The sequence below is a fragment of the Oryx dammah genome, unplaced genomic scaffold, assembly GCF_014754425.2.
Source record: "Oryx dammah isolate SB20612 unplaced genomic scaffold, SCBI_Odam_1.1 HiC_scaffold_19, whole genome shotgun sequence".
In the NCBI taxonomy this organism is placed as follows: domain Eukaryota; kingdom Metazoa; phylum Chordata; class Mammalia; order Artiodactyla; family Bovidae; genus Oryx; species Oryx dammah.
The window spans coordinates 48492336-48636514 of record NW_024070203.1 but is presented as its reverse complement, the minus strand read 5'-3'; the positions used below and the strand labels follow the sequence as shown (position 1 = coordinate 48636514).

The 144179-nt window shown below is 42.6% G+C and overlaps 3 protein-coding genes across 4 annotated transcripts; 2 read left to right on the top strand and 1 right to left on the bottom strand.

The window, feature by feature from the left end:
• Positions 1 to 53827: 53827 nt before the first annotated feature.
• Positions 53828 to 82869, bottom strand: RDH10 (retinol dehydrogenase 10). Its single transcript, XM_040262030.1, has 6 exons — positions 81911 to 82869; positions 80070 to 80305; positions 58240 to 58338; positions 56896 to 57041; positions 54975 to 55106; positions 53828 to 54867 (listed from the first exon to the last, which is right to left on the bottom strand). Exons 1-6 carry the CDS (start codon positions 82197 to 82199, stop codon positions 54744 to 54746), a joined length of 1026 nt encoding a protein of 341 aa, XP_040117964.1. The 5' UTR covers positions 82200 to 82869; the 3' UTR covers positions 53828 to 54743.
• Positions 82870 to 83128: 259 nt separating this feature from the next.
• RPL7 (ribosomal protein L7) lies at positions 83129 to 86791 on the top strand. The gene is made up of 6 exons (XM_040262029.1): positions 83129 to 84662; positions 84935 to 85101; positions 85580 to 85717; positions 85814 to 85923; positions 86246 to 86455; positions 86731 to 86791. The coding sequence occupies exons 1-5, from the start codon at positions 84660 to 84662 to the stop codon at positions 86452 to 86454; spliced, it is 627 nt and encodes a 208-aa protein (XP_040117963.1). The 5' UTR covers positions 83129 to 84659; the 3' UTR covers position 86455; positions 86731 to 86791.
• A 5555-nt stretch (positions 86792 to 92346) lies between these two features.
• CUNH8orf89 (chromosome unknown C8orf89 homolog) lies at positions 92347 to 122757 on the top strand. 2 transcript variants are annotated; one of them, XM_040262027.1, is made up of 7 exons: positions 92347 to 92515; positions 105561 to 105727; positions 108164 to 108317; positions 110485 to 110580; positions 112827 to 112882; positions 120483 to 120521; positions 122466 to 122757. In XM_040262027.1, the coding sequence occupies exons 2-7, from the start codon at positions 105601 to 105603 to the stop codon at positions 122612 to 122614; spliced, it is 621 nt and encodes a 206-aa protein (XP_040117961.1). In that variant the 5' UTR covers positions 92347 to 92515; positions 105561 to 105600; the 3' UTR covers positions 122615 to 122757. The 2 variants fall into 2 exon arrangements, with proteins under 2 accessions (XP_040117961.1, XP_040117962.1); XM_040262028.1 differs by having other exon boundaries at positions 92352 to 92515; positions 108227 to 108317.
• Positions 122758 to 144179: the final 21422 nt, after the last annotated feature.

Here is a 144179-nt window from a genome sequence, read left to right as displayed (position 1 = left end):
ACCTAGAAACATGCAAAGGAAAATCATTTCATAACGTACCATTGTCAACACTTGATGAACACCTTCCCCAATGTCTTTGTGTGTATAGACTTATAGAACCATAGGAAGAAAAAGGCAGAGTCAGATAGATAAGCTTGACAAATATGAGATTATTTAATACATGGATGTTTTAAGTTAAACATTCCATTTTTCTTGAATTTAACAGGAAAAAAAAAAGTAATCAAAGGTATTGCCAGACTTTAGATAAGTGATTCTTCACCACAAAAATACTAACTCTGAAAAATCTCCTCTTTATTAGTGAAACCAGTGATGATGTTGGATCTCTTATGACTTTTTAAAAAAAGATATTTATTTTGGGGCTCCTCCGGACACGACTGAGCGACTGAACTGAAGTGAACTGAACTGGTGGCTCATTGGTAAAGAATATGCCTGCCAGTGCAGGGGGCATGGGTTCAGTCCCTGGTCCCAGAAGATCCCAGAAGCTTAGGAGCAACTAAGCCTGTGTACCACAGCTCCTGAGCTTGGGCTCTCGAGTCCAAGCACCACAACTAAAGAGTAGCCCTCACTCGCTGCAACTAAAGAAAAGCGCACGCAGCAATGAAGACATAGTTTAGTCAATAAATTTTTAACAATTAATTTTTAAAATATTTATTTATTTTTGGCCATGCCATGTGGCTTGTGGGATCTTATTTCCCCAACCAGGAATCAAACCCAGGCCCCCTGCAGTGGAATTGTGGATTTCTAACTACTGGACTGCCTGGGGACTCTCTCCTCTTTTATAAAGACCACTTGTCATTAGTTTTAGGGCCTACCTTCATCCAGGATGAACTCATCTCAAGATCCTTAAATTGATTAGATCTGAAAAGATTTTTCCCAAATAAGGTCACATTCACAGGTTCCATGTCTTTTTCATTTTTGGAAGTGGCGGGTGGGGGGGGCTGACGGTGGGCGGGAGGTGGACATTCAGCCCATGGTAAGCAATTACATGGTAAACAGCGATAGTGTCCATTAATGATAGTGGACAGAAAGGCTGCTGATTGAGTTAAACTTCTTGGGCTTTTGAAGGCACCACCCTGTTGGAGATGGGTTCCAACTCCCAAAGTCATGACCACACCAGAAACTGCAAATGTCTCTCCCTTTTACTCTTACATGTCATTTCTCTCTGGGGGGCTAGAAATGCACATCCTCACTTAGATGCTGACTAGGGGGAAACAATGAAAACAACAAAGCTCAAGCCCCAGGAGTCTATGGCACAAGTCTATATATGATGCTCTCCTGATCACACAAATAGGAACAAAGGAGTTTTGTTTACTGTTCCCAAGTTGACTGGATATATATGGAGTTGGAATATCTGAAAAAAATATTTTTGGAAAGTCAACTGAAGTCTGGTCTAGAAGGTACATGGAAACCTGTATCCCTTTGTCTGAGTTTGTGCCTCTTCCTAGGGATGTGGTGGCCTGAGGCCTGAGGTCTCCAGGTCTCCAGGAAGGTGATGCCAGTGGGTAGATTCTGGTTGTACTTTGTCCAAGAAACCCTTGCCCACTGACCCTTGCCATACTAATCCCTAAAATTCTCCTCTTCTTTTCTTTCTAGTCCATCTCCTACCAAATTTAAAGAGGCTTAAAATGGATCCTTTTTTTTTGGTACCAATGAGTTTCTCTTGGACAAAGTCTTTTTCATCATCTTGTCTGACTCAGAGATTCCTTGATTCCTGCCCTACTCACCCCAGGCCTCAAAACTCAAGCCTTCCTCCAAAATCCCAAAGGCTTTACTGATATACTGCCCACCAGCACTTAGCACACAACTCATTGCTGATGCTGAAGGAAGGATGATGCAACATCTTGTCTCCCTGTCTTCCATCTGCATTCGAGCACAACTGTGTGAGGTCAGCGCTGTTTGAATGACACCTGAAGTTCCCAGGTATTCCTGGAAACGCCCAGCCCGACCCCCACCACGATCAACAGGAAAATGCTCAAAATTCAACTGCTTCATAAATTTAATTCATTTTAGAGTAGTTATTTCCCACTGATTTTTAGTTACCTCAAAACTGGTTGTGGAAGTCCCTAGCTTTGCTTTTTTAAATTTTATTTCTTTTAAGGATTATGGGAACCAACTTTGTGTAACACTCTACAGTTTGCCGAGTAGATATAGTGAATAGTTTGATTTTTTTTTTCAAAATATCTATTTATTTATTCATTTGGCTGCTGTCTTAGTTGTGGCATGCAGGATCTTTAGTTACAGACTGAAAATTCTTAGTGGCAGCATGTGGGATCTAGTTCCCTGAAAAGGGATCAAACCCAAGCCCCTTGCGTTGGGAGCTCAGAGTCTTAGCCTCTGGACCACCAGGGGAGTTCCAGCTTTGCTCTTTCTAAATAGACCACTGAGAGTTTTATTATTATATTTGTACTCCCTTCCTGTTTCAGAATGTGAAGCTTCACATTCTGGGATTTGATGCCTCTTTATCTGTGACTGACGCTATAGTCAGAGAATCAGTGTGATAGGGACTACTAGTAGTGATTGCTTCTTCTCAGCTCCTTTCTGCTAGGAAATGAAATAGAATTCTCTAACATCCCACGTGCTTGGTGTACCCACCACCCAGCCTTAGTCATCACTGAGTGTACGACCCTTCCTCAGTGGTCCTTACCGACAGCTCACACTGAACCAACCCTAGTCAGGCACTGTTCACCTGCTTTTACATGGAATTTTAAGAAATTGAGATATAATTGACATATAACTGCATTGGTTTCAGTTGTACCACAGGATTCAACATATGTATATGTTGTGAAAATGATAACCACCATAAGTCTAGTTAACATCCATCACTGTACATAGTTACAAACTTTTTCTCCTTATGATGAGAGCTTTTAAGATTTATTCTCCTAGTAACTTACAAATATAATAATGTTAACTATAGTCATCATGTTGTATATTAGAGCCTCATGACTTACTTATTATTGGAAGTTTGCACTTTGTGACCACCCTCATCCATTTCTCCCAAGCCCCCTACCCACTGCCTCTGGCAACCACAGATCTGCTCCTATATCTATGATTTCTACATCTATGAGGTTTTTTGGTGTTTGGTTTGGGGATTTTTTTTAGCTTTAACATGTAAGAGACTATATGGATTTTGTCTTTTTCTGTCTGACTTATTTCACTTAGCATAATGCCCTCAAGATCCATTCATTTTGTCACAAATGGCAAGACTTCTTTTTGTGGCTGAATTTTATATACATAGTGCTAGTCACTCAGTTGTGTCCAACTCTTTGGAACCCCATGGACTATGGACTGCCAGGGTCTTCTGTCCATGGGATTTCCCAGGCAAGAATACTGGAGTAGGTCGCCATTTCTTTCTCCAGGGAATCTTCCCCACCCAGGGATCCAACCCAGGTCTCCTGCATTGTATGCAGATTGTTTCCTGGCTGAGCCATCAGGGAAGCCCATATGCCCGTGTGTGCATCCATGCTATTGCTTCAGGCGTGTCCAACTCTGTGTGACTCTACGGACTTATAGCCTGCCAGGATTCTCTGTCCATGGGATTTCCCAGGCAAGAATACTGGAGTGGATTGCCATGCGCTCCTCCAGGGGATCTTCCTAACCCAGGCATCCAACCCGAGTCTCTTGTCTCCTACATTGACGGGTAGAGTCTTACTGCTAGCCCCACCTGGGAAGCTTGTGTGTGTGTGTGTGTGTGTGTGTATGTGTGTGTGTGCCTGTGTGTGTATCTATCTATCTATCTATCTATTTTTTAGCCATTCATTTATCAATGGATACTTAGGTTGTTTCAACATCTTGGCTATTGAAAATAAAGCTGCAATAAAATGGTGATGCAGGTATATTTTTGAGTTAGCGTTTTTGGATTTTTTTTTTTATAGATACCCAGGAATTTATTGGATCATATAAAAGGAGAAATTGTTGGATCATATTTTTATGATCCATAAAATATGGATTTTTAAATGGCTCTACTAATTTAATCTATTCTATTTTTTAAAATTAATCTATTAATTTCTTTAAATTGCTCTATTTTTAATTTTTTGAAGAAACTCCATACTGTTTCCATGGTGGGAGCAACAATTTACATTTCCACCAACAGAGCACAGTGTTCCCTTTTCTCCACATTCTCACCAGCATTTTTCTCTTATGGTTTTATAATGGCCACTCTAACAGGTATGAGGTGATATCATTGTGGTTTTGATTTCCATTTCTCTGATGACTAGTGATGTTGAGCAACTTCTTATACACTTGTTGGTCATCTGTATATCTTTTTTAGAAAAACACCTATTCAGATCCTCTGCCCATTTTGAAAACTGGATTTTTTGTTCTTTTTGCTACTAAGTGATGTGTGTTCATCATATATTTTAGATATTAACCACTTCTCAGATAAGATTTGTAAATAGTTTCTCCCATCAGTAGGTTGCCTTTTCATTTTGTTGATGGTTTCCTTTGCTGTGCAGAAGCTTTTCAGTTTGATATAGTCTGAATTGTTTATATTTGCCTTTGCTTTTGGTGTCAAAAATTAATCGCCAAGATTGATGTCAAGGAGCTTATCATGTATGTTGCTTTTGCATGAATTTAATTCTCTCAACACAGCAATGTGGTGAGTTTCATTATTGACTCCATTTAAAAATGAGAACACTAGGGTCCTGCAAGGTTTAATCTCCTGCCTAAGGTCACAGAGTTGGACCCAGACACCTGGTCTAGGAATCTGAGCATCTGGCCACATTTGGCATTCTTGGTTGGCCCAGACTACAATGTCAATCTGCTGTGTCATAAGCCCAACCCACTAAGGCAAGGGAGCACCAGCTATGAGGTCACATTTTGCCTCCAAAAGAGCTAGCAGACACCTCAGCAACATTCAGCTGGGACATTGTGATGTGGAATGTAAAATACAAGACACCTCAGTTAGTACAACTAGAATCCCATGGGTTAGGATGCAGGCACTGTTTTTATCCTTACTTCACTAATGAGGAAATTGTAGATTTGAGTGACTTGATTTTCCTAGAGGAAATAGGTGATAGACACAAGATTTGAACCTAGATCTTCTAACCCTGGTGGGCTTCCCTGGTGGCTCAGCAGCCTGCAATGAAGAAGTTGTAGAAGACATGGGTTCAATCCCTGGGTCAGGAAGGTCCCCTGGAAGAAGGCATGGCAACCCACTCCAGTATTCTTGCCTGGAGAATCCCACAGTCAGGTGAGCCTGGTGGGCTACAGCCCATAGAGTCGCAAAGAGTCAGGCACCCTGAAGCGATTTAGCACACACGCATCCTCCTATCCCTGGTGGCTTTCCTTGGTGGCTCAGAGGTGAAGAATCCACCTGCCAGTGCAAGAGACGCAGGTTTGATCTCTGGTTTGGGAAGATCCCCTGGAGAAGGAAATGGCACCCAACTCCAGTATTCTTGCCTGGGAAATTCCATGGACAGATAAGCCTGGCGGGCTACATACAGTCCATGGGGTCACAGGGAGTTGGACACAACTGAGCAACTAAACAACAGGAACACAACAGGAAAAAATAGGCAGAGCCTACTTGGTCTGCTTTTTGATCATGTGGATGAAACTCGCTTCTCCCAGAACATCTTTTGCTGACCTCTAGTCTGAAATCCCAAACTGCACCATACTCCAACCCTGCAGGAGGTCTTCCACCAGACAAGGCTCGCTTTTTATTCCCAGCACCTGGCTGAAAGAATGTGTGGGTTTGTTTTGGGTAAGGAGTTTTTTCCCAGAAAAATCCCAGTTAACATGCAAATGTGTGGCCTGGCAGAGACACCTGAAATTGAATGGTTTCCTCCCAGAGATCAAGGATTTGAAGGATGACTTGATAGGCTGAAGTATAGAGGTAAGGGAAGCCCTCAAGTTTAGGGAAATGCCCAGGGAAGAGAGATGCGCCCTGGGGAATTCAGGGGCAGGCTGGGAGTCACGGACATTGTGAAAGAAGGAAGAGGAAGTGGTCCAGTCCCAGGGATGGAATAGACTCCACCCTCTTCAATATCAAACCTAGACAGCATATTAAAAAACAAAGATGTCACTTTGCTGACAAAGGTCTGTATAGTCAAAGCTATGGTTTTTCCACTAGTCATGTATGGATGTTAAGAGTTGTCCCATAAAAAGAGCTGAGCACCAAAGAATTGATACTTTCAAACTGTGGTGCTGGGGAAGACTCTTGAGAGTCCCTTGGACAGCAAGGAGATCAAACTTGTCAATCCTAAAGGAAATCAACCCTGAATATTCATTGGAAGAACTGATGCTGAAGCTGAAGCTCCAATACTTTAGCCACCTGAAGCAAAGAGCTGACTTATTGGAAAAGACTCTGATGCTGGGAGAGATTGAAGGCAAAAGGAGAAGGGGGCAACAGAGGATGAGATGGTTGGATGGCATCAATAACTCAATGGATATGAGTTTGAGGAAACTCCAAGAGACAGTGGAGGACAGGGAAGTCTGGCATGCTGCAGCCCATGGGGTCACAAAGAGTCAGACAACTAAACCCTTCAATATCACCTGGGCAATGTCATTCTGGCTGGTCCTCAGGACACAGAGTCTGATCACCTCCGTAGACAAGGGGTGAGGCTCACTGGCAGTTCTTCCCAGTTCCAGAAAAATCTAAAAGGTTCAGGTTTCCCCAAGAGGATTGTAGGAACAAGCTCAGTTTCAAGCCCACTATTCAGTCAGAATTTCTTTTGCGTTCATAGAATGGCTGATCATGAAAAGAGGGGCAACATTACACAATCCATTTCTTACCCCCTCCTCAAGCTCATGAAGCAGCTCTGCCCACACCATCTGCAGGCAAATTTTCTTCCCCATACGCTTCTACTCATGGTTCTGAGGCTTAGTCTTTCTGTTGAAACATACTGGATGTCTTTCACTATCAATTCACATAGATTTACTGTCATCTTTCAAAAATAGTTTCACTGTATTTCATCACACACCATACCAGACATACCACAGTACCCTAAATCAGTCTCCCACTCATAGACACAGCTGCCTGCGACTTTTTTGCTGTTGCCAGCAGTGCTACGATGAACATTTCTACACATGGAGCAGCCTTGTTTGTAAAAGAGATTCCGTGAACCACTGTGCTTGTTCTTACCAAAGCTTTCACTTACTCTTGGAAACCTGGCTTGGAGCTGTCCTCCAAGCCATGCCAGGCAGCAGATGAATCATTTTGATAGGGTTCCTGAGCCAACATCAGTGAAAATCCGGACCCCACAGAGTAGGCCGCCTGGCCGGCCTCTTGCCGGTCCTTCTGGGGAATGGAGGCACCCCTGAATCATTTTCTGTAATGCCAAAGGAAATCCCCAGATAAGACCGACACCCTCATGCCTCACAGAAGGCGCTCCCCGACTCCCACGGAGATAAACAGATGAGTGCTTTCTTAATCAGAATTCACGGTTTTCCATGGCCCTCGAGCGCTGCCAAAAAATCTCTCTGGGCTCATTGCTGCTGCTACTGCAGCCAGATTCTGTGCTTCCTAGAAAATCGTCATCCCTTTTACTGTTTATTCTTGGGGTGGATTATTAGTTCCCAAAAACTAGTGTAGTGATAAAGGTAGTTTTTCAGTAAATCTCAGGGAACTCCTACATGACGGGGAGAAGATGTTCTTCATTTTATGTTTTCTATTTGCTTTTAAGGTGCCAGAGACTAGGAAACCATAGTTCCATTTTTAGATAGTGATAAAAGCCAGTGATAGACAATTCTAGAGAACCCCATGCTGCTTTACAATCATTAGCATTAATTTGCTAAAAAGTCAGGATAGTGGCTGGATAGACAGAGAGGAGGAGAGCCATTTGCTCATTATACATTGAAGTGTACACATTTCTCATAGTTGTCATTTGCAGTCTTGATTTTTGCCACTTCTGTGAATCTGTGGTGCCATTAGTTTCCTACTATTTTTAATGACTGTTTAAAACATAGTTTCATCCTAATTAGTACCTTAAATAATAGGTTTGGCATGTTGGTTGTATTTTTCCTAAAGAATATTAAAATTAAAAATATTAAATATCAACTAAAATGTTATCAAGTCCTGAAGAGTGGCATAATTTGAACAATACCAAACTGGAGTGGGTTCCAGATGTCAGCATCTTCTTTTCTGTTTTTTGCCTGTGTTGGGTCTTCACTGCTGTGCTCAGGCTTTCTCTGGTTGCTGTGAGGAGGGGCTATTCTTCCTTGCCATGTGTGGGCTTCTCAGTGAGGTGGCTTTTCTTTTGGAGCACAGGCTCTAGGTCTCAGGCTTGAACAGTTGCAGCACGCGGGCTCAGTAGTGTGGTCCACGGGCTTGGTTGCTCCATGGCACAGTGGGCTTTTCCCAGGCCAGTCCTCTGCATTGTTAGGTGGATTCCTAACCACTGGACTACCAGGGAAGTCTGCCAGTGTCTTCTAAGGTTAACAAAGGCTTGGGAACTCTTTGATGGTCCAGTGATTAGGACTTGGTGCATTCTTTGCTCTGGGTTTGATCCCTGGTTAGTGAACTAAGATTCCACAAGCCTTGTGGCACAGCCGAAATACATACATACATACATAAATAAATAAAAATAAGGTTTTAAATAAGGTTTGTGGATGCTAAGTTGCTTTAGTCGTGTCCAAGTCTTTATGATCCTATGAACTATAGCTCAACAGGCTCTTCAGTCCATGGGATTCTCCAGGCAAGAATACTGAAGTGGGTTGCCATGCCCTCCTCCAGGGGATTTTCCTGACCCAGGGATCGAACCCAAGTCTCCTCCACTGCAGGCGGACTCTTCATCCACTGAGCCAGCTGGGAAGCCCAAATAAGGTTTAATAAGGTTAAAATAAGGTTAAGTCAAGTAAGGCTGAATACTGTTTAGACCTTGAAGCATTGCAGTGTCTATTTGCATTTTTATGTATTTTATGTACCATGGATCTAGACATTGAAGGCTGGGAAAGACAGAGAGACAACCTACTTTAGAAAGGCAGGGTAGCTAATTGGAAAAAGCATGCGCTTTGGAGTCATTCTTACTTATAAATCTTGGTGGCATTAGACAAGGTTCTTCATTTGTAAAGTTGGCATATTAAGAACCACTTTACAAAGTGGGATAAAGTTGAAATGAGATAATAAACATAGATGCCCACTGCAGGGAAGGTGGCCATACCCACTGGTGGCAGCAAGAGCAGATGTGGTAATCACCCAAGAACAGACACATCCAGCCAATGGCAAGGTGGACATACCTGTCCCAGCAGGGCCTTCTCAAGATTAAATGTGAAACCAGCAGCCTCTAAAAGAGATTTGAAGTCACGGGAGGAGTCCTGCTCCCAAGGCTTAAGATAAGAAAAGAAAATAGGACACAATCATAAACCCATCAGGAGATGCTTGGGAGGCACCCTGCCTTCCAAAGCTTCCTTTGGATTACTGGAAGCAGGAGACCTTCTTGCTAATGCCCAGGGTTCTGAGCTCATGTGAGAATCCACAGATGAACTAGAAAATGCGGTGCTATCGTTTGATATTACTGGGCATCTCTCCTGCAAAAGGGAAAGACAGAGTCCAGTGTGGAAATATTTAAATGGGAAAAAGCAGTAGAGCTTCACAGTAAAGAGTGCGGGCTCTAGACCTGATGCCTGGATTTGAATCTTGCTTCCACCAGCTACTAGCTAGCCCTAGAACAGCAAGTGCAAATACCCCAGGGCAGAAATGTGGCTGGGTGTCAGGGGAGAGCAACAAGGCTGACGTGGCTGGAGTGGAGTGGACCAAGCACAGCAGGAGAGTTGCAGGATCATGAGCCCTACACCCCCCCAAGAAGAGGCACTTACAGAGACCATGATGGGAAATGGGTCCCCCACCTGTGGCTGGAGATGGGTGACACACATGAGGGTCAGTTGGAGTTACTGTAGGACCTTGAAATCCATTATAAGGGCCTTGACTAGTAGCCTGAGATGAGAAGATATTGAAGATCTATGAGCAGAGGTAGGTGTGATCCGACTTACCCTATTCTGCCAAGTTTATATTAGCCATAAGCCAGAGCTGGTCCCACCTGTTCATGGCAAATAGATGGGGAAAAAGTTGAAGCAGTGACAGATTTTATTTTCTTGGGCTCCAAAGTCACTGTGGATGGTAACCACAGCCATGAAATTAAAAGATGCTTGCTCCCTGGAAGAAAAGCCATGGCAAACCTAGACAGCGTATTAAAAAGCAAAGACATCACTTTGCTGACAAAGTTCTGTATAGTCAAAGCTATGATTTTTCCAGTAGTCAAGTCAGGATGTTAGAGTTAGACCGTAAAGAAGGCTGAGTGCTGAAGAATTAATGCTCTCAAACTGTGGTGCTGGAGAAGACTTCTGAGAGTCCCTTGAACAGCAAGGAGATCAAACCTGTCCATCCTAAAGGAAATCAACCCTAAATATTCATTGGAAGGACTGATGCTGAAGCTCCAATACTTTGGCAACCTGGTGGGAAGAGCCAACTCATTGGAAAAGATCCAGATGCTGGGAAAGATTGTGGGTAGGAGACAAGGGTGACAGAGGATGAGGTGGTTGGATGGCATCACCAACTCAATGAACATGAATTTGAGCAAACTCCGGGAGGTAGTGAGGAATGGAGAATCCTGGGGTGCTACAGTCCATGGGGTTGCAGAGTCAGACAGGACTTAGCTGAACAACAGCAAAGAGTCAGCAGGACTGAACAATAGCAACAACAACAATATCACAGAGCCAGGGTCTATTTCTCTAGGTCTAAAACAGAAATAGATGGGGAAACTGTTGAAACAGTGTCAGACTTTATTTTGGGGGGCTCCAAAATCACTGCAGATGGTGATTGCAGCCATGAAATTAAAAGATGCTTACTCCTTGGAAGAAAAGTTATGAGCAACCTAGATAGTATATTCAAAAGCAGAGACATTACTTTGCCGACTAAGGTCCGTCTAGCCAAGGCTATGGTTTTCCCAGTAGTCATGTATGGATGTGAGAGTTGGACTATGAAGAAGGCTGAGCGCCAAAGAATTGATGCTTTTGAACTGTGGTGTTGGAGAAGACTCTTGAGAGTCCCTTGGACTGCAAGGAGATCCAACCAGTCCATCCTGAAGGAGATCAGCCCTGGGATTTCTTTGGAAGGAATGATGCTAAAGCTGAAACTCCAGTACTTTGGCCACCTCATGCTAAGAGTTGACTCACTGGAAAAGACTCTGTTGCTGGGAGGGATTGGGGGCAGGAGGAGAAGGGGATGACAGAGGATGAGATGGCTGGATGGCATCACTGACTCGATGGACCTGAGTCTGAGTGAACTCCAGGATTTGGTGATGGACAGGGAGGCCTGGCGTGCTGTGATTCATGGGGTCGCAAAGAGTCGGACACGACTGAGTGACTGAACTGAACTGAACTGAAAACAGAAGTCGGGGCATGGTGGTTCTAATACTATAATAGCAATAATTGTGCAACTTTTTGTTCCTAAAAGGAAAAATATCATGGATTTTCTGGTCCCAATTAAGAGGGTTCACTGCAGAGTCTGGAAAGTAGAAACAGAGTGGAGCAGATGGCCTCAGAACATTGAGACCTGGCCTGAGTCCACCGTGGGATCTTGGGAGGAGCAAACGGAACCCATGGGAAAGCACGCTGGGCACACAGTAGGTCCTCGGAGCTCTTTGCCAGGACTAGCCGGTTTCTGAGTGTTATTAAATGGAGACTTCTTTCCTTGGTTTCAGGAAGTTGTCATGATAAACATTCCAGCTGGCAGCACCAGCAGACTGTGATAACCATATGAAATATGATTGTAGATTCATGAACACACTGATGGAGTGTGGCAGAATTTCAGACTCTCTTCACCCCATGTCAGTTTAAGTGCAGTGATATCTATTGTCTCTTTGAGCAAGGGGGTGGAAGAAACCAACAAAACTCAAGAAATTCGTGGGGGGTGGGGGAATCTCAGGCAGCCCCCTTGCCAGCCTCCGTTAGATTTTGCTGCTCTGCGCTGGTCCTCTGTCGTCCTCAACAGCCTCCACTTGGTGTGGGGTCTGCCCTCCCTGACCCCTGTGGGTGGGGTGGGACCGGGTGAGGGGATGTGAAGGTTCCACACCAGCTGAGCAACCACAGCCCTCACGGAAGATGCGCTCAGAGGGGGTGCTGAGAAAACAACTCTGCTTCCTGCAGAGACTTCAGAAGCCCACACCCTGTCTACCGCTGCACATTTTTGCAGCTGAAGGAGAAACTGTTGGAAATGGGAGTTTCCCTGATGTCACTGGGATGAGGCCGGTTGTGTTATTGGAAGACATCAGGGAGCTGGCTCAGGAAGGGCTGGGTGGGAAGTGACGTAACGCTGCACAAAGGCTATGGGCTCTTTGCGGAGGGAGGTCAGGTGGGGCCCCAGGGTTCCGAGTTGACCGAACTTTCACCTGTATTTCCAGCAATGGAAAGTTCTAGTCCTAAGACTAGAGCGGATGGGGAGTGGAGATTCAGAGAAAGGGATGAGCAGGGCAGGGAGAATTGTGTGAGGGTCTCTGAAATCTTCCTTTCTCCCCTCATCCCACCCTTCTCCATCCCCAAAGAAGAAAACCTTTGTCTTATTTACTCATCTTGGTGCTTCTTATTCCCAGTTTTATTCAATTCTGCTAGGGTAGGTGTGTTATCATCCCAGTGGGAGTCCTTTAAAGATGCCTGGAACACTGAAAGGAACCAGAGCTCCTTGGAAAAAAGAGTTGCTTTCTGATCAGAGGAAGAAAAGTCCAAGTTGATTCTACATGATTGTGCCAGAAAGCAGGGAAGCTAGCAACAGCTGGCCCGGGGACTTCCCTGGTGGTCCAGTCACTAAGACTCCATGCTACTAATGCAGGGTACTTGGGTTCGATGCCTGGTCAGGGAACTAGATCCCAAATGCTACAACTGAAGACCCCACTGTAGCACAACTAAGACTTGGCACAGCCAAATAAATTAAATGCAAAAAAAAAAAAAAAACCTGGCCCAGGAGCCAGGTGGAGAGTTCTACTGGCCAAAAATGAGAAATTTTTGGCATCAAAAAGAATAATGACTGCAATGTATTGAAAGGTGGCAAAAATAGAAAACTCAAAATTTATAATGATTTAAAAAACAAGCTCTTTATTGGTCACTATTAGAGGTTGTCTGGGTACCAATGAAAATTGATAAAAATGAGAACATCCCACCTTTCCTTCATGGACAGTATGTCATAGTAGCCAAAGATCTGGTAAGATAAAGTTCATCTTTACATCAAAATTCTCCCTACTAACAAGGAATAGCAGAACTAGAAAATCATGACTTTTGCAACCCCTGATAAGATAATGGATTTATAAATGATTATCAATGGATGCTAAAACTATCTAGTGAAAGGTTAACAGGGAATTTTAAAATAGGAAAGCTAAAACAACATGGTTCATAATCTGTATGAACTCTTGTATTTGTCTTCAGAGAAGTAGGAATAGATAGTTATAATAAGACATTTTGGAAATGATCTGGGAAATCTGAACTTTGGAACTGAGTATTAGAGCATATTAAGGGTTTATTGTTTATTTTGTTAAAGGTGATAGTGGCATTACGGTTATGTCCTTTATTTTTATTTTATCTTATATCTTTTGGCCACACTGTACTGCATGTGGGTGTTTATATTCTGACCCGAGACTGAGCCCATGCCCACTGCATTGGAAGCACAGAGTCGTAACCTCTGGACCACCAGGGAAGCTCAGGTTATGTCTTTTAAAATGTGCTTATCTGTTAACGGCACATATGTAAGTTTTTGTGGGTAAAGTCATATGTCTTCTGGTTATTTTAAAAATGCTCAGAGCAAAAAAGTGTAGGGGATGGATGAAACCAGATTGATTAAAATGTTGATTATTATTGAAAGTAGATGGTGAGGATGTAGGAGTTCATTATATTCTTTTCTCTGCTTCTTATAAGTTGAAAAGTTCTAGAATTTAATTTTAACTAAATGACTTTTTGCTATATTTATAAATAATATATAATACTATACTTAATTATACAGTTGAAATATATATTTTCTATAATAAAAATTATAATGATTCTTAACATTTCAGAAGCTATTTATATTTTTAATGCCTGGGAAAGGTAACATGCGAATTGGTTTATCAGGTGAAGGTGCATGAAATCATAGAAGGCAAAATACAAAGAAAATGGGCAAGAAGCTGGCAAGACACACACCCACGCCTGTGGGTACCAGGTTGTCCCTGGGTCTCCGGTGAGGAGTGTGGCTGGATCAAGGCCAGTGCAAAGGCACCAAATTCCTAAGGAAGGAGGGAGAGTTGGCAGGGCCATACCACCTAAAGAAAGCCTGAGGCTGGCTAGAGCATCTCCTGGGGCCTGCCAGTTTACCATCCAGACAGACCTCATTGGTGGGTCTCAGGGCTATTATATCTGGATGTACTAGGCCCTAAGAAGAAAGCCGAGCACCGAAGAACTGACTCTTTTGAACTGTGGTGTTGGAGAAGACTCTTGAGAGTCTCTTGGACTGCAAGGAGATCAGACCAGTCAATCTTAAAGGAAATCAATCCTGAATATTTAGGAAGGACTGATGCTGAAGCTGAAGTTCCAATACTTTGGCCACATGATGTGAAGAACTGACTCCTTAGAAAAGACCCTGATGCTGGGAAAAATTGAAGGCAGGAGGAAAAGGGGATGACGGAGGATGAGATGGTTGAATGGCATCACTGACTTGGTGGACATGAGTTTGAACAAGCTCTGGGGGTTGTGATAGCCAGGGAAGCCTGGTGTGCTGCTGTCCACGGGGTCTAAAAGAGATGGACACGACTGAATGACTGAGCTGAACGAAGGCCTTAAGATAATGAAGTGTTAGTCACTCAGTCGTGTTCGACTCTTTTCAACCCCGTGGACTGTAGCCCGCCAGGATTCTCTGTCCATGGGATTTCCCAGGCAAGAATATTGGAACGGGTTGCCATTTCCTCCTCCAGGGGATCTTCCCAACCCAGGGATCAAACCCAGTCTCCTGCACTGCAGGCAGATTCTTTATTGTCTGAGCCACCAGGGAAGCCCATAAGATGATGAAAGAAGATGAATAATCACAATTTCAGTTTGTTCATTTACAAGGAGCTGAATCATTAAGAATCAGATAACTGTGGCCACTGAATTGCATGTTACGGGGGACCAATATCCAGTGGGAGAAGGTGGTGGTGACTGGTTTCATCAGGCTGGGACACTTCCTAATACATCTGTCTCCACCAGAGTGGATACTGCCCATCAGTGGCACATCACTTCCTTAAGAGAACAGGGCCAAAAATATAGACACGTGCACTCCTGATTTCATCTGTTGTCGGAGTCCTCTCCTAGCCACCTAACCCTCTTCCTTTTTCCATATCTTTAATGAGGTCGTGGTTGAGCCAACCCCTCTGCTTAGAGGAATTTTTCCTTGTTATTTTATTTATTTATCTGGCTGCTTCAGGTCTTAATTGCAGCACATGGGATCTTTTCTTACAGCACACAGACTCTAGTTGTGGCTCAAGGGCTCCAGAGCACCTGGGCTCAGTAGTCGAAGCACACAGGCTTAGTTGCTCTGAGGCATGTGGGATCTTAGTTCCTCCATGAGGGATTAAACTTTCTACATCCCCAGCATTGCAAGGAGGATTCTTAACCACTGGACCACCAGGGAAGTCCCTTGTAACTTTGCTTTTATAACAGGTCTCAGAGGGCAAACCCTCTCCCCTCTCCAAGCTCTAATCAGATCATTCATGTTGCCCTTCTGGGTCTAGACAAGGATGGTACTAAAATTTAACTGTACCCATGATTTTTTAGCCTAACATTAAAGAAAATGGGCTCTGGAGCCACATAGGGACTGTATTGCAAGCCTACCTCGGCAGTTAAGGTGTGACCTTAAGCAAATAGCCCTTCTGAGACTTGGTTTCTTGGAACTTCCCTGATGGTGAAGTGGTTGAAACTCTGCGCTTTCACTCCAGGGGGCACAGGTTCCATCCCTGATCAGAGAACTATCCCACAAGCCATGCAGTCAGAAACAAAACAAAAATATGTGGTTTCTTCAAAATGCATACCTCAACATTATTGTAAAAAATGGATTAAATAGAGCATTTGCTAAAATGCCTGCCACCTAGTAGGTTCTTAATAAATGATAGCTTTCATGCAATGACAGCTTTCAACAACAATGATAGTTGTTGTGTTATAACTGCTACCACATAAAGAGTTGACCCTGGCCTTAGTTTTGTTCACAGAGGCTAAACTAAATGCCCAAACTAGGAATCCTGGATCTGCCTTCACACACTCTCCAAATGCAAATCTGGTGCATTTCCCGATGGAATTAAGTGCGACCAAGCTGTGGAATACAGGCTAATCCTATAAACAAGGTATATTTGACAGGTCCACTCTGCTTGTTTCTCTAATCTAGCAACTCCAGGTGGCTGCAGAGGGTAGGAAGGGGTATGAGAAAGGAATGGAAATGGTTAACCTCAACCACAGTGTCCAATCACCACACTTGGAGTTAGTTTGTAAGATCACACCCCTTCTTGTTCCCCAGCAACTTGCATCCCTGTGTATCCTAAAATCCCACCATACAGCTGTCTCCTCCCCCAATAGTCTTCTTGGCAAGATGGTATTAATGACTGACAACGCTTAGTGGGTCACGCTCAAAGGGACAATTGCTTTTGAGCTCAGCATAAAGCTCTAACTTAGTTCAAAATAATAAATGTGTAATGATTTGTGTCAGAAGAATCCCCGAGTGCCTGGCACCTAGTAGGTGCTCAATAAATATTTGCTAAGTGATTAATGGGGGGAATTTCAGGCAGTGGAGTGCATGGCTGAGGGACATCCTTTAGTCCTGGGGACTTTCCTAGGACCATTCCTATCACTCTATGGAGGGTGGTTTCCTGTTCCAGTTACTCAGAAGGCCAGCCCTTAGGAAGGGCACCAGACCAGCATTTCTTTAAGGGTTGAGGCTGTAGGAGCTGAGGTTTCCTGCTCCACGGCCTTTAGAGCCATTAAAGTTTCGCTTCGGTGGATGGCTTCCCAGTGGGAGTGATAGAAAGCTCACCACTTAAGTCACTTAGGCTTTGGCTGCCCATGCCTGAAAAAAATGCCCTTGGGACTGATCCTGAAGTGCCTGAGGATAAGTTAAATGGCTTAATAGATCCTGGCAGCTTGAGAAGGGACTAATGGTCCCAAGTTAATTGGGTACACAGAGTGAAGATGAATCTCTGAAAAGGTATTTCAGATTTGCCTGTTCAGCTCTCACTGGCTTCAGAGCAGCACATTGCATGACCCCAAACTGATGCTGATTATTAATGAAGTATAAATGCTTGGAGATTAATATTTGCACCGACTCCATATTCCTTATCCTCTTGTTCGCCCCTTCTGCAAACATGGAGTGAGTGCCTACTGTGTGCCACGCATTGGGCCAGGGTGTAGAGATAGATGATGTCACTATCTCTGGCCCCCTGAACCTTGATTCTAGAAGGCAGAGGATGAGACTAAGAAACAAAGAGATGGGTGCCTTGTTAGGTGCAGATCCAAGAGAGGTGCAAAGGAAGGAGGAAGGGTGGTCCTGCCTGGGGTGGGAGATGGCAGCAAGGCTACCTGGTTGTGTGGGGACTGGAGGAACAAGGTGGAGACGAGAGAGGGCTTCTGCCAGGGGTAGCAGTGCACCCACAGAGGCTGAGCACTTGACTCTCTAGGGGTGAGGACTTGCAGGGGGCACATGTGAGCCGAGGGAGGGAGTGCAACCTGGAAAGATGGACCGGAGGGCTGCAGAGGAGTCTCAGGTGGGACTGTCACCAGAGGACTGGGACCCGGATGTGCCACGCGCTCAGCTTTGCATTGCAAAAAAGACACGGACCAGAGTGTGCAGATCTTACCTGAGTGGAGGTGAGACTAAAACCAGGGAACCCCCTTACAAGGGTCAAGGATGTGAAACAGGTTCTGAAGCAGTGTTGCAATTCCTCCTGGTCTCTCTGAGCTCGCTTAACCTCTTTAAGCGCCTTCTTCAAGGTGAGGAATGCATGATAAGTAGAGGCATATCTCAGACGCTTTGGTTGCAATATTGAACCGGCTCAGGCAAAAGAACTGATGGGAAATCTCATGTTTTGGGGAATCCTCCGGGCGGTGGGAATGCTTGCTGCAGGGAGGCTCCTCCGTATCTCCCTCATTTCTGCTCCCAGCTGAACGTTAGTGCTTTCCTGCATGTTCCCTTACTCTGCATGGCGTGCAAGCGTGGCCACTGCCACGACCACACCAGATCTCAGCGCTTCCCCACCAGGAGTGCCTGCAACTCTGCTTTTAGTTCCACTTTAAATCCACTGAGGAGCAAGGGACGAGACACTGGAAAACAGTGATAGCTTCCACTCCAAACCCAGGGTTGTATCCTGAAAAGGAGCATTTTCTGAAAGTATGGGTGCATCACAGTGCAATTCCCAGAAAAAGAATAGAGATGCTGGGCAGATAACCATTAGGGCAACTTTACAAAAATACTTTATAGATACAAAGCACCCTGCAAATAGAAGACTTCACTCACTCTTTGAGAGTGGGACTTCTTTGAACTCATTTCTAGTTGCAGTGTGTAGAGTAGATACTGATACATTATAATACTGATTATAATAGGGACTTCATAAAAAATTTGTGGTTTTTCGGTCGCTGAGTCGTGTCCTTCTCTTGTGACTCCACGGATTGTAGCCCTCCAGGCTCCTCTGTCCAGGGAATTCTCCAGGAAGAATACTGGAGTGGGTTGCCATTTCCTTCTCCAAGGGATCTTCCCGATACAGGGATCAAACCTGTGTCTCCTGCATTGGCAGTTTGGTTCAGTTCAGTCACTCAGTCATGTCTGACTCTTTGAGACCCCACAGACTGCAGCATGCCAGGCTTCCCTGGCCATCACCAACTCCAAGAGTTTGCTCAAACTCATGTCCATCAAATCCGTGATGCCATCCAACCATCTCATCCTCTGTCATCCCCTTCTCCTCCCATCTTCCATCTTTCCCAGTATCAGGGTCTTTTCCAATGAGTCAGTTCTTCACATCAGGTGGCCAAAATATTGGAGTTTCAGCTTCAGCATCAGTCCTTCCAATGAATATTCAGGACTGATTTCCTTTAGGATGGACTGGTTGGATCTCCTTGCAGTCCAAGGGACTCTCAAGAGTCTTCTCCAACACCACAGTTCAAAAGCATCAATTCTTTGGTGCTCAGCTTTCTTTAGAGTCTAACTTTCACATCCATACCTGATTACTGGGAAAACCATAGCTTGACTAGATGGATCTTTGTCAGCAAAGTAATGTCTCTGCTTTTTAACATGCTGTCTAGGTTGGTCATAACTTTTTTTCCAAGGAGCAAGCCTCTTAATTTTCTGGCTGCAGTCACCATCTTCAGTAATTTTGGAGCCCAAGAAAATAAAGTCTGTCACTATTTCCATTGTTTCCCCATCTATTTGCCATGAAGTGATGGGACTGGATGCCGTGATCTTAGTTTTTTGAATGTTAAGTTTTAAGTCAGCCTTTTCACTCTCCTCTTTCACTTTCATCAAGAGATTCTTTAGTTCCTCTTCACTTTATGCCATAAGGGTGGTGTCATCTGCATGTCTGAGGTGATTGATATTTCTCCTGGCAGTCTTGATTCCAGCTTGTGCTTCATCCAGCCCAGCATTTCGCATGGTATACTCTGCATAGAAGTTAAATAAGCAGGGTGACAATATACAGCCTTGACATACTCCTTTCCCAATTTGAAACCAGTCTGTTCCATGTCCGGTTCTAACTGTTGCTTCCTGACCTGCATACAGATTTCTCAGGAGGCAGGTCAGGTGGTCTGGTATTCCCATCTCTTGAAGAATTTTCCACAGTTTATTGTGACCCACACAGTCAAAGTCTTTGGCATAGTCAATAAAGCAGAAGTAGATGTTTTTCTGGAACTCTCTTGCACTGGCAAGCAGGTTCGTTGCCATCTGAGCCACCATGGAAGCCCTGATTAAAAAATGGTATGGGGTTATCAGATACCATAGATGGAGTTAGGAAAGTTATCAGACCGCATACACACAGGGGAGTCACACTTCATCGGGAATCAAACCTCAAGTGCACATGCACTGTGGAAATGACATGTAGTCGAAATAATCCTTAAAACACTCCTCCCTCCCCCCAACCTAGGGAGACACCATATTGAAATACCACTGACCATCTCGCAGTAAGTTTGACAGAACTGTTTGCCCTCCAAGTCGGAACAGATCACTGTTTCCTTTGATTGAGCACCAGATGGCTTTTATTTAAGAGTGATGCTTTCTGAAAAAACAACGAGTCCCACTCAGCAAGGTGAGATGCCCAGGACAGGACAGCAGACGCCCTTTGTCCATTTCACGCTCTCTCCGGGTGTGCTCACTGTTGTTGCAGAGCACAGGCTCTAGGGCAATGGTTTTAGAAGTTGTGGCATGTGGGCTCAGTAGCTGTGGCTCCCAGGCTCTAGAGCACAAGCTCAGTAGTTGTGGTGCATGGGCTTCGTTGCCCTGCAGCATGTGGGATCTTCCTGGGTGAGGGATCCAACCTGTGTCTCCTGCATAGGCAGGCAGATTCTTTACCACTAAGCCACCAGGGAAGCCCTTAGATGTGCTCACGGAATGCAATGGCAGGTGGAATTGCTTGCCTGATGTCACTGCTATTTTTATTATTCTCAGTATTACTGAGAATTGCTGAACAAATGTAGTTAAAATTATGTAAGTCTACTAAGTTTTCTCATTTGTTTGCTTGTTCATATACAGTCTGGTGTCCATCTACTAGGATGGATATTCAATGAGTTTGAAAGTGCGTCTGCCCTGTTCACTATAGACTCTCCTAGCATCGTTTAGTGAGACTTCAATAAGTACTTGTTGAAGGAGTGATCTTATTGCTCCAGACACCTTGCTTGGTACTGAAGGGGTGGGTGTGGAGTGGGTGGAGGGATAGAAAGACCAGTGAAACTGGCCTTTCCCTTGGGGGCATGGTCAATCTAATAAAGTTCATCTGAACTATGAAGTGCCTGAAAAGACATAAAAAGGCAATAGTACCAAGCAGGAAGTGTTCACTGTCAGTGAATAATAGAAGGAAAAGTTCTGGTGGACTCTTACAGGAAGTAGGACCTATCTCTAAGGACTGTCTTCCTGCCTTTCTACTCAACTCCATCCTGTTTGCTTCTCCATTCATCCAGAGAGGTGTCAGTTTTGCATCCTGGAGCAAGTTCAAGCCCAAGGATTTACTTCAAACATATGCTGGTGCCTGGAGCCTGCTCAGGCAGGGAGGAATTCTCACACTGGCTGGTGATCTGTTAATATCAAATATCAGATTTCTCTTATCTGAGTTGACAAAGCCTGTCATTGCAAGGACTAGTTGTGATAATGAGGTCTTAATTTGGTGACCTCCTGGGGTAAGGAGGTCTTACCTTCCTCCCCCACCATGGCACATCCCTACTTTGTGAGGAAGAACCTCGGGCTGTCCGACTGCCCGTGTGAGTTTACAACCCCTAATTCCGGAGGAGAGCTTCTGGGGACAGCCCCACCTCTGTCCTCACAAACCTGCCCATCTGCTCACAGATCCTCTTCTGCTTTCAAAGGCAAGACTGCGTGACCTGCTCTGATCTGGGAAGAGTTTCTGTGCTGGTGGCTTTAGACTCATGTCCTGATGGGGACCAAGTAACTGGGATCCTGGGTGAGTACAAGGGTGGCCAGGTGTTCACTCTCTAGAAGGAGGAGTTACTTGCTTTACGCGAGGGCCAGGTCACTTACAGCCCATGTGGAACACAAAATTTATTTTATTTAATTGCAGAAAAATTAGAAAGTATGCATATGTAACCACTGTACACAGGTGCATTTTTTTATTCTCTTAATCTCTGTTTATAAATATACAAACACAAAAAATAAGATAGTGTCATTTTGTAACCTGCTCTGTTTTTACTTTTACCATATCACAGACTCTTTTGATGTGGAGAAATACAGATTTGCCATGTTATTTTTAACGGTTACATAATATTGTGCCATCATTTAATAGCATCCTATCATTGGGTATTTCACTGTTTGGCATTTGGGGGCTATTATTAATAGGCAGTGCTGTAATAAATCGTTTTGTCCAGCCTATGACACTCTTATTTGATAATTTCCTTAAAAGAAGTTCCTAGAAATAATATTGTAGAAATAAAGGGTAGGCACATTGTAATGTTGGATCAATTTATATCCTGCCGGGATAGATTACAGGGCCACCAGTGAGGCACATATGTTGTTTCTGTCTTTACTACTCTGAGCTCTTTTGTCTTTTATACATATGTATATCTATAATATATGTATATAATATATAGTATATATTATTATATGTGCTATTAATACATATATTGTATGTATGTATTATATAGTATAAAATGTATATTATATATGATTATATATATTTTTTGACTGTGCTAGGTCTTAGTTGCTGCCAAGGGCTTTCTCTAGTCGCTACAAGCAGGGGATGCTCTCTAGTTGTGCCTGGACTTCTCACCATGGTGGCTTCTCTTGTGTGGAGTGCAGGTTCCAGGGCCGTGGACTCAGTAGTTGCCGCTCACAGGCTCTCAAGCGCAGGCTCGATAGTTGCGGTAGGTGGGCTTTGCTGCTCCGTGGCACCTGGGATCTTCCCGTATCAGGGATCGGCCTCGTGTTTCCTGTGCCGGCAGATGGGTTCTTTACCACTGAGCCATCAGGGAAGCGCAGCTCTTGTGTCTTGCATCGCTTTTTACTTCTCTTGAGTTCGGCCATTTTTTCATACGATGAATGTTTCTTTAACTCTTCTTTTGGGGATTGCCCATTTTCGGGAGAATTTTTAAATTAATTTGATTTATTTATATATTTATGTCTTTGTTGCTGTGCCCCAGCTTTCTCTGGCCGTGGTGCGTGGGGGCTACTCTCTAGTTGCAGTGCAGGGGTTTCTCATTGCGATGACTTCTATTGTTGTGGCGCATGGGTTCAAGGACATGCGAGCTCAGTAGTGGTGGTGCAAGGGCTTAGCAGCCTCATGGCATGTGGAATTTTCCAGGAACAGGGATCGAACCCGTGTCCCCTGCATTGGCAAGGTGGATTCTTAACCACTGGACAACCAGGGAAGTCCCTGCGAAAGATTTTTAAATGCAAAGCAAAGTGACTCCAATTTATATGGTCAGACAATTTGAAGTCTGTTGTTTTACTAACGCCCACCTTTTCTTTCCTGTATTTTTCACCTCTTCTGTCTGATCCATGTTGTTCCCACCCCCATCCCCCATCACTGCGCATTCTACATTGGGTTCCCATCCCCTGGCCTATGCCTGCTGTGGCCCATGGCCAGAATGACACACCACCCCCATCTCCATCCCCAAACTGCTTCAGGCATCCCTCAGGACAAGATTTGGTCCATATTTCAATCTTATTAACGCTGATTAAGCCTGGACTGAGCTGAGCATGAAGGGGCTAAAAATGAATGAAACAGGGACTTCTCTGGCAGTTCAGTGGTTAAGACTCTGTGCTTCCAGTTCTAGAGCTGTGGATTCGATCCCTGGTCAGAAAGCTAAGATCCTACATGCCTCCAGGCCAAGAAACCAAAATATAAAAACAGAAAAAATATTGTAACAAATTCGATAAAGACTTTACATAAAAATGAATGAAACACAATTGTTATTCTCAGGAGCTGAGCATCTATTAGGAGAGTCAGACAAACCACACATCACTGATGCAAGGCAGACTCTGAGAGGTCCACTGATAGCAATGAAACAGATCTGAAAGAGGAGATTCTAATTTCCACTCTCAGATCTCAGATGATTTCTTAAAGAAATTGAGGTTTGAGGGTAAAGGTATTTTCGCAGTACAGTCTAATAACAAGAGCAACCACTTACTAAATAACTGCCATGTGTCAGGTTGGGACATATGTTATCATTAATTCTTTTAACAGCTACACACGGTAGGCATTATTCTATTTTACAGCTGAGGAAAGAAGGGCTCAGCGAGATTTAACAACCCGCCCAAGGCTGTTGGGTTGTGTTAGAGTGGGGATTTGAACCCAGGTCTTTCAACATTGTTTTGTCCTCTTCCAGTTACTCTTTGAGCAAAAGTTGTAGGATTGAGATTATGTAGAGCACAGGATTCTTGGGGGATCTTGAGCTGGGCCATGTCTCTTGTCCCTACTGCCATCAAGGCTCAATTCAGATATCACCTCCTCCAGGAAGCCTTCCCTGATTTCCTCAGGTTACCTGGATGTCACCCATATGCCTCCCTTCAATACACACATTTGTAGGTGTGACCATGTGTCTTCTTTTCTCATGGATTTACTCACCAAACATGAATTGCCTACTCATTGGTTTCTGCCCATTGGATGGTAAGTTCCTTGAGGGTGGGGCTGCATCTGGTTGTCTTCGCATTCCCAGTTTGTAAGAGAATGACAGAGTCACAGGGGCACTGCATGTGGAGAAGAGGGAATGAGTAGGCTTGAGGCATCTTGGCAGGATTTGGCAACAGGTCATGGGTGGTAGGTAGATGAGAGCTTCCCTGGTGGCTCAGCGGTAAAGAATCTGCCTGCAATGTAGGAGCCACAGGAAATGCGGGTTCAATCCCTGGGTTGGGAAGATCGCTTGGAGGAGGGCATGGCGACCCACTCCAGTATTCTTGCCTGGAGAACCCCATGGACAGAGGAGCCCGGCGGGCTATAGTCCATAGGGTTGCAAAGAGTCAGACATGACTGAAGCGACTTAGCATGCATGCATGCATGTGTGCACGCAGGGATGGAAGAAAGCTCTTGGTTGCAGCGTTATGGGGAAGAGGGACGTGGAAGGAGGAGCAGGATGACTGGATGGTCCCCAACCCTCCCACAGGGGTAAGGAGTCCAGGATCAGGGAGGTGAAGCCATTGGTTTTATTTGTGTGTGTTGCTGCTTGGGGTTTTCTCTGGTTGCAGCGAGCGTGGGCTTCTCTCTAGTTGCCGTGGCTTTTCTTATTGTGGAGCACGGGCTCTAGAGTGTGCGGGCCTCAGTAGTCGCAGCTCCTGGGCTCTCGAGTGTAGGCTCAGTAGTTGCGGCACGCCAGCTTAGTAGCTCCAAGGCATGTGGGATCTTCCCAGACCAGGGATCGAACTGCATTTGGCAGGCAGATTCTTTACCACTGAACCACCAGGGAAGATCCTGTTTTGGTTTTATAATTATTTTTTAAATTAAAAAAAAAATTTTTTGGTAGTGCCCCGAGGCTTGTGGGATCTTAGTTCCCCCACCAGGAACTGAACCTGTGTCCCCTGCAGTGGAAGTCCAGAGTCCTAACCACCAGACCGCTGGGAAATTCCAAGGTGAGGCCATCTGGAGTTCGTGAGTCTAATGGCATCGAGGACCCATGATAAAAGTAATGTGGGTCTGTGGGTGAACTCCTTGCCTCTGGTCTGAAACTGTCTGGGTCCAAGTTCCAGCTCTACCACCTGACCCCCTTCGTACCCCTGGCAATGTGGAGACCTGTCTGTGTCTCAGTTTTCCTCATTTCTAAACAAGGCTTTAATCCTACTCCGAGGCTGGGGGAGGGTGGAGCGGAGGCCATGTGGGACCAGGGCTCACAGCATCGTCCTCCCAGCACCTTGAGTTCTGCCTCAGGTGCAGAGTGTAAGCAGAGTGTGCACTTGTACGGGGCTTGAACCGGCTCAGCTTGAGGCTGAGCTTGTGTTGCTAAAAGGTCTGTAGCCAAGGTATGTGTTTGTTTGTTTAAGGTTTTGGGTTCTGGAATCACAAGTCCTGGGTCAAATCTCTGCCCCAAACTTACTCCTGTGGAATCTTGAGTTTGTTATCTAACCACTCTTAGCTTCAGATTTTTTTCCATATAAAACAGGGATGATAATAACAATAGTATGTGCCTCATAAAGCAGGTCTATCCCTGGTGACTCAGATGGTAAAGAATCTGCCTGCAATGCAGGAGATTCAGGTTCGATCCCTGGGTTGGAAAGATCCCCTGGAGGAGGGCATAGCTACCCACTCCAGCATTCTTGCCTGGAGAATCCCATGGACAGAGGAACCTGGTGAGCCACAGTCCATGGGATCGCAAAGAGTTGGACATGAGTGAGCGACTTTCACATTCACAGTGTTGCTTGTGAGAGTTCGTGGAGATATTAGTACTATATGACTTCTCATTAAACGTGCACATTTCTCTGTGAGTCCCCTTGTGCTCTGACTTCTGTATGGGAAACTGATGACTGCTCCCCTCCCCACTGCCCACCCCTCTTCCCATGGACACAGATCTCACCGCTGCTCCTCAAGGTGACTTTCATCTTGGGGCCTGTGCATCTACTGGTCCCTTGCCTGAGTTTTTCTCCCCTGAGGTCTTTGCCGATTTTTTTTTTTTTTTAATTATCTACTTAGCTGTACTGGGTCTTAGTTGTGGCTCACACTTTTAGCTGTGGCATGTGGGATCTAGTTTCCAAACCAGGGATCAAACCCAGGCCCCTTGCATTTGGGAGCTAGGAGTCTTAGCCACTGGACTGCCAAGGAAGTCCCAGTGTTTGCCAATCTTCCTCCCTCACTTCATCAAGTCTGCTCAGAGTCATCCCCTTCTCGGAGCAGTTTCCCCGGATGTCCCCACCGCACTTGTTTCCCTCCAGCCTACCCTGTCACTCCCTCTCCTTTACTATTTTTCTTTCTTGACTAGCCCTTACTTCATGCAATATTCACATTTATTACTGTGTTGTCTCTCTCTCTCTCCTGGAATGTAAGCTTCACGAACATAGGGACCTGGTCTGTCTCCTAGAAAAGCAATCAGCACAGAGTAGGTGTTTAATAAATGCTTGTGGAATGGACATGTGAAAAAACAAATTTCTTAGCACCCACTAAGACGGTAACCGATTAAATGTTGGCTATTGTGCCTCTCAACATTGTCGCTACTCCTACAGAAAATCAGAGTTATTTGGGTTAGGGCAAGAACTCTAGAGGATAGTGCGTGGTTTCAGATTCCAGCTCTGCCTTTTTCTACCCATACAGCTAACTCTATGTTCCCTGGCCGTCACCTTCCTGGTGTTGTGAGGAGCAGATAGGTCAATGGTGTGAGACCCTAGGGTAGCTTGTGGGTAGAGGAGGCATGTCAGTCATTGTTATCATGGTGTCCACGGTTCACACTCGGCCACATTCACCCGAACACTCAGGTTTTCAGAAAAACAGATGCCAAACTACGTTTCTCCTCTTTTCTACACTGTACATTTTGGTTTTACTTTTTTTTTTTTTCAATGGAGGTAAATTCAAATAACCTTTGGATGTGAATACTTCAGTGGCATTTGGTACATTCATAATGTTGTGCAACCATCGACTCTACAGAGTTTCAAAAGGTCTGAGTCATTTTAAAAGGAAACCGTATATCTGTTAAGAAAGCACTCCCCAGGCCTCTCTCCCTCCAGATCCTGGAGACCACGGATCTATTTTCTGTTTCTATGTGCTTACCTCTTCCACATAAGATATCATATAAATGGAATCATAGACTAGATGACATTTTGTATCTGGCTTCTTTCACTTAGCATAATGTTTCCAAGGTTCATCCACATTGTAGCAGGTACTGATACTTTGTTCCTTTTGATGGCTGAATACTATTCCAGTGAAAGGATAGAAGATATTTTGTTTTTGCCATTCTTCCATGGATGGACGTTTGGGTTGTTTCTGCTTTTCGGCTATCTATGGACATGTGTATACAATAATCTGTTTGAATCCCTGTTTTCAGTTCTTTGGGGGACTGTATCTAGGAGTGGAATTGCTGGATCATATAGCAACTCTGTATTTACCTTTTTGAGAGACTGTCAGACCATTTTCCAAAGCAGCTGCACCATTTCACATTCCCGCCATCAATGGATGAGGGCTCCAGTTTCTCTACCAACACACATCTCACCAACACTCCCCTTCTGACTTTTTGATGATAGCCATCCTAGGGGGTATGGAGTTGTATCTTGCTGTGGCTTTGATTTGCATCTTCCTATTGATGAATGACGCTGAACATCTTTTCCTTCACTTTGTGTTGTTGCACCAGAGGTAGGACTTGACTCAGTTGTCTGGTCTGAGGTTGTGCTTCATTGGAAAATGCACTGGAGACTGTGATTCTTCCCCTTGGTTTCCCCTTCATCATCAGGGTATGAGACTGGTTTTCTGGGTCCTGTTTTGCTTTCATGTGTGGCAGAGGAATTGGAGCCCAACCTCCTCTGCTAAACTGGGCCATCAGACCCCTGACTCAGAGTGTGGGCAAGTGAGAAGGAGGAGTAGCTGGGTGCAGACTCCGAAAACAGATTATGCGTGTTCTAAGTCTGGAATATATGGGGAAAGAGGCTGTTGTTAAGTCAGCTTTATCTTATATCCTTTTGAGGGTATTGCTAGAGCCTTATTGAGAAGTAAATTAAATTCCACTCTGATACAAGCTGTTTTCCCATTGCCTAATATATCAATAAGGAAATTTCTGGAATTGTGTATGGGTATTCATATTCCTATGGGAAAATCAAAGATCTCAGTACCCCTGATTGTTTATGGAAATGTTTTAAGTTATTTTAATTTTATTACAAGTATTATTGGAGTAGTGGTTCTGCTCTAAGATTTCATAAGTGCTTTTAAAAATCATAAATGTTTCCACCTCCAAATATATTGTTATTTTGGTGGAAAAAAATAGTATATTCTACATGAGAATTATTAAAAATATTAATTGAAAGAAATATTCTACTTTATTATCTTAACTTTCAGAGATTATTTTTTGAAAATATATTTAATCATTGAGGAATATTTACAGTATATTACAGAAATCGTCATAGACTCTAAATGGATGTAAGGAAGCTCTATTGATTGATCTTCCTAGGCTTAATGAGACTTCCCTGGTGGCTCAGATGGTAAAGCGTCTGTCTACAATGCAGGAGACCAGGGTTCGAGCCCTGGGTTGGGAAGATCCCCTGGAGAAGAAAATGGCAACCCACTCCAGTACTATTGCCTGGAAAATCCCATGGACAGAGGAGCCTGGTAGGCTACAGTCTATGGGGTCGCAAAGAGTCAGACACAACTGAGGCTTAATGAGAAATGAGAAAAGCCTGGCTCTACATCATTTCTATGACTTTGGGCTGAATGAGTCACTGCCTGTCTCTGTGCCTTTGTTTTTGCCTGTAACTAGGCTTAATAATAGTAACTGACTCAGGGGTTGTTGTGAAGATTAGATGAGTTACTATATGAAAGCCAGCACTCAGTCAGGGTGTGCAATTATTGTCCCCAGCATTCTGAATTTCAGCTTCAGCTAGCCACGGCCCATCAAGCTCAGGTTTGTCCTGCTCAGCTCCCCAGCCTCCTTCAAGTTCTTTAAGGCCATCTTCCATTGAACTACATAGGGACTCTCTTATCTGTTGTTTGGCTGTCTTCAAAGCAAAAAAAGAGTGTGGTCTCAGTTCATAGCTCCTATTGTGTCAAAGCAAAACTTTGATGAAACTCATTGAACAATGTGCAGCTCTGATCATCAGACATGGGGCCAGGAACACGGAATGGGAGAGGTAGAATGTGAAAGGCCAGTGTAGTCCCCTGGACCACAGCTGCCTGGGCACGATAGGCAGAAAGGAAAATCCACTTCCCCCTCTATCTCACACCCCCCACACCACCTCTGAATCCTGCCCCGCCTTTCACTGGACCTCAGTCCCCTTGGCATGAGGGTTGGCCAACCTCACCTCTACCCTCCAGAAATGCTTCTGGGACTCTACCTGGAACCTGTCCTAACAATGGCTCCCTGGGCCACACCTGTGCTTCCTTCAGCTCCCCTGATTCTCTCACACCCTCCCTTCAAGCCTTAGAAATCCTAGGCAGGAAATCTCTTTCTTTGGGGAAGAGAAGAAAGTCCCTTTGAACTTCTGCGTTTATCATTCATTTCACAGTCTGCTTTGCAGCCCCAGTGAGCAAAAATTGTTTTAGCTGCCAGAGAACATTCTAGCCAGGAGAGGAAGCTGGGCAATGGATGGAGAGTGAAGATGAGGGTGGGGATGCAAACCACAGCAGCATCACCAGTTCTGGTCTCAAGAGCACATCTGGGGCACTTGGCTAGAGCCATCCATGCTCTGGGCGGGACAGGTCAACCACTTCTGGATAATCCTTTCATCCAGCAGCAGGAGCTCTAAGTCTCCATCCAAATGCTTGCACACTTGTAGCCACATCCTCATCTGAGGAGCAGGTGAATGAATGCATTCTGTGATCAGCACAGTGTCCTGCTGGCTCTGATTAGCTTCGTGAGCTCTTCAAGCTCAGACTTTTCCAATGACCCACCCATGAGAGTGCAGCCCAGTCTCTTAATTCAGGGGATACCCTTGGAGATCTGGCCTGGAGAACCCCAGCCCAAGGCAGGCAGGAAGATCCATGGCCTTCCCAGGGCAGGCCTGAGACTCATACGTGGTTCCTTACTCTACTCTCTGGGCCTCCAGAACTTCCCAGATGCTCAGCTGTGTCCACCCATCTCCACGTTGGTAAATCAGGGTTGTGGGTTGCAAAGACTGGAAACCTCAGTTTCCTACAGCTTCCAATTCAAGTTCCTCTACTAGACCTCACCTTGAACTATGTATAGATTTATTTATTTAAAAAATATTTTATTTATTTATTTGGCTGCATCAGGTCTTAGGTATGGGACATGGATGTGCAAACTCTTAGTTGTGACATGTGGAATCTAGTTCTCTGACCAGGGATCAAACTCCGGCCCCATTGAAAGCACAAATTCTTAGTCACTGGACCACCAGGCAGGTCCCCTGGCTGTTTCCTTTGCTTAGAATGCTCTCCTCCAGAATTTCTACATGGCTTATCCTCTCCCCCTCTTATAAGTCTTTGCTCAAAAATCACCTCAGTGAGACCCACCCCATTCCCCTTTATTTTCCTCCAGATCTTGTAACATCTGTGAAAGTGTTAGTCACTCAGTGGTGTCTGACTCTTTGTGACCCCTTGGACTGTGCCTCTGTCCATGGAATTTTCCAGACCAGAATACCAGAGGAGTAGCCATTTTCTTCTCTAGGAGATCTTCCCAACCCAAGGATTGAATCTGGGTCTCCTGTGTTACAGGCAGATTCTTAACTGTCTGAGCCACCAGGGAAGCCAACATATTCTATAATTTTACTTTTTGTTTGCATTTACTGTCCATCTCACACCATGACAATGTAAGTTTCCTGTGGACTTGTTTTATCACTGAAGCATCCTATGGACCTGAGACCAGGCCCGAACGGCTCACAGTAAGCTTGCATTAATTATTTGTGAAATGAACTAGTAAATTATTGAATAATTTGTAAGGTACCTTTTAGTTCTGTGGGCTTCCCTGATAGCTCAGTTGGTAAAGAATCCGGCTACAATGCAGGAGACCCTGGTTTGATTCCTGGGTCGAGAAGATACGCTGGAGAAGGGATAGGCTACTTACTCCAGTATTCTTGGGCTTCCCTGGTGGCTCAGCTAGTAAAGAATCCTCCTGCAATGTAGGAGACCTGGATTTGATCCCTGGGTTGGGAAGATCCCCTAGAGAAGAGAAAGGCTATCCACTCAGAGTTGGACACAATTGAGCAATTTTCACTTTTAATTCTATGAAGATGGGAATTTGGCTAGTGAAGGGAAAGAAGTCTATATTTGGAATCAGAAAGCCTAGGATTGAGTCCCAGCTTTGCCACTCACAAGGTAAGTTATCTGAAGAAAGTTAGCTGAAAATGTAGGAGTCTCAGTTTCCTCATCTGTAAAATGGGGTTAATAATAGACAATGTGTATTTTGTGTTTGCTGTGTTCCAACACTTAAAAAGCATATTGCTGTCCTTTTAAAAATTATTTATTTATTTTACTATGATTTTTTTCAGCCACATTGGGTCTTTGTTGTGGCATTCGGGCTTGTCTACTTTTGGTGAACTCTTGTGGCCCATGGGCTTACTTGCCCCACAGCCTGTGGGGTCTCAGTTACCCAACCCAGGATCAAACTCAAGTCTCCTATGTTGGAAGTCAGATTCTTAACCACTGGACCACCAGGGAAGTCCTGCACATTGTCATCTTAAGCAAGTTCTACTGGGATGATCCGATATTACGAATCTCCTGATATGATAAAATATTTAGTACATTATCACCTATAATGCATTCTTGCCAAAAATATTTAACCTGAACCTAAATGACTCTTTTGGCCTAACTTCTAGTTTACAGGAAAAACAGAGATAGGGGGACATTAAAATAGTGTCAGGAAAAAAAAGACAAATTCATAATTTGGGACATTCTTCAAGACAACTGAACCCGGAAGAACATCAGCTTCATGAAATTAATGATAAAGATGAAGAGTTGTTCCAGATTAAATAATATAAAGAGACATGCAATGCATGACTCTTGCTTGGAAAGTAGTTTAAAAAAGCACTGGACTTCTCTGATGGTACAGTGGATATGAATCTGCCTGCCAGTGCAGGGAACAGGGGTTCAATCACCGGTCCAGGAGAATTCCACGTGCTGCTGAGCAGTAAGCCCATGCACCACAACTACTGAGCCTGCATGCTGTAACCACTGAAGCCTGTGGGCCCAGAGTCTATGCTCTGCAACAAGGCAAGCCACCGCCATGAGAAGCGTGTGTGCCTCAACGAAGAGTAGCGCCCACTCATCCCTATTAAAGAAAGCCTGAGTGCAGCCACAAAGACCCACCGCGGCCAAAAATACTAAAAAACTATTAATTAATTTTGAAAAAGAAAACACCATTTACTTAGGGAAAACTAGAAAAATAATACAACTGGTTGAATGGATATGTAAACATATATATTTTATAATAGAATATGATGTATCAGTATAATACATTATACAGCACAATATTCTGGTGTGCCGCCTCAGTTGCTTCATTGTGTCTGACTCTGTGGCCCTATGGACTGTAGCCCACCAGACTTCTCTGTCCATGGAATTCTCCAGGCAGGAATACTGGAGTGGGTTGCCATTTCCTTCTCCAGAGGCTCTTCCTGACCCAAGCCTCAAACCCGGGTCTCCTGCATTATAGGCCGATTCTTTACCATCTGAGCCACCAGGGAAGCCCAACAATAGTTGTGGTTACTTTAAAAAAATTCTACTCAATTTAAATAATACTTTGAGGAAAACCCCCTAATTTTCCTTAAGCTTTTAAGTTCAACTGACAACTCATTATTTTATTTATAAATCTAGTAAATTTTAACAATCACTCTTAAAGGGGCTTTTCACATTTTATTAATCAAATCCCCTTATATATTTTAAATTGGATTTATAAATGTAACATATTTGGCTTTATTTATAAACACTTCAAATAGCTAACAATCAGAACATTCCTCAAGACTAAAACAATCCTAATAAGTATAATAAATTAAACTTAAAAATCCAATGCATCTCAAGTTCTCATAAACATTCCAATATTGTTTACAAACCTAGTAAAATCACAAATCTAAACAAGTACTCAATTACACATTTTAAATTGGAATCATGAGGCTAATATATTAGATTCTTTAATGCCGACGCCTCTTAAACATTACAAACACTCAAAATGCCCAATATACACAAATCATTGCAAATCCTAATAGAGGAGTATTAATACTTAGGTTGAATCCCTTCCAAGGACAAAGATACGTACACATGGAGGAAACAGCAAAATTGAAACTAGCAAGTTGTAGTTCCCATCTCAGTGGACTGAGGTGACTTTACTGTGGACTTAGGGTCCAGTTTTCCTTGTGACTCACAGATGCGTTGACTAGAATTCTTGCTTTGTAGAGGGGTTTGGAATCTCCAGGATTCAAGGCATGTGTCACCCGAGTCTCTATGTGGTCTGAGTCTGTAACTCCCTGTACTAGGGTTGCTTCATCTTTTTATTGGTTGCTTGATTCTGTTTAGAGGGGCTTCCCAGGTGGCACGAGTGGTAAAGACCCCATCTCCCAATGCAGGAGACGTAAGAGACTCGGGTTTGGTCCCTGAGTTGGGAAGATCCCCTGGAGAAGGGGCATGGCAATCCACTAGAGTATTCTTGCCTAGAGAATCCCATGGACAGAGGAGCCCGTGGGCTATGGTGCATAGGGTTGCCAAGAGTCAGGCACGACTGTGTGACTTAGTACACACGTACACTCTGTTCAGAACCCCCCCACTCCCATATATTCTTCTTGTCTAGGAGGACCACAACTCTCACAGCTACTTAATGACACACATTTGGATTGTCTGCCATGTGGTTTTGTCTAACTCCAGACTTAAGATCATAAAAGACACGCTAGGGCTCTGAACCCACTTACCGCCTCTGTCCCATGCTAAGGGAGCAGCTTGCCCAGCAATGTCCCTGGGGCAGGGCATGGGTCTCTTCCAACGCAGATCCTCCCAGACTATCTTGGTTGCTGCCACCTCCCCGTAGTTCTGCATGGGGGAGGGGCAGGAGGCTCTTTACCCTCAGACCCCAGAATCAATATTCTTTCTCGACTTCTTCTCCATCTTCCCCTTGTGAGATCCCCAGCTCTGGGAGTATTTCTGTGGAATAAGGATGAGTGGGATCACTTTACTCTTCTTAAACCCTCTGATCCCAAATGCTTTGTGTACATTCTTGTTTCCTCTAAGGAATGTTTTAAATTCATACATTTTTAGAAGGCAAATGCAGGAAGATTTCTTTGCTTTTATATCTTCTGACTTTTAGAAAACTAGGAAGTACTCAAACATGCAAAAAAAGAATACAAGTCAATATAAAAATGTCAGCATACTCCGTTATTCTACCACCCAGTATATTAAAGTTTAATGATTTTCCATTATTTCCTTCAGGTGTATGTGTAAATAGGATTTCCCTGGTGGCTTAGACAGTAAAGAATCTGCCTGCAATGTGGGAGACCTGGGTTTGATCCCTGGGTCGAGAAGACCCCCTGGAGGAGGAAATGGAAACCCACTCCAGTATTCTTGTCCGGAGAAGCCCATGGACAGAGAATCCTGGTGGACTACAGTTCATGAGGTTGCAAAGAATAGGAAACTACTGAAGTGACTTAGCACAAATGCACATATACATATATATACTTGGAAAAAGACCAAAAACATTCTACAGTTGAAACCCCTGCACACTCAACCTTCATCTGATCCTATTCCTTTCTCTCTCCTGGGGCTAGTACTATCTTGTTTTGGTGCTTAGCATTTTGTGGATGCTGTCATAGTGATTTTTATATTTAATATATGCATCCAAGAATAAGCATAAAATAATTTTGTATATTTTTGAACTGTAAATAAATGACATACTGCGTCTCTCTACAATGTCCTTATTGTATTCAATAATACATTTTGAGACTTACACATGTTGATGCCTATAGCCATAGTTCATTCCTTTTTTCACTGCTTTATAATAATCCATTGAACGAGTATATCACAGTGTGTTTGTTCTCCTCTTGATGGACCTTTTGATCATTTCCAGTCTGTTTATACAATTATATTACAATGGTTGTTCTTGTTTGCATCCTCTTGTACACATATGTGAGGATTTCTCTAGGCTTTTTATCTAGGGTGGGGTTGTAGGGTAATGCTGTGTGTGCTGCTTAAATTTTTCTGGAGATGTCAAACGTGGTACACTCTCTCCAGCAATTATGAGAGTTCCTGTTGCTTCACACTCTGGACCAGGTATTGTTAGAGTTGTTTCACTTTTGCCAGTAGTGATAGGCATGGAATGGTATCTCTTTGAGGTTTTATTTTGGTTTTTAATTAAAAGAATTTTTTTTTTAGTTGAAGCATGTGAATTCTTGGACTTCCCTGGTGGCTCAGATGGTAAAGAATCTGCCTGCAAATGCAGGAAACCTGTGTCAGGAAGATCCCCTGGAGAAGGGAATGGCTACCCATTCCAGTATTCTTGCCTGGAGAATCCCATGGACAGAGGAGCCTGGTGGGCTACAGGGCACGGGGTCACAAAGAGTTGGACACGACTGAGCGACTAACTTTCACTTTCACATGTGAACTCTTAGTTGCGGCATGTGGGATCTAGTTTCCTGACCAAGGACTGAATCCAGGCTGCCTGCTTTGAGAACTCAGAGTCTCAGCCACTGGACCACCAGGGAAGTCCCTCCTTGTGGTTTAAAATCCCATTTCCCTGATTATCAGTGAGATCTGCTTACAGATCCTTTGCTGTGAGGTTTTCTTCTCCTGTGGCCAAGAGTAGGGGACAGCCCAGCTGTTTGAAGGTGGGGGGCAGACACAAGAGTTGGAGGGAACTGATAGCTTCAACAACCATACAAAGGATGAATTTTGTTTTGTTATCCTGTAAATATACAGTGGTTGCCTTGGCGGCAGGAGGATCCATTGCCATTCTGTTGCTTGTCTATCTTTTCCTTATCACCCCTGCACTTCCCTCTCCAGCAAAGCTTCACTTTCCTAGTAGTCTATAACTAACCCGGAGTATTAGATGAGGCTCACTTGCCAAGGGCTAGGATATCCTCGACTCTAAAGTTATGGTACCTACATAGAAAGATCTTTATCTCCAACTAGTGAGCTTTGTTTGGGTATCAGTTCCAGGTTGGAGTCAATTTTGTGGGATAAGCACTGCAAATCTGGACATTCCGCCTCTAGATTTTTTTAACAGTGTGTAGAATCTCAGTTTCCCTGAACAAGGATTGAATCTGCACCCTCTGCATTTGAAGCACAGGGTCTTAACCAGTGGACCACCAAAAGAGTTCCTTAAAAGCTAGGATTCTAAATACACTAGACTCATTGGAAAAGACCCTGATGCTGGGAAAGATAGAAGGCAGAAGGAAAAGGAGATGACAGAGGATGAGGTGGTTGGATGGCATCACTGACTCAATGGACATGAGTCTGAGTAAACTCTGGGAGACGGTGAAGGATAAAGAAGCCTGGCATGCTGTAGTCCATGGGGTCACAAAGAGCCGGACACGACTCAGCGACTAAACAACAGCAACTGATAGTCAATATTTCCTGGGGAGATGTGAAGACTTTCATGGAATTCTAACTCTTGGACAGTGTCACTTTTTTATACCTATGGATTTTTAAAATTATTTATTTATTTATTTTAACTGGAGGATAATTGCTTGACAATATTGTGATCATGTTTGCCATACATCAACATGAATAAGCTATAAGCATACATATGTGTCCCCTCCCTCCTGAACCACTCTCTCCACTTCTCTCCCCACCCCATCCCTCTAGGTTGTCACAGAGTGCTGGCTTGGGGTTCCCTGCTTCATACATCAAACTCTCAGTGGCTATTTTACATATGGTAATGTATATGTTTCAATGCTATTCTCTCAAATCATCCCACTCTCTCCTTCTCCCACTCTGTCCAAAAGTCAGTTCTTTATGTGTGTCTCCTTTGCTGCCCTGCACGTGGGCTATACCTATTGATTTTATGACTCTCTTCCCCACTGACTGGGGCCATTTCTTTTTCACAGAGAAACAAAACGGTATTAAAATTTCTATCACTTCTTCTCTATCTTAATGTACAAAAGCCATTAATGCCTTGTGAGTATAAAGGAATCTAGCTGGCATCTGGTCTTCTCATTTGGCCCAAGAACTACCTTAAGTATGCCAGTTTCTTGACTTGTGGAATTCAAATTTGGCCCCAGCAAATTTTAAATGATGGCATGTCTTCTTCAGTATGCTGCATGAATATTCAAAAACACGAATGTGAAAACTTGAATGGTAAAAGTTTATTAAGCACATTCATTTATTCTTTTTTTAAAAAAGAACTTCACTGAAATAAAGTTTATGTACCATACAAATCACTCATTTAAAGTATGTAATTCAGCAAATTCCCTGGTAGTGTGTCTAATGGTTAGAACTTGGTGCTTTCACTGCCAAGGGCTGGGTTCAATCCCTTGTTTGAGGTCCTAAGATCCCACAAGCTGCACAGTGTGGCCAAAATTAATAAATAAAGTGTACAATTCAGTGATTTTCAGTCCATACACAGAGTTGTGCAACCAAGATCAAAGTCCATTTTAGAGCATTTTTATCACCTCAAAGAAAAACTCCATGCACTTTGGCCATCACACCCCAGCCTCCATCTCTACTCCTAGTTGTAAGCAACTATTGATCTAATTTCTGTACCTACAGCTTTGCCTGTTCTGGACATTTCATACAAAAGAATGACATGGCAATGTGTCATCTTTTGCACCTGGCTCCGTAGAGTAATGTTTTCAAGGCTCATTCAAGTTGAAGCCTGTAGAGCACGTTCATCTGTTGCTGGAAACCCACATTGTTTCCGCCTTTTGACTATTGTGAACGGTGCTACAATGAACATTCTTGTACAAGTTTTCATTTAAATACCTACTTCTAAGTCTTTGGGGTATACGCCTAGATGTGGAATTGCTAGGTCATGTGGCAGTTCTTGGGCTTCCCAGGTGGCACTGGTGGCAAAGAACCCACCTGCCAACGCAGAAGACACAGGAGACTCAAGCTCGATCTCTGGGTTGGGAAGATCCCTGGAGGAGGGCATGGCAGTCCACTCCAGTATTCTTGCCTGGAGAATCCAATGGACAGAGGAGCCTGGCAAGCTACAGTCCATAGCGTCGCAAAGAGTCGGACATGACTGAAGCGACTAAGCACACACACACACACGGTAATTCTTGGTTTAACTTTTGTAGGAACTACCAAATTGTTTTCCACAGCAGCTGAACCATTTTACATCCTCACCAGCAATGTGCAAGTGTATCAATTCTCCCACATCCTTGCCAACATTTGTTTTCTCTTTTTATTGTTATTTTTATTATGATAGCCACTCTAGTGGATGTGAAGTGCTGTCTTATTACGATCTTGACTGGCGTTTCTCTAATTGAACATCTCATGTGCTCGTTGGCTGTTTGCAGATCTTTGGAGAAATGTCTATTCAAGTTCTTTGCTCGTGTTTTAATTGGGCTGTTCGGTTTTATACAGTTGAGTTGCATGTCTTCTTTCTGTAAACATTTTCTCAGCATAAATTTTGTGTGAGGCATGGGGGGATGACATGGGAGGAGAAATACAAAGATGGATAAAGTAAGATCCCTACCTTCTAACTGCTTGCAGCAGAGATGTGAACAGGGAGTGCCCCCAGCACAGACCTGGCACTCAGAGAGTTCAGTGGAGGGAAGGAGACTACACTTCTGTTGGAGCAATCTGGGGGCTCCATGGAGGGAGTGAGCCTGGGACCCCACATTGAAAGTGGGAAAACGGTAGAAATGGCCTGGCAAAAGCTCCAAGAGCCCCATGTGGCCCGCATGCTCAGTCATGTCCGACTCTCCCACGCTATGGACTGTAGCCTGCCATGCTCCTCTGTCCTTGGGATTCTCCAGGCAAGAATACTGGAGCAAGTTGCCATTTCCTCCTCCAGGGGATCGATCTTCCAGGCCCAGGGATCGAACCTGCATCTCCTGCCCTGGAAGGTGGATTCTTTACCACTGAGCCACCTGGGAAGCCCAAAGACCCCCAGGGAGATAGTAAATCCAGGAGAACGTTGGGGTTGGGGACAGAGGTGGGGGGAAGCATGTAGGGGAGGAGGGATACATGAATGAGATGATGCACAATTAAAAACTGACAAGATGAGGAAAAGGAAATAACAACTCACTCCAGTATTCTTTCCTGGAAAATTCCATGGACAGAGGAGCCTGGCAGGCTACAGTCCATGGGGTCACATGGGGTCACGCATGAGGCGGGGTGGAGGGAGATGGATTGGTAGCAATAAACAGGTAGAACGAAAACAAGAAAAAATGGATAAGATGAAACTACAGAACACAGAATAACAACAACAACATGAATGGAAGTTTCGTCTAAGGATTTTAAGTGCTCGGAAACTGAGTACCAACCTATCAGGAACTGTCCCCTGGATGCGGCAACAGAGCGGTTGTACCAGTTTGTGGTGGGGCTGCTATGACTCAGGTGTGTGAGTGTGGCTGAGAAAAGGCTGCCTGAAGACCTTGGAGCCCAAAGAAGTCCTGTTTCCTACTAGGGGACTTCTGTGTTAGCACCTTGACCTCTCTGCAGAGCCAGGATGACTGGTGGCCTGCCGCCTGCCTCTGGGTCCCCACTCTTTGTCTGAGCCCACGGCCCGCTCTGTGAGCTGTCGGGCCCGGCCGGGGCTCAGCTTAGTGGTTTCTGGTAATGCCTCAGGTCACTTCCAACCCAGATGAAGGGCCAGGACTCCTGAGAAAAACCACAGTGGCCTCATTACCTTCCACTCCAGACCAATGAGAGAGCTGGCTCCCAACTAGGAAACTCTCTCCTCAGTTTGGGAAGGAAAACAGTGGTACAAAGCAATAGCTCATGTGCCCTGAAGGCCTTCTCGGTGCCAAGCCCTGGGAGGAAACCAAGACTCAACCCCGATTTGCAGAGAGCCCCGGTCAAGCCGGGATCAACCACACAGAGGTGTAAACAGCAGCTGAATTCCCAAGGTAGCTCAGAACTGGCTACCCCTCAGCACTGAGGGGTGTTCCTGACGCACTCGGAACGGTCTCTGGCCGTGAGCACTTTCCTAGGAGTATCTCTGGAGACTCGTGGGGAAAAGGTGCTGTATTTCACGTGAGCATGCTTGATGCTGTGAGTGAGGTGCAGTCTGGGAGCTGGAGAAGTCACTGGAAACTGGAGCCGGCAGTGGTGGTGGCTTAGAAAGTACACCTGGCAACAGCCTTTGCAGTGCTCGTACAGCAATCATTTCCTCTGAGTGTCCGGCCTTCAGTCCCCTGAGGATGTGCGTCCTGATCACCTTTGTACCCTCACTGCTCAGCATGGGGCATCAGCTCGTAGTGCTTGCCCTGCGATTTCTTCCTCTCTTGTCACAGGCAAAGATAGCATCCCGTAAGGAGAAAATCTGCTATGGTCACTTACGGGTGAAATCTCACCTTCTTCATAGTGGCCCCAAAGGCTGGGCCATCCAGGTGTTTTTTGTTTAAATTGTAGTAAGGTACACAAGTGGGCTTCCCCAGTGGCTCAGTGGTAAATAATCCGCCTGCAATGCAGGAGACTTGGGTTCAATCCCTGGTTCAGGAAGATCCCCTGGAGGAGAGCGTGGAAACCCACTCCAGTGGTCTTGTCTGGAGACTCCCCATGGACAGGGGAGCCTGGAGGGATACAGCCCTCAGGATCACAAAAACTCAGATACGACTGAGGTGAATGAGCATGCACACACACACACAGATACACGGTTCAGATCAGTTAAATCACTCACTCAGTTGTGTCTGACTCTTTGCGACCTCATGGACTGCAGCACACTAACTCCGTGCAAACTCATGTCCATTGAGTTGGTGACATCATCCAACTATCTCATCCTCTGTCGTCCCCTTCTCCTCCCGCCTTCAATCTTTCTCAGCATCAGGGTCTTTTCAAATGAGTCCACTCTTCGAATCCGGTAGCCAAAGAACTGGAGTTTCAGCTTTAGCATCAGTCTTTCCAATGAACATCCAGGACGGATTTCTTTTGTTGGCCAAGTAATGTCTCTGCTTTTTAATATGCTGTCTAGGTTGTTAATAGCTTTTCTTCTAAGGAGCAAGCCTCTTTTAATTTCCTGGCTGCACTCACCATCTGCAGTGATTTTGGAGCCCCCCAAAATAAAGTCTATCACTGTTTCCATTGTTTCCCCATCTATTTGCCATGAAGTGATGGGACTGAATGCCATGATCTTAGTTTCTTGAATGTTGAGTCCTAAGCCAACTTTTTCCCTCTCCTCTTTCACTTTCATCAAGAGATTCTTTCGTTCGTCTTCACTTTCTGCCGTAAGGGTGGTATTATCTGCATATCTGAGGTTATTGATATTTCTCCTGGCTATCTTGAATCCAGCTTGTGCTTCACCCAGCCCTGCATTTCTCATGATGTACTCTGCATAGAAGTTAAATAAGAGTGACAATATACAGGCTTGACATACTCCTTTCCCAATTTGGAACCAGTCTGTTGTTCCATGTCTGGTTCTAACTGTTGCTTCCTGACTTGCATACAAATTTCCCAGGAGGCAGGTCAGGTGGTCTGGTATTCCTATCTCTTGAAGAATTTTCCAGTTTGTTGTGATCTACACAGTTAAAGACTTTGGCATAGTCAATAAAGTGGAAGTAGATGTTTTTCTGGAACTCTCTTGCTTTTTTGATGATCCAGTGGATGTTGGCAATTTGATCTCTGGTTCCTCTGCCCTTTCTAAAATCAGCTTGAACATCTGGAAGTTTTCAGTTCATGTTCTGTTGAAGCCTGGCTTGGAGAATTTTGAGCATTACTTTGCTAGCATGTGAGATGAGTGCAATTGTGTGGTAGTTTGAGCATTCTTTGGCATTGCTTTTCTTTGGGATTGGAATGAAAACTGACCTTTTCCAGTCCTGTGGCCACTGCAAATTTTTCAAAATTTGCTGGCATATTGAATGCAGCACTTTCACAGCATCATCTTTTAGGATACACAAGTATGGTACAATTTACCATCTTGACCATTTTTAAGTTTCCAGTTCAAAAATTTTTTTTTCTGACTGCACTACATGGATCTGTGGGATTTTAGTTTCCTTACTTCCATCTTGGATTGAAACTGGGCCCTGGCAATGGGAGCATGGAGTCCTAACCACTGGACCACCAGGGAATTCCCAAGTTTACAGTTCAATAGCATTACACATATTCACATCGTTGTGCAATCAGTCTCCAGACGCTTTTGTCTTGCAGAACTGAAACTTTGTGCCCATTGAATACATTCCCATTTCCTTTCCCCCATCCTGGCCTCCCAACCGTCCCCTAACAACCAACATTCTACTTTCTGTTGCCGTGAATTTGATTACTCTAGGTACCTCGTATGAGTGGACTCATACAGTATTTGTCCTTTTGTGACTTGTCTATTTCACTGAGCATCATGTCCTCAAGGTTCATCCCTGTCGTGGTATGTCTCAGAATTTCTTGTCTTTGTAGGGTGGAATAATATTCCATTGTATGTCCATACCGAATTTTGTTTATCCACTCATCTGTCAATGGACATGTGGGTTTCTTTCACTTTTTCAGTCAGTCAGTTCAGTCGCTCAGTCTCTTTGTGACCCCATGGACTGAAGCATGCCAGTCCTCCCTGTCCATCACCAACTCCCGGAGTTTACTCAAACTCATGTCCACTGAGTTGGTGATGCCGTCCAACTATCTTATCCTCTGTCATCCCCTTCTCCTCCTGCCTTCAATCTTTCCCAGCATCAGGGTCTTTTCCAATGAGTCAGTTCTTCGCATTCAGTGGCCAAAGTATTGGAGTTTCAGCTTCAGCATTAGTCCTTCCAATGAATATTCAGGACTGATTTCCTTTAGGATGGACTGGTTTGATCTCCTTGCTGTTAAAGGGATGCTCAAGAGTCTTCTCCAACACTATAGCTCAAAAGCATCAATTTTTCAGTGCTCAGCTTTCTTTATAGTCCAACTCTCACATCCATACATGACTACTGGGAAAACCATAGCTTTGACTAGATGGACCTTAGTTGGCAAAGTAATGTCTCTGATTTTCAATATGCTGTCTAGGTTGGTTGTAGCTTTTCTTGTGAATAGTTCTATGAACATAGGTTACAAATACCTCTTTGAGGCGCTGCTTTATTTTTAAATTTCTATTAATTTTTTTGTATTTGGTTGTGTTGGGTCTTCATTGTGGTGCTCGAACTTCTCACTGTGGTGACTTCTCTTGCTGCTGGTGGGCTTTAAAGCACGGGCTCAGTAATTGTGGCACAGGGGCTTAGTTGTCCCAAGGCATGTGGGATCTTCCCAGACCAGGGATTGAACCTGTGTCCCCTGCATGGGCAGGCGAATTCTTTACCACCAGACCACCAGAGAAGTCCTTGAGACCTGTTTTTAATTCTTTTGGATATATAGAGAAGTAGAATTGCTGGATCATATGAAAATTCTATTTTTAACTTTTTGAGGGACTACTATACTTTTTCCATAGTGGCTGCAACATTTTACATTCCAGCATGCAGCTGTTTACAATAGCTCGCAGGTGTTCCAGTCTTTGAAATACCTGTTCTTCTAAGACTGAGGTATGCTCTTTAAATAACTTGTTTGAACTTAGAAATACAGAAGCTTTTTCTTTCTTTTCCTTTTTCATCTTCCCACCTCCCAGATTGTAGCTGGTGTGGCTGCAAATGAATCTGGTTTTTGGAGATCTTATACAATGAGAAAGTACTAGAAATCCCAAGGCTGATTAAGGAATCTGCTTCAGGCTACAACACTCCACTGCCTGGGAGGGCCAAGTAGACTGGCCTGGGGAATCCTACAATTGTGTGTATGTTTCTGTAGTCCAACATCTCCTCCTCCCTTCCTCTTAAGCTGACAATGAACTGATCTGTGAAGTTTTTTTCTCCCTTCCGTAAAGCACCACTTCTTCCCTTCTAAGAGAAATAATTTCAAATGGACAGTTCTTCATTGAGAATCCAGATTGTGCACCCTTTTTATCCTGTGGCTCTCAGAGCTAAAACCTAGAATTGCGAATGAAACTTGTTCCTGAAACCTCCATCCCAGAGAGGGGATCCTGCTGGCCCCTCTGTCCAGAATGCTCTGCGCTGCATCTGGAGCAGGTAAGGAGGGATGGTTTCTGGCTTTCAGTTGGCCTCGGGAAGGTCCTCGGGGACCGACTCCAGGCGGTGGTGGAGCAGGAAGTCGGAGCAGCTGGAGGAACTCTGGTTAGGGAATCTCCCCCGGGGCCACAGCTTTTGCTCCATCTAGTTCCTTCCGTGACAGCCAGATTCATTTCTTCACTCCCTGGCCAGGTTCTCTGTTTCCCCGGCTCACAGTCTGGGGTGGGCGGGGGTAGGGGAGTGGGGGATGGCTTGAGGGGGCAGGGCAGGGGTGGGGGGAATCTCCCTCTGCTGCTTCAGGAATGCTGAGGGCAGCAAGTTGGACTCCAAAGGCTGTCATGAGAAAAGCATCTTCGGTCCCCTCCCGGGAATGTGGCAAAGATCCTCTAGCATCCATCTTGCTGTAGCGCCCAGAAAAGTCTGACAATGCTGTTGCCAAAGTCAGAGGAAAGCCATAGAAAAGATTCTGGACAATAGAAGCATCTATTTCTTCTTTCTCTTTTTCTTCTTCTCCTGAAAAAGATAAGCTTTCCATTGTCACTTCAAGACAGAAGAAAATGATGTGTTAGAGGTCCGATTCAACTTCTCTGTGTCTACCTCAATGCTCATCTTTTACAAAATGTGATTAACTTTTGTTTTTCTTTCTTGACTTTCCAAGCCTGGTGAGATACTCAGAGGGGTTGGGAGGGCCAGCATTGGTGGAACAGCATCTATAGGTGCCTTACAAATTTTTCTGGTCTTTAGAACGTTATGTACTGGTGAGGTTGATTGGAGTAAAGTCTGCCAAGGGCATGTGAATACAAAATTCCTTTGTACTCATAATTCCTTTAGAGGCAATAGAGCAGGAAAACAACTCCTTTAATGCACACAAGATTTGGGAAAGTTCCTTTTTATTGCATGGATGAGATGGCCACCAGGTAAAAAGTGAAAAACACAAAGGTCATTCAGTCAACATTAACTGAGCATCTAACTGTGTGCTTGGCTCTATTTCATGTGCTAGGACTAGGACGGTTGACCTCAGGTGTACAAATAATTGCAACATAGTAGATTCCATGGGGTTGCAAAGAGTCAGACAGGACTTTAGTGACTAAAACAAACAAAACAACAACAGATTTTTGTGTTATAATAAAATAACATATATATTTGTTCTTTGCCTCCAGTTCCTGGCATAGAACTCTTAAAACCTTTGGAATTTCAGGAGTGAAGTGTCTTTTGTTATTCATAACAAGCCCCTTTCAACTAAGCCTGAGTTTATGCTAATGAGGTGACTGGAAGTTGGCAGTTAGATGGTTTCAAGGAGGGGGTTGGCCTTGCCTAGAGGGTTGGATGGAGAAGGCAATGGCACCCCACTCCAGTACTCTTGCCTGGAAAATCCCATGGACGGAGGAGCCTGGTAGGCTGCAGTCCATGGGGTCGCTGAGGGTCGGACACGACTGAGTGACTTCCCTTTCACTTTTCACTTTCATGTATTGGAGAAGGAAATGGCAACCCACTCCAGTGTTCTTGCCTGGAGAATCCCAGGGACGGGGGAGCCTGGTGGGCTGCTGCCTATGGGGTCACACAGAGTCGGACACGACTGAGGTGACTTAGCAGCAGCTGCAGCAGAGGGTTGGAAGTTTCAACTGCCATTCATCCCCTTCTACCAGCAACTTCTTGGGTAGGAAGAGGTGATGGAAATTGAGTTCATCAGTGGCCAATGATTTAGTCAATCTTGCCTACATAATAAAACCACCATAAAAGTTCTTTTTCTTTTTGCCATACCATGTGGCTTGGGGGAATCTTAGTTCCTTCACCAGATATTGAACCCCTCTGTAGTAGAAATACCGCGTCCTAACCATTGGACTGACAAGGAATAAAAATTCTTTTTTTTTTTTTTTAACTTTTTATTTTGTATGATTTCCCAGGTGGCACTAGTGGTGAAGAACCTGACTGCCAACGCAGAAGACATGGGTTCAATCCCTGGGTTGGGAAGATCCTCTGGAGAAGGAAACGGCAACCCACTCCAGTGTTCTTGCCTGGGAAATCCCATGGACAGAGGAGCCTGGTGGGCTACAATCCATGGGGTCGCAAAGAGTTGGACAGGACTGAGCGTCTGAGCAGGTTAGCCAATTAACAATCTTGTGGTAGTTTCAGGAGAATAGCCAAGGGTGAAAATTCTGGAGCTGTGAGATTTGGAGAGCCTTTAGGTGAGCGTACGCCTTGAATGCTGGGAGGGCGGTGTGTCTGGAGAGGTGTGTCCCCTCCACATCCTTGATCTGTGCAAACTTTTCATCTGGCTGTTGATTTGTATCCTTTATAATAAACTGTTATCTTAAGAACAGTGTTTACCTGCGTTATGAGTTGTTCCAGCGAAGTAGCAAACCCAAGGGGGTGTTGTGGGAACCCCTGACTTTGGAGTCAGCTGGACAGATGTGTGAGTAACCTAGGGCTCCCATTTGCAGCTGGCATCTGAAGTGGGGGCAGTCTCGTGGGACTTAGACTTTAACCTGTGGGTCTGTGCTCACCTTGAGAGGTGTCAGAATTGAAAGTGAACTGTAGGACCCCCAGTTGGGGTCAGAGAGCTGAGAATTGCTATTGGAAAAACCAAACGGTTACAAACAAGGTCTCTGTTCTTACCACCATGACTATCATTACTGCTAGGCTGAACCCTATGAAACTGCCTTTTTTGTAAGTCAAAAATAATGGTCACAGCATTTTGATATAATTCAACCTAATGCCTTTTCTTCAGCATTTATAATTGGTAGCAGGCACAGTACTGAGTGCTTTACATGCGTCCCCTTGAATATTCCTCACAATATTCTTGAGATCGGTACTACTGTTATTCCCAGTTTATACTTGAGGAGACTGAGACTTCCAGAAGCTAAGGAAAAGGCCGAGGATAAATGGCCAGTGAGGGGCAGACCTGGTTTTGAGCACAGGCTGTATGGCAGCAGACTCTGATATGCTCCTTTCCTTGGGCTGCCTTAGCAGAGTGTCACAGACTGGATGCTTTTTTTTTTTTTTTTTTAATATTAGGAATGAGAGTAAAGTTTAATAATAGTTCACATGTTAAAAAGAGTAAATCTATGATGAGTACATTTCTTTGTGTACCAAATGAAAAAACACACAGGGACTTTCCTGGTAGTCCAGTGGTTAAGAATCCAATCTGAAATGCAGGGAATCGAATGTCTGATCCCTGGTCTGGGAAGTAAGATCCCACTTTTCACAGGGCAGTTAAGCCTGGGAGCATCCAGGAAAGATCCCACATGATGTAACAAAGATCCTGCATGCTGCAACTAAGACCTGACACAGCCAAATAAATAAATACAAATAAATATTAGAAAAAAGAAAAAAAATACAATGAAGTGAAATTTAAATACATATACAAGGCAATTTTTTGTGCACTAAATAAAACACATCATTTATAAATAAATGTACAGCATGTGGGATCTTAGTTCCCCAACCAGGGGTTGAACCCATGCCCTCTGCAGGGGAAGCACGGAATCTTAACCAGTGCACCATCAGGGAAGTTCTTTTTATGCCTCTTTAAAAATATATTTATTTATTTATTTGGCTGCTCCAGGTCTTAGTTGTGGCATGTGAACTCTTGGCTTTGGCATGTGGGATCAAGTTCCCTGACCAGGAATCGCCCTCAGACCTGTTGCATTGGGAGTGTTGAGTCTTAGCCACCACGGAAGTCCCCCTTTTATGCATTTTTTGACCAAGAGGTTTATATTCTATATTAAATCATAAGATCAAAGAAGTTATAGATGGTTTTTGTTAAATGTATTCTCTCAGAGTTTCAGAGGCTAGCAATCTGAAGTCAGGGTGTTAACAGGCTTGATTCCTTTTTGCTGGGCTCTGGGGGGAAACCTGCTGCCCCTCTCTTCCTCGCTGTCCTTGCTGGCAGTCCTCGGCATTCCCTGGCTTGTAGCCGCGTCCCTCCCAGCTTTGCCTTTGTCATCACACAATCTTCTCCCTGTAGGTTTCCATCTTTCTCAGAAGAACTCCAAATGATTGGACTGAGGGTGTCCCTTCTTGTAATACGAACTCATCATGATTACATTTGCAAAGCCCCTATTTCCAAATATGGTCACATTTACAGGAACTAGGGGGTTAGGGGAGAAGGAAATGACAACCCACTTCCGTATTCTTACCTAGAGAATTCCGTGGACAGAGAAGCCTGATGGGCTGCTGTCCATGGGGTCGCACAGAGTTGGACATGACTGAAGCGACTTAGCATGCATGCATGCATTGGAGAAGGAAATGGCAACCCACTCCAGTATTCCTGCCTAGAGAATCCCAGGGACAGGGGAACCTGGTGGTCTGCTGTCTATGGGATCGCACACAGTTGGACACGACTGAAGCGACTTAGCAGCAGCAGCAGCAGGGGGTTAGGAGTTCAGGACATTATTTTTTTGGGGGGTGGGGGGACACATTTTGATCCACACAACATTGAGCTTCAGTGGGGAATCTATGGTTTCAGGATGCTGCATTCCTGTGTTGCTGCCAGGATTCCAACCTGCCCATTGGCCTCCTGAATCACGCACGCCCTTTACAGAACCAGGCTAGCTGGGGTGACAGCGTGGGTATAGGCAGAGGGCTGGAAAGGAGGAGCCAGGCTCCTCCTCTGTGGGGGAGGGGAGGCTGTCGAGGAATCCAGGTGGACCACCCAGGACGTGTGGGCAAGGCAAGGGGGCATTTTTCATGGCTGTTGTGAACACACATCTCTCCCTGCAGTATGGTTTAAATCACCTTGACAGGAAAACCTCAAACGGAGAATCTGAGCTGAAGATGCTTTGTTTTTCTTGCTAATCAGTTCTCTTGCTTTCGGTGAGTGGTTAGAAAGATTTCAACATTTGACAGCTGAAAAGCTTGTTGGAAGCTCTTGGAAGACATCTTGGGAATGCTCTACAGAAATGCAGCAAGTTAAATGAGAACTAGAGACCCAGTGAGTAGAATTCATGACTGCATATCCTCAATACTTGTCCAAAGAGACAGGGAAATGTGTTAAGCACTGTTGTATGGTAGAAACTGCAAGGCCCAGGAAGAGTCACGAGAGAGTACCTAGGACTGTGGTCACAGAGAGCTCTGGCCTTGACTCCTGGGAGAACTGGGGAGTCCCCAGATATTCATCTTGACCTTGGGGACCTGCCTGGAGTAGATCTTGTGTAAGAGTTCAGTACTTGAGGGAACCAGAGAGGAGACTGTCTCATTGAGCAGACTGATAGAAGTTGGTTCTGTCCCATCTTTTTTGGCAAGTCACATGGAGTTCACTTGAACTAACAAGTATCCATTTGGTGATACTTGGAAAGCACTTTGGTTTTCCCCCGGGTTCTCATGAAACATGGCCTCGCGCATTTAAGCAAGTCATGCTTCTGAGGCCAAGCCAACAAAATGGTCAGACCGCAGTCTCCAGCCTTCATGTAGAAAGAAATTCTCCTCTGGTCATTTCAGCAATGACTCAGTTACTAGGAGCCCAAGTACTCGGGTAGATAGTCGCCATGTGCTATCTGTTAACACTGCCCTTCACCTTCTGGGCCTCTGCCCCAGGGCTGGCCACACAGACTCTTTTTCTTGGGCCAGACGGAGGTTTCTTAAGTGTGACTCAGACTGGAGATTAGGCCCAGGCAGAGGAGATAATTGTTTCTAGTCTGGTTTCTCCTTGGGAGGAGGAAGTTCCCGTCGGAACTTTGCTCAGACGTCACCCTTTATTGACTCTCCTCTCCGCTGCTCTCTCACGTTCGCCGGGTTTTGAGCCCTGGACCTCCTCATTCTGTGCTTCCCCACTCCCAGTTTCCGTCTGGAGTCCCAGCACCCACTTCTCTCCTGGGAGCCAGCTCTAATGTCCCCCATTCTGTTGTGGATGGATTGTCAGCTCGAATGCAGTTTTTCTGAGATTCCCTGCTGGTTCTGCTGTTCCCACTTAGAAACGGCCTGGCTCTGTCTGACTTACTTCACTTAGTATGATAATCTCTAGGTCTGATATTCAATGTCTTCTGAGCTTCCCAGGTGGCACAGTGGTAATGAATCCACCTGCCAATGCAGAGACGTTAAAGATGCGGGTTTGGTCCCTGGGTTGGGGAGATCTCCTGGAGTAGGAAATGGTGACCCACTCCAGCATTCTTGTCTGGAAACAGAGGAGCCTTATGGGCTACAGTCCATGGTGTCTCAAGGAGTGGGGCATGACTGAGCACAGCAGTGTATAATGGAAAATCATAGGAATAACTACATCTAGGCCAGCTAGAAGTCCAATGTGCTATCCACTGTGCGACACAGCCAGTTAAGGAAAAGCATATGAAAAAGAAGATATATAGGTGTGTATAACTGAATCACTGCTGTACACTTGCAACTAATGCAACGCTGTAAATCAACTAGACTTCAATTTAAAAAATTTTGTAAGTTAAAAATAAAAACAGGGACTTCCCTGGAGATCCAGTGGTTAAGACTCCGTCCTCCCAATGCACAGGGCATGGATTTGATCTCTGGTCAAGGAATTATTAATAGATCCCACATGCCACACAGTATGGCCCAAAGATTTAAAAAAAAAAAAAAGTAAATTAAAAAGTAAAAACAAAACTAAAAACAACCTGGCTTTTGACTCGAGAGGCTCCAGTCACTTGAGCCTAAGCCAGATCTTGTGGGCAATCAGCTGTTCGGCCTTACAGAGTTCTCCTACCTCCTAAACTCTCACTGTGTTATTTTCCAGTCTCACTGCCAGGCTGGCTCGCAGGCCCGTCACCGCTCAGCATCACAGCTTCCCTCCTGACCGCTCTCCTGGCTCCCAGCAGCTCAAAATTTTTACAACTTGATTGGTGCTCTTAACTCCCCAACTCTGCTCCTGTCACTTCCCTGCAAAAAAACCCTCCCTGGGCTTCCCTCCTCTCCATCAAATGAAGTACCCCTTCCTCCTCCCAGAATGAAGGCTTCTTTTCAAAATGGGCCTTTTGTCATGGGGTTGCGTGGCACTCCCTTCACATGTTCTGTTTCAGGCATGATGAGTATTATATTTGTTTTTCAATCTCTGGGCCTTTCCTGATCATTTATCCCTTGCAGCGTCCACGCTCTCACTCTCATCTCCATCTGTTGCATCACCAACCTGCAGGGCTTATCTCAGGTGCCTCCCCACCTCACTAAGACCTTATCACACCTGAGGTTAATCTGGGGTACATGCCCAGAAAGGTACATGTATTTGAACTTGTGCGCAAATTGTATGCTACTTGAGTCCCTGGGCCTAGTAGATGCCTGGTTTATCTGTTAAACTGAGTGTGGACAAATGCTGGCTTGAGGCTCCCCATCCCGTCCCAGCCACTTCTGGCCCATTACAGCCTCGCTTCTTCTACTCTTTTTAATCAGACACAGGCAATAAATTTGGCATGGAAAGAACTACCCCCCACCCCCACCCCCCAACCAGCCCCCACTGATTTTATATTTTGTTGGAGGCAAAAGCAAATTTCCAAGATTCAGGTCAACACCAATTTCAAATTCTTTCTGCCAGCTGGAAAAGAAAACTTTGAAAGACATTTGACTTTTTTTCTTCAACTTGGGGAAAAATTTGAAAGCTGTTAGCCTTTCAAGGAAACAGGATACTTAAACAACAACAACAACAACAAAACCCCACCCACCAGCCTGGCTTTATGTAATTCAATCCTGTCAAGCTCATCTAATCTTTTGTGACAGAACAACAGACCTGGTAGATCAAGGGGGGATACAATAGTTGGAATTTATCTTTGCTGCCTTTGAAACTTTTGATTCCTGGGTTCCACTCAATATGATTATCATTAAACTGCTTGAGAGGTTAGAGAGAACCAGTTCTGGCTAGGGGACAGAAGTGGCCTCCCTAGGGGGTCAGCCTTGAGCCCAGTTGCCCTAAACAGTGCCTGAAAGGGCCAGACAACAGAAAAAGGTAACATATTCCAAGTCAGCATTAATCTCAAAGTGGAATTGGGGGTGTCAATGAATAATCAGCCAGAAAAGCAGCCTTGGCAGTTACTTAAATGATCAACAGAAGTGGGCAGGGTTGACTAGAAGGGAGTTCATTTTGGGGAGAAGAGCATCATTAATGTACCTAATAGCTTAAGAACAGGAGATGGGAGTCAAGCAGTGCAACAGGTAGGAATCCTGCAGCCCTGAGCTTCCCAACTTCACAGCTAAAGATGGGAAAGAGAATTGGGATGACATTCAAGGAAGAGGCACAGAGGTAATTCAACTAAGGCTGGGACATGGGAATTGAAGACTTATACCAAAAAGTTAAGTGAATTTTGTCTATTGAATTTAGAGACGGACAGCCTTGTCAGGGCAACAACAAACAGGAATAGAAAAGAGTTTAAATGACAACATATGAGAATAAAATTAAATGTAGGGCAGACTTGCTTTCGTCTTAAGGTTGATAAGTGGGTTTTAGAGTATTGGAACAGATATCTTGTAGGATGGTTGGAGGGTGCTGGGGGTTAACTAACAGGCACACCTGGAGAACCACTGAAAATATGTCTCCACCTCATGTTGTTATATGAGGTTTACTTCAAAGCACAGTTGACTCTTGAATAATGTATGTTTGAACTGTGCCAATCTACTTATACACAAATTTTTTTTCAGTAGTAAATTCTATAGCACTACACAATCTGTGGTTGGTGGAATCAGTAGATGGGGATTGGGGGAACAGAGGAACCATGGATACAGGGGGCTGATTATAAATTATACGTGGATTTTTGACTACATGGAGGGCTGATCCTCTAACCCCCATGATGTTTGAGGGTCAACTGTACTTAAAATCCAAAATGGAAAATAAGAGATAGCCAGTGCCTCAGTGGTTCAAGTTTAGTTGTCATTTATAAAAAGAAATTTAAACACAGAATAAAGCTATTTCTTAAGACCAGTGTTGGAACACTAGCGGTGAGGCAGTACTTTCCTATATGTGGATACATGGCAGAACTCATCTGTGCTGCAGCCGGACAACACACAGGCAGTGGGGTTCTTCCTCTCTCCCCACCTTTAGTATCAACAAGCCCTTCACAAAGTATCTAATCTGAGAAGATGGTAACATAAGAAATGTGAGTGTAGGGCTCCCTAACCTACCAGCATCCCTGACACAAGCCTGTTCAAACGTTTTTCATTAATGAGTGATATGGCAAAGAAAAAAGGACACAGTGTCTGTCCCAGCAACACTGCTGATAACTAATGATCACACAGTCATTTGTACGTAAGTTGTCTTTAAATTTAATCACTCCTTTATAAAATCTCCCAATTAATTAGTAAAAGATGGCTTATTTGAATAGCCTAAAACATTGGCCACTATTTAAACAAGACATTCTAAAAAAGAGAGCAATCACATAATAGTTTATAGTAATTTACAAGTGGATGGTATACATTTAGATACAGAGGTAGAAGTTCACTTTTACAACGTTTCACTAATACACATTTACCAAATTCAAGGCACAAAATAGTTTGCTTTACAAAAAAATACTGTAAAAATGTCATTTGCTGTTCTACAATGTGAATAAAACTTTCAAAAGAATCTTTACACCCTTCCGTATGTATTCCATAGTGTAAGATTCCCCCCCCCCCCCCCGCTAATCATAGTTGGCACAGAAATGGGGACATTTTTAAGTGCACAAGTTCACACTTTTAGAAACTGTTTCTTTGCAGAGCTGCTATGTATTCTAGATCAAAGTCCAACTGAAGAAATGAAACACAGCAACTTTCTTAGGAAAGGGCACTTTCTGTATGCAGCAAAATTCACAGGTAGAAAATCTATGATTTTTTTTTTTTGGATAAATAGGTCTCCAGAGGAATAGATCCTTAAGGAAAGACCTCAGAGATACATTTTAAAATTCGACCAACAATTAGGTCGTTGTGACTTTAACAAAGAGACCTGATCACATGACTTTACTGTAACAATCAGACATCCTCTACTTCCAATTGGTGGAGATTTCAAAATGCCTTTTTAAAAGGGCTGTATATACACACACCATGAAAGAGCCACACAGGCTTTACAGAGCTGAAATTTAGAAAACATGAGAAAATACAGCACTGTCAGTCCTTGAAGTTGCAAGGGTGTCAACTTGCTAGAGATTAATTACAAGAATTAATAAACTCTATGGGAATGAAGGAAAACAAACACGTGAAACACACAGTCATTATCATCGTGAGACTTCCTGTTCATTCCAAAAATAATAATAACAATGGTGGCCTGGCGACGTCACACAGCGGTTGTCTAAAAGACTGGACTGGTCTTAGGGTTCTGCCTGCAAAGGACCCCGTTGGCAACGACTTAAGCTCACTTTTGCTGATCACGTTTTCCAAGTACTCTAGTCAGTTGATTTACACTTTATTTATTTTTGTAAAAAGCTGATTTGAAAAAAAAAAACAAAACACAGATGTAGAATCCAGAGAGTATCAGTCAAGCTGATGTGGGTCGGACTAAGATATCCTCCTGATCGTCTTCTGGTAGAAATGATATTTCGTACAAAAAAGACCCTCAGATTCCGTTTTTTGCTTCGTTGTTGTTTGTGGCTTGTTTCCTTTGAGCGATAAAGGGGTACATACACTTGTCTGCTCCTAGGAACCGATACATGCACACAACTGCTTCAAAAGGGAGGATGCTGGAAAAGGAAGAGTCACAGGTAGCAAACGTGAGATGTGGTGTGTTCGTTAAGTTACAGGGTGGGTGTGGGAAGGCCCGCCAAGGGGGTAGGCCCCTCACACTCACCTCTTCATGAAGGTCACGATGTACATGAGCCGGGGGGTGCAGATCATGGGCTGGTCGGTGAGGATGGCCTTCATGGCCTGCTTCACGCAGTAATCGGGCTTCAGAGGGGGCAGGAAAGGCTCGATTTCTTTCCTGGGAGTTACACATTCAAGATTAAATTAAGAATTCACACAAAATATGGAAGGCTAGAAATACACATCAAAACACGAAGGGTGATGTTATCTGAGCAACAGGATTTGCAATCTGTTTGTTCACTTCGTTGTGCTTTCACTGTATTTTCCAAATTTTCCTACTGTGAACATATTTTATTTGCATTGTCTGGAAAACAAGTTTTTTTTTTTTTTTTTTAAGAAAAGCAAAATTGGTCTGCTTTTCTGTAAAGTGAGAAAGTTGTGTTTTCAAAATGCCTTGGAATGTATTTCAAATTATTATTATTTTTTTCTTTCAATTGAAAAAAGAGAGGGTGTCTGACACAACAAACAGTAAACCCAAACAGGATGCCAAACTTAGCATTAAGCGTAGTTCAAATGATGGTGTGTAAACACCGACATAAACCTTCCTGAGTGAAAGAACAATCGACTGTGTGCCTCCCTGGATGCCTGGAGAGGAAAAGCCCGGGGCTTTTTTGGGGGATGGGGGGAGGAGTGAGGGGGGTGGTGTCTCATGAGACAGCCTACCTTCAGCTGAATTCATCCAGTTACCCGTAGAAGTAACTTAACAGAATTTACCCCCTCACTTTTCATTGCCCACCCCCAAGAGCTTTGGACACCCGCTATGATGCTAAAGAGGAGACAGAGCTCCTCAGACCCTCTGCAACTGGTTCTTAAGTTTATAAGAGGCAAAACCCAAACCAACACACACACACAGAAAAAGAGGTGGGGTCCAGTCCACTCCCAGTCTGGACCTGGATTCAGCCTGAGATTGAAATGACTCAAGCCACCTCCACTCACTTCATAGCCGGGCCAGGTTCAGGATGTGTCAAGATTGGCCCTGAGCCACCGGGAACTGGCTCACTTATCTCGCTTTGTCTTTCAGATTCACCTAAGCCAAGATCTCGCAGCGGGCATGTCTCTGCAAGTGTCCTCTTCGTGAGTCATGCCCTTGTTTATTCTGTGTAGCTCGAGTCAGATGTGACTTGACATGGCTATTCCCACGTGCCTCCTTTCAAAGTGTGGGGGTGTTTTATTTCATTTGTAGAAAATCTCAATGTTTCTTCTCATCCTGTCAGAGTGACTCTAGCTACAGACACTCTCTGCAAAAAGGAAGTTCCCAAATGTGGGAAGGGTCTTTTTGGAAGAAAGGCCACCCTCCTCAGTGGCAGTGACATTGTTCTGTATCCAAACCAAAGTCACATTTATGTGCAAACATGGATGTTAAGGGGCTTCCCAGGTGGTGCAGTGGTCAAGAACCCGCCTGCCAATGCAGGAGAGGCAAGAGATGCAGCTTCGATCCCTGGGTTGGGAAGAGCCCCTGGAGGGCACAGTAACCTGCTCCAGCGTTCTTGCCTGGAGGATCCCATGGACAGAGGAGCCTGGCAGGCTACAATCCACAGGGTCGCAAAGAGTTGGACATGATTGAGCGACGGTGCACTAACTACACTGATGTTAAAGAAAGAAAATCACTTCCAAAATAGCTTGTAAGTAAAATCCTAGGTATTTGCTCCCTGAAGAACAGAGAGGTCATTTCCTACTGATGCTCCTCGCCTTCTGCAAATTAATACCAGCCCTTGCTTATCAATCACACACGCATCAACTTGACAAACCTTGACCAATGAAAACTACACGTGAGCTAAAATGTCAGCTGTTGAAGTGCCAGGCTGTTTATGGTTGGAGATCTGACTGATTTCACATAGTCTCCCAAGATGGAAAGATGATCTGTTAGAACTGCTAATCGTCAGCACTGAGGCAGGTCCTTTACTGACCTGATTCGGCAGCCCCTGAACATGCCAGTGTCCACCAGGTAAGGGCAGACCAACGTTGTTTTAATTCCATCCTTCTCTGCGGCCTTTAACTCATGGCTCAGGGATTCATGAAAACCCACGACTCCAAATTTACTGGCGCAATAGTCCTGGGGGCAAAGCAGAGAGGGCAGAGGTACTCAGTATAGTGCACATTCCGGACCAAGCCCCAGGTTGCCCCGTTACTCAGGTTACATGTCTGATACAAAAGGTTACAGGTGACTAAGCAAAAAAAAAGGAGAGCATTCTAAAAGACGGGTATCTGATGTGGTTTGGTGCAGAAATAATATTTTCAAAGCAACAGCAGAAACAGATGAACACTTTTTGCCACATCAACGAAGTATCAGATTACTTTGGGGGAAGTTACCACAAAGGAGTCTATGAAAGCTAACAAGCTGGGGCTAAAAATGGAGAGAGGCTCACTTTGAAGTGTCTGGAAAATTTACAAATGGCCTCTTGTTCAGTAAAGGAGACTGAAAAACCAGTTTGTTTAAATTAATGCTAGGAGAACAAAGGAGACTAGAGCTGGAGTTATGAGCTGTTATGATCCAATCTTCTTTCTAAGGGCCAAGTGAAAATGGAAATGATAACTCCACCTTGTAAACTTCAACTAGAACTCAACCTAAGGACTCACGGTATAGAAAGGAAGTTCTTCTCCATTACCCAACTTTAAATTTAGGAATGGAAATGTACAATGTAGAAGCTGTCTCTTGTACATCCTTTTGCATATTTGCATGGGCTGATGTTTCCTATTTTCTGCTACAGGCACCCGTGGGACAAACAGCATGGAACAACAAACACATGTGTGCTTTGTAACTTGAAGGTGGTGAAGAACAGCATCTGATTAAGCCCAGTTCCACAGACTTAACATGCAGACACCTCATACCCACCCTTAACCATCTCATCTAATGAGCTAACACAAGATAGCTCACTTTTGACAAGTTGACCAAAACAGAGTGTCAACCTTTAGCCTCATTTATCTGTTCTCTGGGGCACTGCCAGTGCCCTCCAGTTTCATCTTGACCCTGTGTCTTCCCACTGTCGTCAAGTAAAACTGCTAATGAGAATGGGGCCATACTGAGGCCTGGCCCACCTACTTCTGCTGCTGCTGTTGGTTTGTCAAACTAGTGTAAGTTTATGGTAGAATATATAGAGCTGATGGGTGCTGGGGTGCACTCTACGAACAGCACACAGGTAGCTTCCAGGGGCTTGCAGGAATATGAGGGCAGCATGCATGCTTCTAGAACTGTAGTCTATTTGTGACGAGATGAACTGATTGAAAGAAGGAAATGCTTTATAATGACAAACCTCAACTCCAGCAGTGCTGAACAATCCCAGGGAACTCGCAACTGTCACAATATGACCATGATTAATCTCCAGCATGGTAGGAAGAAAAGCCTTAGTGGTCTGAAAGAAAAGGAAGATGAAAGCTTCAGAACTGACCTATGGATTTCACCTAAAAAAACAAAAAAACAATGAAACCAAACCAAAAACCCCACCAACTCAAGATCATGAAGCAAAGTTTTATCGGTATAATGCTAAATTACCCAATTTGTTTTAAAACATTTCACATTTATCAAAAACAGAAGATCCCTGAAGCGTCCTGGTTCACTTAGCACCGTGTCATCGGCATGGCAGGCCCATTACAAGCCGTGACCCACAAGGCCGTAACACAAGCGCTTTCGGGGACCATGTCCAGAGATGAAAAGAAAGCCATTAGGAGAAGGCTCTTTATCACCTCTCAAGTGAGTTATCTGCCAATCTAAACTACTCCTGGGTCAGAGATCTTTTCATGCTTGTGACAGTTGAGTGCAGCATCTCATGGTCTGGGAGGGACCTCCCGCTGCCCACAAATAGGAGGCTCCTGCAATGTTTGCCTCATGACTACATCTACCCAGCAACAGACCCATGAAGGCTGAGATATTCCAGCAGCATCTTCAAACATCCAAGCTGTATTATCAGAGTCTACTCACAGGAGGTAAAGTATTTTAGGTGTAAAGAAAGAGGGTAAAAGTACAGAATAGTTTTAATGAAAACTGTGTCCTAACGCTAACTTTACATGACAACAGCTCATGGCATCTGACTGACCAAGCTCTGCTCTGGGGTTTCCTGGGGAGTGTCTTTCCCGTGGAGGCAGGCGACCACCCCTAGGGGGACAGAGCATGTGGCAGAAGCTCCAGGGCAGTGGACCCAGAGGTGGCATCCATTTCTCATTTCACTAAACTTCTCTTTTCCCTCTAGCTTTCATGCCTTCAAGACACAAAGCTGTAATTTTTCTTTTTTTAAATTACTTCAAATTACTTAAGATAATCTATTAACTACTCCACTAGGCTTCCAACAGTTTTATAACCTGCTTCCTAAAAGAAAGCAGCAAAGAGCAATCCATCTACTGCTGAGTTATATCCTACTGCCAACACAGCTTCCCACGATTTATGAAGTTTAAAAAAAAAAGCCCAAACACTACCCAGTGGACTTAAAGAAGTGTTGCACTCCCTCCTCAGAAGATTTCCCGGTTAAGACATCACTGAATTTTTGCACGCGTATTTGATTTGCTCTGATAACTTTTGTGTGGACAAGATCAAACAGTCATTCCATTAATTTTGAAGTTTTTTCCATGTTCCAATCCGTGATGCATTCAGTTGTCAGATCAAATTTTGTGAAGCAGCCCAAGGTCTTCCCCAGTCTGACTCCTGATCATCATATAACCCCTCAGTCCCCACTTACATCCACTGTGGCTCTGCACTGTTGTTCCCTGAAAGTCACTCAGTCATATCCAACTCTTTGCAACCCCATGGACTATACAGTCCATGGAATTCTCCAGGCCACAATACTGGAGTGGGTAGCCTTTTCCTTCTCCAGGGGATCTTCCCAACCCAGGAACTGAATCCAGGTCTCCCTCACTGCAGGGGGATTCTTTACCAGCTGAGCCACAAGGGAAGACCAAGAATACTGGAGTGGGTAGCCTATTCCTTCTCCAGCGGATCTTCCCAACCCAGGAATCGAAGTGGGGTCTCCTGCATTGCAGGCAGATTCTTTATCAACTGAGCTACTAGGGAAGCCTGGGTCATGCTTATTCTTATCTGTACAGTTTTACCCATGAACTCAACTCTTCTCTGACAATCTGCCCCCAAAGTCTTCTTATATAACTCAAAGTGTAATATCAATCACATATTTACATAGCCTCTCACACTTTTCAAAGTGCTTTATGTTAATTATGTCACCGGAGCCCCTTAAAAATTCTCTAACACAGGTAGTTAAGAGTGTTAAGTCTTTAATGTTATTCCATTCACCTTGACTTTGTCCATATAACCAGTATCATTCATTGTGACACATATGTTCTGTGGTAATTTGGGGTTTTTTTGATTGTTTCAGTTTACAGCACCTGCAAACTCTAGGCTTTATAACTTGTATATGAGCACTATATCACAGAATTACAATAAAGTAACATCACAGGGAAACTTATCTACGTCAATCTAAACTAAAAACATATCCTTCAGTACTCATGCCTATGAGTCTTCTTTTAAATATCTGATTATAATCAATTGTTTCTAGATTAGCTCAAAAGTATAAAATTCAGTCTTGACATTATCTAGAGATCACTTCTGAGTATTAATAGTTTCCCTCGTCTTGGAAGAGAAGGATAGATTTAGCATGAAGTTCCAATTTTTAAGTTAAGAAAATAGAAGGACTTGAGAGTAAATCCTAAGCAATTTCATACAGTACAGAATACTAGCAGGAATTTGCTACGTGGTTACGACAAATCCAAGTTGCTGACCGTGGTCATCCCTAGCCTGCATCCATGCTAACTCTACCAGGTGGCCAGCCCTCCCCAGGAACCCAGATGCCCAGTGGGCTGGCTCTAATGACTCCTCCATGTTTGTGCTCCATGTTGGTGCCTACAGGTGTTAAAGGACTAATCCATATCCCAGCACATATGAAGGCAGGTAACTGTTTTAAGTTCCTCACGGTTTTTAATTTCTTGCAAGGTTCTAAAATGGATTCATGTCCCCTCTAGCCCTGCTGGAATTAACTTATTCCTTCAACCAGTATTTCTTGAACACCTACTACATGCAGGACCTGATTACAATCTGGCCAGGCAATGACGGGGAACACGTGAGCAGGTCTCATTCCTGTCTCTAAGCAGACTTTTATACTCAGGTGGCGCCAGTGGTAAAGAAGCCGCCTGCCAATGCAAGAGACAGAGGAGATGTGGGTTCAGTCCCTGGGTTGGAAAGATCCCCTGGAGAAGGGCATGGCAACTCACTCCACTAGTCTTGCCTGGAGAATCCCATGGACAGAGGAGCCTGACAGGTTTCAGTCCACAGGATTGCAAATAGTCGGACATGACTGAAGCAACTTGGCATACTCACCAGCACCAAACTGTGTTACGTCAGTACAACAAATAGAAAACAGTTCTGGTTTATCCTTCACGAAAGCAGCGTGCTGCAGCTGCATATTCTAAAAAGTCTGATTTGAACCTGCTTCCCCTCCCACCCCACAGAGTAGTTTGGAGGGACATTTAAGCTGCTCGGTTTGTGCTTAAAGGAAATAAGAAAAAAGAACAAGAGAAACAAAAGGATCCAAATATAGCTATGTGACTAAAGTCTTTTCCAACTGTGTGTTGTAAACATATTTTTTAGGGAAACAGGCTTCATTTTAAGTAGCTAGTAAAGTGTGACACAGGTTTGTTTGTTTTAGTATGAAGCTTTCTTTAGAGGGAGGGGTTGATTTTTTTCTTTTAAAGGGGTGTGGCAAGTCAAAGATTCTTGTAAAATATGTGACTTCTTTTCCCCATCCAGGGACAAATTTGGCCTTCTGTAGGAACAAAACTGAGTGTGTCATTATGCTTTCTACCTTCCAAGGCAAAGGCCTATGTTCATCTAGAAAGGCTCACTACTTACAGGTCTAACACTACAGTTACTACAACTCCTAGCAGACCAGGGACAACACACCAGGCGCTGAGGAAGCTGGGAGGGGAAGTGAGCCATTCAAGGGCCGGGTGGCCTTGGGACCCCGACTGATTGCCTTCCAAAGCTGGCGGCCACCACTCAGCTCCTCCTGGGTGCCGGGCGGAGGCAAGCCTGGGGGAAAAGCTTTCATACCGGGGCTGCTCAGGTTTCTTTTTAAGCCCAAGTTTGCACGGCTCAGGCTGGAGCCTGATCCACGTGACTGAGCACTGAGGCTGTTAATCATTTCCTTTGCTGCCTGAATGGAGGCGAGCAATTACTGCCCAGGCGTTCTTTCCACAACCAAACCCCTGCCTTGTGTCTGGGGCGCATTACCACATACGCTTTGATCAACACGAAGCCTGGGCCTTATGTTAGGAATAAAAAAAAAGGCTGTAAATGGGTGGCGAGAAAGCATCGTGTTCTCGGGAACTTTCCAGAGTAACCCGACAAGTTTTCCTTTCTAATTACTCTTGCCCTCGACAGTCTGGTGGGTGACATCTGAGATAGCACATCATATTCCGTCCCTGACACGGTTTGACAGCACAAAGAAACCTGGCACTTTGTAATGAATTACTAATGTGCACAAATATCGTAGCACGCGTGAGAGGGGGACCAGCAAGAGGTGAAGTGCTAGTTGCCATGACACCAGTCAGTTCAAGCTCAGGTTCGTGATCTTCAACTTTGTCTCAGACTAGTTAGAAGAACATAAAGAGCAAACCTGCTCACACCCAAAAGGTTTGAGTGTAAATTCACACACGGGCTGCCGACAGTGAATCTGAGAGGGGCAACTCAGAGAGCCTCCTGAACACCGCTGAAGGACGAATTATCAGGAGTTTATGACTAGTTTATTATGACTAGTTTACCAGCTAGTCAAGGGATCTCTAAAGGAAGTACATTTCATCAGTCACCAGAGTTAGCAGGTCCCAATGGTAGCTGGCAAGGTTAGCTTGAGGCTTAGCCTAAGTCTGACTGTGCCGATAGGGACTTCAGGTCCTATTTGGTGGTGGTGGTATAAGCGCTGAGTCTCTTTGCGATTCTATGGACTGTAGCTAGCCAGGCTCTTCTGTCCAAGGGATCTCCCAGGCAAGAACACTGGAGTGGGTTGCTGTTTCTCTTCCCCATTCAGGGACTGACCCTGGGTCTGCTGCACTGTAGACAGATTCTTTACCAACTGAGCCACCAGGGAAGCCTGCACTCCAAGATCTGTCCTCTTATTCAAATGTCTGAGACAGAGGGGAGGACATCTCGTTTGTCTTCAGGAAAACGTGGTTGACTCTTGACTGGGGCAGGGGTGGGGGCTGAGTCAGTGACCAGTATATACCAATTTGTATGTTCAGTGAGACAATTTAGAGTTGGAAGGGACACAGTGGGATTAGTTTATCTGCAAAAGAGAAAACTTTTAGTAATGGACTCTGGCTAAAAAGTGTGATAAGAGACTTTTGATTACCTGTGTTGAATTTTATCACAAGACTCCAATATCATAACCTGCAACTGGCTGACAGGGTTGCTATGTGACTATAAAGAAAAGAAAGAAGAAGGATATTCAAATGGACACTGACATTGCTATGAAAACATACTTCGCAAGTTTAATATCTCCATAGCTCCTCAGGGTTCCTCTTCAAAGCATTGGAACCTTTGAAAGATAACTGTAAAGGTCATATTTATAATATAAACAAGAACTTCTTAAACAGAAGTGTGACTGGACATAGACATGACATGTCATATCTTGAGAAATCTTTGAGTGTGAGGTTTACGCCAAATTAACTCCCAACAGTTCCAACCCTCCAGACCATTCTTGGTGCTCTTAATGACAGACTGCAATGCAGAGCCTGCAGCTGCACTGTCAGGACAAATTAACCTAAAGTTAAACAAAAGAGAATGTGAAGAAATGCGGTATCCGGCAAAGTCTGACTCGAGAAATTTCGAGATTGATGACATTTTAAAGGTATAGGTAAAACACTCAGAATATGTTTTCCATATTTGCAAGTTTTTCAAGGTTAATGGACACTAAGGGAGGAGCAAAGCTAATTTCTCACAGTAGGAAAAGGCTACATCCTCTATTTTTGTGCATTTTATACCTGTCACGCGGTTAATTCAAGAAAAGTCATCTTAAAAAAAAAATCATTTTGAAGTATTTCTTTCTCATCTGAATGTCCAAAAATAACACAGAAAACTTTCATTTCTAAGTGAAGTCACTCAGTCGTGTCCGACTCTTTTAGACTTTTATGGACTGTGGCTCTCCAGGCTCCTCCATCCATGGGATTCTCCAGGCAAGAGTACTGGAGTGGGTTGCCATTTCCTTCTCCAGAGGATTTTCCCAACCCAGGGATTGAACCCAGGTCTCCTGCATTATAGGCAGATACTTTACCGTCTGAGCTACCAGGGAAGTTCAGGTCCCCTTCATTCCTAAAGGGGACCAAAAATCATATTATGATGGGAAAAGGCTTAATGCCATCAGCACATGTATTGGACAGTTTTCTGATGTATGTTTAAGGGTTTTCAGAATTTCCAAATAAGAGCAGTATTTATGATTTGGAAAAAATGCAATAGAGATTCTATTAAACAAAGAACATTTAACTGACAGGCTTGTGGTATCTCTCCAAACAGCTCAATGACCCTCCTTGGTGTTTTGCTATTTCTGCCTGTGTCGCCATGAGAGTTACTTGTCTTTATCAGAATCACAAAGGGATGTACTGTTTATTTACAAGGCTAAAATGACATCTGGTGGCACATTCCTCTGAAAACTCAGTCACTGCTCCTGGAAAACTATGACTCGACACTACAAACTATTGAGGGTGCTGAAAATGTAGGGAACTGGGTTTAAAAAGATAGGATAAATCATTAGTGTGTTCAAAGATTAAAAAAGGGTGACGTGCTCCCAAGCTAATTTGGGAAAGGAACACATGCTTAAATAAATAATCTTAATCCTTTCGATTTACAGGTATCTGTTTAATCCATGTACTGACCACCAATGTTGTAAACTTCATTTTGGCCACAGAAACTGTAACTTGAGAATTTTCATTACAAAATTATCTTCAATTAGGAAGTGAAACTCAAATCTGTATTTGCTAGCAATACACTGGCTTTCAATACTTCATTTGCAGTTGACAGCGTGCTTGCTCATGTTCAGTTGTGTCTGAATCTCTTGAGACCCCACGGACTGCAGCCCATCAGGCTCCTCTGTCCTTGAAATTTTCCAGGCAAGAATACTGGAGCGGGTTGCCATTTCCTTCTCCAGGGAGTCTTTCTGACCCAGGGATTGAACCTGTGTCTCTAGTGTCTCTTGCACTGGCAGGTGGGTTCTGTACCACTGCGCCATCTAGGAATCCAACACAAATTCAGAAATTCATGTAATGCGACGACAGCCCTTTTTTCCCTTTCCTGTTCGGGTATGTTTGTAGAGACAAGAAAGATGTCCTGACAAATTGTGCAATAGAGTCTCAAACATACTGAAGGCTGGAATGAGTCTCAGACCTAAGATGTTCATCAAAGTCTCTATGTGCTTGATATAAAATATTTTCTCTTTAGCTGCAGAGAATATGTCATAATCATCAAATTCCTATCAATGTTACAGCTACTGTCCTTTTTCTGATTATTCTGAGCCCACAGGGATTGGTTTAACATTTAGAGGCATCAGCAGTTAATACTTAACACACATGCACGAGTCTACTCCTGCAGTTGCCCTGCAACCAAGAAGCTAATAAAAGAGCTGGGCTTTTCAAAGGAACACCTAGATGATGACACCATTAGTTATTCAGCAAAAATAAATGCTTCATTAACTTGCCTTCCCACTGTTAAAACATAGGATGGATCTAGCTTGAGGCAGGGATTCAGATATCAACATTCCCTGACACTTCAGAGTTCACTGTGCAGAAATGCCAGAAAGGAAAGGACTTAAACACTCAATGTGTCTGGAAAGTACACTGGTCTTTACTGTCCAGAGATCACATAGTTCTGACTGTCAATCACTTAACCTTCCTTGTTAATTGACCTCTCTTGGCTTAACTCATTTGGGAGACAAAAAGGAGACAGGCAAGATTTCTTAGCTCAAAAGTGTGACGACGGCTTATATCCAATCATTCGTTCTTTGATTCCCACTGCGTGTTCAATACGCAAGTCTTAACACTGAGGTATTACTTGCCTAAGACTCTCATAAATGACTCAGTAAGGTGTCAGCTCCATTAGCGCAGTTGCCAATCTGGTGAGCAATAAAAATATCTGTTCGTTAAAAACTTATATGTTGTCATGACTGTGCCTTTTACAGTAAGATAATTTGAATCCATGCCTCTTACCTAGTAAAACAAAAATTACAATCATTTTTCTGTTTTTTACTTGAGTCCACAAAAGCCCAGTGTGTTAAAAGAAACGATGAAAAAAAAAAAAAAGAGCGAGACAATGAATGCTGCCCACTGGTTCCGAAATGCTACATTCCCTGACCCTCCCCCAGCTGAATCCTAGATGATCAAAGGAGTGTGCCATGAGCTCCAGCTCGGGCCCTTTCCCCGATTTAATAACTCTTTATAGAACAGTGAAGATCGCCTGAAAAATTGCAAATAGTCTGCTAACAACAGGTTGTCATTAATCCCTTCGCTTTGCTTTCAAATCACCAGAAGTGTAATAAAGACAGATCTTCCCAAGGGCAGGGGCTTCGGTTCTGCTCCAGAGACTGGTAACCACTTTCAGGAGGCACATCCACAGGCACAAGGGCTCAGCCACTGCCTAGGTGGTAGGTCGCCCCCCACCCCACCCCACCCCCGCCCCCAAACCACAGCCCAGCAAGGCCCCCATGATCACCTTCTGTCATCTCTTGTACTTCATATGTGCCAAATTCTTCTCTACCTTCTAGGGTGCTTATTGTAGGAGTCTTTATAGAAAATCAAACCTTTACCTAAACTCAAGGTACATCTCATCAAGAGCTTACTCCTAAAAACTTTCTTTATTCTTAGGCATGCACTGTAACAATTTAGAATTTCACTCACTGTGTATGAGGGTCTATGAGGCACCTGTATTGTGCTAGGCATTGTTTAAAAACATCTTTGCAATCGCGTGGACTGTAACCTGCCAGACTCCTCTGCCCATGGGATTTACTAGGCAAGAATCCTGGAGTGGGTTGCCATCTCCTTCTCCAGGGGATCTTGCTAACCCAGGGATCAAACCCACACATCTTCTGCACTGGCAGGCAGATTCTTTACCACCGAGCCACCTGGGAAGCCCTTCTGAAAGACTTAAGGATTGTAAAAGCCGTGTTTTCTAGAAATCGGTTCTTAAACTATGCTATACATTGGAGTCATCTGGGGAAGTGTCTTCTGATGCCGGGGCACACCCTGGAGCAGTTACACCCCAGAGGGAGTCCAGTACCAGAGCCAATGTTCCCCAGGTGACTCTGTTGTGCAGCTGCATTTGAGAGCCTGAGAAGAGAGTCATCTTGCCCTCAGCACCACTGACATTTTGTGCTGGATAATTTGATACTGTGGGAGGGCTGTCTTATGCATTGTAGGATGTTAAGCAGTATCTCCGGCCTCTACCCACTAGATGCCAGAAATAACCCCACCAGTTCTGACCCAGGAAAATGTCTTTAGATGTGGCCAAATGCCCCTGGGGAGGAAGAGTCCCCATGAGAACCACTCTTTAGAAGGAATATGCACATTAGTAAGTTAGGTTCCATGTGGTCCAGTGATGATTTTTTTCTGAGCTCTAATTCTCATATTGTCATCACATTTTCTAGCTTTGGAAGACTTGAAAAAAAAAAATCACAACTTAAATTCACAGCTTACATTCAATCACTTGTTGATTGGGTTAGGCTCAAAAGCCCATTCTTTTTAGTTTACATGTCAAAACCTTCAAACCACCACTCTAGCACTCACTTCAGAAATACTGTTGAAGGTAAATAATACTGAGATTTGCAGGGACCAGGAGTGGAGGAGGGGGATGCACAAGAGGCAAGGCCTCTGCCCTCCTGCAACTTGTTTTCAGACAGTTGTTTTGGTCCTAGGCAGGAAGAACATAGCTCTTCAGTGCACTGTGTGAAACTCCATCCTGGGCACAGCAACCAAGGGGAGGAGTGGGCAAGAGAGCATCTTTTAACAATGGCCTGGAACCACAAAAACAAAACAAACAAAATCCTAGACAAGGATAGACCCCAGAGTCCATGGTCTGGCATTTTTCTAGCCTACAAAAGTCCTAAAGGACTAACTAGCTCTGGGGAAAAAACATGCAGAGACTACTGAGAAAGTGCGAATGGAAATACATGCTCGAGAGCAGTTCCTCCACTAACTGTGATGTGCACAAGAACCACTTGGCATCTAAATCAAGTGCAGACCCTGACCCAGGAGGTGTGGGAGAGGCCTAAGTTTCCTAATGTGCAACCTGGCAAGTAACACTACTGCTCTGGACCACAGGCTGAGCAGAAGGTTGCAGTGTGAGCCAGCTAATGTCTACTCCAAACATCAAGTAGCTTCAAATCGACTTCTCCTAGAAATTCAACAACAAAGGCAGACTAATTTCTCTGCCATCTCTCCTACCTGTGTTCTCTGAACCAGGGTATCTGGGCTTGAGAGGTCCCGTTCTCCATTCCACACATCCTTTCCCCAATAATGTTTTGTCAAATACCAGTTCAAATTGATGTCAAGAGCCCTGGGAGATTTGTACAGCCGACAATGGGAGTTTATAGGCTGACTGTTTATGTATTTGCCTTGGTTCCATTTTAGCACCAGCAAGCCCCTCTGCTGTGGTTTGAATGCTTGTGCCCCTCCAAAATTCATGCTGAAACCTAATGCCCAATGTGATGTTGCTGGGTCATGAAGGTAGGGCCCTCATGAACGGGGTATGTACCCTTGTAAAAGAGACCCTTCCCCCTTCCACCATGTGAAGATACAGCAAAGATAGCTGTCTAGAAACCAGGGAATGGTTCCTCAACAGACAACCCATCTCCCAGAGCCTTGACTTTGACCTCGTCCAGCCTCCAGAACTGTAAGCAAAAAATTCCTATTGTTTATATGCCCCTCAGCCCATGGTACTCTGCTCAAGCTGCCCAAATGGACTAAGACACCTCCATCTGCATTAGAACAAGCTCTCAAAAAGAGATCCAGAAGATTTAAAAATCCTTTCCCTTTCTCTACAGAGCTTTGATGGCTTAGTTTTCAAGGCAAGGAATTTAGACCTTTTTAGCCTCAATATTCACCTTTAAAAATTTTCCACATTTATCTTTTGAGGTTTTCATGCTTCGATTAGCCTATGAGAAAACCCTAATAGGAAAAGAACTATTCCTTTAAAAATCAGATGCTTAGTCCACAAGTTGGGACACTATCAGCTGGTCAAAGCTGTACAATTTTGAGAATCCATGATTACGTTTTCTAAGCAAAGCTCGTGGAGTTATCTGGAATTCTGATCTCATAAGATTATTATATAACAGAATAAAGGTTTTACATTTTCCAGGAGATAAGCCTAGAACAAACCAACAAAAACCAAAACTCAAATCACACTGTTATTGACATTTTAGTACCAAGTATTTACAGAACTTTGTTCAGCCGGTCCATCTAGAAGAGCCCTTTTTATTCATTACTTTCTGTGTCTGTCAGTGCTGACCTGCAAATTAGGAAGAAAAGGAAGCTGGGTGGCTAAGGATACTCCACACTCTCCTCAATGAAGTAACCACCTCAGCTACAGACCACAGAAAATTATAGAAAAACACATGACTTGGGCTTTGGTAATAAAACTGTAGTGTGGTACTGGTTCTTTATAATTTTACATGCTTATCTAATTTATGGAGCAGACTTTGGGGGATATTAAGTTAGGGTTAATTAGTCATTGCTAAACTAACCATGCTAATTAAAAAAAAAAGAACATTTGAAGGTGTATTCATACAGTATACCACAGGGCACAAGCATAAGCGACTCATAGAATTCACCTTAGAACTTGTGGCCTGGAGAAGTATCTGCAGAGCTTCTACACTAAGGTTCTGGGCTTCCCTAGTGGCTTAGATAGATGGTGAAGAATCTGCCTGTGGGAAGACCTTGGTTTGACCCCTGGGTCAGGAAGGATCCCCTGGAGAAGGGAATGGATATACTCCAGTATTCTTGCCTGGAGAATTCCACGGACAGAGAAGTCTGATGAACTACAGTCTGTGGGGTCGCAAAGAGCCCGACATGACTGAGTGCTCACACACAAAGTAAGGTCCTAGGCTGAGGGTCTAGCTCCTAGATTCTTCCTTCCTCAGTGGAGCCCTTAGGCAAGTCCCATAGCCTCTTTCGGTTTGTCTCCTCATCCATAAAAAATGGGGATAATGGCTCCACTTAATTGAGAGTTGCTGTGAGGAGCAAATGAGAGAAGAGCATTCATGAAAGGGCTCTGTAAAATTTAAGCGCTATATAAAAGTACAGTAAATGCACCCAAGGCTAATCAAGCATATATTTATGGGTTACTTGGGTTAGAAGTGCTATCTATTTTTGGTTATGCTGTTTCTTCAAGTTCCTGCCAGTTCCAGGTTCTTACCATGTATGGTTCCCAGGCCCCCTGCCCTCCGGGCAGTGTCAGACCACACTTCCGGCAAAAACCCAGGACCGGACCACCAGAAACGGTCTCACACACCCGGGGCTGACAGCTGCCCGCCCTCTTCCTCCAGAATCCTGGGAGATGCTCAGAAACAACAGACACTTTCCAGTAACACTTCTCTTCCTCCAGAATCCTGGGAGATGCTCAGGAACCACACACACTTTCCAGTAACACCTCTTCTCTTCCTCCAGAATCCTGAGAGATGCTCAGAAACAAGACACTTTCCAGTAATACCTCTTCTCTAATCCTTTTCTTCAGTTCTGTTCTAGAGGTCAGAGAACCACCGTTTCAAAACACAAATGACACCGCTTGATGAAGGAGAGTCCAGCAAATATAAAAATACTAAAGGTCAGTCCTGAACTATTTAACAATAATTTATCAGACCTGAGGTTTCTCTTTCCAGAGAGATTACAGAACTATCCTCATTTAAAAGATCCTTGAGAAATCAGTAGGGGGCAGTATGTTAATTACAATTTGCAGGTGGGAAAAAATTCAGGCTTTGAATTTGAAGTTTTCACTTGTCCTCAAGCTACCCATGTGCTTACATAAGTTACACCACAAATATTTTCCCAGTTACACTGATTTTGGAAGTGTTATTTTGAGCCTCATTGTTTAGAATAACACTGAGAAGCTGAACCGTGTTAATATTCAGCAATTCCAGTACTAAGCCATTTGAAGGCAAGGCAGGAAATTCACATTTTTATGCAAGCGGCAAATGAGAGAGAAACACTTTGGTTTCCACCAGCCCCCCCCACAATGCCAGTGTTTCCAATTTTAACACCGCTGCCACCTTTCACACATCTTTGTGGGATCTTTGGAAGTTTCACCGACCAAGTCATGTTGTGTTTCCAAATGTGAATTCACTGTAAGTGGCTTGTCAGTTGGGCTCGTTTGACAGCACTCAAGTTTGCGGCGGTAATTGCCCTTCCTTGTTCAATATTCTAGCAGCATTTGCTGCCGTGTTGGAAGTCTTATCATCATTATGAGAGGATATTCTTTTTTTTTTTTTTTTCCTCCCTGTGGTTCACTTAATTTTAGCTTCAGAGCATTTAGGAAAATGGTCCCTGACAGGTGTGAACTTGAGTTTTGAGGGACTTGACAAATAAAGTGAAAAAGAAAAAGAAACAGCTCGGGAGCAGGCCAAGCTGGATAAGAGCAAGTAAAAGACATTGGCCTCCTTTTGGCAGGAGGCATGCCTGCGGTGCGTAAACCCAGAGGTCCAGGTGATGGGAACTGGCTGGCCAGGTGTGGCAGGGTGAACGAGATTAGGTCCTAAGGCCATGCTCTGACAACAATTACTCTAAACAGTGGCGTCTGATCAGGGTTAGACCACAATCTGGGAGGTTCTCTAAGACAGCCCTATCATGGGGCCCAGCTGTATGCTTTACCTGTCTACTGTACATTTTCAAAGAAAGAATTAAAAGATTCCATCCTCTGAGTAACTTTCTGGTTATGCTTACAAGGGGTTTCTGCCTAGGTCAGTTGGTAGAACTTTAAGAAAGGGTTAGTTCTTTGAATAGCCAACTACAACAGTAACTTCTGAGATAAGAAATCACTAATTAAACCAAGAGAGATTAACACATTTTAATCCGATCCCTGGAGTTACAGGCTCAAAACACGGGATTTAACCTCTTCAGCTGAGGCAGGGAACAGGTCCCTATTTCTTAAGGACTCTCAAGAGTTTGTCACACTCCAGAGATGAACGACAAAAGCCCTTTATCTCGGAACAACTAGTGGCTCTGTATGGGGAAGGAAGACATAAATTCATCCTGCCAGGACACCCCCTAGTGGAATTTCAGCATAGTACAATTTGGGGGTCCAAAACCATCCCCGGTGTTTTGGACGGAACACAGCCTCTGGAGCACTTTTCCAAGTCCAGAGGCTGTAGCTGCACCATCCACGGTCAGGAGCCTTCTTCCTCACTGAGCACTCCCACACAAGCGCACAAACCACACACATCATCTCTCCATCCAGTCACATAGGCAGATAGCCGGATCAGGCAGAGACAAGTTGCCTACTTATCATCATTTCAGTTTCTGAAAGAACTAGAACAAGAATTTTAGATGAATCTGCTATTAATATTCCTTAACTCAAGGGAAAAAAAAAATTTAAAGAAGGTTTCCTACTTAAAAAAAAATTATTCCCCCTCCCTATTGAGCGTATTAAACTGCTTGGAAGGAGTTTTCTGATTGTCACATCTTACGTATGTTCAAATTACTCAAGTCAATTCACTAGAATTTGCCAAAGATCCTGAAAATCTGAAAAATGGTTAAGGTAAAGATAAACATGTCCATGGGATGGACATGTACACACTTTCAAACTGTGGTGCTGGAGAAGACTCTTGAAAGTTCCTCGGACTGCAAGATCAAACCAGTCAACCCTAAAGGAAATCAACGCTGAATAGTCACTGGAAGGACTGATGCTGAAGCTCCAATACTCTGGCCACCTGATATGAAGAGCTGACTCATTGGAAAAGACCCTGAACCCTGATGCTGGGAAAGACTGAAGGCAGGAGGAGAAAGGGGTGACAGAGGATGAGATGGTTGGATGGCATCATCGACTCAATGGACATTGAGCAAGCTCAATGTCTGAGCTTGAGTCTGAGCAAGCTCCAGGAAATAGTGAAGGACAGGGAAGCCTGGCATGCTGCAGTCCATGGGGTCCCAAAGAGTCGAAGACAACACAGTGACTGAACAACAACAAAAGGCAAATGTAGAAGAGAATGTGAGCAGTTAAGCATTTAAGCACTGGGTCTGTAGCCATCCTCTGGGCCACGGTGACCTGATCCTGCAGCCAATCGGATGGTTGAGGACTCTGCCAGGTGCTCCCCACTTAGCCTTTCTGAAAAAGCTATCCGGCAGTGTCAGCATTAGCGCAGGTTAACAAACGCTGCCACTTTGATGTGCCCTGTAGGTTAATGTCTACCTGGGCACATACTGGATAAAGCCCTGGATGCAGAAATAATGAAGGAGAAAAGAACATCAATTTTGCTTCCAAAAATCAAGATAAACAGCACATAATCAAACAAGAGAGTGCCATTCCCTGAAGAAGGAATAGGCAACTATTCTATTACACAAGGACTGCACCTTTGGTATATCAAGACACTATGAAGTCAATGTGAAAAGATTTCAAATGTGTTTGTTTTTCTTTCTCAGGAGTAGTGATACATTTTGTCTGAACTATTCAACTTTTGTCCCCCAGGAAGACGGGACCCAAATGGTAGGAGAGGTGAGTGTGCTGGCCCCTTCAGGCCCAGTGAGGCGATGGGCTTGGCAGGCAGGTGGAAATCGGCTTTGGAAGGCTGGAGCTGCCACACTAACGAGCCTGGACTTCATGCTGTGAACAATATGGTCACGCAAGGGCTTGGGGTAAGGTTCTAGTCAGCATAATCTTTAAGTAGGCATACAACCAATTCAAGTCTGCTTAGGTAACCTGAGGTTGGTGAACAAAGGCTGGAAACAGGGAGAGAAGTTCACAGATTCTTTGCAGAGACCAGGCAAGAGGTGATGGAAGTACAGAGGAGGATGTGGGAATGGAAAGGAGGGGATCAAAGTACACAGTAGCAACAGAAGAGTCAGGCTTTGGTGACCCACAAGTGTGTGCAGGATGGAGGATTAAAGACATTGCTGATGTTTCCAGGCGTGGCATCTGCTACACACCAGGGGATTCAAGACGGGGCAAAGAGGAATCGCTTTCCGTTTTGAGATTTTCTGGTTTTAGGGAATGCATGGAAGAGCCAACACAGTTGTATGAACTTGGGAACTCTCAGAAATCACAGTCAAAGCCACTGAAATAAACAGACTACCCAGGTTGAGGAGCACAGTGAGAAGCGGTCTGAGCATGCCATACTAGACAGCCCTCAGATCTTGGAGGCAAGGAGAAGAGAAAACTGGGAAGATGAGAGGAGAAGCAAGAGAAAGTGGGCTTATCATGGCAGCTAGAGTGCCAGCATCTCAAAGAGATGCTTGACAGGCTCACTTTCTGTAGAAAGGTCATGCCACACACTGGATATGGCCATTTTCTCATATGACATTGGTTACTTGGCAATATTTTCTAAACAACTGAGACAACCAGATTACAACATATATCAAAGGTGCTGGGAAGATTTTTGTAGGATGGTTCCCTGCTCACACCGATTATTTATCATGTCATAGATGTTTATTTCTAGTAGCACCAGATTTGGGTCCAGCATGTAATATATCTAATACAGACACTTGAAGTTCAATGAGCACGTGATCTTATTTTATGTTAGGAAAGAAGGCTATGAAATGACCCTGATAGGAATGTAAGAGTTCCAGGTACCCAAGCAGTTGCTTATCTAAAGAGACATTTTACTTGGTTTTTAACTGTGACCATGAGCATTAATAACATAAAGTATGCTGACCTTATGTCAGTTTACAATTTGGTCCAAGACACAAAAAGTTTATTGTAAAGCTCAAAACATTTGATTTTTATGCATATGAATTTCTTTAGTAACAAAAGCCAGCTTTAGTACAGATCTGAAAATCCATCCCAACTTTCACATTTTCAGTCGCTGTCCTAAGACAGGGAAACAATACTCTATAAAATATTTACCCTAAGAATTCTTAATATTACATTTTGGAGGAGGAAGTATCAGCTACATAGTTTTATAAGAATACTTTAGAAGTGATTTAAAAAAAAAAATTCTAAATCCAAGAAGCCACGAACAAAACTAGATTTCTCTAACCAGAGGACAGAGGAATATAGTATTTGAGATTAAAAACCAATAAATCACGTAAGAACTTAAACATTAATGATTAGGGACCATTCACGAGATATTGGGTACAACCACAGCACTAATGTCTTTAAGTGCGACATTACTCAGGTCTAGCTGGTGGGCTTTTACTTTTCCTGGATGGATTTTAACTAAATAGACTTTAGACACTTGGATATAGATAAATGCCCAATTCAGTAATTAGTATTTTAAAACTGTGAAACCTTTTAAGTTAAGTGGTCTATTAATTAACTACCAATTATCTTGTCTGACTATCATACCAATAGAAGTAAATTACCGACTAGCAATTTGACAGATTTAGCCCTTTACCATGCAAAATTTCTTTAGAACATAAAAAGGCCTGGAGTTAAATGCTTTTGCTTCCCCCTTTTGGTTAATCGGGGATCAATTTGCTGCTCATGTATAAAAGCCAAATGCAGCTCTTTGGTCAAAAAGGACCTACAGATAAACTCTGTCTTTTAGAAATGACAAGTTACGATTTTTTTTTTCTTTTAAAGATTCCCTTTAAAAATAACAAGTGAAGCAAAATATTAATGTTTTTTGGGGAAACATGGGTTTGTAGCTCCTATGTGGAGGCCAGTTCTCCATATTTCAAAGGATACTAGAGAAGTATTTTCAAGTTTTTGCCTCTTACCCAGATACAGAGTGAGTCTGAATAGATGGTTTCTCTGATTTATGCCAAAAGTCAAGAGAACTGTATTGCACATTCCCACGTTCTTGTCCTAACTGAACGTTGCACAACAGATCATGCTGATAAAAACCTACCCCCTAAATCTATCACTTCTTGACTGGTAACCAAGACAAGGTTCCGAGGAGAGCTGCTGGGCTAGAAGAACCCTGAGTATCATAGCTTTGTGAGCCCATGGACTGTAGCCCACCAGGCTCCTCTGTCCATGGGATTCTTCAGGCAAGAATAGTGGAGTGGATTGCCGTTCCCTTCTCCAGGGGATCTTCCTGACCCAGAGATCAAATCTGGGTCTCCTGCATTGAAGGCAGATCTTTCACTGTGTAAGCCACCAGGAAAGCCCAGAGCAGACTGGAGGGCTGTGCAGAATAATGCTAAGTACTGCAAACACTTCTAATGGGTATGGAAATAGGTCTGAGGATGAGAAGCAAGAAAGGAATTGCATCACAGACTTAGAGAATGAACTTATGGTTGCCAGGGAAGGAGGGAAGGATGGGGGGAAAGGATAGTTAAGGAGTATGGGATGGACATGTACGCACTGCTGTATTTAAAATGCAAAGCCAACAAGGACCTACTGTATAGCACACGGGACTCTGCTTAATGTAATGTGGCAGCCTGGATGGGAGGGGGGTTGGGGGGAGAATGGATCCATGTACATGTATGGCTGATCCCTTTGCAGTCCACGTGAAACATCACAACCTTGTTAATTGGCTATACTCCAATATAAAAGTTTAAAAAAAAAAATCAAAAGAGAAAACGAACCGTGGCCAGAATCCTTTCTTTAAGGCTCAGCTAGAAACAGGAATGACTGCCATATATTCAAACTGAGCTCATTTAAACTTATCTATCAACCACCAGCCTTGCACCAATGAGCAGAGTCAATATACTATAGGAAAAAGCAAGCGTACAGGTGGGCACGGAGAATGGAAAAGTTGTGGATGAAAACAAAAGGAGAGACACAGGGTAACAAACCTAAGATCCCTCACTTTGAGATCCTGTCAATCTTCCACAGCTTGAACTAGTCCAACATAATGCTTACCTTTTGAAACTTCAGAAGCCAGACTCATGGGAGCATTCTCTGAGTAGGTGATCTTCTAAATATTTAAGCAGAAGCCTAGCCTCTACTATCAAACATTTACTAAGTGACTAGGAGTAGAGTTCTGTCCCTGGCAGAGGAAAACAAACAGAGGTTCGTAACAAGTTGCCTTCAGACAGCTTGCCATCTGCTTGGGGGCACAATGGATCAGGAAGTACCCCAGAGAGCACACAGCAAGCGCAAAGGATGAGGATGACAACAAACACCGCGACAGAGCAACAGAAAGAAGAGGTCAGTTATTCAACTGCAGCTTCATCAGAAAACAAAGGGTTGGACAAGATGGTCTCTAAGGATCTTTGTGGCTCCAACACATCAAAACATGAGATAAGGGCCAGAGTGAGGATGCAGGTCATAGGAAGGACCTGAGCCAGCTCTGAAAAGACATATGGAGTGGAGCAGAGGGCCTTCTAGGCCGGGGGAGTGGTACAAGGGGTGGTTTGAAATCGGAGCACCTACAGTGAACGTCTACGTGGTTTCCAGTTCACTGCCTATGACTGTAGAGCTGGGTCAGGATCAACACATTGCTGATTATGTTATGAACAGACATCAACTGCTACTTAAAAAGTCTGGCTCAAGGTGACCTGTTCCAATCACTGAACAAGTCTTGGCTCAGATGATCCACTCTTTAAAATGTATGGGGCAACTACTTTTCCCACCCCAATGCAGTAAAAAGACACTGTGCTAGTTATCTTTTTCTGGAAGGAAAGCACCACATGGCAGTGCATGTTGGAATAGTTACCATGAACATGTTCACCCAAGGGGACTACTGGAAGGGAAGCTGAATTCAGGTGGTTCTTAGACTACTCAATGCTCTCCCCCAAAGAAATCACTATAAAATTATAGTAAGTCGTCTTTTAAATGTTGGCTTGCTAGATTTCTTCCTAAATGGTTTGTGAGTCTTGGCAAGAAGTCAGAAACTCCAACTCTTAAAATGAATTTTCTGACTCAATTTTGAAAATAAATTCTGAGGTTTAGATGCTTAAGGGAAAAACAGCTGGAGAATTCAGGAGCCTCCCATAGTTTAATATGAAGTGACGTCATTCCTGTCAAAGCATCCAAGAACTCCCTAAATTGTGCAGTTAAACAACACTGCCAAGCAAAGGAAACACTCTGGGAAGGTGGTACGCTCCTCATTGGTAGAGAGAGAGATTTGATGCCATAGAAATTTTTCTGTTCAAACTTTAATTTCCTCCCTAGGTTAGAAAGTCTATCAACTGATGTGCATTTTCAAAGCTGAGGCTATGGATGTTTTATGCCTAAGACACTTGACTTGGCTCTCTTTTTATAGGATGTCTGACAAAAAGAAGCTTTCCTCTTACAAGTATCTAACTTCAGATTGTACAGGGTTTTTCTAAAAATCTGGTTATGTGTGACATTGTACAATTCAGCAAAATAATCAAGCAGGGCAATTGGGCAAGGTGGTTAAACTTTAGAGTACTTTGTGAAGGTAAAGGTTCACAGTTTGGAAACCAGTATCGTCTCAGTCAGAGGTGACTGGGAGAAAAAAAAACAATCCTGCTGTCCATGGTTCATAACTAGTCAACTGGTGGCTAGAGCTCTGTTTAAGAATGACAATGGACTGAAATCAGATGCAGTTGCTAAGGCAGCCTCATCCTCACCAGGCTTTAAATATGAAAACTACAGTCTACCTGCAATTTATGTACATCTTTTACTTCAAGTGGTGGCTCTTTGATTTACTCCAAATTATAAACACACAAGATTCCTGATGAACTGTGTTGCCAAGTTTATTCTCTTGCGCTGGCTTTTACCCACCTGATCACCTGCCCCGTTTCTGCGGCCCCCACGGCAACAGGATTTTTATTCAGTTTCCCACCCCCACTGTGCACCACACATACCCATCTACGCGTGCACACACGCACACACAAAACACACTTGAAGCCCTCCAAACTGTATTTGGTAACTTTACACGCTTAAAACATAGGTATGAGTTAGCGTCTGTCATTTATATGTTCATTTTTAGAGCTTTGGAAATGATTTAAAGCTCACACTTGAATAGACAACATTAAAATGAGCTTCTGCGGGGGTCAGAGAAATGATTTACTGTTCAAGGAGCAACGTTTGAACAAGTACTTCTAAAGCCAGATTAAGTTTTTAAGCAGTTGCTAAAAAATTAATGAGGTTTAATGTGACCTATTTAGGAGAAACAGTTCTTTGTTGTGCTCTATTAGAAGACTAATCCGCCTATGAGACAACAAATAAACAAAAATCCTATTTCCTTATCCCTTCTTTATTGGATCCCACCTGCCTACAAAAGTAAAGCGGGGTTAGAAGAGCATAAAGTGGGTCAAGAGTGTACAGTTAAAGGGGAGAGCGTCACGCCTACCGTTAGAAAAGGTCAGCTGGCAAACCGGGATTAGTTTTGCCCCCAGAGCAGAAGGCCCGCTCTCTCATCTATTTAGATGAGGTAATAGTTCTGAGATGACTGGAGGCTGAAATGGTTCAAGTCCCTGTTTTGCCAGGTCTCAACTCTCAACCCCTCTGCCCCCTACAGAGGAACTCTGTGGTCCTTTCAGAGTGACTTCTTAGAGATTTATCTTCTAAGCTGAGATAGTTCTGAGATATGCCCCAATATGCCACAGACCCTGGGGATAGTCAATGGATGGTAAGTGGCTGCCAGGGTGGCCTGACCACTCCCACCGGACCACAGATGCTGATCTCAGAATCTTTGGCGCTTTCTGAAATGTGGCTCAGCAGTAATTTGGAAGCCTAAACTCTGACTTTAGGAATTCATAAGAACAACTGATGTTTTACAAACTCAACAGAAAGTAAAATAAACAAACCCAGGGTTTTATACTCCCTCTTGTTATTTTTATGGCAATCTTTCAAACTAGTTCAAAATGTTCAGTCCTCTACCCTCTCCAGAAGTTCTGAATTGGGAGTGGGGGGCAGGGGGAGGAAAACAATCATTTAATAGTAACCGGCATATGCTGTAATTCACCAGGGTGGGGGAGAGAGAGTTGGAAGGAAGCTTAGTGGGTGAAAGAGTGCAGGTGGCTTTCAGGCTGGTACTGAAGTCTCGCTCTTTCCCAACCTTCTTGCTGAGTAGGGCCCAATAATAAAAACAAGGATGTTTATATTTACCCAGAAGTGTGCGTGGCAATTGACCATCATGGTTCTCTCAATGAGCTCATCGGGACATTCCAGGAGGTGATGCCCAGACACCACGCCGGCATTATTGACCAGGACGGAGACCTCGCCAACTTCCTTCCGGACCCTTTCTGCTGTCAGGTAGACGTTCTCCCTCTTTCCCACATCACAGGTGTAGGTAAAAACCTGCAGGTTACAGTGGGGCAGAATTTCTTCCTCACCATTCCCCGCTGTCCTCAGAAGTCCAGATGAAGGGAAAGAAATGGAACAGAGAAGGGACGGGAAGGGGTGTAAAACGTGAGTCACGTGGCCATCAGTAGGACAAAGATCACACAAAACAAAAATACTACAGTGAGCTTCAAGTTTCTAACACCATAAGGCTTGCCAATGACTGCACTTACAGCTGCCTTCCTCCCTCTAGTCTGGGAATTACAGCAATTTACTGGATAACTTTGCTTAGGGGAAAATCATGTAATTGTGACCAGCCCAATACAAGTCAGACCTCATGGGACTGGCTTTCTGGAGCTAAAGACACCTGGAATGAACGGATCTCAGCCCAGAGAGTAACACCTCCTCCTCCCAAACACACACACACATACTCCTCTTTGGGGGGAACAGTGGTCAGAAGCAGCTCTTACTCTATTTAGTCTGTCTGCAAGCCCCGAGGCTCACAAATCAGAACTGTAATTAATAATCTGAATTCAGCCAAAGTCCAGAAATGAACTGAATTTGTTATGACAAAGTGGGGATCACACTGGTTGGTCCTATCTGGAATAGCTAAAACCCCCAAGAAGCAGCCTTACATAAACCCAGTTGACAGGTAAATGTGCGATTTTCCTGTATAAGAACTCAATCTAAAAACCTGATCTCTTCTCTGGAAAACAACCACCTTTCTCTTTTAGGTTTGGGCAGGGAGCACAGAAATCTGTTTGCTACCCTCATACCAATGGAGATGTACCAGTTTTGACCTTCGGTTTTCTGACATAAAAGACAGGTGCCAATAATTTTGGTGACAAATGATCGATATCGGGGAGGGGTGGTGTCCAAGTTAATCCTCCCAATATAATTGGGTGTTTTCTCTGGAAATGAAAAAATTGTCAAAAAGCAAGAGCCATTATCAAATCCAGACCGATACTTATGGTCGGTTACGTTTTCCACTTTGGCTTTTTTTTTTTAAGTCTCAGACTCAGGTTAGTTAATAAATACCCAGAAATGCAGATTTCCTAAGGTTATCAAAAACATGGAATTAATTTTACAATAAGGCTTAAATCCTTCAAGCGTTTTCCCTTAAGAGGCCGGGTGTCTTTCAATCGGGCTGAGTATGTAACTCAAGCACTGACTTAACATCTCCGGTGCAACAATGTTAATTATTTTCCCGTGGCTAAACTTATAGTGAAATCATCAATGCTGCCCTCGTCTCAGCCCCTCAGACCGCAGTAACTTACACGTATGCATCAATGAGCGAGTCTGAAAACAACTTCCCAAAGACACTAGTTTCTCCTTCCCAAACGAGACTGAGACATCTCTTTAGGATTCAAACCGGGGGTCCCAAGTTCCCTCGCCCTGCTTAGACTCTTAGCCCAGTCTTCCCCAAAGAGACTGGACCTCCGTTAAGACCGGGCTTTGGCACACTTTCTCCCTTTTGATACAGAAGGGCCCATGCTCCTGATCAGGGGGCAAATTCCACTCGCGGAAGCCTGGGCTGCAGGGGGTAGGGTGCTCTTCTTCGAGAGCAGGACCGGCTGTGACCGTGGGGTTCCGGCGCCCTCGGGGGGAGGGCGCGGGGCTGGGAAGAGGCTTGACCCAACAATGCCGCGGGCGCCGGTCCGAGTTACCTTGCAGCGCCGCGGCGTCGGCCGCCTCCAGGTCGCGGTAGATGTGGCGCACCATGCCCGCCGTCTCCTCGTTGCTCTGGGTGTTGATGTCCCAGAGCACCAGCAGCGCCCGGCGCCGGGCGAACTCGAGCGCGAAGAGGCGGCCCAGGCCGCTGCCGGCGCCCGTAATGAGGCACACCTGGCCGGCCACGCTCTTCTCCTTGGGCCGCACCAACCAGCGCGCCGCGGCCAGCACGAACGCCCAGAGCACTTTGAAAGTGACCACGAAGAACTCCACCACGATGTTCATCGCGACGTCCCGGGGGAGCCCCCGCACGAGCCCAGCGCCTGCGTCCGCCCCCCTCCCCGAGCTGCCCCGGGGGCGCTGGTCAGAGCTGCTGGGACCCGAAGGCTGTGCCCCGCGCCCGCCCTGGAGGTGCCCGCCGGGCTGGAGTGCGCGGCGCCGCTCCCCGCTCGCGCGGGGCCACTCCCGCCCGGGCTCGGCGCGGTGGCCCCAGGCTGTGCCCGGCTCGGCGCCTCCTGCCGGCTGCCGCCCGCCGGTCCCGGAGCGCCCGCCCCGCCGGCCGGTCCCGCTGCAGCGGCGGTGACAGCCGCGAGTTAGGCAGCGCGCGCGGCTCTCATGGCCAAGGCGCCGCCGCGGCTCCCTCTCACTCCGGGCGAGGGGCGCGCGGCGGAGACGGCACGGGTCGGCCGGCCGCCGCGGGAGTTGTCAACTTGACCCAAGTTGCGAGAGGATGGGAGAGTGGGGTGCGGGGCAGCGGGAGCGCCGGGAAGAGGGGACTCGATCGGCGCCGGCGAGCGCTCCCCCACGGCTTGCGGCTGCCTTCGCTGTCTCGTGGACCCTGGCCCTGCGCCCCCCCGCGGCTGTCACTCGGGCACCGGGTTCCGCAGCGCAGCGCCACTGGCGAGTCGCTGAGCCGCCGGCCGCCGCTGAGCGGGCTCCACGCTCCGCGATATATAACCCGCGACCGGGAAGAGCCGGCGGCTGCATCGGCCCTCCCCCAGCTCGGCCCTCCCCGCCCCCCGGGCGCACCCCGCCCCCGGCCCAGCCCCCCGCCCGCCCGCCGTCCGCCGAGCAGCGGCGGGGCAGCCCCTCTCACACGGCCGTGGCCGCAGCCTCCAGCCCTCCTTGCACCTCCCATCGCGGTTCACGCCCCCACCCCCACCCCGCCTTGGGCGTCCCGACCTCCGCCCGCCAGGCCGGACAGTCGGCAGTGCCCGGGCTGTCCTCCTCCGGCCGTCTGGTCCTCGCTTTTCCCCCGTCTAAGTCACTTTCGTTAACACAGGAGTTCTGGACGGCTCTGCCGGAGATCAGGCGCTGCGGAAGACAGCCCTGCAGTCTGGAGGAACGAAGACAAGGACCTCGGCAGCGCGGCTACGGGCGTGCCGGTCGGCTGCTGGTGTTAGCGAAGGGCCGGGAAGGCGGCCAAAAACCGGGAACAGCCTAGACTCGTAGCTGGCCCTTTGGATCGAAGGCCAAGAGGCTCCCCATTTACCCTGCTGGGACCACCACTGCCGCGCTTCCCTTCAGACACTGACCGGCGTTGCCCTTTCGGCGGGCTGGCCGTGAACGTGATGCATGCCGGGATTTGTAGTTCGCGCCCCGCCGGCGTGTCGTTTGCATATATTACTGGGTAGAATTCGAGCCATATCCTGTCGACGCAGCCTAAAGATTAGGACCCCGAATAGTCAAGGAATCGGCACTCTTTGCTCTCATCGTATCGATTAGAGTCTAGCCAATGTATTCATTTTCCCCATACATATTTTACCCGAAACTTGATCGTAAAGAGGCTGAGTCAGGTATTCTTGGCTCTGCGTCTGCGAGTCGAGTTCTTAGTTCCGAGTTCTTTTCTGGCTTATCTCGAGACACCTATGAGTCGTGGGGCTTCAGCCTCGCTGTCTTTAAGTGGACAGCGCGCATGCGCCAACTTCCTCTTTCCCGGCTGGAACCATGGAGGGTGCGGAGTAAGTTTCTCCTCGTCGTCTAGAGTATCCTCCTCCATCCCCGAAACCAGAGCCCTACAGTCTCTGTCTCCGTCTATCCGTCTGTAGCTTGTATCTTTGACAACACATCTGTGTGTTTGTGACGCGCTGTGACACTACTGGTGGTCTCAGGCTAAGATGGGATTCAGGAGGCCTTGGGGAGGAGGTCTTGGAGGTACCGGGAACAAGGTGTGAGAGCTGAATATATGTGGGGTTGGCGGGTTATCCAGTTCCTCGTTCTAGGGGGGAGGGTCAGAACCTCTGAATTGGGTTCTTCCTTAGCTGGCTTTTGCCCTAAGCGTCCCTGGTATCAGGCCTTTGCTTAAACATGTGGAACTTGAGGTTTGAATCGGGGCGGTGGTTGGTAATTTGCGAGTCACTCTAATAGTCTAGGGGTCAGTGTCTTGGAGCAGTCTTTTACTCTCTGTGTTTGGCTGTCGCTATTTTTGTTGTTTTGGGACCCCGGGACTGATTGTAGGTTAAATGTGAATTGATTGTTTTTATGACTCGTTTTAAAGACAGTGGCCCTTGTTAGACATAAAGATTACAGGCATAGCATACTAGAATAGTTAAAGGTGCGTTGAGAGCGTGCTCAGTACTGAATGGGGAGTGATGTAGTGCTGTGGGCCTTTTAACTCTTTTTCTGTTTGCTATTGTCAGAGAGAAGAAAAAGAAGGTTCCTGCTGTGCCAGAAACCCTTAAGAAAAAGCGGAAGAATTTCGCAGAGCTTAAGATCAAGCGACTGAGAAAGAAGTTTGCCCAAAAGATGGTAAGTAAAGTTTTTGACTCACCAGTAAAGAAGAGGTCCTGTGATTGAAAATCGGTTGGATATTTTTAACAAGGCTTATTTCAGCTACTGTACCAGTCAGTGTGGTTAGCTTTTAGAATGATCTTTTCTAATGAAATTGGTGTCTTTCTCTTGCAATGTTAATATATATGGTGGTGAGAAAGTTTCAAGAGAAGAGTATTCTCTTAACTGGTATTGCTAATTGTGTTTGGGAGCCAAAAAGCAAATGAATAAGAAGAATGTTGGTTTTTCAGCTTCGAAAGGCAAGGAGGAAGCTTATCTATGAAAAAGCTAAGCATTACCACAAGGAATACAGGCAGATGTACAGAACTGAAATTCGAATGGCTAGGATGGCACGAAAAGCCGGCAACTTCTATGTACCTGCGGAACCCAAATTGGCGTTCGTCATCAGGATCAGAGGGTAAGTTCAGTTTTTATTGCATTCTATTTTTAAAGGGAAAGCTGTCCACTCTCAGCAAAATTTCACATTTGTGGGGACCTTGGTTCTCATACACTGGAACAGAAACTTGAATGGTAGGTGGAATGGGGTGGGGGAGTATTTTAGTGATGATAAGCCCTGTGCCCAAAGCATGTGTCCATTCTCAGAGCACTTGAGTTCAGTGTCCTGGAGACTTAAAACAGATCTATACAAAAGGAAGTAATAAGAGCATTGGGGAAGTTTTTGAATATGAAAAATACATATCAAAAGACTGTTTCCTTGCAGGGGAGGCAAGTTGACAGGTGATGGAATACAGCTATAACTAAAGGAAAGAGTGGTCTTGTAACAGGAGATTATTCCTATTTGGGTGGGATGTGTTGCCCCAAAATGTTAGTTCCCTGTCTTTTTATTGTAAAAGGTCTGATGAAAGCTAAAGGAATTTTGTGTTTTTCCCTTGCAGTATCAACGGTGTGAGCCCAAAGGTTCGAAAGGTGCTGCAGCTCCTTCGCCTCCGGCAGATCTTCAATGGCACCTTTGTGAAGCTCAACAAGGCATCAATTAATATGCTGAGAATTGTGGAGCCGTACATTGCATGGGGGTAGGTGTCTTTGACTTCTTTTTTGTAAACGAATTATAGAGGTTTTGACAGTGATAGTCTTATTTGGTCATTTATGCCTGTTTTTCTTGTATTTAGGTACCCAAATCTGAAGTCTGTAAATGAATTGATCTACAAGCGTGGTTATGGCAAAATCAACAAAAAGCGAATTGCCCTGACAGACAATGCATTGATTGCTCGATCTCTTGGTAGGTTCTGCCTTTTTGGGGAAAGGTAATTATTATAAAATTTATTGTATCAGACAAGCTGTTTTTTGGTATCTTGAGAATAGCCTGGCTACTCTTACTCTTTAAGAACCTTCCCTTATTCCCAATATTGTTTATGAAAAAATGGAAGGTGTGATTTCACTGGCTTGAGCTGTATCTTTGTTTGTAAAGCCTCATATTTCCTTGTTAATTTCACTCTTGATTTACCATTAACTGTTACAGCCTATACTCTTTAATGCCTTAAAATGTAATAGTCTCAAAATAAACAATTTTAATAACCTTAAATAATCTTGAACATGTTCAGGGAAATATGGAATCATCTGCATGGAGGATCTGATTCATGAGATCTATACCGTTGGAAAACGTTTCAAAGAAGCAAACAACTTCCTGTGGCCCTTTAAATTGTCTTCTCCACGAGGTGGAATGAAGAAAAAGACCACCCATTTTGTAGAAGGTGGAGATGCTGGCAACAGGGAAGACCAGATCAACAGGCTTATTAGAAGGATGAACTAAGGTGAGCAACTACATCCAGAAAGAAGTTTACTTAATGCTACAGTAAATTGATCTAAATGCTGATAAGGGTTTCACTGAGTTGACATTTAGTGGGGGAAAATCAACCAAGTAATATGATCACAGTTGATTTGGTTTTTCCTTTTGAGGACTATATGGAGAGAAGAAAAGGCCTGTTTTTTTCCCTACTTAAAAGTGTGAACAGTTGGTATTGATAACTCCTGGTACATGTTAGTTTTTAATTATTATGTTTAATGGGTTTTTTTTCCTTCCTTTCAGGTATCTACCAGGATTATTTTTGTGTTCTGGTTAATAAACAATTGAATCAAATTGAAATGTACTGTCTTGGTTGACTTTTATTTTTCCTTTGCAAATCTTGGTGCGACAAGATTAAGTCAAATCAACAGCCTGGCCTCTTGGATGCAAAACTTAGGGTCCAGCCTGTGTCTTGTGAAAAACATTCCCTGGGTTTATTGCAGATTTTCCTGTACAAAAAACAATCCTGATTTTCCATTTTCAGTTGGCTAAACTGGGTCTAATCTAAGAAAGCCTATTTCATAGGCCTTTGTGCATGATAAAAAGTTCAGTTTACAGATTAAAAATGTTGCAGAAATTCAATTTTCTCAGGTCTTGATTTGCTTATAAAATGGTAATCTTAATGTCAATTTTCTTTTTGCATTTCATCTTATTTTTGCTTTGCATCTTCTACCCATACTTTAGTGAGTTTTTAATGAGTTTTTAATATTTCTACTATGTATTGTAACAAGAAAGAAAATATGTGCCTGTGGATGTAATTTATAAATAACACTCCCTGCATAACATGGAATACATATACATATAAGTAAAAAGTTTTACTATCCTCATTGATTGAGCCAAGGGTATGATGCAGTATGAATTTTGATAATATTGTACCAGAATCATTACTTTTTAGTATGTGAAAGTTGTTAAGTATATTTAAATACAGTCTTGGGTCTTAAAAGCTGTTTATCTGTGAGTTTAGAGTCAATGAATCCTTGAAGGCAGTTAAGGTTGTTATAACCAGTGTTACATAATGAGTATCAGGTGTTTTGCAAGAAATTTAATGTCTTGGTAAACAGTTGGATCTGTGTTTAAAAATCATTAATTTCTTGGTGTAGCCTAAAAGTCTTAAGCTTTGAAATTACCTATTTCATTTTACTGCTTTGATAAGTAAATATACCTTATAGTCCCCAGTCTTTGCACATCCCAGTATCCTGAAAGGTTGAAGGGGCTCAGAAGAAAATGTCTGGTTACTGTGACGGTGGTTCAAGTGGCGTTTGGCTAACTACCTAGGCATGGGAGGGTGGAGGGAAACAGTGTAGGATCTGCAGTAGTAACAGGAATGGTATTATGTGTGGGATGGTATTTCAACAATGCCTCTTATAAAAAGTTAAGAGCAGTTTGAGGTTCACAGCAAATTTCCCATGTATCTTGCTGTGCCCAGTACCGTTTCCCCCACTATCAACACTGAGGGGCACGTGTTACAGCCGTTGGATGTTGACTCATCTCCCAAAGTAGCCAAGTTTTTGAAGCTGGTGAGGATAAGAAGATCCTAGATATATGGAGAGGAAAGAGACAGTGTTTGGGCTGTGCAGGTCTTCTGCAGACAATCAGTCCTAGAAATTCAACTCTCCACATAGTTTCCAAATGGGTCCAGAGAATGGGGAGGATACCGTCTGCCTTCACAGGAGTGTAAGGACTAAAAACACATGAGAATATTTTGTGAACTCTTAGAAACTGCTAAAATGAAACTTAATGCCTTATTTTACTTAAACTCACCCAAAATCTTTCACTTACTATAAGAGATCACCAGAAAGCTAACCAGCCTCATTGATGAAACTCTGGGCACCCAGGTTCCACTTATGCAAAGATTGATCTCATGTAAGGACATTCCAAGGCTATGGTTTTCCCAGTAGTCACGTATGGATGCGACAGTTGGACTGTGAAGAAGGCTGAACGCCGAAGAATTGATGCTTTTAAACTCTGGTGTTGGAGAAGACTCTTGAGAGGCCCTTGGGCTGCAAGCAGATCCAACCAGTCCATTCTAGAGGAGATCAGCCCTGGGTGTTCTTTGGAAGGAATGATGCTGAATCTGAAACTCCAGTACTTTGGCCACCTCATGCGAAGAGTTGACTCATTGGAAAAGACTCTGATGCTGGGAGGGATTGGGGCAGGAGGAGAAGGGGACGACAGAGGATGAGATGGCTGGATGGCATCACCGGCTCGGTGGACGTGAGTCTGAGTGAACTCCAGGAATTGGTGATGGACAGGGAGGCCTGGCGTGCTGTGATTCATGGGGTTGCAAAGAGACACGACTGAGCAACTGAACGAAGGACATTACAGTTGTAGCCTTCAAAGCTCCAGCTTTATTGTTAGGTCATCCCCTGGCTATCCTAGCCATAAAGTTTAACTCTGTTGCACTTACTGGCTTTTAGCAGTGTTACCCTGGTCTTGGCTTATCTTTGAGGGTTTCTTTGTGGTAAGATTGATTAAGACTGCTGGCTCTGGAGCCAAACTGCTTGAATTCATATCCAGCTTCCACTTAATTGGGCTTCCCTTGTGGCTCAACTCGTAAAGAATCTGCTGGCAATGCAGGAGACCTGGGTTCGATTCCTGGGTTGGGAAGATCCCTGGAGAAGGGAAAGGCTACCTACTCCAGTATTCTGGCCCGGAGAATTCCGTGGACTGTAAAGTCCATAGTGTGCAAAGAGTCAGACACCACTGAGCAACTTTAACTTTTCCACTTAATAGTTTTGAGTCGTTACTTTCTCTCTCCTTCCTTAGCAAAATAAAGGAAACAGTGGTAACTAACATAGAATTTTGGTGAAGATTAAAGTATGACAGGTCATTAGTGCCTGGTCCAAAGTGCTAAGTAAATGCTATTCGCTGTGTAACTTCAGCATTGAGAGGGATGTACAAAGGAAAATAGCTCTGCTTTCATGTATTAGTCTAATGGGCAAAATAGACTTAAAGATGGTGAGATAAGTGCTACACAAGGACGTCCCAAGATGTGACAGATTCTTGTGTCCTTGGAGACCACCTCCTGGGGAAGATTGACAACTTTCTGCCCCTGCTGTTTTCCTTGACAGGTTTGTTACCAGCCAGCCAAAATCTTACTCTCCTTTGTCAGTCAACTTTTTAAGGTGGGCCTTTTTTTTTTTTCACTCCTATGCAGTGCCTGCCATAGTTTACACGAAGTACTTGTTTTCTATTACTATAAAAAATTACCACAAACTTAAGTGACTTAAAGCACAAATTGTCAGAAGTTCAAAATCAGTTTCACTGGGCTAAATCAAGTGAACACCTCTTCTACCACCTTAAGGCTCTAGAGGAGAATCTGTTCCAATTTCTGGAAGCTGCTTACAATTCTTGGCTTGTGACCTCTTCCATCAGCAAAGTATAGTCTGCTTCCGTCATTTCTGGCCCTTAACCTCCTGCCTCCCTCTTCTGTGGACTCTTGTGATGAATGCAGGGCCACCTGGATATTCAGGATAATTCCTGATCTCAAATCCCTTAATAAAAGATAACATCTATAAAGTCTACATAAAGCAGCTTATTCAAAAGTTCTAGAAATTAGGGCAGGGGGATGTTTGAGAGGGCTTCTCCTTGATCCTTAGGCTTCTCTGATAGCTCAGTCTGCCTGCAATGTGGGAGACCCAGCTTCAATTCTTGGGTTGGGGAGATCTCTGGAGAAGGGAATGGCAATCCACTCCAGTATTCTTGCCTGGAGAATCCCATGGACAGGAGCCTGGTGGAATCGCAGAGTCGGACACGACTGAGTGACTTACACACTCCTTGATCCTTAATTGATGACTCAGCTATATTTTCTTTTGTTCCTCAAACGATAAACTTATAATGTAGAGTCTTGGCACTTGGAATCTTATGTCTGGAACATTCAGCCACGAGATCTGTATACTTGGCTTCTTTTTCATTTTGGAAAAAGATACCAGACACATCTCTTCATATACAAACTTTTTTTTGTATTTCATAGCATGTTACTATCAGAAATAAATTTTCCATTTACTTGTTACCTGTTGCTTAACCCAGCCACTTCCATGTTTGAGTATAATCAGGTTTGAGTCTTAACCTTCTCTGTTCTAGCAATTAGAACAGTGCCTGATGCCTTGCAGGTGATTTGCTTTTTAGATTGACTCAAGCCTTTTAAGTAGCCATTTGATGATAGCCAAGGAGGAGGGGGGACCATAGCAGACTCAAAACATACCTTGTAATAGTAAGCATTTGACACATTAAGTATTAGTGTACATTTAATACACTGATATTAATGATACTAACCATCTGAGTGGGTGATTCTCCACTGTCTTGAGTGCAACCCCAGAACTGAATTCTTAATTGATTCAAAGGTAGGCCTAGGGTTTTTCCCTTCAAAGTCGCCATATGATTTTTAATGTGCAGCCTATGAAGTATACCACTTTTCTGTTCAGTAGCTCAGTTGTGTCCAACTTTGCAACTCCGTGGACTGCAGCATGCCAGGCTTCCCTGTCCTTCACCATCTCCTGGAGTTTGCTTAAACTCACATTGAGTCAATGATGCCTTTCAACCATCTCATCCTCTATCGTCCCCTTCTGCCTTTGTTCTTTCCCAGCATCAGGTGGCCGAAGTATTGGAACTTCAGCTTCAGCATCAGTTCTCCCAATGAATATTCAGGGTTGATTTCCTTTAGGATTGCCTGGTTTGATCTTGCTGTCCAAGAGACTCTGAAGAGTTTTCTCCAGCACTACAGTTGAAAGGCATCAATTTTTCAGCACCCAGCCTTTTTTATTGTCCAGCTCTCCCGTCGGTACATGACTACTGGAAAAATCATAGCTTTGACTATACAGACCTTTGTAGGCCAAGTAACTTCTCTGCTTTTTAATATGCTGTCTAGGTTTGTCATTACCTCATATTTTAGTTAATGGACTAATAACCTTCCTGACCTCTGGGATCACACAACGAAGGGTTTAGGTTCCAGGTGTAATGTGAGTTGGTTTTCTTAATCAGAGGAGCTAGGAAAGATTAGTATCGAGCTTAATGAAAACGGAAAAGTGGTGTGCTGAAAGCAGTTTCAGCACCTCGGATTTTGTGGAATCCGAAGTCCTTTTACCAGGGCTAAACTTGCAACCCCAGTGGAGAGGTCAAGAAATAGGGTTTACAACAACTCAGCAAGAGCATATACAGGCTGTCAGGCTGCTAGGCTTCCCGCCGAACCTTCTACCGAAGAACCTCGGACAAAGGAGGCGTAGAACGCAGAATTCTTCAGGGCACGGTGAGGGAAAGGGGAACTCGGGACGACTGAGTCACAGAGATTGACTAGTCAGGTACTGCTGGTCTAGACTCATCAGTACTCTGGAAAGCCTGGTTAGTTTGAATCTTAAAATGCAACCCATAGAGCCTCACCTCACCATCCTTGTGCAAGTGCCCACTACCCACTCCATCTATAGTACATGGCACCAACTTCATGCCGCACTGACTTGCTGTCGGGTCTGAGCCTCGTTTCCGTAGCCTCCTCCCACCCCACCCCCTGCAGCCGTGATCTCGCAGGCGGCGGCACCCTAGAGTAGTTGTCCAGTAAGTCCTGGCTGCCTCCCGCCGCCCAAGCACCATCCTGGCGCTGCACCCTGACCCCCGCTGCACCCTGACCCCCGCTGCAGGCCCTCAGGTGACCGCCCGCCGGGAAGCTCCCGGCGCCTAGCAACGGGCGCGCGTAGCGGCCGGGCGGGGCGGCAGCCGTATCACCCGCATCCGGGCCCAGCAGGGCGGGGCTGAGCGGCGGGCGCGCCGCCCTCCAGAGCGTCGCCGGGCTGCCGGCCGCCGAGCATGTTCGCCCCAAGAGTGGCGCCCGAGCGAGCGCGCGGCCGCCCGCCCCGCCCCGCCGCCGCAGCTCGGCCCATCCCGGCCGGGGGTTCGGCTCGGCGCCGGGCCGCCGCTGGCTCCAGCGCGGTTCGCTGCCACCGCTGAAGCCGCTGCGGGAACCGCAGACCTGGGCGCCGCCGCCGGGGGCCGGGCCGGCGAAGAAGCGCCTCTCGTCCACGGCCGAGCTGCGGGGACAGTGAGTGCCACCGGTCCTGGTGCCGGGGAGCCCCCGCCAGGGACGTCCCGGGGGTAGGGGGTGGCCTAGAGTTAGGCCTGCAAGGGAGCTGAATCGCTGAGGTCAGCTGGTCCGGCCCCCTCCCATCCAGGGGAACCAGTCTCCTGACGCACGTGGATCGCCCCAAGCATCTCCTGATTCTTATGGCGAGGGGCTGGCGGGGGACCGGGGTTGAGGACCTGACGGAGGCTGCGGGCGGGACCGGTGCAGAGACGTGCGAGCAAGATCGGACGAAGAGGCTTGCCTGCAGCATCGAGACTTACTGGGCCAGCACACTCAGTGGCCCCTTGAGTGGACACACCCTTACGGGTTCGCCCTCCGACCCTCCTAGGGCTTAAACTGAAGAGGGGGTTGAATGTGTTTCTCATTTTCTTCTTTGATTGCCTTGGCATCTCCCTTCCTTCCCCAGCAGCACTTCGGATGCTGACCGTGTTAGTCACATAGCTCTGGCCCTCTTTTCATTGCCATTTTTCCTTGTCCCACTTTTGATTTACCTATGTAATTTGTGTATTTATTACTTTTTTCTTTGAGAGATTAAAAATGCTAGAGAAGATTTGTGCGGTGCAGGTAGTCTGTTCTATTGTACTGGTCATCTCATCCTACACCTTCCTAGGGCCATAGACATGGAAACTGTGGAGCTTCTCCATAGATAAATGAAAATTTGCAACCATTTTCAGGGCTTCCCTTGTGGCTCAGCTGGTAAAGAATCCGCCTGCAGTGTGGGAGACCTGGGTTCAATCCCTGGGTTGGGAACATCCTCTGGAAAAGGGAAAGGCTACCCACTCCAGTATTCTGGCCTAGAGAATTCCATGAACTGTATAGTCCATGGCGTTGCAAAGAGCTGGACACGACTGGGCAACTTTCACACACTCACTCAGGGTATTATACTTTCTGAAGTGCAAGAATCCCTGTTTGTTATCTTTATTGACTTTTTATCTATATTGTTTTTGAAATTAATTTTTTTTGGATCATTTGGGCTTCTGTGGTGGGTCAGACAGTAATGCATCTGCCTGCAATGCAGGAGACCCAGGTTTGATTCCTGGGTCAGGAAAATACCCTGGAGAAGTGAATGGCTACCCACTCCAGTATTCTTGCCTGGAGAATTGCATGGACAGAGGAGCCTGCAGTCGCTTACGGTGTTTGTTGTGTTAGTTTCAGCTGTACGGCGAAGTGAATCAGCCATAAGTATACATATATTCCCCCTTTTTTTTGGACTTCCTTCCCATTTAGGTCGCTACAGAGCATTGAGTAGAGTTCCCTGAGCTATACAGTAGGTTCTTATTAGTTATCTATTTCATATATAGTATTAATAGTGTATGTATGTCAATCCTAATCCGACAATTCACCCCATCTACATTTTTAATGGTGAGTTTAAATCTTACATTACATGGCATTTCTTCTAAAATACTTCTGACTTTTTTTTTCAAATTCTTATATTTTTGAAATTGCGTTATAATACAGTTGTACTTCTCATTCAAACAGCACAGAAGTATACAGACTTAAAGGTGAAAGCCCTTAGTTTCTACTCCTTTACTTTCCAACACTCCATAGTTAATTTAGTATTTATTTTTTCATTCTTTTTACATTTATGTTTTTTTATGTTTAATGAAATCATTTGGATTCTTTTGAGAAATTACCTTTTTAAGAAGATATGGAGAATACCTTTCATATCAGCATGCGTGCATTCTAAGTTGCTTCCATCATGTCCAACTCTTTGTAACCCCATGGACTCTAGCCCACCAGGCTCCTCTATCCGTGGGGATTCTCCAAGCAAGAATACTAGAGTGGGTTGCCATGCCCTCCTCCAGGGGATCTTCCTGACCCAGGGATCAAACCCACATTATGTCTCTTACATTATTGGCAGATGGATTCTTTACCACTGGCACCACCTGGGAAGCCCCTCATATCAATTTACTTAGAGCTTCATTGAATATTTCATAGATGTGTCATATAGATGTATGATCATATGGTATAGATATATCATAATTTATGTAAACATCCTTAAGTTTGGTTCCAGTTTTTCTTTATCACAAACAATGCAATAGTGAACACTCTTACACGTGGGAACAGTTTTATAAAGTGAATTCCTTGAAGCAGAATTGCTGGGTCAAATGTAATTAAAAAGATGTTGATGGAATCTTGCTTTCCAAAATGTCTTTACTGATTTACATTTCCATAAACAGGCTGTGGTGGAAAAAAAAAACAAACCTGTGTTTATTAGTATTTAAAAAACAATAGCTCCCACTTATTGAGTGTTTATTACATGTCCAGCATGGTGCTGAGCACTTGGCATGAATTTAAAAATTTAATCCTCACTAACTCTGTGAGAGTCAGAGGCACTATTAATTTTTCCATGACCCCATGATTATTATGCAGCTTTTGAAGAGAAGAGCCAAGATTAGAATCCAGGTTCATTTAACTGCAGTGCTTGTGTTCTTTGTTGGGTCTGAATGCCTGGTCAGTAGTTGACAGGGAACTGTGTTTCATTGGGTGGTTTGAAGATTCAGTGAGATTATGTGTTTGGTGTTGCAGTATTATTAGTATGTAGTTTCTTGCTCTACTATTTCCTGTAGGATTGGACATGATCCAGTTTTTTTGCACGATTCTGGTTTCCCCTGGATTATTTCCCTCTCTAGTCACTTTTCTGCATTCTCTTTATCTTCCTACCCATCATATATTTTAAGGGAGTCTGGCTTTCTTCTCCCTCGAAAATCTCCATTGCAAATCTAGTCCAATCTTGTTCTCAGTTCTCAACAGTAAATAAATAATTCTTAAAAACTTCACCTCCAGGACTTATGGTAGTCCAGTGGCTATAGTCTGCCCTCTCAATGCAGAGGGCCCAGGTTTGTTCTCTGGTCAGGGAACTAAATCCCTCATGCTGCAAGTAAAAGATTTCAAATAGTGAGATGACTATGGGAGATCCCTCATGCTGCAAACAAGATCGAAGACCCCACGTGCTGCAACCAAGACCCGGTGCAACCAGACAAGTACATATTAAAAAACAAAGCAGAACTTCCATCTCCAAACCAAACCTATAGCCCTCAATTTTCTGTAGCTTAGATCCACGTTATGTATCTCCACCCCCATGTCCTGTACTCATTTGGTCTAAAACGGAGCTGCTTGGTGTCTTCACTCTCCAGGGCTCTATTCACATCTTTTTTTTTTTTTTTTTTAATGTTGACCATTTTTAAAGCGTGTATTGAATTTGTTACAATATTACTTCTTTTTTTTTTTAATGTTTTGATGTTTATGTCCATGAGGCATATCAGATCTTAACTAACTCCCAATTGAACCCTCACCCCTTGCATTAGAAGGTGAAGTCTTAACTACCAAACTGCCAAGAAGTCTCCCTCCTTTCACATTTTCCCCAGCAGGGCCTCTACCTGCATTTCAGCTGATCTACCTGCATTTCAGCTGATCTAAATTCTATCTAAATGTCATTTTCCAGTTTATTTCAAGTATTTTGTGAACCCCCTCATGAAAATTATATCTCCCTGCTTTGAACTCTTCTAATGTGAGATAATGTATATCTATCTGTCTAGCTCCCCTAAGACCATAATGTGGCACCTTGCCTTATAGCTGTGTGAGTGGCTACTGTCTTTCCTTCTGCGCCAGAAATTCTGTGAAGGCAGAATCTCTAGTTCACCTTTGTATTTGTCATGCGCGTAGCACTTTTGTCATGCATAGACTTGTAGATAGTATATGCTTAATGAACATGTTTAAGTAAGAGAGTTAATATATTCACCCTTGGGAATAAAAGATTGCATGTATTTGTGTGAGTGCTAAGACACTTCAGTCATGTCTGACTCTTCGACCACATGGACTATATAGCCTGCCAGGTTCCTCTGTCTGTGAGATTCTCCAGGCAAGAATACTGCATTGGTTTGCCATGCCTTCCTCCTGGGGAGCTTCCCAACCTAGGGATCTAACCCAAGTCTCTTATGTCTCCTGTATTGCAGGCAGATCCTTTACCATCTGAGCCACCAGAGAAGCCCTGTGTATTAGGGTAGTGCTAGCTATAATGACAAATAGTCCCAAACATTTTTGATATAATGTAGAAATTCATTTCTTACAGGACAGTTCCAAGGCAGATGTTCCTGATCAGCAGGCAGCTTTTTTCCTATTGGTACTAGGATCAAGGCTTTTCCATTCATTAGCTTCACTGTCGGTTTAAGTGCAGCCTATGGGAGGGAAAGGAGAAAGTTTGGAGGAAGCAGACCCCGGGGAATTCGCTGGTGGTCTAGTGGTTAGGGCGCTGCACTCTTAACTGCAGAGGGCTCGGGTTCAGTCCCTGATCAGGGAACTAAAATCCCACAAGCTGAATGGCTTCAAAAAAAAAAAGGCAAGCCTACTTCCTGTAAGCTTCTTGTAGAAAGTGCTACACATTGCATTCACCTGGATTCTAATCAAGGGTAGATGGCCACTTTCTAGGAACAACTCTATTCTCCAGAGGAAAAAAGAACTTGGGGCATCCAGACTTCTCTGCCACAGTTCATTTCTATTTATCAAAATCTGTAGGGCTTTGCTTGCAGATACCTTGCTCAAAAACAAAACAAAACTTGGGCTTCCCTGCTGGTTCAGTGGTAAAGAATCTGCTTGCCAAATTAGGAGACACAGGTTCAATCCCTGGTCTGAGAAGATCCCACATGCAGCGGAACAACTAAGCCCCTGTGCTGAAACTGCTGGGCCCACGTGCCACAACTACGGAAGCGCACGCACCCCAGAGCCCGTGCTCTGCAATAAGAAGCCACTACAGAGAAGCCTGTGAACTGGAACTAGAGAGTAGCCCCCACTCCCCACAACTAGAGAAAGCCCGCACAACAAGGAAGACCCAGCACAGCCAACAATAAATAAATAATTAAAAAAAAAAAAAAAAGCAGAACTCTGCTACTGCCCTAATTTGGTTAGGTCAGCAAAAGCTCTGTTGTCCCACAAAATCTAAGCACAGATTTATCATCAGTGTGTATCATAATGAACTGTAATCGTTCATTTACTGTTCCCCTGAGTAGAGTGTACGCTTTTGCATCATATTCATTTTTGTATTTCAAGTCCTAACACAATGACTGGCATTGTGGATACATGAACAACTAGCTTTCTCAATGAATCCACAACTTGCCTTTCGTTATGTTCATTTGATTATTTTGGTTTAATCAAAGCTAAAAATAAAGGTAATATTACCATCTGCTCTTTGATGTTGGGCTGTTTTCAGTCTTTTTGCTTTTCTGTTATAAAAAATTGTAGGATTTGACATCCTTGAAGGTAATATTTGGATGTATCATTGATCATTCCTTTAGGATAAACTGGAAGTGGGATTTCTGGGTCCAAAGTATATTTAAAAAAAAAAAAATTGACCCCATGGACTGTAGCCCGCCAGGCTCCTCTGTCCATGGGATTCTCCAGGCAAGAATACTGGAGTGGGTTGCATTTCCTACTCCAGGGGAATCTTCCAACCCAGGGATCGAACCCGGTCTCAAAGAATCTTTACATACAAAAGAAATTAAATTCTTCAGTTCTTGATGTCATTGTTTGAAACATTTTTCTGGGAACTTCTGGCCAGTGTGGCAGAGGAAGCTGACATGGAAGAGACTCCACTTGGCTTCCCTGTATTTCAAATGCGGGGTAAAGTGTATTAAGATAATTTATGGGCGTGTGGCTGAGCTAGGAACCAAGAGGAGGAAATCTCCAGGTGGCAGAAATGAAGGAAAGCTCACACAGGAAGGCAGTGCTGAGCATCTGCTGGGAGCTGAGAGTCACAAAGGAGCACTGTTCCAGTTACCATGACTGCATCACAAACTTCTCCAAAACCTAGTGGTACAGAACAGCCCTTTATTGAGCTCACAGATGCTGTGGGACCGTGCCGGAATTTGGATGTGGCAGCAACAGCGTGCCTCTGCTTCGCCATGTCTGGGGCCTCAGATGGAAGATTTGAAGGCTTAGGTCTGGGAACACCTGCAGGCAGGCTCACTCCTCCATCTGGTGGCTGATCCTGGCTGTGGCCTGAGACCTTAGCTGTGGATATCAGATGGAACCTTTCTATGGTGGCCTCTCCCTGTCACTTAGCTTCCTCACAAAATGGTTTTTGTTGTTCAGTCCCATTACCACATGGTTCAGGGACCACAGTTGAAGAAATTGGTGTATTGACTGACCTGATAACCTCTGAAACCCAGGGCCAGGCAGAGACCATTTGAGAGCATACGGAGAGATGTATAGTGGTTTCCACAGCTCAGGGAGCACTGGTGTCCTGTAGATAGCAATCTCTCTAAAGATGAGCTTGTAGGGGCTTCCCTGGTGACCCAGTGGTAAAGAGTCGCCTGCCAATGCAGAAGACTTGTATTCAATCCCTGGTCTGGGAAGATCCCACATGCCCTGGAGCAACTAAGCCACACTGAACCTGGCCCAGGGGCCACAGCTACTGAAGCCTGGCAGCTCTGAAGCCCATGCTCCACAACAGCCCACGCACCGCAGCTAGAGAGTAACCGCTGCTCGCTGCAACTAGAGAAAAACCCACGCAGCAGCAAAGACCCAGCACAGCCAAAACACACCAGAATCCCACCTTCCAGTGCAGGGAACTCGGGTTCAATCCCTGGTAGGGGAACAAGGATCCCACATGCAGCTAAGCCTGCAAACCACAACTAGAGAAACCTACATACCACAATGGAGGCCCAGTGCAGCCCAAAACTTTTAAAAAATAAAAATGAGCTTGCAGTCAAAGGTTATAAATCATACAAGGAAATGGAACCACAAGGAAGGAGACCCAGTGGATGCAGCAAATGGCAGATCTGTGCTGAAAAACAGAAAATAATAAACATCTTGGAAAAAAAATTTATAGTATTTAAGGAGATGAAGGGATGAAAACCATAAGGCAAGAATGGGACAGTGTGAATAAGAACAGGAGAGGTCTAAGACTGCACACTTAGCCAGAAGGGTAAAGAGGAAGAGTCACTGAGTCAAGCAGTGCCTCCTGGACTCCAGGTGTTAATTGGTTCTTGGCCTATAATAATAATGATCATGATAAGTATGATAATAGCAGCTATCATTTGTTTCTATATGTAAAATTACCTTCCTGTAGTCTGTACTGAGATTCTTGTTTGAGAATTAAAGCAGTATAGTCCTCATATTCTGCTGGACCATTGCTGAATAGTTCCTGTGTCACATTATCAGACTTGCGTGTATGTTAGTTCCTCCATCGTGTCCAGCTCTTTGCAACCCCATGGACTATAGCCCACAAGGCTCCTCTGTCCATGGGATTCTCCAGGGAAGAATACTTGAGTGGGTAGCCGTTTCCTTCTCCGGGGGATCTTCCCAACCCAGGGATCGCACCCCGGTCTCCCACAGTGCAAGCAGATTCTTTACCATCTGAGCTACCAGGGAAGCCCCATTATATTATCAGACTTGGAGGGAAGTAATGACACGTTCTCGTTTTTAAATAGTTACTTTGCCTTAGCCAGTGTGGCAGGCCTGCTAAGGTTTACTCACAGTGCCAATTCCTTCATCTTACTAGTAAAAGGACCCCTGATTTTTTAGCTGGGTACATCATGCCCAGAGCAGATGACATTTTTCATGACCCTTTACAGCTCAGCGTGTCCACGTGGCTAAGTTCTGATCAATGGGATACAAGTAGAATTGTGTGTATGACTTCCCAGAAGTAACTTTAAAGAAAGGGAGAATGCCTCTTCCTTTTCCCTTCCTTCTCTCTCTAAGCTGGAGCTCAGTTTGGCATTTTTTCAGTTGTGGAGAATGCCTATCATATCCAAAGGTAGAAGAAGTCGGATAGTAAAGTCCCCATCTGCTTTTTCTTTGTTTTGAACACTCACTACCATTCATCTGAACAATTGCAATAATTTCCTCATTGACCTTCTCATTCCCATCTGCCTTCTAATATTGCTCAAGTTAAAGCAATGTTTTAAAATCTTTAGGCCTAATCCTTCAACAGCTCCCTCTGTTTATAGCTATGGCCTCCAAAATAGGTGCATGAACCCCAAGATACAATCCATTTGAAAAGAGAATAGAATTCCTGTTGCATATATAATTTACATTTCAGAAATTTCACCTAGTAAGTACTCAGTAAAGGCTTATTGAATGAATTAGAGGAGGGGCTGACCAACTCTAGTAAAATATGTATAGTATATATTTTAGACTTTATGGGCCACTGTTGCAGCTACTCAGCCGGACTTATTGTAGGCCAAAGGAAGCTGTAGAAAATAGGTAAATGAATGGACTCTTGTTTCTTTGTTCCAATGCACATTTATTTACTAAAACACGTAGCAGGTTGTTGTATTTCATTCAACATATCCAAAATTGTTATTTTAACATGAAATCAACACAAAAATTCTTAATGAGATATCTTTGCATTCATGTAGTCTTTGAAATCGGGTGTGTATCTCACAGCACATCTCAGTTCCGACTGGCAACATTTCAAGTGCTCAGGAGCCACCTGTGGGTGATGTCTGATAGACAGCACAGGTGCTGACACACATCTTTTTCTGCCTTTGAACGTGCCAATCTCATTCTGGTCTGTGGCCCTTTGCACTCACTTTCCATGAAGAGCACTCTCCCTTGCTCATCATCTTCACACATCTCTGGCAACTTCCTGCCCGTTCAGATCTCAGCTCAAGATCACCTCATCTAGGAAGCCGCCTCTACCACCCCATCTGAAATACTCCTGCCCCTTGGCATACTACCGTGATGAATTCCAGTCAGTCCTCATTATTCACGGATTCCATCGTTTGCTAGTTCTCCCACTCATTAAAGCTTATTTGTAATTCCCAAATCGATACTTAGGCATTCCTGCTCATTTGCAAACGTGCAGAGTGGCAAAAGTCAGGGTTGGCTGACATGTAATTCCTAGTGGAGGTCAAACAGGACAATGCTCTGTCTTCTTGTTTCACCTCACACTACAAACAAGTGTCCTTTTCACTGTCTATTCAGGGTCATATTTTTCACACTATGGTGCTTTTTGTTGATTTCACTATATGTGTCGTACTCAAGTGCTATATATTGTTCTTAAGTGCAGGAAGACCATGCTGCATCTTACAGAGAAAATATGTGTTAGATAATCTTCCTTCAGGCCTGAGTTATGGTGCTATTGGCAGTGATTTCAGTGTTGATGAATCAACAATATATATATTAAACAAGATGTCTTTAACAGAAGCATACTCAAAAGAATGTTGTATATTGATGGGTTGATTTTCTGTATGGTATAAGATAAGGGTTCAACTTCATTCTTTTGCACTTGGATATCCAGTTTTCCCAACGCCATTTGTTAAAGAGACTATCCTTCCCCTGTTGTGTATTCTTGGCATTCTTGTCAAAAATCAGTTTACTATATATGTATGGGTTTATTTCTGAAGTCTGTTCTGTTCCACTGCCCTATATGTCTGTCTTTATGCTGGTGTTATATTGTTTTACACACTACAGCTTTGTGACATCCATCTTTTGAAATCAGGAAGTTTGATGTCTTCAACTTTCATCTTCTTTTTCTGGATTATTTTATATCATTTTTCTAGACTATTTTGGTTATCTGGGGTCCTTTGTGGTTCCATATTAATTTTTATTTATTTAAATTGAACTATAGTTGATTTATAATATTAGTTTCAAGTGTTCAGCAAAGTAACTCAGTTATACATATGTATATATATCTTTTTTCAGTTCTTTTCCATTTTAATTTATTATAAGATATTGAATATAGTTCCCTGCACTATACAGTAAATCCTTATTGTTTATCTATTTTATATATGGTAATGTGCATGTGTTAATCCCATATTCCTAATTTTTCCCTCCCTCTTTTCCCCTTTGGTAACCATGAATTTTTTTTTCCTATGTCTGTGAGTCTGTTTCTTTTCTGTAACTAAGTTCATCTATACTTTTCTTTTAGATTCCACATATAGTGATATTGCATAATATTTGTCTTTGACTTACTTTAACACTTAATGTGATAATCTCTAGGTCTATCCATGTTGCTACAAATGGCATTCTTTCATTCTTTTTATGACTAAATAGTATTCCATTGTATGTATGTTCCACAACTTCTTTATCCATTCCTCTTGTTAATGGACGTTTAGTTTGCTTCTGTGTCTTTGCTGTTGTAAATGGTGCTGCTGTGAACACTGAGGTCTTTTCTTTTCGAATTAGAGTTTTCTTTTCGAATTAGAGTTTTCTCCATATATATGCGCAGGAGTGAGATTGCTAGATCACATGGTAATTCTGTTTTTAATATTTTAAGGAGCCTGAATAACTGTCTTCCATAGTGACTGCACCAATTTACATTCCCACTAACAGTATAGGATGGTACCCTTATCTCCACACCCTCTCCAACATTTATTATTTGTAGACTTTTTGATGATGGCCACTCTGACTGGTGTGAGGTGATACTTCACAATAAACTGTGGAAAATTCTGAGAGAGATGGGAATACCAGACCACCTGACCTGCCTCTTGAGAAATCTGTATGCAGGTCAGGAAGCAACAGTTAGAACTAGACATGGAACAACAGACTGGTTCCAAATAGGAAAAGGAGTGCGTCAAGGCTGTATATTGTCACCCTGCTTATTTAACTTCTATGCAGAGTACATCATGAGAAATTCTGGACTGGAAGAAACACAAGCTGGAATCAAGATTGCCAGGAGAAATATCAATAACTTCAGCTATGCAGATGACACCACCCTTATGGCATAAAGTGAAGAGGAACTCAAAAGCCTCCTGATGAAAGTGAAAGAGGAGAGTGAAAAAGTTGGCTTAAAGCTCAACATTCACAAAACAAAGATCATGGCATCCGGTCCCATCACTTCATTGGAAATAGATGGGGAAACAGTGGAAAGTGATTTTGGGGCTCCAAAATCACTGCAGATGGTGATTGCAGCCATGAAATTAAAAGACGCTTACTCCTTGGAAGAAAAGTTATGAGCAACCTAGATAGCATATTCAAAAGCAGAGACATTACTTTGCTGACTAAGGTCTGTCTAGTCAAGGCTATGGTTTTTCCAGTAGTCATGTATGGATGTGAGAGTTGGACTGTGAAGACGGCTGAGCACCGAAGAATTGATGCTTTTGAACTGTGGTGTTGGAGAAGACTCTTGAGAGTCCCTTGGACTGCGAGGAGATCCAACCAGTCCATTCTGAAGGAGATCAGCCCTGGGATTTCTTTGGAAGGAATAATGCTAAAGCTGAAACTCCAGTACTTTGGCCACCTCATGCAAAGAGTTGACTCATTGGAAAAGACTCTGATGCTGGCAGGGATTGGGGGCAGGAGGAGAAGGGGATGACAGAGGATGAGATGGCTGGATGGCATCACTGACTCGATGGACCTGAGTCTGAGTGAACTCCAGGAGTTGGTGATGGACAGGGAGGCCTGGAGTGTTGCGATTCATGGGGTCGCAAAGAGTCGGACACGACTGAGTGATTGAACTGAACTGAACTGAATAATTAGAGATACTGGGCGTCTTTTCATATGCATTTTGCCCACTTGTATGTCATCTTTGGAAAAACGCATACTTGGGTCTTCTTCCCATTTTATAATTGGATTGTTTGTCTTGTTGATATTGACTTGTATGAGTTGTTTGTATATTTTGGAAGTTAAGCCTTGTCAGTTGCATCATTTGCAAATATTTTCTCCCAGTCCATGGATTACCTTTTCATTTTGTTTGTGGTTTCCTTGCTGTATAAAAGCTTATAAGTTTGATTAGGTCCCATTTGTTTACTTTTGCTTTTATTTCTCTTACCTTGGGAGACCGACTTAAACATTGCTACAAGTTATGTCAGAGAATGATTTGTCTATATTCTCTTTTCGGAATTTTACAGTGTCATGTCTTATATTTAAGTCTTTAAGCCATATTTGATTTATTTTTGTGAATGATGTGAGTGTTCGAACCTCACTGATTTACAATCCATATGAATTTTTGAATTGTTTTTACTACAGTTTTGAATTGTTTTACATTGGAATTTTGATAAGGGTTGCATTGAATCTGCAGATAATTTGTTTTTAGTGTATAGAAATGCAAATAAATGACTTTTGTTTCTTGATTTTGTATCCTGCAACGTTCCTGAATTCCTTTGTTAGTTCTAAGTTTTTTTTTTTTTCTGGTAGAGTCTTCAGAGTTGTATATGATCATGCCATCTGAAAACAGGGACAGTTTTACTTTTTTTCTTTCAAATCTGGATACCTTTTCTTTCTAATTGCTAAGGCTAGGACTGCCAGTACCACGATGAATGGAAGTTGTGAGACTGGGCATCACTACCTTGTTCCTGATCTTAGAGGAAAGCTTTCAATTTTTACCTTTGATTATGATGTTAACTATGGGCTTTTAATGTATAGCCTTTTTTAATGTTGAGATAATTTCTCTCAGTTTCTAGTTTGTTCAAAGTTTTTATCGTGAAAAGATGTTGAATTTTATCAAAAGTTTTCATGCATCAACTGAGATGATCGTGTAATCTTTAAAAAAATCTCTCATTTTGTAATGTGATATATCATTAGTCAATTGTGGTATATCAAACCGTCCTTGCATCTCAGAGACAAACTGCATTTGGTCATGGTGCATAATGGCAATATTTTTGAAGGAATCTTAAGTATTACATTGTCTTGTAGATTATTACTTGCTTGATGGAGAAGGAAATGGCAACCCACTTCAGTCTTCTTGCTGGGAGATTTCTATGGACAAAGGAGCCTGGTGGGCTACAGTCCATGGGGTCACAAAGAGTTGGGTGCGACTGAGTGACAACACACGCTTGCTGTTGGATTTTAAACTGTTTATGTTGCCAAATACCTGTAACCTTGAATTTGAAAGAACTCATTAAAATATTTAGAAGAAAAAAGCCTTACAACTTATTTTAGCTATATTCTTGAAGGCCTCTTGCTTTAAAATCCCAAGGATCTGTATTTACATGTTATAAGTAAACTTTTCATTTAAATCTATATTAATATTTACTTTATATGATGGAAAACAAATTTTAAAAATGTATATCTCTGATTCCTTTTTTTTTCTTTTGTATTTTGTATTGTGAATCTGATGCAGTATCTCACTTTCATCAGCACTGTTGAAAGAAGAAGAAATAATGCCAGTGCTGTCTCCTGAAATCAAATTTGAGCCTCCTAATGTCACCAGAAATACCCTTGATGGTTGTTTTCTTTTTGAGAGTAGTTGGAGGAAAGCAGTGTTAGAAACACAAAAGATGAGGAAAGGTAACTTCCATATTTACTTATTTTACTTAATAAAGTATAGAAGTTGTGCCTCGAATTTACATATACCTTTTTAAGCAGTCAACAGACGTTAAATAATTCTTGTAACATTTACGTAAGAAGGATAATACCTTAGGCTTATGGAAAAGAGAAATGGAAGCAGATTAGAAATAATTTACTGAAGGTATTTCTGAAAATCACGGTAGAAACATTCTGAAGACCTATGCTTGGTTATCAGTGTAGTACTGTCTCTGTTGGATCATACTTCTTTTTATAAGTAGTGTTTATTTTTAAATACCTCATGTTGTTTTTTATATTTTAAGAAACCCAAAATTTTAGCGGAAACTTTTTGTATTAATAATTCTAACCAAAATTTTACTTTTTGAGTGAGTGATATGGAAAGTATCTTATATCTTATAGTTGCTCACTAAAGACTAAACTGAGAACTTTCAACCTGTATACGAATGTAAAGCTTCCCCCTTAGTTTCAAATATAATTGTATTTCCTATTTATCCTGAATTCTGCCTTCCTCTTTCTTAATGGAGATATAATTCTTGAAAACAGCAAAATTCAGACATTTTTTTGTGTGTCGCTATGTTGTCAATGTTGCCTCTAGTGTCCCAGTAAAGGTACTCAGAAGACACCAGTTTGTCTGTTCTCCTACCTGCACATCTAATTGCTGAAAAAAGACTACGATTTTTGATGAAGAGAAACTATTTTTTTTCCAAAAGAAAAAAATCTAAGATTGCAAAATGGCATTTTAAGCATATAACTCCAGTCCCATTAAATACTATTTCTATTTCTGTGCTAGATTTACTTAGTAGAGAAAGCTTAAAAAATAATTCTCTATGTTTAAAAGTCATCCAAACCTTTAATCTCTTAATCTGCTTTTTCCACTCACTGTCATCATTTTGAACTTTGCTGTTGTTAACATTTTGACAACCTGTTTTACCAGTGATGCATGAGGTCAGTAGAAGCAGCCATCTTGATACTTCAGATGTCACTGTTTATAGGTTTGGTGTGGAATTTTGCAGAGAGAAAATTAAAATCAGTGCCTGAGAAGGAATTCTTTTCTCTCTCATTGCTAGCTCAGATAATCCTATATTTGTGCCGTTTGATTATCACACAAAAGTAGGAAGCCGGAAAGATTTAAAGTAGCAGATGTTATAAGACTCTTGAAAGTACTTTTAAATTCTTTTAAAACTAATTTTTATTAAATAAATAAATTTAATAATTTCACAAATTTAAATTAATTTGCTTTATAATTTTGTGTCATTTCTACTGTACAGCAAAATGAATCAGCTATACATATCCATACATCTCCTCCCTTTTGGACATCCTTCCCATTCCAGTCACCACAGTGCATTAAGTAGAGTTCCCTGTGCTATGCAGTATGTTTTATTAGTTGTTCATTCTATACATAGTATCAATAGTGTATATGTGTCAATCCCAATATCCCAACTGCTCCCACCCCCATGTTCCCCCTTGGTATCCATATATTTGTTCTCTGTGTCTGTGTCTCTGTTTTGCAAATAAGATCATCTATACCACTTTTCTAGATTCCACATATATATGTCAATATATGATATTTTTCTCCTTCTGACTTCACTCTGTATAGAGTCTCTAGGTCCATCCACATCTCTACAAATGACTGTTTTGTTCCTTTTTATGGCTGAGTAATATTCCACTGTATACACATACCATATCTTTAAACATCCCGCTGTTGATGGACATTTAGGTTGCTTTAATGTCCTGACTATATACTGCTATGGATATTGGGGTTCATGTATCTTTTTGAATTATTATTTTCTCTGGTTCTGTGCCCAGTAGGGGGATTGCTGGGTCTCTTTTTAAGTTTTTTAAGGAAGCTCCATACTGTTTTCCATAGAGGCTGTATCAGTTTATACTCTCACTAACAGTATAAGAGAGTTCCCTTTTCTCGATGACTGCTCCAGCATTTTTTGTTTGTAGGTTTTTTGATGGCCTTCTGACCACTCTGAGGTGATTCCTCATTGCAGTTTTGATTTGCATTTCTCTGATAATTAATGGTGTTGAGCATCTCCTCATGTGTTTGTTGGCCATCTGTAGGTCTTTTTTGGAGAATAAGCTATTTTTCCATGTGAAGGTATCTAATGTTCTGGGAATTCTGGTTGACCCAGATAATGAAGGCAGAGGACAGTGATGACTCAGGGAGATCTGTGAAGCTCTCCTTCCTCCTTCTATTATTTAGCCCCATAATGAGCTCTTCTCTACTGTCCCTATCCTAGGAATTGAAAGATATTCTCTTGGGAAAGATGTTAGCTCAATTACAGTAGCTTAATTTTATTTTCTTAATGACTGATTTAGTGTATGTGTTATACACTTTCATTTATAGTAAAAGAAGTTATATACATTTAATCAAGAAATAATACAGATGGTTATAATACTATTTTAAATTAGAATACATGGCAGCATTTGGGCTAGAAGAATTCAAAGAATGTGTCAAAATGCCATATTTACCAGGATTGCAAAATTGCCAAAAGAGCGTAAGTTCCACTCCACTAGAGTTTCATAGAAGACTCCTGCATGCTGATACTGAGGTGCCTCCTGTCAGGTAGGTCATTTCTACTTGATTTTCTTTTGTTGAATATTTATTTGAAGTAACACTACTGAATACAGAGATTTTTCTGGCTAGTGAATCTAACTCTTGCCAACTTTTTTTTTTTTTTTGCATAAGGGATTTAATTTTAAAAAATCTCAATTAGCAATTTTATTCAGTCTGACCAGTAGGTACTTTTTTCTGTTTTCAGGTAACATTGCCAGAAAGAATTTAAGAACTAACTTAAAAAAAAAAATCTTTATTGCTCTAGCATAGATTGCTCATGAGAATACTGAAAGTTTTAGCAATATAAATAAACAAGATCTCTACAATAGGAACCGGCTTCTGTACCCTGAATAGAGAACCTTGTTTCATTTCTAGTTTGATTGAAGTGGTGTGAGAGAAAATTCTGAGTGAGAATTCAGTCTAATGAAGACCTTGTATTGCTATCAGATGAAATGAGTTTGTCAACCAGAAAAGTCCCACTGACTTTGAATTCTGGCATTTAAAAACATTATTATGAATACCTTTCCTTCTACAAATCAGATAGCATTAAAAGAAAACTTCTTTCTCCAAAGGGACCTAAAAATGAGTAAGATAGTCTCATACCCCATTTGGTTCTTGCTTTTATTTTTTCATGAAGTATCTGTTGAATGTGTAGTACTCATTCACTTTGCCAGCCTGAAAAAGATGAAGCATTTTCTTTTGTTGAATATTTATTTGTAGTACCACTGCTGAATGTAGAGGTTTTTCTGGCTAATGAATATAATTCTTTCTTGCCAGTTACTCTCTTTAGTGGAAAATGCAGATTTTCCTATTTTCTCCTGCTGTAGTGAGCTTCAAAGACATTTAGTTATACATAGCACACACATAATTGGAATTTTAGAATATATACCTCTTGAGTTTTCAACTAGTGTTATTGGTCTTGTTAATTACTCTTGAAGTAAATTTTTGTAATATAAAGAACTAGAATATACTAAAGATGAAAAGTTGTAGATAGTTTATATCTGACTTATGAAGATAATTTGAATTTTGTAGAAAATCTGGAGAAAAAAATAAAAACAATTATTTGATAGCTTACCCATTTTAACATACCCATTTTTATTCTTAGAGCTTCTCTTCTATCATCCTCTATTTTCATGGATTTTTATTTAAGTTGTGATTTTAGTATAATTCCAATTTTTTATTCTGTCCCTTTTTACTTAATATTACATGTGTACAGTTTTTCTGTATCACTACATAATCTTCAAACAGTCCTTACTGGCCACATTATAAAATATTTCGTTGTTAGATTCATAGTTTATTTAATTTTATTTAATTTTCCTGTCATTGCTTTGACTTTTTTCACTTTGTAAATGACACCATAAATGAACAATAACACACATAAAGCTTTTGCCATTGTTTTAAATATCATCTGAGGACAGACTGTCAAGCTATAAAATATAAAAACCCAAATCATACTTTCTGAAGTGGGATTATAATGAAATAAGGCAGATAGTGAACGACAGGGAAGCCTGGCATGCTGTAGTCCATGGGCTCACCAAGAGTTGAATGCAACTTAGCAACTGAACATATGCAGAAGCAGAGATGGCAGAAGAGAGACAGTGAGTTGCTAGTGGAGCAGATGGTAGCAGTTAAAAAGGATGGATGGCGGGGATGTAGAAAGAAGAGAGACCACTGGAAACACGCATGTGAAAGCTACTTAAGGACAGTGAGTTTCTTTTATTATCAAGATACCTGTTTCCCTGACACTCAGCTCACCCTCCAAGTAAAAGTGTGTAGGGCTGCCAATGGCCTTGGCCTTGTCTCAGTACAGACCAGTCTTCTTTCAATCGCATGACCATCTTAAAGAAACTGCAAACCCAGAAAGCATCTCCTGAATTAACCCATTTGATCTTTAGATTTTAAGTCTTCATTTGGCTTCCTACCTTTTTCATCGGATTTCAGTTCATTATTTTTTTCATTTACAATTAGGCTGTATGTGAAATGATTTCTTAATATTTTACATTAACTTGAGTGTGAATTTACTTACTTTAATGAAGAATAATTTGAATTTATTATATTCATGTTATGACAAGTGTTTTTCAGACACAGAACGGAAGAGTAGTGGCTAAGAACCATGCTCTTTACGAAGTGCTTGGTGGACGTAAATATTATTTATTTTTCTGTGTCTTTATTTTAGCCATTCTACTGAGAACATATCAAGTTGCCTACAAGTATTTTATTCTCCTCTACATATTGCACAACGCCCTGTGAAAGGACAGACTTGGCAAAGCAGGAAAGTACTCATTTTTGTCTGTCTTGTATACAATCCCATACCCTTAAAAAAAAAAAAAAACTCTGTATATATGGATATTTGATTTTATACTCTGATAAAAGTTTAATGTGCTTTTAAGTTTCTTTAATGATAAAATTTTTCAGTGAATTGCAAGGTGATGTATTTTGGTAATGTAATTGAAAATAGTCCTAGAGGTGAAGTGCATTTAAAAGTTACAGTTGACTATTCTGCATATGATATGATAAACTGCCACCAGCTGTCATACTAGCAGACCTGAAGCAATGATTTATGAGTTTAATTCTATTAAATTCTATTAAATTATGAAACACACAATATGACCTCTCAACTCACCAGTGTTATCTTTAAAAGTTCCATGCAGCCAAGCACAAGATACTTGTTCTGATATTGGATACTGTTTTTTTTAAAATGAATGTTCTGTGTTTTTGAGGATGTGACGCTAGTGGTAAAGAGCCCATCCGCCAAGGCAGGAGAGTAGGAGAGGCGGGTTCGATCCCCGGCTCGGGAAGATGCCCTGGAGAGGGCATGGCACCCACTCCAGTATTCCTGCCTGGAGAATCCCATGGACAGAGGAGCCTGGCGGGCTGCAGTCCACAGGGTTGCAAAGAGTCAGACACAACTGAAGCGACTTGGCACAGGCATGCACAAAGCCCTTCACACTAAGAAGATTAATCATAGAATTTCAGTTATCTCTCAGTAGGCGCAAGAGAATCTGAGGAGTATCCTTAGGGACCACTAAAAGCTTATTACATAGCAATCAGTAAGGCTGGTCTTGAGTTCCAACCTCAGTGTAAGTACTAGGTATACTTATCTCAACTGTACCCATATTTGATGTCTAGGAAGGGTGATGTTGCCATGGTAATAAGTTGCTATGATACCTCCAAGCAGCCATGGAAGCTGACCTTGTTTAGTGTACTACATGGATTAAGAATGAATATATGTTTTGATTGGATAGAGGGGAAAAAAAGTTATAGCTGTTTTGTAAGTTTAGTGTACTTACAAGAAATTTGGAATGCTTATGGATTAGCTTACCTAGAGCCAATTTGGTCATGATGTATTTCCTCGAATAACTTACTCATTATCTAGGTTTATTCATAGGAACAGAAGTTGATTATGACAAAATTCTGATGGTGGTAATTAATAGGTAAAATGAGCACAAATAACTGATAGTTGGTATCTGGCTTAAAAAGAGTGAAAAGGCTGGCTTAAAACTCAACATTCAAAAAACATGGCATCCAGTCCTGTTACTTCATGGCAAATAGATGGGGAAACAATGGAAACAGTGAGAGACTTTATTTTCTTGGGATCCAAAATCACTGCAAATGGTGACTGCAGCCATGTAATTAAAAGACCCTTGCTCCTTGGAAGAAAAGCTATGACCAACCTAGATAGCATATTAAAAAGCATATTAGTTTGCTGACCAAGGTCTGTCTAGTCAAACCTGTGGTTTTTCCAGTAGTCATGTATGGATGTGAGAGTTGGACCATGAAGTAAGCTGAGTGCTGAAGAATTGACGCTTTTGTTGAACTGTGGTGATGGAGAAGACTTTTGAGAGTCCCTTGCACTGCAAGGAGATCAAACCAGTCCATCCTAAAGGAAATCAGTCCTGAATATTCATTGAAAGAACTGATGCTGAAGCTGAAGCTCCAATCCTTTAACACCTGATATGAAGAACTGACTCATGGGAAAAGACCCTGATGCTGGGAAGGATTGAAGGCAGGAGGAGGAGGGGATGACAGAGGATGAGATAGTTAGATGGCATCCCCACTTGATGGACATGAGTTTGAGCAAGCTCCAGGAGTTGATGATGGACAGGGAAGCCTGACATGCTACAGTCCATGGGGTCTCAAAGACTCAACTGAACTGAACTGAACTGGTATCTGGCATGTCTAAATATTATGCTAATTAATCTTAAGTCCCTTCCTCTAGCATTCCCTGAATCATGATTAGTGATAAGTTCAGATAAAGGTGGGAAAAGGATGACATAGCACTCACCCACTGGTAAAATTTATTAGCAAAACCAAGATACTGAGTTGGTTCATATCTGCTTCTGATGGGGATATTTGTGATGGGAGGATTTTCCTTCCTTTAAATGTTTATTTAATTTTATATGATGATCTTCAGCAAGTGAATTTCACTGAAAGCAAGCTTCTTGTCTCAATGTATTTTTAAAAATTAATGTACCCTGGATTTATGTAAAGTGAATTTATGATAACATATAATTTTAGGTTAAAGAAGACTAAGCCCACATGTACTGTGACACCACTTCAGGAGAAATCAAAAGGTAAGCTGGGTCATCTTTTTCTCCTACGACTTGTCTTATGAAGGGTGTGAAAATACTTACCTTTTTTAAAACTTCCTTTCTTTCCACTGACTTAATTGTCTTTGTTTTGTTAATCTTTCTTATAAGCTGTGCTTGTTTTATAAACTTAAGTGCATGTTGTGTTCACTTTATCATGTCATGTTGGAAGATGGAGCAAATAAACAGTACCTCTCAAAATGAGAAGGCACCTTGAGACCAAAAACCAAGGCAGACAGTGCCATTTAATCAATGGATCAGCTTATTATATGGTGACTTACTCCCAGGGTGGGAGTTCCAGGGTGAACAATGACTTGGAAACATCTGTAGCTGCATTCTGCATTACCGAGTGGCTGTTGGGACAAATTTATAGTTAACCTAGCGTATGGGAGTATATGCTTAGAAATGGGAAGAACATTCCTAAGTCAAGATTTATGAATGGGTAACTATTCTCATGGGTGCCAGGAATATGTCAGGGAAGGTCTTCATCATTGTTTGGAGACCACCTATAACCTCAGATATGCAGATGACACCACCCTTATGGCAGAAAGTGAAGAGGAACTAAAAAGCCTCTTGATGAAAGTGAAAGCAGAGAGTGAAAAAGTCGGCTTAAAGCTCAACATTCAGAAAATGAAGATCATGGCATCTGGTCCCATCACTTCATGGCAAATAGATGGGGAAACAGTGTCAGACTTTATTTTTTGGGGCTCCAAAATCACTGCAGATGGTGACTGCAGCCATGAAATTAAAAGACACTCCTTGGAAGAAAAGTTATGACCAACCTAGATAGCATATTCAAAAGCAGAGGCATTACTTTGCTGACTAAGGTCTGTGTAGTCAAGGCTGTGGTTTTTCCTGTGGTCATGTACGGATGTGAGAATGGAACTGTGAAGAAGGCTGAGCGCCGAAGAATTGATGCTTTTGAACTGTGGTGTTGGAGAAAACTCTTGAGAGTCCCTTGGACTGCAAGGAGATCCAACCAGTCCATTCTGAAGGAGATCAACCCTGGGATTTCTTTGGAAGGAATGATGCTGAAGCTGAAACTCCAGTACTTGGGCCACCTCATGCGAAGAGTTGACTCATTGGAAAAGACTCTGATGCTGGGAGGTATTGGGGGCAGGAGGAGAAGGGGACAACAGAGGATGAGATGGCTGGATGGCATCACTGATTCGATGGATGTGAATCTGAGTGAACTCCAGGAGTTGGTGATGGACAGGGAGGCCTGGCATGCTGCGATTCATGGGGTCATGAAGAGTCGCACACGACTGAGTGACTGAACTGAACTGAACTGGTCCTTATGATTTGTTGTTGTTTAGTCACTAAGTCGTGTCTGATTCTTGCAGCCCCATGGCCTGTACCTCGCCAGACAGTATGAAAAACAGTATGGAGGTTCCTCAAAAAAATTAAAAATAAAGCTACCATGTAATCCATCAGTCTCAGTACTGGATATATTTCCAAAAGAAATGAAATCCATATCTCAAAGAGATCTGAACTCACATATTCACTGCAGCATTATTCACAATACCTAGGATATGGAAACAACCTAAGTGTCCATTGACAGATAAATTGATAAAGAAGATACAGTATATATATATACCCAATGGAATATTATTTTGCCATAAAAAATAAGGAAATCTTACCTTTATAACAATGTGGATGAACCCAGAACACTTTATACAAGTGAAATAAGTCAGATAGAGAAAGACAAATACTGCATGGAATCACTTATATGTAGAATCTTTTAAAATGTCAAACAGAGACAGGGTAGAATAGTGGTTATCAGTAAATGGGGACTGGGGAAAATGGGGAGATGTTTTGGAGATATAATGTACAGCATGGTGACTGAAGTTAGTAATACTATATGGTGTATTGAAGTTTGCTGAGAGAGTAGAATTTTAAGTGTTCTCATCTCCTTTCCCCCTCAAAAAGGTAAACAAGTAAGATGATTGATGTGTTAATTAACTTAATTGTGATAATCATTTTACAATGTATATGTATATCAAGTCATCAGTGAGTGAGTGAGTGAGAGTTGTTCAGTCGTGTTTGACTCTTTGCGATCCTATGGACCATAGTCTTGGAGAAAGCAATGGCAACCCACTCCAGTACTCTTGCCTCGAAAATCCCACGGATGGAGGAGCCTGGTAGGCTGCAGTTCATGGGATCGAGAAGAGTCAGACATGACTGAGCGACTTTACTTTCACTTTTCACTTTCATGCATTGGAGAAGGAACTGGCAACCCACTCCAGTGTTCTTGCCTGGAGAATCCCAGGGACGGGGGAGCCTGGTGGGCAGCCATCTATGGGGTCACACAGAGTCGGACACGACTGAAGTGACTTAGCAGTAGCAGGGCCATAGTCTGCCAGGCTCCTCTGTTCGTGGAATTCTCCAGGCAAGAATGCTAGAGTGGGTTGCCATTTTCTTCTTCAGGGGATCTTCCCAACAGAGGGATCCAAACCCAGGTCTCCAGCATTGTAGGCGGTTTCTTTACTGTCTTACCAGGGAAGCAAGTCATCAGTGGTATATTTTAAACATATACAATTTATATCATATATGCCTCAATAAAATTGGTAAAAGATGGAAAACAATATATCATAGGATTAGTAAAATGAAAGATAGAGCATTATGAAAGTACCCAGTTAAAGTGAAGAGAGAAAGATAATACAGAACAGAATATGCAAAGACAATATGTGATAAGATAAAACTACTTTACACATATATAATTCTAATTCCAGATTAAGAGGAGCAAGAGAAAGTGAGACAAGCAGTATTTACTTACTGGCTGAGAATTTCCCAAGCTGACTAAAAAATACCAAACAGTGGATACAAAAATTCTATGAACGTCCAGCAGAATAGCAACAAAGAAAATCATAGTTAGTCACATCATAGCAAAAAGGCTAAATATTTTTAAAAAAAGAAAAAAAAAGTTCTCTTCTGGAGAGCAATGGTAAGACATACAACTGAGTGTATGTTGTATGTTGTATTTCCAGTGGAGACAGTGGAAGCAAGAAGACAAAGCAGTGGTATTTTCAAGTGCTGAATGACAGTAACTGCCAAGCTCGATCTATATATACAGTGAAAATATCCTTAAAAGCAAAAACAAAATAAAGACATTATTATTCAAATGGAAGTTGAAAGATTTAATTGTCAGTAGAGCTACACTAAAAGAATATTAAAGAAATAATATGATACAAGATGAAAGCATGACAACTTGTAAAGGAAAGAGAAGCAGTAGCAGTAGTATTGTCTTATGAAGTTTAAAATATATGTAGAAATAAAATACAGTAATACCACAGAAGTGGGATGGGGCATACATGGAGTTAAAATGTTGTAAGATCCTTGCATTATTTGAAATATAGTAATTAAGTTAAAGTAGATTATAGGGACTTCCTCTTGGTGGTCCAGTGGTTAAGATTCTGTGCTTCCTGATTGGGGAGTTAAGATCCCACACGCCACGTAGCACAGCCAAAAAATAAAATTTCTTTTAAAAAGTCAATTGTAATATGTCAAAGAGATGTGATAAAATCTGTATGATAACCACTAAAAGAAAAGGATACAAGTAATAAGATTATAGGGAAATAGAAAAGTAAAAAATATTTAATCATCTCAAAGCAAGAAAAGAGGGAAAAAAAGAAATACAAAATAGGACAAATAGAAAACAACTAGTAATATTAAAATTAAACATACAATAAATACATTGAATATAAGTGGACTAAATATTTCAGCTAAAAACAAAACCCATCAGACTAATAAAAATAATTATATGCTGGTTATAAGAAGCATACCTTAAAAATAAGGACAGGAAAGATCAAAAATAAAAGGATAGAAAAATATAAACCATGTAAATGGTAATTAAAAGAAAGCTTGTTATAGCTACACTAACATCAAACAAAATAAACTTCAAAGCAGGAAGTATTATGTACAATAGAGTGATATTTCATAGTAACAAAAGGATTAATACAACAGAAAGATTTAACCATCCTAAATTTGTATGCTCTATTAAGATAAAATACACAAAGATCAAAGGAATGTAATGAAAAGGAAAGTAGACATTATAGGAGATTTTTAAACAAATATCAAATAAGTGAAATCATGTAGCACATATTCTCTGACTGCAGTGGAATTAAACTAGAAATCAGTAATTAAAAATAATTATAAAATCCCACAGAGGTTTGGGTATTAAGAAATGTACTTTTAAGTAACTTGTGAGTCAAAGGAGAAATACAGTGGAATTTACATATTAGTTTGAACTGAAGGATGATGAAACATCAAAACTCCTTGGGTACAGTAAAAACATAAGCTTTTAGGGAAACTTAAAGCATGAAGTACCTGTATTAGAAAAGATGAAAGGCTTAATAAGCAATGATTTTAACATTAATCTCAAGAATTTAACAAAAGAACAGCATATTAAATTCAAAGAAAATAAAAGGAAAAAGTAATCAAGAGCAAAAATCAACAAAGTAGAAAACAAATATTCAATCAGGAAAAATCAACAAGAGCCAAAAGTTAGTTTTTTAAAAACATGAATAAAATTGATAAATGTCTAGCAAGACTGACAGGAGAGAGAGAGAGATTATCAGTATCATATTAAAAAAAAAAGAAACCACAGCCTAGCAGAATTGACCCTGGTAAATTCTTCCAACACTTATATATTTATTTTTAATTGGAGGATAATTGCTTTACAACTCTTGTGTCGATTTCTGCTGTGAGTCTACACAAGGCCCCTCCCTCTGGAGCCTCTCTCCTACCCACCCCTCATCCCGCCCTTCGAGGTTGTCGCAGACACTGTGTTGAGCTCCCTGTGCTACACAGCAGCTTCCCACTGGTTACCTGTTTTACACAAGGGGATGCATGCTTGTCAATGCTGCTTTCTCAGTTTGTCCCACCCTCTCCTTTCCCACTGTGTCCACTGGTCCTTCCTCTGCCTCTGCCTCTCTATTCCTGCCTGCAAATAGGTTCATCAGTACCCTTCTTCTAGATTCCACATACATTATGTGTTGATACACGATATTTGTTTTTCTCTTTCTGACTTACTTCACTCTGTATAACAGGCTCTAGGTTCATCCATCTTAGTTCAGCTGACTCACATTCATTCCTTCTTATGGCTGAGAAATATTCCGTTGTATATATGTACCACAACTTCTTTATCCAACATTTAATTTTAAAAAGCTGTGTGATATAAATTATTCCAGAAAATAAGAAAAGAAGGAACACTTGAAGACCCATTTTATCAGGTCACTAACCTTGATTCTAAAACCTAGCTTTGACCTTATAAGAAACTTAAAATTATAGACCAGTTTTTCTTAAGAAAATAGAAGTAAAAATTCTAAACAAGACTTATCAATTCAAATTCAGTAATATATAAGAAGGATAATGGAACACACCATGTCAGATTTATCTAAGAAATGTGAGATTGATTTAACATTAGAAAAGCAATTGATGTCTATCATCTTGTTAATAGAATAAAGGAGAAACTGCACAGGTTCACTTTAATAATTGTAAAAGATATTTTAATGGGATTCAATATCATGATTAAAAATATTTTTAGCAAACTATGAGTAGAAGGGAACTTTCTTAATTTGATAAAGATGGCCTTTAAAAAACCTACAGTAAACAGTATATTCAAACAACTAATGGGTCAAAGAAGAAATCTCAAGGGAATTTTGAAAATATCTGGGGACAAATAAAAAAAGCAACGTACCTATAGGTTGCAGCAAAAGCAGTGTGCTAAGAGTGAAATTTATAGTGGCAAACACATTAAAAAAAAAAAGAAAAAGATTTTGAATGAACCACATAAACTTACACCTCAAGGAATTAGAAAAAGAATAAAATAAGCCCAAACTTAGCAGAAGGAAGAAAATAATAAACATTAGAGAAAAGACAGATGAGCTTCCTTGGTGACTCAGTGACAAAGAATCTGCCTGCATTGCAAGAGGTGTAGGTTCGATCTCTGGGTTGGGAAGATCCCCTGGAGAAGGAAGTGGCAACTTACTCCAGTATTCTTGCCTGGGAAATCCCATGAACAGAGGAGCCTGGTGGGCTACAGTCCATGGGGTTACAACAGTGGGACATGACTTAGTATAAACAGCAACAGCAACAAAATGAAACAGAACTGAAAACAAATCAACAGGACCAAGACTTAATTTTTAGAAAAGATAAACAAAGTTGATGAATCCTTGGTTACACTAGAAAAAAACAGAGAAGACACAAATAGTTAAAATTAGAAATGAAGGAGGAGACATTATAACTGATTACAGAAATAAAAAGGATTATAAGAAGCTACTGTGAACAATTATGTCAACAAATTGGGGAACCTAGAAAAAAAATGGGTAAGTTCATAGAAACATACAACCTACCAGGACTGAACCATGAATAAGGGACAGACTGTGCAGAGCTATAGTAGAACTATTGAGGAGATTGAAGCAGTTATCAAATACATCCCAACAAAAACATTAAGTCCAGAAATCTAGGATAAGAGGACTATAATTTTAAAATTTGCACATTTGCTCGTATCTTATTGGTTCACACTCACTAACAAAGCTATACTTAGCTCTAAAGCAAGCTGAGAAAGGTAATCTCTCTCTTTTAGCTGACCTTGTCCTCAGCTAAAATTCTGTTTTGGAAAGAGTAAAAAGTTTTGAAAAGATCATTAGTAGTCTGCCATAATTCTTTTACAATTAAAATTTATAGCTTTCTCTTGCACATATTTAGAAATGTAGTTAATTTTTACAATTTGATCTTACAGTCATCCACCTTGATAAAGTCTCTTGTTATTTCTTGATTTATGTTTTATATTGTGTATATATATTAATATATTATATGAAATATATAGAATTGTTTAATTCTTTATGTAGATTACCATATATGAATGATGCCAGTTTTATTCTTTCTTTCCAAAGGTTTTTCCTACCCCCCACCCAAGCTTTTATTTTTCTGATTTTACTAAGCTGACTAGAACCACCAATACAGTGGTGAATAGAAATGAAAAATAGGCATCTTTGACTTGTTTCTGATTTTAAAGTAAACTCAATGTTTTCTCGTAAAGAATAATGTGTAGTGTAGGTTTTGTGTGGATATCCTTTATCAAGATAAAGAAGTTCTCTTTAATTTGCTCCGAGTTTTTTATTTTAAAAACAAATGAAAGTTTAATTTTTATCAAACATTTTCTTCTGAATTGATTGAAATGATCTTGTGATTTTCTGTTTAATTTTCTAATGTGAAAAATGACATTTGTAGATTTTTAAAAATGTTCAGCCAGTTTTACATCCCTTGGATACCCACATTTAAGGCATAATTCATTATCATTTTGTGTACTACCATATTTAATATTTGCTAGGTTTTTAAAATCTATCTTAGTGAGTGAGATTACCACTGATTTTCTCTTTGCCTGAATTCAGTGTCAAGATTATAACGCCTTCATGAAATAAACTGGGGAGTATTCTGCTTTTTCTTTTCTCTGAAGGATATGACCTAAAATTGGAATGATTTCTACCTTGAAAGTCTGATAGAGTTCATTTGTAAAATTATTTGGATCACTTGTTTTCTTTGGAGGAATTTTTTAATATTAATGCAATCATTTTAATTTTAGGACTCTTAAGGCATTGTAATTCTCCTTCCATCAATTTTGGTAAGTTATATTTTCTAGAATTTTGCATTTTGTCTACATTTTCAAATTTATTGGCATGAAGTTTAGTTTTTGTTCCATCTGTACTTTTCCTAATATTAGTTAATTAGGTCTTTTTCTGTTTGTTTTTTTTTTTTCTTAATTAATTGAACCAGAGAATTTCCCTTTTTATTAGTTTTTTCAAGGAAGAATTTTTATCTTTTTAAAAATCTTTCTTTTTGTAAGTTTGTTTTCTATTTCACTGAATTTTCTTTCCTGTGTTACATCCTTCTTCCATATTCTTTTGGAGAAGGAAATGGCAACCCACTGCAGTATTCTTGCCTGGAGAACCCCATGGCCAGAGGAGCCTGGCGGGCTACAGTCCAGGGGGTCGAGAAGGGTCACCCGCAACCAAGCGACTGCGCACATCCATGTTCTTTCGGTTGTTCTTTCCCTAATGAATGTCTTATGTTGAGCCTATTAATTTTCAATCTTCTTTTGTAAAACAGGAATCTTAAGGTGTAAACCTTTCTATGTACAACTTTTGCTACATCACACAAGTTTTGTAATTTTTTCTTTATCAGTTAGTTATAAGTATTTTTAATGTTTATTACAATTTATTTTTGATGAATGAATAATTTAGAATGTGTATACATTTCTAAATATTTGAGAATCTTAGAATTTACTGTTAGTCTCCAATTCAGTTGCATTGGTCTGTATGATACCAGTTCTCTGAACTGTTTTGAGGTTTGCTTAATGCTTGCTTGGTGCTCCGTCTCTCAGTCGTGTCCGACTCTTTTTGACCCCAGGGACTGTAGCCCTGTTTTCTCCTCTGTCCATGGGATTTTCCAGGAAAGAATACTGCAGTGGATTGTCATTTCCTTCTCCAGTAATTCTTAGAATCTACTTTTTGCAGCCAGAGACTCTAAGTGTCCAGTTCATTGTACTGCTAAGAACTGGAATCCTGCTCAGCTCTTACCCTCTACTCTTTCTCTGAAATTTCTACTTCATTACACACTGAAATAAACAAAAATACCAATCACATTGGAGAACTGAAGACAGTTTTTATTTTTGGCCCTTGAAACTGAAGTTAAATAATAGCGTTTTAAAGAAATACGGATCAGTCTATTACTATTAAAGCCTTGTATGTTTCTAAATAGAAGAATTTATACATATTACATAGGAACTTTGAATTGATGGATCTTGATTTAAATCCTGCCTCTAACAATTTCTAAACTCTTTTTTAAAGCTGTAATCCAAGATAGTACTAGTTACTGACTTCATAGTATTGATGTGTAGATGATATAGATGAAAAATACTTGACATACAAGAGATCATTCAATTAATGTTATCTATTATTATGTTATTACTCTCCTGCTATAATAGAAACTTCATTATTGCTGTTTCAGTTAGTGAGTGACTTATTTTATAACTTTACTCTTTTACTTCACTTAACATTTATGAGAAATGGTTTTATTTAGAGACAATAACAAACTCTGATTTAGTTTTATATCATTAAATACTGGCATTGAGCATTTTTGAGTTAAATATTTTTTGGATGACTTGTCATCCCTGTGGCTCAGACAATGAAGAATCAGCCTGCAATGCAGGAGACCCAGGTTCGATTCCTGGGTCAGGAAGATCCTCTGGAGAAGGGCATGGCAACCCACTCCAGTATTCTTGCCTGGAGAATCCCCATGGACAGAAGATCCTGGCAGGCTACAGTCCATGGGGTCACAAAGAGTTGGACAGGACTGAACGACTGAATGCTTTCACTTTGCCATTCCACTCACTTAGAAAGTTAAGTGGCTTTCATTTCTACTTCAAGGAATGTGTTACATGAAGAACTAGCGGTGTTTAATGGTCATTTGAGGAAAAGATATTTCATTTGTACTCTAAAGAGAGCGTCATTCATGTGTGCTTAATTCAATTGTCATAAGTGTTTTCTGTTTGTTTGTTTGTTTACAGGTTCTGGCTTCAGTGATCCTCTTGCTGGAGCACCATCTCAGTACTTACAGAGACTTTCCAACATGGCCATTTTGGAGTATGACACCATTCGTCAAGAAACAAGCAAAAAATTTAAAAAGAGCAAGAAGCGAGAGCTTCGAGACTGCTGATTATCATACACTGTGATGCTTTCTTCACTGACTTTTAAAGTTTATATTTTTCCTTTCTTTTCTTTTTTGATATGTGATATGATGTGCAATGATTTACATAAAAATGGAAATGTAAATAGGAAATAAATGTTTTCTGTTATATACGAAATATATTGTATTTTGTTAGTCTCACAGAGACACTAAGGTAATTATTTTTATAGTTGATACACATAAGCATAAGAAAAATTTTAGTCTGTCAATTTTATGCACATCAGTTACACCTTTGGATTCTATTTGATAAATGCTTTTTGAGTGTCTGTACGATGAGCTTTGCTAGAAGCTGCAACAGATTAAAGAGTGAGTCTTTATTTTTGGGATTAGAAAGCATCCAATGAGATCCTCATCTTGTCCCTGTTTGAGTTTGGAAGCAGTTTTGAGATAAGTATTCAAGCAGATGAAAATGAGAATATTCGCTTTGTTTGCTGATAAAACTTGGAAAGGAAATGCTGCCTGAGATATATGGCAGCAGTGGATTTCCTAACACTGAACATGAGAACTGAGCAAATGCACATCAGGTATCGCTGACAACCTCAGGCTCACCTGCTCAGTCAGGCCTTTACTGCCAAGCAGAACAAGGCATCTGTCCTGCATAAACAAGGCATCCCTGAAGGGAAAGGGGATGGAAGAGAGACCCGCTGTATCTCTGTGGGGAGGAGGAAGGTCTAGGTCGAGAGGAGAAAACCTTCCTCAAGATAGCCTGAGGAAGGATTTGCCTGGCAGTCCAGTGGTTACGACTTGACCTTTCAATGCAGAGAGTGCTGGTTCAATCCCCTGGCGGAGAGCTAAGATCAATGTGCCTTGCAGCCAAAATATCAAGACATAAAAAAGAGAAGCGATATTGTAACAAATTCAATAAAGACTTTGAAAATGTTACACATCAAAAAGAAAAAAAAAAAACAATAAAGAAAGCCTGAGGAGTTGGGGAGAAGTGTTTGTCAATACACCTCCCTGAAAAACAGGGAAAAATCAAGGATACTGATGACTGATCCAGTGGAGAATGAGAAATGGGCCATAAGAGACCCACAGAGTGTTAACAGAGTTTCAAAAATGAAGCAGTAACTAACATCCAGCAGGGAAGTCAGAGAAAGCTTCATGGAAGATGCAGTGTTAGAAATGGGCCTTAAAGACATGGATGGTGGATGGAGAGGGCATTTCTAGGAAAATGGAATAACCTAACCAAGGACATACTATGCATTTGGGAATAAGGTACTTGGCTGGAGTGTTAGGTAGTACAGGGGAGACCATCAATTCACCTGCCTACAGACACCAAGTCAGTAGCACATTAAATGTCACCAATCAGATGAAGGCTGTGGTGAGCTGGGGCATGTTTTTCTGTTCATAAATGGGCACTCACTGCCTAGCTTCAGTTCTCCTGTCATGTGAGAAGCCAGAATCTGGAGTTTTATGTCAAATTTCCTGGAAGGTAGTATATTCTTTTGAAGCTGCATACTCAGTTTTTTCTACATTTTGGGGAAATTTTTTCTTTCATTGCATCTTTGAATATTCACTCTTTCTGTCCCATATTTTTGAATTCTCTACTTCAGGAATACCAAATATGCTTGAGATCATCTTTATCTGTTTTAAATATCTGGCGTACTGGAAACTTAAGATTTGTCAATATTTTTCTCTTTATTTTCCGATTAATCTGTGGGACTTTTTTTCACACCCAGCTGTGCTGGCCATTGATGATTTTAGCGTTTCTTTCAGGTCAACAATTCTCCACTGTGTCCGGCAAGGTGAGGGTATTGTTTTCCCATTTCATAGAGCAATTGTGATTTAATAACTTATCCGAGCTCCCAGAGCTCTCAGGTTCCAGAGCCTGTATTTGAACCTGCACTTTCCTGAATCCCATGTCCCTACTTTCTCCATCACAGTACAGCTTCTTTGAAAATGTCATCTTGAATGTCCTTCCAGCTCAAAAAATGCTCATGGGCAGGTCCATACCTGCCCTACTCAGACTCACCCATCAATAGCACTTAATTGATGGGCCATTTGTGTTGGGCACTTGATGAGAGCTGGGTGGACAGTCAGTTGTCCCTAATTCCTCCTTCCTCACTCCATTTAGGATGTGAAGCATCAGGGGAGAGAGAGTCTAGCTTTCCCACCTCAGAAAATCAGGAGAAATATTATAAACCCTAAGGTATAGTTTAAAATTTAAATAATCACTGGCATCTTTGTAGTAATTTGTGGTTTACAAAGCACTTACACTCACATGATCTCATTAGTGCCTTAAAAGATGAGGTTTACATGAGGCTGTTATATATGGACAGTTTCATTGATGATGACAGTAAAGGGTTCCCATCGTGCCACGTGGCTGCTGACAAGCAGCTCCACGGCACCTGGTCATCAGGAACACTTTATAAAGCTCCTTTAGGTCTATTGTAGACCCACATAATCAGTCATATAATTTCAAGTGCTTAACATGTATTTGATTTTTCTATCCGGATTTTTCTCCTATGAAAATAAGGGTGGACTGCCTATTGGAATTATGAACTAGCTCCTATTGGGATGGGTTTGGGGTGTTGAATAGATGACCACTGTCAGCAGACAGCCCTAACTGAACTAAGGTCTGCTTTAGAATAAATACTTGTGATTCCTCAAGCAGTTTTTACCTCTTAATGTACGGCTCTTTCAGAATGTTATGGGCTGTATCCTGATTGATGCCTGTGTTCAAAGAAGTCTAGAAATTGCCACCAGAACCTGATGATTCCACCAAACTATTCAGCTAAACACAGGAAATGTGTGAGTTCACATTTACAGACACAACTTACTTTCCTCAGAATGTAAGTGGACACCTATATAAAATGGATAGATGAGGGGAAGAACGCTTTTGATGCATGGAGTGTTTTTCTTGGATCATTTGTTAATCTGATACTAAAGAGATATCAGGCTGTAATTTTTCTACAGCTCCACAAACTTGAGAATAATCCAAGATAACATGCACATGAAGAGAACCAAAAACCTGTCTCCCAAAAACGACTTGGTGAAACAATGCCATCAAGGAGCTCATCCTAAAGTTGATAAATGACTCTAGGGCTGTGACAGACTTGAAGTCTATGCTTATAGAGCATTGTTTTGGCAACAATAAAAAGATGGACAAAAAAGACATTCTGACCCATGACAATTCAATGTAATTTAAGACAAACGTGTTTTAGCAGATTAGTGAAAGTGAAGTGAAGTTGCTCAGTCGTGTCTCTTTGCGACCCGTGGACTGTAGCCCACCAAGCTCCTCTGTCCATGGGATTCTCCAGGCAAGAATACTGGAGTGGGTTGCCATGGAGTGGGTTGCCATTCCCTTCTCCAGGGGATCTTCCCGACCAGATTAAGTGCATTTTAGCAGATTAAGTGCATTCAAAAATTGATTTACATTTTAGAAGATTTGGCACATAAACTTGAAACAATTTCAGATAACTATCCATTCCACAACTACCAATCCTGTTTGGACTAACCCTCCAGAGATCCAGCCCAGGGTCAGGGAGGTGGCCTTGGGGGCCAGACTGAAGCCCCACATGGCCAGTTGGTTGCTGGGTGTCACATGTGTTGCTATCAGAGTAGTTGGGGTTGTGGAGTATATCCTGGACCTTAGATCTTCTAGTCACATAGTGAGTATCTTTGCCCAGCCAGATGGCGTTCTGAGAGTCAGGTTAGAATACCGGCTAACCACTTGGGGTCTGATGTCAGGCTGCGTGCGTACTAAGTTGCTTCAGTTGTGTCTGACTCTTTGCAACCCTATTGACTGTAGCTCTCCAGGCTCCTCTCTCTGTGGGATTCTCCAAGCAAGAATACTGGAGTGGGTTGCATGCCCTCCTCCAAGGGATACTCCTGACCCAGGAACTGAATTCACATATCCCGGAAGCCCCTGATATCAGGCTGCCTGGGGTCAAATCTCCACCCTTAATCTTGGTAGCTGTTTAACTGTGGTCATGTTTCCTTGCCTCCCCAAGTGTCATCTGGAAAATTGAGATGTTAAAAAAAACACACCACACAATAATACTAACACCTCCTTCTTGGGGGGTGTTGGGAGTGTTAAGGAAATAACGTGTATAAAGCTCTGAACCCCATGTCTGCCACTTGGAGTTTAATCGTTATTTTAATCCTTGGGGATGGTTCCCATCTTGGCGTGTGGGGAGGGGGGTGTGTGGGAAACAGACACCCTACAGAATAGTTCTGTAAGCCGAGAAGGGCTGATCAAACACTCTCCCCAATTTGGAAGGGGTTGAGTGAGATACAGTTACAAATTCCTGATTTTCTTTTCAATCTTGGCAGAAAGGGTATAATTTTAATAAGATGAAAGGGGGCTTGCAGGCTCCTGACAACAAAGAAAATCACTGCTGTGTGTTTGAGCCTTCTCCGAATAGTCTTGAGGAACCTGGAGTGAAGGGAGACCCCAGTGCTCCCCACTGAGACACGGTTTGCCATTGGGTGCAGGGAGCAGAGAGGAACCCAGCTGGAGTCCTCTTTTGATAAGTGCTGAAGTTAAAATGGGGATGGTGGTACAAGTGCGTTAAGACTTTTCCTAGCATTCCTGAGCTCTCCTGCCAGGCTGGCGGTTCTGATGTCTTAAATGACCTGTTCACAATTATGAATTTAGGGAAAAGTGAGTATGTCCCTACTCCATTTTTGAAAGATAAGTAAATACTCATATCAGAATTCAAATGTTGATACATATTCTCTTCAGTGAACTTTTACATTGGACGTTTTCTTTCCCCTTCACTTTCTAAGTAAAGAACGGCAATATCCAACTCATGTTATTTTGGTTCAAGAAAACATCAGAGGGACTTCCCTTGTGGTCCAGTGGTTAAGACTTCACCTTCCAATGCAGGGGATTCGGGTTCTATCCCTGATTGGAGATCTAAGATCCCACATACATTGAGGCCAAAAAAACAAAATATAAAACAGAGGCAATATTGTAAACAAATTCAATAAAGACTATAAATATGGTCCACATCAAAAAAAAAAAAAGAAAACAGCAGAGAATCTGATTCCTTCACACACACTCCTGCCAGGCTATCTCCTCCTTTCAGTGTTTTTCTTTTTTCCTTTATTCACAGCTCTGTTGCCCAGTGTTTAACTTGAATGCAAGAAAGACACATATGAACAATGCACTCGAAATTGTCTGTCATGAGGGACTTAACTATAGTATTCTGCTTCTGTCTTGAAAATAGTTGTCTCTGCTCCCCACCCCGACTCCCTTAGTTGCCAAGGAAGTATTAATATTACTAGGAGTCTGAGAACAGTAAACTGTAAAAGTTGTTATCTGCTAAGAGGGAGTATGACATCTCCATGGAGACCTGAGAACTGAGGATGGATACAAAGCAGGTGACATTTAGAGGATGCACAGATTAGTAACAGATGCGCAGATTAGTAATTACCTTTGCTGTCTGCCCCTTTGATGTAAGATACTAAACATTTAACCAACATTGTTTCATTTATTCATCATAGCAGCCCAGTGAGCCAGGTATGATTGTTATCATTATTATTCTCATTTAATGACCTGGTTAACCACGACATCTAAATCAGACATCCTGGAGTGTGAAGTCACGTGGGCCTTAGGAAGCATTATTGCAAACAAAGTTAGTGGAGGTGAAGGAATTCCAGCTGAGCTATTTAAAATCTTAAAAGATAACTATTAGGGAAATAGTGAAGGACAGGGAAGCCTGGCATGCTGCAGTTCATGGGGTCACAAAGTGTCAGACACGACTTAGTGACTAAACAACAACTCGATATGTGGGATCTTACTTCTCCAAGCAGGGATTGAACTTCTGCCCCTGCATTCGCAGTGCAGAGTCTTAACCACTGGACCACGAGAAAAGTCCCTTTTCCTGTTATAGTTTAAACCCAGCTTCATATCAATAAAAGTGGGGAAGAAAGCAAGAAGTATGATTTTCATGATCACTCTTTTTAGAAAAAAGTTTATCTTTCCAAATATTCAAAAGCATAATTACTCTGAGTCATGGTGAATTTCTGGGCATTGAGTTCCCCACTGATGAAGGAGAGGAATCCTCTTTTTGTAATTATAGAGGCAACCCTTATAAGAAGTGTCTCTGGCAAGTGGAGGTGGACTTTTGAATATTTCCTTCATCTTGGGAGGAAAGAAATTTTAAAAACACTTCAAGATAAAATAGATAAGAGAAAGAGTAAATTCACTGAGGTTTTTTTTTTTTTTCCTTTACTCTTTATCATTCAAATAACTTCCATGAGTTAGTGTGTGCCATGCAAAGAATTCACTGGAAAACTATTTGTGGCTATTTACAAGGTCATTCTATTTCATAATTGTAAGTTTTCAAATGGATGTTAATAATGAACTCCAGATGCCAAATAAAAAACTTACTGCATGTCATACTTCATAGGGCTTCCAGTGCATTCCAGTCTTTACATCCACTACTCAATTAATGATGCCATAAAGCAAATTAGAAACTACGGTAAAAAAAAAAAAAGGAAACTTACTTTGAGGATGCTCTTTGGGATAATGCTAGGTCTGTTGAAAATTCCCTGGATGGAAAAAATAGTGGAGGTTCTGAAACCCCCAGGACATCTCCTCACAAAGTTTGAGTGATTTGGTGCTTTAATTTTATGTTTGGTTCTCTGAGCCTCTCCCAAAGGATGAGTTCTGTCCAGTCCTGGCTCCTGACCCACTCAGAAAGGTCCTCAGAGAAAGAATAAGTTTCTGGAATGAAAGAAAGACAGTTGCAATTCAACCTTTCTTCTTTGGTGATCAGCAGGAGAGGTAGACCACAATGCACGTGTGCTAAGCGGCTTCAGTCGTGTCCAACTCTTTGTGACCCCATGGCCCGGAGCCCACCAGGCTCCTCTGTCCATGGGATTCTCTGGGCAAGAATACTGGAGTGGGTTGCCATGCCCTTCTTCAGGGGATCTTCCAGACCCAGGGATCAAACCTGTGCCTCGTCCATCTCCTGCACTGGCAGCGCGTTCTTTACCACCACTAGCGCCACCTAGGAAATTCAGTCCACAATACTCCTAACAGAACGATCTCATTTAAGGGACGAGAGGAGATGATGAAGCAGAAATACAAAACCATAATTCCAATTCCAGGGAGAGAAAAAAATTAGCATCAATTTCCCACTTCGAGCCCTTCTGTTTAACAGAGTCTGAACTGCCTGAGGAATCACAGGGCTGCCCATTATCCTGAAAAAGGAATTTGTTAGGCGCATAATGATGTGCGATCTCAACCATTTTGTGAATTTTGGTTTTCAATGCCCCTCTTTCACGTTCTCTCGAGTTTTTCCGGGCCAACATCTCTCCATCCTGCAGCACTACACACGGCCAAATTCATTTGACATTGGATGACAAACCGCATTTGAATTTGCAAGGTTGAAAGGTCAAGGCTGTTCTCTGTGAGTCAACCAGGCTCCCTCCCAGTGTCTCAGTCATGGGGCTCTGTTGGAATGTTCTCTGAGCTGCTGCCTTCTTCAGTTATCATGAATACCTAATTCAGAACTGACTTAGATTTCTAATTACTGGCTCCATCTGAAGGAAGGGATAAAATAATGCCAGGGGATTGACAAACCTCAGTGCCTGCATGCGTGCTAAGTCACTTTAGTTGTGTCCGACTCTTTGTGACCCCATGGACTGTAACCTGCCAGGCTCCTCTGTCCATGGGATTCTCTATGCAAGAATACTGGACAGGGTTACCATTTCCTTCTTCAGGGGATCTTCCCAACCCAGGGATTGAACCCAGGTCTCCTGCATTGCAGACAGATTCTTTACCATCTGAGCCACCAGGGAAGCAATAAAATGAGGTTTTTTGGGAGGGGCGGGGGAAATGGGAGGGAGGTTCAAGAAGCAGGGGACATGTGTGTACATATAGCTGATTAACTTTGTTGTACAGCAGAAACTAATACAACATTGTGAAGCAATTATACTCCGATAAAAGTTTTTTAAAATAAATTTCAAAAATGAATTTTCATAGACCCTTAATATCAGAGATTATAAGTAAAATACTCAGGAAATTTTTTTCCAACTACTTATGAGCTCTAGCAGACAGACAAACAACTGAAATGCTAATTCAAGTGATTTTTACATAGTCATTTAAGGAGAACCTTTCAAGACCTTTACTAGGTTGTACTAAGATCTCTTTCTTCAACTAGTTATTCATGCCTTCTTTTCTTTTTAGCCTATGGCACTGATTGCCCTAAATTAAATAGATTTTCAGAAATGTCTGTGGATAATTTTGTCAAACATTATGATAGTCACCATGTGTAGTTTAGTTATTACATGTATATTAGAGTAATAATTCTATAGCAAAAATTCCATAATTAAAACTTTCTCCTTCATTAAGTATTTAATAATTGCTATCATTTAGTAAGCCCATAATTTATTAGGATACTAAATGCTTTATATCCATCATTTAAAAAAATTTTTCACCAGCCCTGTGATGTCAGTATAAATATGATATTGCAAAGGGATTCAGAGAAGTTAAGTAACTTGGCTCAGTTCACTCAGCAAGTAAGTGGCAGAGGTGAGATTCAAACACAAGTCCTCCTGATTCCAAAGCCAGGACTTTTAAACACTGTGATGTACCACATTCATGACATGGTTAAACTCGTGTCTGAATGGGTAGAATTTTTACTGACCATGTCTATGCCCTCCAAGGTCTGGTCTCCATTCAGTCCTTCAGCAAACACTAACCCTGCCCTCAGGGACATATTAAAATGAAAGGAGAATCAAGGTTAAAAAGCAAAACAAAAGGTAATATAGCTGTGAAAAGAAGGGAAGCAAAAAGCAAAGGAGAAAAGGAAAGATATACCCATTTGAATCCAGAGTTCCAAAGAATAGCAAGAAGAGATAAGATAGCCTTCCTCAACTATCAATGCAAAGAAATAGAGGAAAACAGTAGAATGGAAGACTAGAGATCTCTTCAAGAAAATTAGAGATACCAAGGGAACATTTCATGCAAAGATGGGCTCAATAAAGGACAGAAATGGTAGGGACCTAACAGAAGCAGAAGATATTAAGAACAGGTGGCAAGAAGACACAGAAGAACTGTACAAAAAAGATCTTTGTGACCCAGATAATCATGATGGTGTGATCACTCACCTAGAGCCAGACATCTTGGAATGTGAAGTCAAGTGGGCCTTAGGAAGCATCACTACGAACAAAGCTAGTGGAGGTGATGGAACTCCAGTTGAGCTATTTCAATTTCTAAAAGATGATGCTGTGAAAGTGCTGCACTCAATATGCCAGCAAATTTGGAAAACTCAGCAGTGGCCACAGGACTGGAAAAGGTCCGTTTTCATCCCAATCCCAAAGAAAGGCAATGCCAAAGAATGCTCAAACTACCGCACAATTGCACTCATCTCACACGCTAGTAAAGTAATGCTCAAAATTCTCCAAGCCAGGCTTCAGCAATACGTGCACCATGAACTTCCAGATATTCAAGCTAGTTTTAGAAAAGGCAGAGGAACCAGAGATCAAATTGCCAACATCCGCTGGATCATCAAAAAAGCAAGAGAGTTCCAGAAAAACATCTACTTCCACTTTATTGACTATGCCAAAGCCTTTGACTGTGTGGATCACAATGAACTGTGGAAAATTCTGAGAGAGATGGGAATACCAGACCACCTGACCTGCCTCTTGAGAAACCTGTATGCAGGTCAGGAAGCAACAGTTAGAACTGGACATGGAACAACAGACTGGTTCCAAATAGAAAAAGGAGTACTTCAAGGTTGTATATTGTCACCCTGCTTATTTAACTTCTATGCAGAGTATATCATGAGAAATGCAGGGCTGGAAGAAGCACAAGCTGGAATCAAGATTGCTGGGAGAAATATCAATAACTTCAGATATGCAGATGACACCACCCTTATGGCAGAAAGTGAAGAAGAACTAAAGAGCCTCTTGATGAAAGTGAAAGAGGAGAGTTGAAAAAGTTGCCTAAAGCTCAACATTCAGAAAACGAAGATCATGGCATCCGGTCCCATCACTTCATGGGAAATAGATGGGGAGACAGTGGAAACAGTGTCACACTTTATTTTGGGGGGCTCCAAAATCAGTGCAGATGGTGATTGCAGCCATGAAATTAAAAGACGCTTACTCCTTGGAAGGAAAGTTATGACCAACCTAGACAGCATATTAAAAAACAGAGACATTACTTTGCCAACAAAGGTCCGTCTAGTCAAGGCTATGGTTTTCCCAGTAGTCATGTATGGATGTGAGACTTGGACTGTGAAGAAAACTGAGCACTGAAGAATTGATGCTTTTGAACTGTGGTGTTTGGAAGACTCCTGAGAGTCCCTTGGACTGCAAGGAGATCCAACCAGTCCATCCTAAAAGAGATCAATCCTGGGTGTTCATTGGAAGGGCTGATGTTGAAGCTGAAACTCCATACTTTGGCCACCTGATGTGAAGAGCTGACTCATTTGAAAAGACTCTGATGTTGGGAAAGATTGAGGGCAGGAGGAGAAGGGGATGACAGAAGATGAGAAGGTTGGATGGCATCACCAACTCAATGGACGTGGGTTTGGGTAGACTCCGGGAGTTGGTGATAGACAGGGAGGCCTGGCGTGCTGCAGTTCATGGGGTCACAAAGAGTCGGACACGACTGAGTGACTGAACTGAACTGAACCTTAGGAAAGACTTGCTAGCAAGTTTATGAATCAGATTTTGATAGTCAAGTATACAACAAACCCCCAGATCCTGCCTGCTTTTGTTGGAATGTGAAAGTACTGACTAAAAGACTTCAGTTCAGTTCAGTCGCTCAGTCGTGTCAGACTCTTTGAGATCCCATGAACCACAGCATGCCAGGCCTCCCTGTCCATCACCAACTCCTGAAGTTTACCCAAACTCATGTCCATTGAGTCGGTGATGCCATCCAGCCATCTCATCCTCTGTCATCCCCTTCTCCTCCTGCCCCTAATCCCTCCCAGCATCAGAGTCTTTTCCAATGAGTCAACTCTTCGCATGAGGTCACCAAAGTATTGGAGTTTCAGCTTCAACATCAGTCCTTCCAGTGAACACCCAGGACTGATCTCCTTTAGGATGGAGTGGTTGGATCTCCTTGCAGTCCAAGGGACTCTCAGGAGTCTTCCAAACACCACAGTTCAAAAGCATCAATTCTTCAGTGCTCAGTTTTCTTCACAGTCCAAGTCTCACATCCATACATGACTACTGGGAAAACCATAGCCTTGACTAGGCGGACCTTTGTTGGCAAAGTAATGTCTCTGTTTTTTAATATGCTGTCTAGGTTGGTCATAACTTTCCTTCCAAGGAGTAAGCATCTTTTAATTTCATAGCTGCAATCACGATCTGCAGTGATTTTGGAGCCCCCCAAAATAAAGTGTGACACTGTTTCCACTGTCTCCCCATCTATTTCCCATGAAGTGATGGGACCGGATGCCATGATCTTCGTTTTCTGAATGTTGAGCTTTAAGCCAACATTTTCACTCTCCTCTTTCACTTTCATTAGCAGTTGTAGTTCATACTTTTGTAGAAGGCAGAAGACTTTCATTAAAGTGATAATTATGGTGAATGTGCAAACATCTTATTTTTCATTTTTCCGTTACATTTTAATTTTTTTATTTTGGCCATGGCACAGGACATGTTGGATCTTAGTTCCCTGACCAGGGTTGGAACCCACACCCTCTGCAGTGGAAGCTTGAAGTCCCAACCACTAGATGGCCAGGGAAGTCCCTTATTCATTTTTTTAAATGCACACTTTAGTTCACACTTTAGTCAAAGTGAAAGAACCTAAACCTTTCCTTAAAAGGTTTCAGATTATAGATCCTAATAAATTCATTTTAATTGATCTGAATCTGTTCTTTGGGCTTCCCTGGTGGCTCAGATGGTAAGGAATACACCTACAATGCAGGAACCCTGGGTTGAGAAGATCCCCTGAAGGAGGGCATAGCAACCCACTCCAGTATATTTTCCAGGAGAGTCTCCATGGACAGGGGAGCCTGGTGGGCTGTTTATATACATTTCATATATGAAGATGTGGGAAATCAATTCTTCACATATTTCTTGATAGTCTACCTATACCATTTTGTGAGATGCATGCTGGATGCTGGAGATGTTTTTCTTTAGGGACTCATAGATAGCAAATCAGGTACATGCAATGAGTCTGGAATGGAATTTTTTAAAGGATGGTTATGAACATTATGAGTCATATAAAAATGTTGACTTGAGCACCATCATGCCAATACTTGGCACCAACAATGAGAGAATAATAATAAAAACAAGAAATACTTTCCTTCCTTCTGCTTGAGTTTGATTTATTCTTCTTTCTTTAGTTTGTTATGTAGTTGAAAGTTACCTTATTGATTTGAAATCATGTTTTTTTCCCCATTTTAAATTTTCTTAGATAAGCGTTTTGTGCTATCAGTTTCCCTCTAACAACCACTTTTACTCTGTCCCTCTAGTTTTGGGATGTTACAGTTTCTTTTTCATCTTAATAAAAATATTTTCTGATATGTCTTACTAATTCCTTTTCTTAACCAAGGATTATTTACTAGGAGGTTGTTTAAGAAGTATTTATTGATGTTTCTGGATGTGATTCTGTTGATTTCTAGTTTTAAACTATTGTGGTCAGAGAACAGACTTTTTGAATAATGTTAATTTTTAAAAAATCATGGAAGCTCTTTTCAGGACATGGAAGCACCTAAATGTCTATCAACAGATGAATGGATAAAGAAGATATGGTAATATATACAATGGAATATTACTCAGCCATAAAAAGGAGTGACGTTGGGTCATATGTAGTGAGGTAGATGGACCTAGATTCTGTCCTATCGAGAGAAGTAAGTCAGAAAGAGAAAAACAAATATTGTACACGAATGCATATATACAGAATCTAGAAAAATGGTACAGATGAACCTATTTTCAGGGCAGGAATGGAGAAGCAGCCATAGAGAATAGACGTGTAGACGTGGGGGGACGAGGAAGTTAGGACGAATTGAGAGAGTAGGGCTGACATGTATACACTGTCGTGTGTAAAGTAGATAGCTAGCAGGAAGTTGCTGGACAGCACAGGATGTTCAACCCAGTGCTCTGTGATGACCTAGAGAAGTGGAGTGAGGGGGTGGGAGGAAGGCTCAAGAGGGAGGGGATGCATGTATACATATAACTGCTTCACTTTGTTGTACAGCAGAACCTAACACAACACTGTAAAGGGATTATACTCCAATAATAAAATAAAGTGAAAATCATGGAGGTTTTCTATGACTTAAAATATGGTCTATCTTGGCATATGTTTCATAAGCATGACAGGTGACTATGTATTCAGATGCTGTTGGTTAACATGTTCTCTAAATGTCAGTTAGATCAACTTGCTTAATAGTGTTGGTTAATACAGTCTTATTGATTTCCTGTCTATCGTCTATCAATTATTGAGAGAGAAGTTTCAAATTTTTCAGTTATAATTGTGTGTGTATATATATATATTTTCCTTTTTGTTCAATCAGTTTATGCTCCAGGTATTTTGAAGCTCTGTTAGGTGCATGCACACGGAGGATCGTAATGTCTTTTTGATGAATTGACCATTGTTGTCATGATGCAAGTTCTCCCTTTAACATGGGCAATATTCTTTTTTTTTTTTGTCTGAAATCCACATCATCTGATATTAATGCACCCACTTCTGCTTCATTTTGAGTAGGAATTCCATGGCATATCTCTTTTTCCACTCTTTCACTTTGAAATAGTTTGTGTTTTCCTATTTTTCAAGTGGGTTTCTGGGACTTTCCTGGTGGTTCATTGGTTAAGACTTCGCCTTCCAATGTAGGGGGTGTAGGTTTGATCCCTGGTTGGGGAGCTGAAATCCCACGTGCCTTTCGGCCACACACACACACACACATACACACAACAGGAGCAATACTGTAACAAACTCAATAAAGACTTAAAAAAATGGCCCACATTAAAAAAAGAAAGCTCTAAAAAAATACCAAAACATGAGTTCTGATGGAAAGTATTAATATATAGTTGTGTCTTGCCTTTTACCCAATCTGACAATGTAGACGTGCACTTCGGCTTTAGTACTACACCTGTAGAGAGGCCTCTCTCTGGTCTCTTGCTTTTTCTTCAGTCTTTCTCATCAGCACCAGCTACAGGTCAGTGGTAAAGAGCTTGCAAGTACAGAATTCTCCTGTGTCTTGTGGTCCTACCTACTCCAAACTGATCAGCTAGCCCACACTGGCTTTTAGGAATATGTCAAACTGTTAAATAATGTCTTTCTACCCACTTGAATGGCAGCCACCCCTTCCTTCCTTACTTGGAACAATATTTGTGTCTCTACTGTGCCTTGTGACCTCAATTCCTTGATGTGTTCAAGAAAAGTTATGATTGTATAGATTATCTGCCATTTTCTCATTGTTGGGGAAGCTATGTTCTCTTGCACCCTAAGTGCAAGCCGAATCTTCCTGGAGAGTTTTAAGCAGCAAAGTGATGCTATCTGATTTACATTTTAAAAAGCTCTCTCTGGCTGCTTTGTGCAGAACGCATTGAGGGCAGGTATGAGTGGAAGTGGGGAAACCATTGAGGAGGCAAGCAAAGCAGTTTAGTCATGAGAGTGGTTGCCTGCGCAAGGGTGGTGCCAGAGGAGAAAGAGGGATTTGAAACATAGTTTAGAAGTAAGCCGAGAGGATTTGATGATGGACGAAGGGCAGAACTCAAGGATGGCTCCTAGGCTTTGTGTGACCAAAGGAGTAAATGTTGGGGCCACTTATTAATAGGAAAACAGATCTTGGGGTGGCAAGTCAAATTTCTATGTTGGAGATGTGAAGTCCTCAATTAAGGAGAGGAGTCAAGTCAGAAGCTGGATACTCAATTTCAGAGTTCAGAGGAGAGTTCTAGGTTGACCATGTTCCTGTAAGAGTTAACAGTGTAGAAATGATAATTATAAAGTCCTGGGACTGGCTGAGGTTGCTCAGGGAAAGGAGATGACAGAAGATGGAGCCTATTTGGCATAGGATGGAGGAGGGAGCATAAAGGAGATGGAGAAACAGCGGCCAAGGGCACAGAGGGAAATTTTTCATAAAACCCCTGGAAGGAAGATTTTAATCTAGGAATCCATAAGTCACAAAAACATTTTTTCATTCAAGAGAAACTTGAGACAGTGAAGCTCTATTCACTCATTTGCTTGTTAGGTAAATAAGGCTGCCAATGGCTTTCGGAATCTTGGGCCCAGGCTCTTCCAGTGATCCCAGGCAGGAGTCTGCCACAGCTAGGAGGCATACAGGGTGCTCAATAACAAGGTTTCTTATAGTTTCATTTGTCCCAGGTGGTTCAGTGGTTAAAAACCCTCCTGCCAAAGCAAGAGACACAGAAGATGCGAGTTCGATCTCCGGGTTGGGAAGATCCCCTGGAGAAGGAAATGACAACCCACTCCAGTATTCTTGCCTGGAGAATTCCACAGACAGAGGACCCTGGTGGGCTACAGTCCGTGGGGGGTTGCAAAAAGCTGGACGCGACTGAGCACACAGCTGCACGCTGGGGTATCTGACCGAAACTCTATTAAACTTTGCAGGTAAGGTGCACATGTCAGAGGCTTGATCCTCCTCTTTAAATTTTAGTCTCTCCTTTTTCTCCCTCTGAGGCAGATGCTCCCTGGCTGCATCACAGATTCCTTCCTTGGTCTTTGCATGTGTTATTGTGAAATCTAATGCTTCTTCAGAGGAGACATGCTCTATTAAGTACGAGAAATGTGACTAAAGGAACATAATGAGGCTGGTTAGATGTTTTTGTTGGTGGTGACCTTTCTACTTAACCCTGAGAATGTGTTGTTTTGCATTTTAAAAATAAATCATAACTCTCACATTTCTTTCCTTTGACCTCTGAATCACATGCAGACTTGCACTATGTAACACAGGTTAGAGAGAAAAAAGTGATTGGTATGAATCTGGATGATTTTTTCCCAGGCAGTGGAGAACAATATTTTGCCCCTCTCAAACTTTCTGATTAAGACAATGAGACAAACTGGATGGAGCAGGGTGGGGTTTTTGTCTGAGACAGTAGTAGGATCCAGGTGTGCTCAGTCATGTCCAACTCTTTTGCAACCCCGTGGACTGTAGCCCTCCAGGCTCCTTTGTCCATGAGATTCTCTGGGCAAGAATACCGGAGTGGGTTGCCATTTCTATCTTCAGGGGATCTTCCCCACCCAGGGATCAAACCCACGTCTTCTGTGTCTCCTGCGTTGGTAGATGAGTACTAAACACCATGAGTTCCGCTTCTGTTTCCCAACAACTATAAAAGGCCACCGTTTCAACACACACCTAGTATACAACAGTCTTCTCCAAGCACTTGTCAATAAACACATTAGAAATGAATTCTGTTTGGGTTACCAGGCACTGCTTTATAGTCCAAGTTATCAGTTTTTCCTCCCTGAAGATAGGCATTTGAAACTCAATTTGATCTTTATCCCTTCCCTCGGCACCTAGAAAGTCATTTATTTTCAGACATCATGTTTGGTTAGTTTGAGTATCTCTGTCATCTTGTGCCGTCATAAGGAGCTTGGTTCTCTCTGCTAACTCCAGTGAATGGACCCCCATACCAGGCTGGTCACAGGTGGCATCCGGCAATTAATTTCCCAAGATGCTCTTCTTCTCCCCACTCTGTCTTTCCATTTCTGCCCAGAAGAGGGAGCTGGTAATGTGCCCGGTGGGACTGTAACATAGACAGTAGGACCACAAAGGCGGGGGGGAGGGCATTTTTCTCTTCTACAGAATCAAGATGCTTCACTCATTGTTTTGTGTATTGCCTCTCTTAGTGTTTTGTTTTGGTTTATTTGGCGTTTTTCTTTTTTTCTTAATCTCTGAGAAAAATATGAATAATTAAAAGCAAACTGTGATCACTAGCAAAAGTTTTCTCACTTGGCTCTTTTTCTAGGAGCCAAGAAAAGTTCTTTTCCAACTTCTTGGCTGAAGTTGGAATTTGAAAGAGAAAGCATTACAGATTTTATGCGACTCAGATGTCCAGCTTGGTGGGGGTGGGGAAAGGTGGGAAGAGCAATTTCCTGTCCCATCTTTTAAGAGCTCCTTGAGTTTGGCTTGAATGTTATGGAACTCTGTTGCTCTCTCCAACAGTGTGCAAATCCCCAGGGAGACAGAAGAAAGGGGGTCTTCTGGCGCCCCATTCTTGCTTCCGAACTGGTTCAGGTTGAAGGTCTTCTTGCCATCTGCGGGTGTTATTTTTGTTTTCTGTTGTGACAACACAGACATGGAACTTTGCCCCTTTTTTTTTGTTCACACATATGAGCATGTACACACACACACACACAGCCACTTGAACAAGACAAGTGAGTGAGTTGTAGACTGAAGATGTTTGATTGGAGTGGAGATAGACTTCAAGGCAGTACAACTTCACATTTAATATTAAACATCTTGGTTGTAATAGTCAGGATTCTCCTAAGAAACAGAACCAATAGGGTGTGTGTGTGTGTGTGTGTGTATGTGCAGAGAGAGAGGAAGAGAGAGATTGATCTATATCTATAATCTATATCTATATCTTAATCTACCTATCTAGTGATTGACTTTAAGGAATTGGCTCATGTGATTATGTAGATTGACAAGTCCTAAGTCTGCAGTTTAAGTCTGAAGGCCAACAGAATGGAAATGGAAGAAAGATCTCGTGTGGCAGTTCAATTGCAAAGGCCACCCACTGGCAGAATTTCCTCTTGTTGGGGTATGTGTGAGGGTGTGTGTATGTCAGTTGTTTCTTCTAGTCAGATCTTCAACTGATTGAATGAGGCCCACCCACATTATGGTGGGCAATCTGCTTTCCTTAAAGTCCACCGATTTAAATGTTAATCTATCCAAAACCCCATCACAGGAACCTCACAGAACAAGGTTTAACCACATATCTGGGAACCTCATGGCCCAGACAAATTGACATAAAATTAACAGCCACCCCAGTTTTCAAGTCTTTTCCTATTGCACTGAGTTGGTTAATATCCCTGTCTCTGCTCATCTCCCACCCCAAATGCCTGCTTTTTAACCCTGTGAAGTCTGGCCACTTCTCTTGCTTACTTGAATATTCAGGGTCTCATCTTCCATGCCCAGAAGGCTTACCCATGTATTTCCTTGAACAAAAATTGTTTCCTCCCTTAGCTTACTGGGGCCAGATGGCAAGATGACCATTTTCCCCACTCAGTTACATCTATAAAATTGCAGTCCATGTAATGGCCATTTAAAAACCTTTCAGGATGTCCTCTTTTAAAGAAACTGAACAGTCATTTGCATTTAATAAAACTGTAATAATTTGTAAAGAGTCTATTAAAAGGAGAATTCCCTTGTGCATTTAAAACATAATAGTGTATAAAGTTTGGTTTCCCTGCAATCTCTCAGAACACACTGATAATTTAAAAACAGTGACAACTAATGTTTGCCTTTTATCAAGCAAGAGTTCAAGGTGTGCAGCCTGAAAGCTCAAGTGCCCTCTTGTGCTTTGCTTCTGCACTGGGTCAGCTCTGCTCCTTCCCCCAGCTAAAAATACGTCACTCCTGGCCAGCCCTAGAATGGCTGGGGACGTTAACTATTTAGAGACAAAGATTTTTTTTTTCCTATAACTTTGCTTGTTTCATTATTACTCACATATATATATATATTAAGATGATAACAGCCAACACTTTTGAGTGCCTGCTGTGGGCCAGGGCCCTGTACTAAGTACAGTATATGCTTTATCTCACTCGATATTTACAAGTCACTCTTTCCAAACAAATACATTTTATTAAAGTATGGTTGACTTACAGTGTTGTGCTAATTTCTATTTTTCAGCAAAGTGTCTCAGTTATACATATATATGTTAGTTGCTCAGTCATGTCCAACTCTATGTGACCACATGGACTGTAGCCCACCAGGCTCCTCTGTCTATGGGATTCTCCAGGCAAGAATTCTGAAGTGGGTAGTCATTCCCTTTTCTGGGGGATCTTCCTGACCCAGGGATTGAACCCAGGCCTCCTGCTCTGCAGGTAGATACTTTACCAGCTAAGCCACCAGGGAAGCCCCATGCATATATATAGATTCTTTTTCATATTCTTTTCTATTATGGTTTATTACAGGATATTGAATATAGTTCCCTGTGCTAAACAGTAAACCTTTTTTTTTAATCCATTCTGTATATAATGGTTTGCATCTACTAATCCCAATCTCCCAGTACTTCCCTTCCCCTTGACAACTGCAGGTCTGTTCTCTATGCCTGTGAATCTCTTTCTGTTTCATACATAAGTTCATTTGTGTCCGGTTTTAGATTCTCCATATAAGTGATATGTAATATTTGTCTTTATCTGACTCACTTCAGTTAGTAAGACAATCTCTAGGTCCATCCATGTTGCTGCAAATGGCATTATTTCATTTTTTTGTATGACCAGTATTCCATTGTATATATGTACGTGTGTGTGCATATATAAAGAAAGGCAATGCCAAAGAATGCTCAAACTACTGCACAATTGCACTCATCTCACACGCTAGTAAAGTGATGCTCAAAATTCCAAGCCAGGTTTCAATAGTATGTGAACCGTGAAATTCCAGATGTTCAAGCTGGATTTAGAAAAGGCAGAGGAACCAGAGATCAAATTGCCAACATCTACTGGATCATGGAAAAAGCAAGAGAGTTCCAGAAAAATATCTATTTCTGCTTTATATGCCAAAGCCTTTGACTGTGTGGACCACCACAAACTCTGGAAAATTCTTAAGGAGATGGGAATACCAGACAACCTGACCTGCCTCCTGAGAAATCTGTATGCAGGTCGGGAAGCAACAGTTAGAACTGGACATGGAACAATAGATTGCTTCCAAATCGGGAAGGGAGTACGTCAAGGCTATATATTGTCACCCTGCTTATTTAACTTGTATGCAGAGTACATCATACAACGCTGGGCTGGAAGAAGCACAAGCTGGAATCAAGATTGCCAGGAGAAATATCAATAACCTCAGATATGCAGATGACACCACCCTTATGGCAGAAAGCGAAGAACTAAAGAATCTCTTGATCAAAGTGAAAGAGGAGAGTGAAAAAGGTGGCTTAAAGCTCAACATTCAGAAAACGAAGATCATGGCTTCTAGTCCCATCACTTCATGGGAAATAGATGGGGAAACAGTGGAAACAGTGGCTGACTTTATTTTGGGGGGCTCCAAAATCACTGTAGATGGTGACTGCAGGTGTGAAATTAAAAGATACTTACTCCTCAGAAGAAAAGTTATGACCAACCTAGACAGCATATTAAAAAGCAGAGACATTACTTTGCCAATAAACGTCCATCTAGTCAAGGCTATGGTTTTTCCAATAGTCACATATGGATATGAGAGCTGGACTATAAAGAAAGCTGAGCACTGAAGAATTGATGCTTTTGAACTGGTGTTGGAGAAGACTCTTGAGAGTCCCTTGGACAGCAAGGAGATTCAACCAGTTCATCCTAAAAGACATCACTCCTGATTATTCATTGGAAGGGCTGATGCTGAAGCTGAAACTCCAGTACTTTGGCCACCTGATGTGAAGAACTGACTCATTGGAAAAGACCCTGATGCTGGGAAAGATTGAAGGCGGGAGGAGAAGGGGACAGCAGAGGATGAGATGGTTGGATGGCATCACGACTCAATGGACATGAGTTTGAGTAAACTCTGGGAGTTGGTGATGGACAGGGAGGCCTGGTGTGCTGTGGTCCATAGGGTGCAAAGAGTCGGACAGTACTGAGCGACTGAACTCACTGAAGTGAACTGATTTATATATACATATACACCACATCCTCTTTATCCGTTCATCTGTCGATGGGCATTTAGGTTACTTCCATTATCTGTCGTGAATAATGCTGCTCTGAACATTGAAGTGCATGTATCTTTTTGAATTAGTTTTGTCTAGATACATATATGCCCAGAAGTGGGATTGCTGGATTGTATGGCAACTCTATTTTTAGTTTTTTGAGGCACCTCCATACTGTTCTCCATAGTGGCTACAGCAATTTACATCTCACCAACAGTGTTGTCTCCAACAGGTGAGTCTCCACACTCTTTCCAGCATTTGTTATTTAGATATTTTCTCTTGTTAGCTACTTTTATCAGCTTCATTTTAAGGATGAGGAAATGGACATTTGACTATTGTTTACAAGGTCACACCGCTGTTTGATATTGAAGCTTGGATTTGCATCCAATAGGATCTGCCTCTAAATTTAGCCAATATGCCAGGCTTTCTCTTAGCCAATGTGGCTGCACTCCAAGCTCTCTCTGGTCATGTGCTGAGTATTCTGCTGGATTCTGCCTATAGCAAATCTTCTGTTTTTGCAAAACCTTAGCGATTCAATCAAATCACATACTTAGCCACTTTGTAGCAATTTACAATAAAATTAAGGTTTTCTTTCTCCTCCTCAATCCCTTTCTGCAAATCAAGTTTTAGTGTGTGGGAGGGATGCCCTCAGGAGGACACAGCTCTTAAGACTCCAGCCTACAGAGTCTTGTGGAACAAAATTCTGCCTCTTTCAGCAGGTTGGGGCCAGTGTTGGCACTAGCATGGTGTTGTTAATGGCAAAGGCTGAGGCGTTCTCCAGGGCTGCCACCTGCTCTCACGTCTCAGTGGGTGTTATCTGTCTTGT

Coding starts and splice junctions, on each gene's coding strand:
- RPL7 (XM_040262029.1), top strand. Junction 85,102..85,579: donor TTCGTCATCAGGATCAGAGG/GTAAGTTCAGTT, acceptor TTTCCCTTGCAG/TATCAACGGTGTGAGCCCAA. Junction 85,718..85,813: donor GAGCCGTACATTGCATGGGG/GTAGGTGTCTTT, acceptor TCTTGTATTTAG/GTACCCAAATCTGAAGTCTG.
- CUNH8orf89 (XM_040262027.1), top strand. CDS start 105,601: ATGCCAGTGCTGTCTCCTGAAATCAAATTTGAGCCTCCTAATGTCACC. Junction 110,581..112,826: donor GGACAGACTTGGCAAAGCAG/GAAAGTACTCAT, acceptor ATATAATTTTAG/GTTAAAGAAGACTAAGCCCA. Junction 112,883..120,482: donor ACTTCAGGAGAAATCAAAAG/GTAAGCTGGGTC, acceptor TTTTAATTTTAG/GACTCTTAAGGCATTGTAAT.
- RDH10 (XM_040262030.1), bottom strand. CDS start 82,199: ATGAACATCGTGGTGGAGTTCTTCGTGGTCACTTTCAAAGTGCTCTGG. Junction 80,306..81,910: donor CGACGCCGCGGCGCTGCAAG/GTAACTCGGACC, acceptor TTCTGAGGACAG/CGGGGAATGGTGAGGAAGAA. Junction 55,107..56,895: donor TTCAGGGGCTGCCGAATCAG/GTCAGTAAAGGA, acceptor TGTAACTCCCAG/GAAAGAAATCGAGCCTTTCC.